This window comes from Acomys minous (assembly GCF_964271855.1).
Source record: "Acomys minous genome assembly, chromosome: 5".
NCBI lineage: Eukaryota > Metazoa > Chordata > Mammalia > Rodentia > Muridae > Acomys > Acomys minous.
In genome coordinates, this window is record NC_140494.1 from 25046907 (window position 1) to 25155285 (window position 108379).

Here is a 108379-nt window from a genome sequence, read left to right on the forward strand (position 1 = left end):
ATGAAATGAGAGATGTTTTCATCTGCTAAAAATCAAAGCTCAGCAGTGACAGAGTCTGTCCTGATCACTGCCTTACAGGGCCAGTTCAAAGCTTAACTTAGACTACTAGTGCAAGACGTAAATAATGTACGCACTTCTCTAATTAGATATGTAAATCATTTAAATAAAGCCAGGCGTGTGGTGGATGCCTTTAGTCCCAGTACTTGGAAGGCATGCAGATCTCTAACATGCTCAATTCACATGGCTGAATTTTAATACTTTTGCTAAAAAGAAGTTACTTTTCTTTCTGAGACTTCTTCTTGTAGTATGAGATTTTTAAATTATAGAGAACACGTAAACTGACTTAATAGGTCAGTCACTATGGACTTACTTATGCCAATATCTGAAAATTCCTTGTTCTTTATTCCTAACATCTTGTTCTGGGGTTTAATGAGTACTTGGGATTTAGAATAAAGGAATTTATGCAATTAAAAAAAAAACACAGCTACAGGGGCCGAGGAGAAGGCTCAGTGGTTCAGAGCATTGGCTACTCTTCCAGATGACCTGGGTTCAATTCCCAGCACCCACATAGCAGCTCATAGTTGTCTGTAATATGAGTTCCAGGGAATCTGATACCCTCACACTTACATACAGCAGGCAAAACACCAAGGCGCATACATAAAAAATATTTTTGAAAGGCAGCTATAGTTCATGTCTAATGTCAAGAAGTGTATGGATAAACCATCTGGGCTGTCTTTTATGACATTCTAGGACATATGAAACATTATAATTCATTTGGTATGCATATTTAACTAAGTTGAAAACCAAAACATTTACCAGTTCACCAAGACATTCGCCCATTTGAAGTTTTGCATACTTACTGAGTTGTGCAATTACCAAAATCCAGATATTGGACATTTTCAGCCCTTCAGTAATGTTCATACCCGTTTCCAGTTAGTTAAGACTTTGACCTAATTAATTATTTTTTAGAGGAGGGTTGAGACAGTGTCTCACTATCTAGCCTGGAACTCACTGTGTAGACCATGTAGGCTTGGAAATTACTATGTAGATTCCGTGTAGACCAGGCCTCCAACGCACAGAAATCCACCTGTCTCTGCCGCCTGACTGCAAGGATGAACAGATTTGTATGACATTGCCTGTCTTTCATTTATGTGTTTACAGAGTTAGTAAGTGTATACCATGTTTGTGGGCATCTGCAGAGGGCAGTAGAGGCCACTGGATCCCCTGGAGCTGGTGTTATAGGTTTTGTGAGCTTCCTGATGTGGGTGCTGGGAACTGAACATGGTCCTCTGAAGGAGCAGCAAGTGTTCCTAACCAATGGACCTCCTCCGTCCTCCTTACTGTTTTGATTTGCATGACATATTTCACAGCTAAGAACTGTAAACTTTTCAAATTTATTTTCTCTCTCAACCTTATCAAGGTATTTTTGAATGCACACTTTGTGGCTGGCAGGATGACTCTCAGTGTGTAAAGGTTTCCAGCGCCTTGCCTGATGGCCTGAGTTCTAATCCCTGGGTCCCACACAGTCAAAGGAGAGAACCAGCTCTGGCGAGTTGTTCTCTGTTATCCACTCATGTGGGTGGGATCCAAGCATCCACATACGTGCACATACACAAATAAATGTAAAGGATTAGTGCACAGTATAAAAGCACAACTAAAACGTCTAATCACATTTCCTTTCTGGTAGGAAAACAGAAATCAATAAAACTATTTTTTTTTTTTAACATTTACTTATTTGAGGACAGGGCATAGGCCAGAACACACATGTAGATGTCCTAAATCAACTTCCTGGAGTCAGTTCTCTCTTTCCACCACGGGTGGAACTCGGTGCTGTCAGGCTTGGCAGCAAGTGCTTTACCCACATGACCATCTTGCCTGCCCTAGTAGCTCTTCTGAGAATATTTAAAATAACATGTCAGGATGTAGGATAACCCTCCATGTGAACTATGTGAGCAAGCACTTCTTTTAGCTGGAATAATTTCACTCAAGCTCAGACCTGCTCAAGCTGAAAGGGTCTAGGAAACTTTGCCAGTCACCGTTTGGATGTGTTTATGAGTAACTGTGAGTGAAACAACATCTGCCCAAAGGAAAAATCTTTGTTTCCAAACCTCAACCCAAGTCAAAGCAGTGACCCTGCCCTTGTCCACAAAGCCACTGAGGCCCCATGCCCTTTTCTCTTGAATCCTGCTTAAGTTTAAACAGTCCTCAGATGGAGAAAATGATGATGGATGATGACGATATTCCAAAGCATTTTGAAAGTTATTCCTTGGATTGACTCAATTACTGAGAATCTGGAACAAACACACAGAGAGTAGAAAAACCGTCTGGGGTGTTACTTATAGTAACTCTTCTTTGAAATTTAACTGTCTGCTTTCTTTACAGTATCAGCAAATGCCAAGGTCAATATAGAGAAAACAAAGTTTCAGATGGGTTTGATGTCCAGACCAGAGTAGCAGATGAAGTTAACAGAGACGCTAAGAGTGCACCCCAGAGACCCCAGACCTGGCCACGAGCCTCCAGTGAAACAGGCCTTCATTACCCTTCCTGTTTTCACAGCATCTGCAGCTGAGGTTTTGGTGGTCATACAAGATGTGTCAGAAAAAAATGATAACCAGACATGATAGTCTATGTCAATGTCCCAGCTGCTGGGGATGAAGGACGCTAAGGCAGAAAGAGCCTTTGAGTATATTTATAGAAAATTAATATTAGCATCGATTAGTAGTATGAACTGCTAACCTTTTCCTGTCAATTTCATGTGTCATATCAAAGCTCAGCACATTTGAGATGTTGAAAGGATGTGACCTAATAGTCACTGCTGTCACTTACTGAGTCATCTTGATTGGTTATAACTCAGCATCTTCTAAGCCACCGAATATAGTTTAACTGTCATAACCATTACACACTCTCGCAGTCAGTGATACTAAGTATCATCACTAAGTTCCAGTGACAGAATGAGCCTCTCAGCACCAGCTCCCCATACCAGCTTCTGATATCAGATAAAAATTAAAAACTTGGACCCTGCAGGAAGGGGCATCCATTATCCAGTGCAAAGCCAGGCCTAACAACCCAAGCTTCATGCCCAGGACTCACACAAGTTGTCCCGTGATCTCCACATGTGCCCTACGGCATGCATGCCTACAAAATATATTGTGCACAATCCACATGAATACAGTGTTTAAAGGAATTAAGACCCAACCCAGACTGTGAGTGACAGGTGCATAAACGCTCTGACCTTTATACCTAATTTTCCAGGATGTTCTAGTCACCTAAGGCAGTCAGGAAAAAAAATTAGCTAAAGCAGCATTTCTAACATTGCTAAGAAAGTACTCAAATTAAAATCATTTGTTTGCTTTAAAAAAAAATGTGGCCTTGAGCAACTCATAAACTGACTACATCCAATAGCTCATTCCACATTCAAGTTGTTGAACACCTGTGCACCCTTGGATGAAAAGCTGTCATTGGAGGATTTCCTTTTCTAATCTTGTCCGCTATCCTCTCCCTCATGCTATTTCACCTAGGCTCAGCCATTACTGTGAGAATAGCTCAGGAAGCCAGAGAAAACTGCCTTCACCCATGGCATGCCCTTGGAGAGACTGTAATAATAAGGAAGTGCTGCTCATTGCCTGCTTTCTGCTATCCTTATTTCATGAGGGTTCTATCCCAAGCAGTCACTTAAGAACAATGTAACACAGACCAGAGGGGCTGTGCTGTGGACAGCAGTGGAGAATAAAGACAAGTAGATGTAGTTGAGCCCTGGATCCATACACGGCTCCCTCTGTGTGGACTTTTCTTTCTGGTTGGTTGGAGGGGACAGGGAGGACCCTGACAAGAGCATCGGACCTCCCAACCAACTTCAAGATCTCTTGAAGTTAATCCCAGCAGTGGTTGTGACACCAATCTTAAGGGCTTAATTACTACTACACAGGTGCTAACCTCTATGACTCAGCAGAAAGCTTAGATCACATAGTTCAGTGTCCACTGATAATAGTATGACTCACAAACAGCATAGAACGAGCTACGCACATAAGACCTCCTGAGTCAAAATTCTGGATATATGGGATGCAAAATAGAATAATCACAGGGACACATTCATGATATCCTGTAACATTTTTATTTGAAGCCTCCTTACTTCGCATACTGGTTTCTCAGAGTATAACAGTATTGTGCTTCAAAGGATGGAAATTTAAAATTCTATTCCTTGGGATTGGGAGGTAGTTCAGGAACAGTGCGCGTGCTGTCAAGCATGCACACAGCTCTTAGTCAGTTCCCTAGGATCACAAAAGTTAGGGAAATGAACAAAGAAAAAGACCCCCTATGCCTTTCTCGACACTCAGGAGGCTAGTACGGAAGAAGAGAATGAATCCAGGGCTTTGCACATAGCTAGGAAATTCTCCACCACTGAGCTCTCAGCCCCCAATTTTTAAAAAATTTTATTTTTGTCTGTGTCTGTGTGAGCATGCATGCTGAAGTGTGTGGATGTCAGAGGTTAACCCAGAGAAAGTCAATTTGCTCCTAGCATATGAGTTCCAGGGGCCAAACTCAGGTTGTCAGACTTGAAGGCAAGGGCCTTGTCTTGCAGAGCTACCTCACTGGCCCTAAATAGTCTTTAAGAAAGAGCAAATTCTGAAAATTTTCTCTCTTCATCCTCTTAAAAATTAAGACTACCTTAGAAATAACATGAGCTCATTTTATTTGAACAAGTACAATCAAGTATAACAAAGCAGAGTTCATTTTCTCCTTCATTCATCATGTTCTGTCCCTGATAGAATTGTATATGTGAAAATCAAGGCCCTGAAGACTCTTAGACTCACGATTAAACTGTTGTACAGTAGTCTAGGCAAAAGCATCTCTCAATACTAAGTACTGTACTGAAAATGGTTTGTGGGGCTAAGAGCTTATTTCAGTGGTCAAATGCTTGGTTAGCATGTGTGAGTTTCTGTTACATGGGCACAACACACACACACACACACACACACACACACACACACACACACACACACACACCTTGTATTAAAAATATTTAAGCCCCTAGAATAAGCTAGGTGTAGTGACATGTGCAAATAATTCCAGCACTCAGGAAGCAGAAACATTGAGTTTGAGGCCAACTTGAGCTAGCGAGCAAGTACCAGGCCAGCCAGAGGCTAACAGCAAAGACCCTGTCCCCCGCCTCACACACACACACACAAAAAAAAACCCTTATATAATATGAAGTGCACACATAAGAAAATAGTCTATATAGAAAAAGTTACTATGTATAAAGATTAAAATATTCTGGCTCAGTAAGAGTAATGATGCTTTTTTTTTTTCCCTCTGGTGACATGCATAGCACCTTCCAGCACTGTGAAAGCTAGCCAGAAGGAATCAGGCTTCTGGGTCAGTACCAAATTGATTTCTCCATGTTACATGACTAAAAGTGTGTTGAGTCTGCAGAACCAGGCTTTACCATGATGCTCTGGAGGGTAACCAAAAGCACTGGCAACAGCTGATAATGTTTGGTGATCTAGGAGACCTCACTGGCCAACAGCCCCAAGAGAAGCAACCCATCTGTGGCACTGGACTTTTTATTTATTGTCTAGCAAAGGCATGCCCACTGTCCCAATAGTCATAGTAATGCCATGGGAGTAACCGACCATAAGACAGAACCTATACCTGGGACTGTTACTATGGCCAGGAACCAGCACCTAGAAAGTTCATGGGCCATAGGGAAGAACCTACTACTATTACCCTGCTAAATGGTCATATGTAAAGCAATCCTAGTGACGTATCATTACACCATAAACTAAGGCATCTCTCAGTCCTCATCAGATAACACAGAGACAGCTGGTCAAGGTGCAGAGAATGAGACACTTCAGAATACTCAGTCCTAAATAGCACATACACACACACAAACACACACACACTAGGCTCATGAGAAGAGGGGGCAGAAAGATTTTTAAAAGCCACAGGTGGTGGCGGATAACTTATGAAGACACGTTTTCTGGATACAGGACACCAGTTGCAAAAATGAACTCATAGTGGTTGTGACTTCATGCACACGCCCTACACAAGTTCTACCCAGGCAAAATCCTAGCTATTGTTAATCAGCAGCTGCTGGGATACCAAGTGTCAGTTTTAGTTAATGGTGTGGCCCCTAGGATGTCAACCGTGCTCCAACTAAAGAGCATATGAAGAAGATGGAGACGTTGCTCAGTGGTTAAGAGCAGTGGCTGATCTTTCAGAGGACCTGGGTTGGATTTCCAGCACCCACAGGGCAGCTTGCAACTGTCTATAACTCCAGTTCTCCAGGATCCAATGCCGTCTTCTGGCCTCCAAAATCACAGCATGCACAGGCATGGAGCACAGACATACATACTTATGTTCAGGCAAAACACTTACATATATAAAATAAAAATAAAAGTTATAATTTCTTTGTTTGTCTTTTGAGAGAGGGTTTCTCTGTGTAGCTCTGGGTGCCCTTGAACTCACTGTAGATCAGGCTGGCTTTGAACTCAAGAGATCCACCTGCCTCTGTTTCCCAAGAACTAAGATTAAAAGTGTGTACCACTAGCTTAAATTTTATTTTTTTAAAAAAGTATATGGGTACCCAAACTCTAATTTTGCTTTTATTTTTTACAAATCCACTTTTATTTGTTTGCTTTTCATTAGCTTAAATCTAGGAAGGGTACAGCATAACACTGATTCTGTGTCCAATGGCCTTCTCAGGAATGTTGCTTCAGAATTTGGCACGAACCATGGCACTGTTTCCATGGGCCCGAGTTACTTTTCCCCAGGTCACTCTGGTTTTGTTTGGTTTGCCTCCAGGAGTCACTGTGTTGTTTTTTGCTTTATACACATAAGCACATCTCTTGCCTAAGTAGAATTCAGTTTCATCCGGGCATAAACACCTTCAATTTTAAGAAGAGCTCTGTGCTCTTCTGAAGGTTCTAAAGACCTTGCTTGTAGCCAGCAAAAATGGCCTTGCACCACAGCCTTCCAGACATAGTTGCATTTTGGAAGTCCTGTTCCCAGCAGGCCTGCAGAGGCACCAAGATGGCGGAAAGAGCTAGGGTTTTGGTTTTGGCTTTGGTTTTGGTTTGTTTGTTTGTTTGTTTGTTTTTAAGGACAGAGTTGGGTGAGTAGAAAAGCAAGGAGTGGACTGGAGTAAATATGACCAATATATATTGTATGAAATTCTCAAAAATAAAAATATATCCCTTGTATAACACACACACATTCATAATCTCATGTGTCCTTCAGAACTGTTAGTTTTAATGATCGATTTGAGCAGTGCAGAATCACCTGGGAGGTGAGTACCACTGAGGGATTATTTAGATCCAGTTGGTGTGTGGACATATTCGTAGGGCACAGTCTTAATTGCTGGATGTGACAGGTTTATCTGAAGTCCCCGCCACCTAGACTCTCCTGCAATTGTGGGCTGTAACTTGGAGCTGTGAGCTAAAACGGACTCCCGAGTCTTTCGTCGGGTGATTTTATCAGCACAGAAATGAAACTGGGACAGAAACCGAGAGCAAGAACAAGGGTGCGCTGCTGTGACAAACCTGACCGTGTGGATTTTAAGCTTTGGAACTGTGAGAGAAAGGTAGAAGCATTTGTTATGTCAGATGAGGAGAGCCATTAAGTGCTGGAAGAAGAGATTCATGGACTGTTCTTACGGGAGCTTGGAAGACAGCGGTGCCGAGAGAAACGCAGGCAGAAGAGGCCTGGCTCGTGACGCTGCAGAGGGGAACAAGGCCTGGCACCGAGACCGTCCCTGTGCTTTGCTGTCTGTGTTCTGAAAACCTAGTGAAGCTAAATTTAAAGCTAATGGACCAGCTTTTTTGGCAGGGGAAAATTTGGGTGGGAGAGCCTTCAGGCTGGAGCTGCAGGGGTGGCTGTAATGGATAGAGATCTGCAGCACTGTAGAGCATTCTTGGTCACTGTACCAATAACGTGCTTTCCTCGGGGTCGGCACACAGATTGATAAACACAGTTATGGCCGAAGGGGTTCAGCTACATCCCGAGGTGATGGCGGCGGAACTTGGTAATGTTCTGTGTGCCGGTTTTGGAGGTGTCAAAGATGCAAGATGGATGGCATCCTGGAGGATAGCTGGAGCAAAAGTCGCTGCAGAAAGGCTCTGGGAGGCCACGGCATGAAGATGTGCCAGTGAAGCCTCAGGTCCAATGGAGATACTAGGATATTAAAGATGCCAAGACTGTGGGATAGTCACCGAAAGGAGATACAGATGTGGAGCTGGCCTGAGCTTTCAAGGGAAGTTATGTGTGCTGCAAGTGGCAGAGCTGGCTGGGTGGAGCTACCCAAGCCCGCTGGAACCCAGAGGACTGTAGTGTGAGCACCAGGTGCTAGACTGCAGCTGTTCTTCATCCTGGGTTTGCAGGTGGTTGTGGCATGACTTTTCATTTTCTATGGCCTATTTTTCTTTCTGCTTGGAATAAGGATGTTTTCTCTGTTTATGACATACGGAAAGTATATAACTTGTTTTCAAAGATTATTGGTGACTTTTCAAGTTGACCTGTATTTTATGAGGTAAGCGTGAGACTTTGGGTAGAAAACTATGGCTTAGAGTAATATGTTTGCATGCCAAGTTCACAAAGGGTCAAGCTGTGACCATTACTTATTGTCAATGTGATACAATGTAGAACACCCGGGAAGACAGTCTCAATGAGGGAGTGTCTAGATCACACTCTCCTGTGGACATTTCTGGGGGCAGAGGGCGGGGCTGTGTTGACTGCCTTGATATGGAAGACCCAGCCTGAGTGTGGCCTCACTATGCCTTGGCGTGGAGCCCCAGTCTGTGTCAGTGTACAGTGAGCTGAGCAGCAGCTCTTTCTCTCCGCTGTTGACTACAGACATCAAGTTTCTGCTGCCTTGACTTCCCTGCTGTGATGGACTACAACCTGGAATTGAGATAAAATAAGCACTTTCTACTCCTAAGTTGCTTTTTGTCAATATATTCTGTCACAGTAACAGAAACAAAACGAGGACACGAGTGATCACAAAAAGATTTCCAAACAGCACATTTCCTTTGAGTTTCTGGAAACCAGGAGCTCCTACAACAAAGCAGAATGAAACCCAACACATCATGGATAGCCAACCAGTGACACCTATACTTGCCTCACAGGTAAAAATGATTTGGTTTGGGTGTATGCAAGAAAAAAAATGTCTTTGTTTTAAGAGTCTTTTAGGCACAGGGCAGACAGTGTGAGCATGAGGCGCAACAAAGAGTACATGAAGAAAACTGAGATGTGTCGCTGACGAAGGCAGCAGGCAATAAGACAGCAGCCATCTATGTAACACATAATAGCAACACTGGTGTTCTCAATTTGGGACAAGCACAGTTGTCACATACATATAAATACTAGCATAAATGCATTTTCTGTGTCTTCCCATTATATGAGACTTAGTATCATGAAGTACCTAAGTGACACAGCAGATGGTGTTATCTCATAATCCAAGATAAGATTTCTGTACAGCCCATAGCCTAGATTCTAAAACCTTTAAGATTAAAAAAAAAAAAAGACACAGCCAGACACGGTGGTACGTCCTGTAATCCCAGCACTCAGGGAGGCAGAGGCATGCAGATCTGGTCTACAAATTGAGGCCAGGATAGTCAAGGCTACACAGAGAAACCCTTTTTCAAAAACAAAAAGTAACAGCAACAACAACAACAGAGATACAGTAGCAGCTCTGGGTTCTACATGACACTACAGTAAGAGCATGCTACACAACGATCATGAAGAGCTCCCAAACAACTGCTCACTGTGCTCACTGAGAGACGCTAGGCAACGTCTGATGGCTCTACATAAAGGTAGCAAAGGCTTGGTTCAGGAAACAAGTTAGAGGAGAAAGAATATGATTTCCTGTGCATCTGTGAGAGTTTAGCCCAAATCCCAACCCTTTCACCAAGCTATCCTTAATTTTATAAATGCTTTTAAGCACTCATCAACCCACAGAAGTCATTACTAGTTGCCTATCTAATAATCTCCCAGATATAATCCTGTCTCAAACAAAGAAAAAAAAAAAAAAGAGAAAAATGGGGACGCTGGGGTACCTACCTGTTCCTGGAAGTGTGCCATCAACATTAGGAATCGGCGCAGGGGAAGAGGCCGGATGAGGAGACTCTAGCCAAAATCCCAGTTAAGGGACTGAATTAAGCAACTTATGGGATCTCCTGTATGTGGGCTTTTTTTTTTTGAGGTAACAATGCATCCTTACTGTTTAGTTACAAATTACATACATGCGCTCACGGACATTTATCTCCCTATTTTATGAATGAAACCAAGCTTTGTAGGGGTGCTAACTTTACTTCCCTGAACCCTGAAACTTAACCTGAGGTGAGATGCAGGCTCTGCACTCATCTGGAGTCCCTCCTCCCAGCACTTCCAGGTCGAAAGCAAACCCCACCATGAAGCCTCCTCTTTAATGCCGGCCTGCTTCGCTAACTCTAAACGCCGCCCTGGCTGCCTCATACGTCCCCATCTTGTCTATCATTTCCTGCCTCTTTCTTTCCATGTGTACCACCCTGAGAGGGATCACGGTCCCTAGCCAAGGAAGTGCAATGTCCTTTTGCGTCACCTGAATCCTGGAGCTTCCTTTCCCATTTCCTTTGTGTATTGTCTGTAGAAGTGACTGTAGAAGAAATGACAGAAATGGAGATAAAAGAAATTTAGAGCTGAGACACCACAGGAAAGGTAATTTAAAACAAAGCCCAAATCGATGCTTTTTAAGATTTATTTTTATTTTACGCGTATGAATGTTTTGCCTGCGTGTCTGTGTACCACCTGTGAGCCAGGTGCCCGTGAGGGGTGTGCCGACAGCGCCAGATCCCCTGGAGTTGGGAGTTACAGTTTCAGCATCATGTGGGTGCTGGGAACCAAGCACTAGTCCTCTGAAAGAGCATCAAGTGCTCTTAAATGCTGAGCCCTCTCTCTGGCCCTGTGCTCATTAGGTTTAACTGTCAACGTGACACAATCTAAACCACCTGTGGAGAGTCAAAGGGAAACACTGTCTAGATGAGGCTGGCCTGTGGCCGTGTCGGAGGGAGACCACCTTGGTTCTGTTCATAGATACACCCACCGTGGGCAGCACCATTCACCGGGTTCGAGTCTTGGATTGTATAAGAGAAAATGAGCTCAGTACTGGTAACCATGGCACACTCATGCTCCCTCTCCTCTCCTCCTCCTCCTCTCTCTTCTCCTTCTCTCTCCTCTCCTCCCCTCCCTCTCTTCTCTTCTCTTCTCTCTCTCTCTCTCTCTCCCTCTCCCTCTCCCTCTCTCTGCGCTTGTTTGTGGATGTGACGAGCTACTTCAAATTCCTGTTGCCTAGATTATACAACCTGGAATTATGCGCTAAAATAAGCCTTTTCCCACCTAAGTTGCTTTTGTCGGGATACTTTACCATGGCAACAGAAACAATACTAAGACACCTACATTTTGGAAGTTATAGACAAGACATGCCACCACCTGTTTTTATACTTCCCTATACTCACTGCCGGATCCGCTATACTGAAGAAGACAGTGGGGCAGAGTCTTAACAAATCAGATGTCGGCCACAGTCAGCAACTGCTGGAGAATGAGAGCTGACACGTCATGATGGCATTAGGACTTCGGGCTTACACCTTGCATCTTTTTATTACAAAATGCAGATGCTACTAGTAACATAGCTATCTCAATCATAACAGATTTCATCTGAGTGCTCTAAAGGATACTCTATCATGGGGCTGGAGAGATGTCTCAGTCATCTAGAACATGTGCTACTCTTGCAGAGGACTTGAGTTCAGTTCCCAGCATCCATGTCTGGAGGTTCAAAACTATCCGTAACTCTATTTCCAGGAAGGCCAGATGCTTCGGGCTTCCTGGAAAACCTGCACACACACACACACACACACACACACACACACACACACACGCACGCACGCACGCACGCACACACACATACAAGGGAATAAAGCTTTTATAAAAGAATCGTGATCAGTCTGGATACATTGGCCCGTGTCTGTGATCCAAGCACTCAGAAGGTTGAGGCAAGGGGATTGTGAGTTTATGGCAAGTTTGGACCCATGGACACATAGCTGCATTCCAAAACACAAAACAAAATTGATCCAAGTTGTGAAATTAATAATAAAATCTTGGGTTGGTTTTTAAATGTTAACATTCCTGAGGTTGCTAGCAAAAATTCACCATGGAGAGCCACCAGTAGGGACTCTCCAGGCCATCACAGGAAGCTAGCACAGCACCAAGGCTGGCCTTTGACTTCTGTCCTCCCCCCATGTGCAGGTCTCTAGGTCTTTCCTTTCAGACACCGTCACTCACTTTTGTTACAGCGCTGTTGACCGAACATGTAGCCCTGCACATGCCAGGCAAGTGCTCTCCACTGACCTCTGGCCCTAGAGCCCTTCTGATGAAATGGCCCAGCACTTACAAGGCTCATGACCCAGTGTAGCAATAAGTTCATAGTCGTGGAACTCATTCCAGATAGTAAAGTTCTCTCGTTCGTTAGATAACAGCAGAGCAGCAGAAACTTCTGTCAGGTTACCTGTATTCCATACATGGTAGAGAGCTGTAGTAGATGCTCAGATATTTAAATAAACACCAAATACTACAAAGAGCAACCAACATGGTTCTATTGAAAATGTCTTCAACTATGGCGTTCAAGGACAGCAATACAATATTTTCTTTACAAAGTGACGATTATAAAAATCTATAAATGCACAAATTCATTTCTAGGCTATTCTTCTCACATAGCCATGTCATCAAGGTACACTTCCTTTCCTTCTTTCCTGAGGTATTTCTGGGGTTTGGTTTTATTGTACTGCTGGATGCATTGCCTTTGATCATCCTTCCCTAAAATGATTCTTAAAACCTGCAAAATTTTTATTGCATAGGACACTATTCATGACAGAGACTGGGAACTGCAAATATGTCGCACTGGAACAAGTCTTACAAATATTTCATTTTAAGAATTTGTTACATACATTTTTTACAGTTTGTCTCTTTTTTTAAAAAAAAAAAATTGACCTTAGAGGTAAGAGCTAATTAAATACAATGAAGCATCTTAGGAATGTTAGATATGAGAAAGTCAGGTGAATGATACAAAGGAAAAAGCCATAATTCTTGCCGGCTATATATTGTATTGCATTCAAAAGCAACTGTACATGCTGTAATCAGTTCATAGTTAAGGATTTCTACTAATCTGTTTTGGGAGAGCAAATGTCTTTCAAGGTCTCAAGCTCCTCTATGAGCTTCTTGTTCTGAACTTCCAGCACTGCGACCCGGCTCTCCAGACACTTCACGTACTCCTTCTTTCGGCGTCGACACTCTTTAGCAGCTTCCCTGGAAAGAGTAGAAGCAGAAGGGCAAACAAACATATGTTGCATGCTATGGACACTAGAGCAAGCGTGGCAGTGTGAGGGGGCTGCAGTGCAACCCGCGGAACAGTACTCCCAATCACTCCCTAAACCAGATTGGATTCTTAAGCAAGGGTTAAGTGACCCATCTACAAGTCCACATGGCCGCCACGAGGACGCTGCATCGCCTGCCTCGGTTAGAGCTCACGGTAAACAAGGTCCAAGTCAAACACAGTCACTCTGCTTTATGGCAATAAAGATCTTTGAGGGCCTTGAGTTCCTCAATGAGGGTCTTGTTTTGGTTTTCAAGCACAGCCACACGGTTTTCAAGACATTTGACATATTCTTTCTTCTTCCTGCGACACTCCCGAGCAGCTTCCCTGGAACCAACACAAGGCAAATGACTACAGGAACAACCTCCAGGACACTCCAGAGTGGCTCCAGCAACATCTGCCCCCCCTTCTCCCCGTCAACAGCTGACTGACCTGAGAAAAGTCATACAAAGCCACACAACAAACTGAACAAAGCACATGCCGTATGTACAATGACAGACCAACTGAAGAGCACTGGCAGTTTTACCCAAATAGTGTTCTCTTGGGGCACCCATGCCACAGTGAAAATGACCCTCTGTGTCAATACACAACATCACGAGGACCACACACCCAGCAGAGTCCCCACTAAGTCACTCACAGAGCCTTTCCATCCTCTCAGTTAACTTCTGGGTGTCAAACACCACATGCTCATCACAATGAGAAAAATCTCACTTGATCAAAATGATTATAAGAATCCTATGAAATCTCAAATGCCAATATTGAACAGTTGTATGCTTTGAGATTAAATCTCAACAAAGCATAATCACAATTTCGAGAAACAGTTTTCTGAAAGAAAACACAACATAGATAAATTATAATAATGAATAAGACACATACATGTTTATAAACAAAAGTAAATTGGACACTGCTTGTGAAAATTAAAGAATGGAGTAACAGGACACAAAACTTAACAATGCAGACAATTTAAACCCACAGTATTAGAATGCCACAGTTACAACTATGAAAATAGCAGCAGGCGTGGTGGTATACATCTGTATGCCTGACACTTGGGAGCCAGCAGAATCAAAAGTACAAAGCCAGGGCTGGAGAGATCTGTGGTTAAGAACACAGGGTACTTTTTCAGAACCTAGAAGATTCCATCCCAAGTACCCACGTGATGGTTCACGACTGTCTATCACCCCAGTTGCAGGCACTCCAAAGCCCTCTCTGGTATCATGGCCACCAGACACACAAGTGGTACATAGTGTACAGACATACCTTCAGGCCGAACACCCACCCACACATATTTTTAAAATGTTTTTTAAAAGCTTAGGGCCAGCCTTAGCTACTTTATAAGCACAAGGCTAGTCTGGGGTGTATGGATGCCTGTCACAAATAAGTAAAAAACAAACAAACATACATTTGTTCTTTTGAAAAGGAAGCTCCTGGCTAACTGCAAAGAACTATGCTGTTCTCTAACACACGCATGGATGCACATTAAAGCTTATAGTGCTTTACGCACCCTGGGGGCAAAGACAGACTGACAAGCAACCAAATGACTGAAACTACAAAGATGTGTTAGTCTTTTTCATGCATGCTCCCACTAATCAATAACCAATACTGTCCCCAATTCCTCCCTCTCATTGTTTTCAGAGTGGGGCAGAGTGACAGGAAGAGGGTGAAGATGAAGAGCTCGGTGTGCCACACCTAACTCTTCTGATAAAGCTTTATTCGGGAGTGCTCAGTTCTCAGAAACTGTCCATCACTATGCTGAATTCACCAAGGTAATGTTGCATGTCTAAATACCAGTCTCGGCAATGCCAGTCGGCAATGCTATCCCCCGCCCGTGACGCACGCAGCACACCGGGCCAACCATGACGTGTGTGACACACCAGGCCAACTGTTGTATTTTTAGAAGAATTGACTCTCATGGAATGGATCTCTGTTTCCTCTATGCAAAGCAAGTCAGCAGAAAAGCAATGTTGAAATCCTGGTGGACTGCAGGAAAAGGAAAAAATCCTGTTTCCTAACCAAGAGTGATGTGTTCACCCTGTAATTTACCAAGTGCTAGACAACTGGGTAATGAAAAACTAAAACATGTAAAAGTAAATGGAGCCTTTCCATAATCTTAATGGTGCACAGGGGAAAGTGACAGCATGTCCAGGCACACATATCTGCCAGTTGGGGAATGTAACTCACTTCTCTTCCACCAAGAAATTGAAATTTATTTATAAATATCTATGTTTGCATCATTAAATATGTTAAATTCTAAATCTAGAAAGAAGATAGTCTTTCTCTACAAGCATTAAATGGAAGCTTAAATACATTGGGGTGGCAGTGTAGTCAGGTCTTAAGCTCTTGCTTACTGTAAATATCCACACTGTGCATCTTCAACTGTGTTTTTTAAAATATTTATTTATTTATTATGTATGCAGTGTCCCGCCATGTGTGCTTGCATGCCAGAAGAGGGTAGTAGGTCACATTATAGATGGTTGTGAGCCACCATGTGGTTGCTGGGAATTGAACTCAGGACCTCTGGAGGAGCAGTCAATACTCTTAATCTCCGAGCCATCTCTCCAGCCCTTCAACTATGTTTGCAATGTGACTAGAGTCAAAATGTCCTGAGCACAAAGCTTTGGTGATCACACAAGTGGCTGGCACATTCCTAGGCATTCTCAGCTGTGGAAAACACCTGTTTCTTCTATTAATAGTTAGCTCAGTTTGCAGGCTTGCATTTGACCAAATCCATCCTCAGCCTGGAGAAGAAACTTCAAGGCAGGAAGAGGGTGAAGAGCAAGGTGCGCACACCCGTACCACCAGCACTCAGGGGGTTAAGGAGGGAGGAGAAGCACACATTTGAGGCCAGCCTGGTCTACATAATCTCAAAGCTGAAGTCAAACTAAACAGGAAATGGTGCAGGCTACAAAGGAATCAAAGCTACTGCTGGCCAGTGTATCTGTTATCGATGTCAGCCAACACCTGAGCTTGCTTGTGCTCACTGTAATGCCTGCCTCCTGTCAGTGAAGTCCAGCCTGAAGCTTCACACTGAGCTCCTTTTGAGGTGACCTTGGAGTAAGGACAGAGGAAGGCTCTGAGAGAAAGAGCTGCCAGACAGCATGGCCTACTTCTGGCTCCTCTGGTTCTATGACCTTGGCCAACCTGCCTTTTAATCATTTCCAATTCCAGCTCTTCATCTACAGAATGAGGCTAGAACCGCTCTGTGCTCATGGGAACTGTGAAAGACTTAAGGAAACTGGAGGAACAAGTGCTTGAAACTTACTAAGCAAATGCTGAGTCACCCAAGAGCCATCTGCTGCTGCTTTTCTCTTGTGTGGCTCTGATGCTGACCCTGGTAGGCTAAATAATGCTCCTCAGAATCCCTTACAGCAGGGACCTATTTCTAGCTAATGAAATGTACATAAAAGCTGTCAGAAACGTCTTCTAGAAAAAAAAAATCTTTGGAAGAAACCAACTGAGCCAGCTGCACTCTGACCACAGCCATCCTCCACTCTTCCTGTCTGACAGCACCTGCAGCCACAGCAGCCATCCTGTTGTCATGACAATAAACTGTACATACTGAAGATGCAGCAGCAAGGAGTGCTCTGGTCCCTGGGGATACCATGACCTTTTTTCTGCCTGTATATACCTCTGTATCTACCATAAAGATAAAAAATTTGACTATATGTTTTAGCCTCTATTTCCCTTGGTTACTTGTAGCCCAAATATATGGTAATTGTTAATTACATATTATAAATACAGGTGTGTGCCATTACTTAAGAATTAACAAAGCAGCCATAACACAAAATCTTACTCGTGTATGTATGTGTGTGTGCACACTTGTCTGTGTACATGCCTGTGTGTGTGTATGTGCATACATGTGTGTACTAAGAATGTGGGTACCAGGGGAGGCCAATAGAGTACCAGATCCCCTGGAACTAACGTTAGAAGCAGTTTTAAGCAGTCTGACATGCATGCTGGAAACCAAACTTAGGAGCAGCAAGTGCTCTTGACCTCTGAGCTACCTCTCCAGCCACTCCTGCTGGTTTGTTGTATGGTTTTTGTTGTTCTTTGTGGTTTTGTTTCTGTTTTTTGTTTTTTGGGTTTTGTTTGTTTGTTTCTTGAGTTGGTTTCTCTATGTAACCTTGCCTGTGCTGGAACCCACTATGTGGACCAGGCTAGCCTTGAACTCAGAGATCTGCCTGTCTTTGCCTCCCATGGGCTGGGATGAAAAGTATAGGTCACCACACCCAGCCCTATTTTTATGTGTATAGCTGTTTTGCCAGAATTTATGTCTGGGTACCATATGCATGCCTGGTGCCTGTGGAGGCCAGGAGAGGGTACCAGTTGCCTAAGAAATGGAGTTACAGGCAGTTATGAATTATCATATGGGAGCTGGGAAACCCAAGGTCTGCTGCAAGAACAGCAAGTGCTCTTAACTGCTAATCCATCTCTCCAAGCCTTACTTTTATTTTTTAAGTTTGTGTGTGTGTGTGTGTGTGTGTGTGTAAGCACATGCCTGTATAGGTGCCTTTGGAGAACAGAAGAGGGGCTTGGAGTTACAAGGTACTGTGAGCCACCAGATATGCTTGATGGGAACAGAACTCAGGTCCTCTGCATGAACACTATATACTCTTAACTGCTGACTCATCTCCCTAGCTCCCAAATTGTCATTTAAAGAATCACTAATGTAGCTGGGCCTGGTGGTTCACGCCTGTAATCCCAGCACTCAGGGAAGCAGAGACAGGCAGATTGCTGTGAGTTGGAGGCCAGCCTGGTCTACAAAGAGAGTCCAGGACAGCCAAGGTTATACAGAGAAACCTTGTCTCAAAACAAACAAACAAACAAAAAACACTAATGCAGTGAATTCAACAACCTAAGTCCAGACGTGGAACCACCATTTCCAGGAGCAAGATGAGCTAAGAACTGAGTTTCTGGGATTCAGCAGCCACAGTCTTAGATTAATTAGGTGGAAAACATCTAATAAGACTGTGTCTAAGACCACAGGTCTGCTTTTGCTCATAGACAAGGAAAGTAGCTGACCCTGCCCAATGTGCTTTGTTTGTTTGCAATAAGGATATAATTTAACACTGAGGAATAGATGACAAAACATACTGGGAAACACTTAGAAAACTCTGTTCATTTGAAGAGCAAACTAAGTTCATTCTACATAATAACTAAAAAATTAATATGCAAGTCATATAAATAAAATATTATTTAAGTTTGCTTTTATATGATGTGCCAATGCCTAAACAATGACACAGAGCTATGGAACAATAGTGAGAGATGTGGTGGTACTCAAGAGCCTGACTCATAACACAAGAGGCAGAAGATGAGAGAGACCACAAGCACACTTATTATAACACTGCCATTGTCCATATGGCAGGGGCACGAGCAATTTTTGTTATTTTATTTATACTCTACTAGAACTTGTCAAAAGAGCATGTCCTTATTGTAATGTAGTAAAAACTATACAAAATAGCTAAAATAATAAAATAAAGAACAATGCTTTAAGATTTAAATTTATTTTACTAATAAAGAAGCTAAAAAATCAGAGTCAGAGATGTAGCTCACTGTTCACCTAGCATGCCCTAGGACCTAGGCTCTATCCACAATGCCAATCTAATGGGGGAAGGGCAAAAAATTTACTTGCCAGAGTACTATTTCACAAAATATATAAAACCAGCTTTAGTTTTAATCAAGAATCTAATAATATTGTTTTTAAAAACATACCTTTTAATATCCCTTACAATATGAAAGAATGTATTTCCTGCTTAGAAAACATTAATAACCAGAACTTGCCAGAAGACAAAGTATCCTCATGGGCAGAGCATAAGCACACACAAGAAGCCACACAACACTTAACCTGAGAAGCAGCTTAGCAAAGGTACACTAACTACGAGCCCCACAGTGGCAGCTGCTTCCCATGGTGGCTCTAGGTTGCCCAGGGCTTTACCTGTTTTTCATCAGCCTCAGCTCCCTCTTACGAGTTGCTTCCTCTGCTAGTTGCTGGGGACTGTGCAGACTTCCTGGTGAGGCAGCCATCACCACACCTTGTGGCAAAGCAGTAGTAGGAGCCCGGATCTGGTAAGTCGGCATGTCACCTGTGGCAGCTGCAAGGGAACACGGTATTACAAGCTCATATCACCAAGTCACTAGCTAATATTCTACACAAAATTAACCTAGAAATGGGATACTTTGTACATGTCAGTGGAGATTGTTTTGTAGAGGTAAAAAATGATTGTTCTTAGTATTATAGGGGCCTTAAATAGAGAACATTATTTAGCAAATTAGAATATTACAAATACTCTAGCCTGTTCCCAACATTTTAGAAAATATCTTAGCACATTTTAGACCTCTTTTTATCACAGGCTAAAGCCAATAGGCTACTGTAGTTGATACAGTTCAGTTAGCCTGCATCAGTGGTGTGCTGGTAGCCGTAGGGAACTCTTCTTTGGGTACAGAAGTGGGAACCCTGCTCTGCAGAGCCTGATGAGTTCCACAGCAAAAAGTCTCACTGTGGCAAGTTCAAGGACACCAGAATGACCTCCTTCAACACCAAGCTGGGAAGAGACGCACTCACAAATGGGAATGGCCTGAAGGTCACTAGAAGTGCTCAGCGTTTGAGGACCACTGCTGCTTTTGGTGGAATCTATTTAAATGTGTGAACATATATGTACACTGATAAGTGTTAATCCCAGCTATTTTCACAACCAGCTCACAAGGGTCCTGAATGTTAACAACTGGCTCTAGCAAGGCAGGAGGAGGCAACTCCAGTGTCACCATGAATACTTTAAGTAGGACATGGCCACCCTCTGAATGCTCCACCTGGGACTTCCCTGTGCCTACACCTGAAACAGATAGTCAAAGCCTTTCGATTACAAAAACAAGAAAAAGAAAAGGCTAAAACAAGGGAAAGAATCTAACTGGCTATAGATTTAGTTGACAATAACAGGAAAAAGGGGAAGAAAAAAACCCAGTAAAGTTCTTAAACTACCTTCTTGAGGTAAGTCCTAAATTTATTTTCATGACAGCTGCAAACACTGTACACGTGGACATCTCATCAGATGTGCAAATTTTAAATATTTAAGAAGAAAATAATGTATAAAGCAACATGGCAGGCTCTTATTCTGTCGGTCATCTTGTAAAAGGAAGTAAGAGCTGTAATAGGGGCCACAGTCCTCCTGCTTTTCTTTACCCACAGCTAGGGAAGGAGGTTATAGGTCAGTAAAGGCTCAAACAATGGCACAGCCGGGGGCTTCCTGAGCTTTCTACAGAAGGCAACACAATAACCAGGGACAAAGGAGAAGCTGCAGGGCCTTGCACTTGTTTAGCTGGCAGCTTGAAGGCACACCTGCTTCCAGCTGTTCTTTGAAACTGCTCACAAGCAAGTGTAAAAACAATACTAGAAATGTGCAGAGAGGGTAAGAGAGAGTTCTGCAGCTGCCATGCCCCTAAATACAGATACTTCTTTTCTAAGAGGAAGGCAGGAAAGCGAAGAAGCAACAGTTGCAGTGTACTCCCCAGTATTGTATACATCTGTTACTGTCTATAATATGAGTGAGAACAGAATGTAAAAAGGCTACTTTAAGGGCATCCTTTTAATTTTTTAAGGGAAGTGGGGCAGAGACACTTCACAGATGCAATGGATACCAAAAACAGTGTTAAAACAAAAACCAACAAAACCTTTCTGTCTGCAGAAGCCACAGCTCCTTGGAGAGCCAGACTTGGCAGCATGAAGGACAAGGGCAACCCCAAATTGGGCCCTGTTCAAAGCTGCTGGACAGAGACTCAGTTGTTTCGCCTCTACAGGAGATGATACATCGGATATATTAGCTCTTAGATATAAGAGCAGTGTGGCTCCATTGTGCCTCAGATTTGTACTCATTCTATTTGTTTTAACATAAATCCAGGATTGCAATTTACTAATTTAAGGAAGAATTAGGAATAAGTGTGACTTAGGAGTTCAATTCCCATCACAACTCAAAGATTCTATGATACACTTCTAATGCTAAATAAATTCTACACATGCAAATGTAATCTTAGTAAAGTACACTAAAATGATGGGGAAAATCTTTTAAAGGAACCTAAATGTCAGATTTTTTTAAACAAGTTATGAGAACATGTCTATATTAGTATCAGTCTCAACATTGTAAATTCAATGGTAATTTCTAAGAACCATTCTGTATTCTCTGGTGACAATTTTATTCCTATCCTATCTAACTTCTGTCCCATATAAGTACTAAAGGTAGTCAAATTATTTTGGTAAGGCATTTTTAGATAAGATTTTGCCATATAACTCAGACTGCCATTAAGCTTTCAATTATCTTGCCTCGACCTCCTAAGTGCTGGGAGTTACAAGCAGGTGCCATCATACCTGTTTTTAAATTTTCATTTTTATATTTTGAGAATCCATAAGTCATATGTAGGGGTTTAAAAATCATGAATTAAGATAAATAATAAAAAAAATATTTTGTGCCATAATAGTTTACCTCGAGTCTATTCTCAGGCAGATAAGAATGTCCAGACAAGTAAGGAAACAGCATCTTTTCACTTTATGCTCTGGAATCTAGCATAAAGTGAAGGGTGCTTAATGGACTGATGTATTTCCTACCAAGTCAAGTTTAAACTCCTCAGGGTAATGCACAGGCATGCTGTCGTCTGAAGCACTCTTGTATGGACATGTTAGTATAGCTGTGTCTTTAACACATAGATATATAAAGTCCCGTGAGATGCCACAAGCCCATTCAATCTGGCATTCTCGACAAAAGACATTGTTCTTCCTTGATACACTTTAGATACATCTAAGTTGGCAACTTAGAGGCAAGGGTTCTGATAATGTTTTTCCAATAAACTAACTCCTGGCATGAAAAATACTTCCTGGAGCTGTCGATTCTGAACATGAACTTCATACCTCTCTTGTCAAGCTCTAACACGGTACAGCAGAAAAGGCATTGGATTTGGGATCTGGGCTCTAGTCCACCTCTGCCACTTACCAGCCATGTGACTTGGGGCAAGGTCAGTCTCCTCATCTGTAAAATGGGGATACATTATCTCATTTCATACTCACAAGAAACCCTGTAACGTATGTCAAATTGTCTAGCACAGTGCTTGGAACAGAGCAGACACTTAACATATTAGCTCCCCTCCCTTTATGTCTGAAAGACAGTGTTCCAAATTATACTTACACTCTATGTAACTAACAGGTTTATAACACTACCAATGATTTTTCCCATTAGAAGTTCCCCTTCTAAGAAGTCTGATGGCTCAAACAAAGTGTATGAATCCTAGTCCTTTAGGGAAACAAGTCAGATACAAAAACAAAGAAATAAGGAACAAATATCCCTCACACACTTATTTTGATAACTTCTGGAGAAAAATTATTTGTCAATACCTCCAAAGGATTGTCATTTTGTTTAATCATTTATCTACCGAGGTGCATACTGCTTGAATACAAGGGGCTTTGTTGGCTTGCTTTGGTGTCTGGGGACAGGGCCGTGAACTCGTACTTCTGCTTCAGCCTCTGGAGTCCTGTGATCATCGACATAAGCCACCATGCCTACTGGAGTCTCCACCTTTATGTCATCTCACTCAGCTTAAGAACACCGCAGTAAACCTGGGCATGGTGGCACATGCCTGTAATCTCAGGACCTGGGAAGGCAGGGACAGGCAGATCTCTGTGAGTTTGAGGCCCACCTGGTCTACAAATGGAGTCCAGGACAGCCACGGCTACACAGAGAAACCTTGTCTCAAAAAAACTAAAAAAAAAAAAAAAGAGTACCCCAGAGTAAATAGTAGGGGTAACTCAGCAGTCATACTTGTAACTAAGAGTGACTTTTCCAATGCTCCGAAGAGCTACCAGCATCTCCCTCACCTCTCCCTCAATTTCCTGTCTCTTAAACAGCACATCAATGATCCTAGTTCCCAAATCAGGCCTCTCCATGCCTTGTGTCCCACCTGTCAGAAAATTCCCCTTTCTATCGCTCCTTCTTCTCTAGGAAAATGGAATCTTACATTAAAGTGACTATGCAAGCAGTGAGAATTTTCAACTGTGTCTAAAGTCTTATATTATACAGACCATACAGAATTAAATCATTACATGTTTTCAAATTAAGGCCAGAAAAAAATCTCAGGGTGTGAAAGTACTTGTTATGCAAACCTGACAACCTGAGTCTGATCCCCTGATGGAAGATAAGAACCACCTCCTCAAATCTGCCCTCTGACATCCAAATGTATGCCATGGCATGAGTTGCTCATGTGCTCACACATGCTCGAACACACACACACACATACACACACACATACACACAACACACAAACACAACCCTGCACACACACAAACTAATAAATAAAAAATTTTAAATATTTTCAGCTTTTTTATTTATTGAGGTATAGTTAACAATTTTAAATTATATATATATATATATATATTTATTCAAGGTATATACTGATACTTTGACATGTTTATATACAATATGAAATAATTACCATCTTCAACCCAAGTTACACATAAAGGGGCTTCTTAGGTTGTTTATTCAATGAAAGTCTTGTTTGTTTGTTTGTTTGTTTATTTTTCAAGACAGAGTTTCTGTGTAGCCTTGACTGTCCTAGACTCAATTTGTAGACCAGGCTGGCCTCAAACTCACAGCAATCCACCTGCCTCTGCCTCCCAAGTGCTGAGATTAAAGGTGTGCGCCACCACACCCAGCTCAATGAAAAATTTAAAAGTCAAGAAATCTATGAAAAAGACAGGAAATTGTGAATAGTGAAATTTAAGTTCTACAGGAAGAAAAATGCCCTATTGCCTTATCAGAACTTAAAGTGGTACTAGCTTCATTTTATACATTTTAAAGGTTGTGTCTTGCATGCTGTTATGATCCATACTCCATTAGCATTTATTGATCAGTGTCAGGTGAACTTGAGAGCAGCATAGTACAGTAGAGCAGAACCAGAGGATTCTGAAGACCTGAGCTACTTCAGAGCTGGCTAGCTTTGTAACAGGGAGAGGTCCTGCCTACCCTCTCCTGCATTCAGCTAGTATGTGGCCTGTTTGACCAGAGAGCATAGTGTAAAGTGCCTCTCCTTTTCCAGTGCTTCATGTGGCTTCCTCCATGCGGGCCTCCAGTGCGTCAATCTGTATGATCTTCCTGTGTCTCCTTTACAATCTGAGTACTTTGCTAGCTCTTTAACTTATGCTTTAATTTATGCTTACATAAACTATATTTTACATATAAATGCAAAAGTGTTGGCATGGTTACTTTATTAGGCAATAGGTTCATATAGGAAAATGAGACAGGAAAAAGTAAAATAACTATCCCAAACATTGCGTTAAAATGTATTTGCCAAGTGGAGACAGCATAGTGGCTATCCTGTGAGCTTTGAAGCCTTATGGAGCTCAGAGCAGGTTATTCTTCTGTCTACTTCCAATACACGTATCATTTGCTATAATACCAACTTGAAAAGTTAAACCCTAATCAAAATCATCCCTTTATGTCAAATTTTCCTAACAGAAATCACAAAAGTGGTATGTATCCCTGTTCACCTGCATCAAACACTAAGATACTATTTCCCAAATCCGAATAGTTGAAAAGTTTGTTTTTGACAATTCTAAAAACCCCTCTTGAATATAAGTTATTACAATCCAGGGTCTAAGACAAGAAATTTGGCTCCTAACATAATCAATTCCAAATAAAAACAAAAAAAGATAACAAATTTACATTACACCAAACAGAATCAACAATACCATTATTTTATTTGATTCAGTGATCCTATTAGAAATGCTATAAAGACTTTTTGGGGCCAGTCATTAACATAAGAAGCCTGATTTGGGTCCAAATCTCAGGCATATACTATAGACTATAGGTCATAAAATCAATTTCACAAGTCAAGCTAACATTTAAAACAAAAAACAAAATATGATAGGAAAATTGTCTTCTCTGTCTTACTCTTCTGTTTAAAACTTGCTTTATAGAATAAATTCAGAGTGAGGCACATATGCCACTGTATCATGATATAAAATGCTGATTATGGTCAAAAATTTCTAAGTCCCTGATCAAATCAGTTTCCTCAGCTTGACAACCCAGACTATCCCAGAGACAAGAACTCAAAGGTGTGCTGCTAAGAGCCTCTTGGCTACACTGCTGAGAATGTTCTTAAATAAGGTGCTGCTTTTGCTCATTAATAAAAAGGACATAAACTTCACTTATTGTTTTCAATATGGCACCTTTTCAAATGTCACTGTTGCCAGAAGTAGTGACAGATTCAGAAAATAATTATTTACAAACTACAGTCAGTTCTTGTGAAAAAATGTTCCATATTGTTCAACATTTATAAGTTTTAGTATTTTTGAAATTTTAAAATTTGAAACCGTGGCTTAGTGCTGGTAAATCAAACTATAAGAGAGTGATTCAGCAGGGCGTGGTGGCGCACGCCTGAAATTCCAGCCCTCAGAGAGAAAGGCAGGCTGATTTCTGTGAGTTCAAGACCAGTCTGGTCTACAAAGTCAGTCTAGGACAGCCAAGGCTATACAGAAAAACTCTGTCTTGAAAAACCGAAAAGAAGAAGAAAAAGAAGGAGGAGGAGGAGGAAGAAAGTGATTCAAAGATGATATATTCATTCTAACAAAATAAGTGTATATGAATATGTAATTCACAATGGCTAAAAATTTAATATAAATCCATTATTCACCTTTAAATATACTTAGTATTTTGATTACTCTATGTTATTGTGTCACTATTCTCTCCTGCTATGAAAGTCAAGTGGTGAATAGAAATGTAAATTTTAATTAAAAGAAACCAACAATTTCTCTAAAATAAACCATGCATTTTAAAAATGTCCTTGATCTTAGGCTCACACTATAAGGTCTGGTTATTTTAGGTCCTCAGGCATCCCAGAGCTGCTGCAATCAGCAACACATCTACAGACTTCATAGAAAGCACCAATGACAAACCCACAGCTCCCAAAGACCATCTCAGAAACAAAGCAATGGCACCAATGACAAACCCACAGCTCCCAAAGACCATCTCAGAAACAAAGCAATGGCACCAATGACAAACCCACAGCTCCCAAAGACCATCTCAGAAACAAAGCAATGCAAGCTTTTCTTGTTCTAGTGTTTCAGCCCAGGAGGAAGGCTGGGCCCCAGTGACTCTAAAGAGCTGAAGTGTGGGGAAGTCATGTAAGCCACCTCATTCTCAAGTCAACTGCAAGTTCAAAACTGGGTTACAAATGAATCCAAATGAATAAACAATGTTGTAACCGCACAAAGGTCATTGGTAACTCAGTATTTCAAAATCACTTATCTATAAGAAAAGCAAAACCCAATGAACTTACTACAAAGCTGTAAAGGCTAAGGAAACAGTGACAGACAAGCATGTCCCCGACAGGGCACTAGGGGGCCCTCTAAATCCCAAGTTCCTATAGATCTAGCAAGCATCAAAACCCAGCCTAAATATAGCCCACTTGTCACTAGGCAGGTGCAGGGGCAGCCTCTCAGGACGAGAGACTTTCCCACTAAGCTTGCCAAACAGCCCCTGAGCTGTGCTTGTCCTAGCATTACAGGTGCCCTGACTATCTCCATCTTCAAGCAGATACTTACCACAAGAGAAATGCTTAAGTCAGAGAAACAGAGGACGCTGCCCAAGCCTGAGGCGGTGGTGAACTAGTTAACAAACTTGCAATCTGTCCGCCCGAGCTTGACAAAGCAGAAAGGAACTGACTAAATCACAACATGACTCGGAGCTGACGTCAATGTGCAGCTCACTTGGAGTTTAACTTTTCCACTTCCCCGCTGAAACACGATTCCAGGAAATGTAATGACGTCAGCCCTTTGAACTCAATTAGCTGAAGAGCAGAGCATTTTTTAAAGGCAGGAGGAAAGATCTAGCTGGAAAACAGCCATTCTTAGCGCACTGTTTTCCCCTATCCCGTGTGGAGCTAGCCAGTACCTAGTAGCTCAAACATGGCCATCAGATATTTTAACTGGTAGCTAGTTTGAATTTGCAACAGGTTGCAGATAAAAATGTTAGCTTATTTTAGTGAGGCGGAACGGCTAGATACGAGTAGAGGGAGGGAAGAGAAAGGCAGGGAGAGGGACGCAGATCACTGCCTCAGTCAACAGAGCAGTAAAGCCTGGAGCAAAGATACAATCAATCGCACTGTAAAGAAACAATCACAACCACTGGCTTTAGAAAGCAGGCGGAACGTGCAGACGCGCACGAAAAGAAACTTCTGTACAAACAACTAGGAAATCACACTTCCTAAAACACACAGAAGTTCCTAAATACTCCTAAACTCTGTATTAAAACAGAACACTGCAGAACGAATATAAAGCCCCCCCCCCTTAAGTTCTTACCAGTTTCCTCCCCAGTTACAGCCATGTTGGGCTTTTGCATACAGTGGTCTTGCTGGCCGTACCACAGTCCAAAATAAAGTGTTCCAAACTAGCAAGCATGTGTAAGATAAGTAGGAGTACTGACATCACAGTGACATCACCAGCCTATCACTGCCATCAATTTGCTTTGTCACACAGCAGCTCACTGAAACCAAAGCCCTGTAAAAAACGCTTCCTGTAATAAGCCATCCAAATGTGCTTGTTTCTCACTTTTGACATAAAAATCTTTTCAACTGGACTCTGGCAAAGAAAAAAGAAAGGCAAGAAGGCAAGAAAGAAAGGTAGGTCACAGGGCTGTAGCTCGTGGAGCTGTGGAGACACGGGGAGAAATGAGCCCCATCTGTTCCTCAGAACTAAAAGAAGGAAGTACTTGCAGATTCACATTCCGGGGACTGAACAAAAACTCCTGACAGTTGATGCAGAAAAATGCATTTCACTGACACTTACCAAGCTGCCTTCACTCAGTTACTTTCATTTGCTGTCACAGCACTCAATCCAGCTGTTCCCAGAGTGAGCAGGAACATGCTCGGCCCCACCTGCAGTGAGTCTAGACACTCATTCGTGCCAAAGCAGCCTCCTTTACTGCCATGCTAGTGTGAACCTGCTGCTTTTTCATCCATAGAAATAGAAATGTGTGATTCACTGTAATACCTTGAGGTTTAGTGATTTTTAAAATTCATAGCTAAAATTATTATTCATATTTTTAAATGCCAACTTTTATTTGGATCACTTGATGAGACTTCATCACATGAAAAGCTGGATAATAACTGAAATTTTAACAATACCAAGGCCACAATACCATATGCCACAAAGTTGGCATATGTTCTGAGGCATACCAGGCTTCACAGCCTGGAATACTTTGTCACCTTTACTGAAAACTAACAAACAAACCCTGACATAAGACCTTCTTCCCACCCAACCCCCCAGTGGGTTGTGAAAATCCATTCTCTTATATCATTAAAACTCAACCTGACTTTATATTAATGATGTGTTTATGTCATAATTTCTTTTCTTTGAGCCAGGGTCTCACTGTGGAACTGGCCTGGAACTTAGAGTTCCACCTGCCTCTGCTCCTGTGTGCTGGGATTAAAGGTATGCACCACCACATGGGACGCAGTGATTCCTTTTAATTGGTGTATTTTTACTTCACTCAATTGAGCATTGTGCAGTGAAGGCAAGGACTTTATGTGTAGGCTCTGATAAGGTTACCACAGGGCATAAACTGTCTGTCCATGTCTCTACTAATTTTGTGGAGCCCTGGCAATGAGACTGGAACTGCAGCTGACGAGTAAAGAAGCTGTCGTGGGACAGCACCAACATCACAAACTATGCGTATAAATGGGCGGGCGGCAGAGGGCCCAGGAGAGGCTGCATGGGGAGAGGCGTGTGCTACCGAGCAGGGCAGCCGGAGTCTGATCACCAGGGCCTTTCTGGTCAAAGGGGAGAACTAACTGCTGCAAGTTTTCCTCTGACATGTATGTGATGTACCTATGCTCACACAATTTTTTTTAAACTTTTTTTTTTCAAGACAGGGTTACTCTGTGTAGCCTTGGTTGTCCTTTGTAGACCAGGCTAGCCTTGGACTCACAGAGCTCCGCCTACTTGTGCATCCCTGGGTGTTGGGATTACAGCCATGCACCACTGTGCCATGGGGGATGGGTCATTTCTAGAGTGAGTATTGTGATTAGGAAAACTTTAATACAGTCCTAAGCTAAACTGTTGGTCTGACCTTACAACAGCATTCCCAGGGATAGAAGATTTTTTTTTCTTCTTTTTTGACTAGGGCCTCCATCTGTATCCTTGAAATTGATAATTCCAAGGGTTGGGATTATAGGCATATGCCACCATATCGCTTCCATTTGAAAAATATTTACATGTATTGCATGACAGAGATCTTGCCAGACACTAAAGGCTAGAATGCAAATGGAACTTACTATTGAGGCAGGACACGGAGTGACAGGACATGTGACCTATTACCTAAGAAGGTGCAGTGGGAACTGTGGAGTTGCCTAGGCCAGATCTGAAAGATCAGGCAAGTCTTCCTGGAGGAGGTGTTCTCTAAGATGAAACCTGAATAACGTATAGAAGCTGAGGAATGGGTGCCTGTCAGGACAAGGAGTAAACATGAAGGCTGTGGAGAGGGAAAGGCCTCTCAGAGGAAATGAAACAATCAGTGGCGAAGGCCTGTGAGGGGGCAAGAGGGAGAGGTAGGCTACACAACGGATGTCTAAGTTTGCCTACACATAACAAACCTTCACTGACATTCTGAGTGTAGTCCGGCACCATGCTACAGAGCAAATGTGTATGCAGCTCCTCATTCCTGTGTGGAAAGCCTAACCCCAGTGCAACAGTATGGAGAGGAATTAGGTGTTGAAAGCAGAGCTCTTCTGTGTAATGATTTTATTCTAATTAAAACATCCCTTCTCTTCCTCTAGTGGTAAGATGAGGCCCCTAAGATTTACAAGTAAACAAAGGTCTCCCAGATGCTCCAGAACTGTATGGCTTATGAGGCCCTCCTCATGGTTATGACTGCTCAGGTAGTAATGGTTGCTGAGCAGAGGGGACTCCCCCTGCAGAGCTGCCTGCAGGATGGGCAGGGAACACCAGGCCATCACCTGGGCTGAGGTATCTTTTCTGTGATGCAACTGCATTTGTTCCCTCGCTCTGAAAAGTAACCTCCCCGCCCCCTGCACCCCTGAAAGCAACCCCAATTAACCCACTGATTCACCGTGCCAGACTTTGGTAGAATCACCCCACTGTCAACACTGCTGCCGAGCTTGGTTAACAGACATTTGTTTGTGTCTCCCAAGTACTGTTATATAACGAGCTTTCATAAATGGGTTCAGTGTTCTTAACCAGGCCCTAAGAGCCCCCTGCTCTTTTCCACCTTGTAAGAAGACGGAGGCGATGGCTATGTGTGAGTCCGCAGGCATTCCCTAGGCACTGCTTCTTAGACTCCCCATCTCCAGAGCCACACACACCCCGATGTGAACTGTGAAGGCATTCCATTGTGACAGTGTTACGTCTCAACAGATGAAGGGAATGTTTAGGTGAAATGCTGGGACATCCACTTTAGGCTGCGGAAACTGAAGGACATAATTTAGAAGCAGAGATACTAGAGATAATGTCTCACTTGTACAAGTATTTAGTGGCCCCCTGCATCATTAGAAGGTGGTGAAAAGGATTTGAATGAAACTTGAGGTAGTGTTCCCCCAAAACTGATCCAGGAACAGACCTCTGCCCCAGCATGATCAGGAGCATTGAAAAGGTGCTACAGGTGTCAGCACCAAGAGGTGCAGGTGGAGAGGTTTCTTTTCAGAGCAAGGGAACAAATGCAGCTGCATCACAGAAAAGGCATCTCAGCCCAGGTGATGGCCTGGTGTTCCCTGCCCATCCTGCAGCAGCTCTGCAGGGAGAGTTGTGGTCATTCAGACCACAGGGACAGCTGCCTGGCTAGGATGACGACAGGAAGGAGGGAGAAATGAAAACCTTTTCACTACCCATGGGGATAGGGAGGGGTAGGAAGAGTGAAGGGTAACTCCTGGGTTTTTAGCTTAAAAACAACAGAAACAGAAAAAGCAAAAGAAGAGGCTGAAAAAACTGTTTAGTCCATAAATGCTTGCCATACCAGTTTGAGGGTCCCCACAAGTTTGGTCCCCAACACGCATGTAAAAAAAAAACTAGGCCTGGTACATGCCTACAATCTCAGCAGTTGGAAGGCAGAAATCCACCCAAACCCAGAATTGTATACGTGTATATCCCATACATAGAAGTGAAATAAAATAGGTTTGAAACTTGTGGAAAATGATTTTTAACCCCAAAAGCATAAATATATATTTATCTAACCCCCAAAGCATGATTAGATAGATAGATAGATAGATAGATCGATAAAGGAAAAGTTTTAAAATGTATCAATTTTGTGGATTTAATCCATTTAAAACAGGTGACATGAGAAGAAAGGACTATTCTTTATTAATTTACACAAACAAACAAGGTTCAGGAGCATAGGAAAAACTTAACAAATGGTTTTAATTTTAATGTAAGAAAAATATTAGTTTTACTTATATTAAATAAACTTAATATAACTATATTAAATACATTGAATATAAGAAAACTATTTTCACCCCATAAAATGCTACCAATTTTGTTCTTTTTTCCCCCTGGTCTTTGTTCTATTGTTTGTTTTCTGGGGGACAGGATGTCTCAATAGAATCCTGGCTGGGTCCTCTTTAGTCTAGGTTAGTTTAAAACTCAGAGTAGTCAGGCATGGTGGCACAAGCCTTTAATCAGGGAAGCAGATGCAGGTGACCTCTGGGAATTTGAGGCCAGCCTGGTCTACAAAGACAGTCAAAGACAGCCAGGGCTACACAGAGAAACCCTGTCTCGAAAAAGTAAAAACAAAACAAAGCAAAAAAACCCCAAAACAAACAAAAAAACTTGAGAAATCCTATTTCCTTAGCCTCCCAAGTACTGGAATTACTGACATGCACTGTCATCCCCAGCCTCATTCTTTCATCTTACTTTAAGGATAGATTTATTTGGTTGCTTTTTGCAGTTATTATTGCTATTGTTTATATGTGTTTCTGTATCTGTGTAGAGTGTATGTGCATAGGTATGTGTGTGGCCAGTTGGCTTCCTCTGAGTCTCTGCCAGTTTCTTTGAGGTAGGATCTCTTTTTGAACCTGGGGCTCCTGTTTTCTCAGCTAGGAAGGAAGTCAGAACGCCTCAGAAACAGCCCCCCACCCCAGCATCCTCTCTGGAGCTGTGGTTACAGGCATGTGCATAGCACCTGACTTGCTCAGTCCTCCTGATTGTGCAGCAAGCACTCTTAACCCCTGAGCCACCTCCACAGACCTTTTCAGACTCCATATACTTCTTATTATACCTCACACTCATTTCCCAAGTCCTTAAGAGTGAAGGGATTCAGCAACTAGGCATAGTGGTACAGGCCTGGAATCTCAGCACTCAGGAAACTGAGGCAGGGGAATTGCTTAAGTTCTAGGTCAGCTGGCCAATATTTCCAAGAATAAAGAACAGACATTACTTTTCTTAAAATGTGTGTAGTGTATTCTAAACAAATAGACCTAAAAGATTAGAATTACAACATGATCTTTAAGTTGTATTAAATACATGTTTTATAGTTAACATAAGCACAGCTGAATGAAATTAAAGTAATATATAACCCAGTTTGAACTAAACTAGGAGGTAACATAAAACATAAAAACAGGTCACATCCTGTTTTAATTCACTCCAGATGTCTTTCTTAAGAACTAGAATGGGGGGCCGGGCAGTGGTGGTGCACACCTTTAATCCCAGCACTCGGGAGACAGAGGCAGGCAGATCGCTATGAGTTCAAGGCCAGCCTGGTCTACAAAGTTACTCCAGGACAGCCAAGGCTACACTGAGAAACCCTGTCTCAAAAAACAAAAAACAAACAAACAAACAAAAAAAATCGAACTAGTATAGGGTAGGCTGAGTATTGCTAGGAATTAACCTGTCTTGTCAAAGTGTCCTCGCTTTTGTCACAGACAGAACTCTGTCTACAAATGGGCAAGCTTGGATGCAGGCAGAGTCCATGACCAAACTCTGCAAAGAGATAGTAAACAAGTCCTCACTAGTTCCTGCCTCGTGAATACGTCTGTCAGAGATATAGGGCCAGAAGGCTGGAGATGATGCTCCACCATTATAGCAAGTTTTGGGTGACTGTTCAGGCAGCAAACTGTCTCTGTCATTTTTTTCATTTTGGAAGCTGCTAACCTGCACTTCTGGTTTTCTCAGGCAATTAAGTTTTACTCCTTCTCAAGTCTCTGATGGGGTTAAAGACCAGATGGTTTAGTCTTAAAATTAAGCTTAGTTGTTTAGGGGTTAAGATGTTTTTAGGTCTAGACAGATGTTTTAAATTGATAGAGATGATATGATAGATATTTATTTACATTCAGAATTTTAGACTCATCAAGATAGGAAATATGTTTTCTTCAAGACTGCCAAAGACAAATAGCCAAAACACTATGAATGTAACACTTATATAATTCTGATTGTTTCGTGATTCTTCTTTCTGTAAGTAGTTTATTTTATATATATATAATAATATAAATGTATATGTAAAAAAGAAATATAATTAAAAAAAGAAAAAACATGAAATTAAAAAACTAGAATGAGGACCTTCCACACTAAGAAGAATGTAAAGGATGTAAAGAAAAAAAAATCAGCATTTGTTTTTCTATGAGTTGTGTGAAAATCCAACCTGAAGAAATAAGATAGGAAAAAACTCATTCAAGGTATCACTGACTATATACATAAAAATTAATAGAAATATATTAGAGGCCGATGAGATGGCTCAGTGAGCAGAGAATTTCCCGCACAGGCCTGAGAAACTGACTCTGATCTCCAGAACCCACATAAAATGTGAACAGAGATAACTGACTCCACAAAGTTGTCCTCTGATCTCCACATACATGCCATAGTGTGAACACTGCACACACACACACACACACACACACACACACACACACACACACACGACCCGCACAAAATAAACGAAAATTTAAAAATTCAAAATACATTTGGTACATGTTACACAAAATGAAAACTATTCACTTAATTTAAAAACGCATTCATGTTCCCACCTCCCCTTGTTTTATCACGCTGCTCTGAATTACCCTTTCTTCAGTCAGTGAAAGCCATACTTTATTTTCTCTGCAGTATAAACATTCCTTTCAACTTTTTAACGTGTCTCCCATCCCTCCTAAAAATCTGCCCGTGTATTTCACAACACTACAGATAGTCACTAAAAGGTGTGACATGGAAACCCACAGGTATTCTAAACGTATTAGATTAATAAAATATACCTTGAACAACAACCTGGCTGCCTGGCACAAAGAATTGTTGTGTGCCATCAGCTGATTGTGCCGCATACTGTACAATTGTAGCACCTGGCGGAGGAGCTCCTGAATTTGTCATTGTTAATGCCTGGAGTCCCTGAACACCATCAGATCCTGGGTTAGATATCTGGATTGTTCCACCTTGCGCTATAGCAACTTAATAGAAAAAGAGAAGAAATATTAGATAATTCTGAATTAATTTAGCCATATTGGGAGAATACATATATTCTATACACTACAACACTTCCACTATTACTTTTCTAAGTAGGACTAATAAAGGAGCATTAGCTTCTTCATCATGGGGTGAACTTTGTAAAAGATTATCAACACAAATATATTTTAGTTTGGTTTTACTGTTAAGTGTATTCTGCATTCAGAAATTTTTTATTTCTAGACTCCACAAAATTTTCTTTCCAGGGATCCATTCCATTCAATTATTATTTTATTATTTTTCATGTGTTTAGATGTTTTGTCTACACGTGTATCTGTGCACCACATACATCCTTGGTGTCTGTGAAGGCCAAAGGAGGGCATTGGATACCCTGGAACTGGAGTTACACAGCTGTGAGATTCCCACGCAGGTGCTGGCAATCTATTGTGAGGCCTCTGGAAGAGCAGCCCATGCTATCAACTACTAAGCCAGCTCTCCAGGAACCTCCACTAAATGAATTAAGAGGAGAATGAAGAGGCAGATAGAAAGTCCAGCTTGAAAGTATTACCTATTCTTTCAAAATTTTTGGTTATAAACAACATTCTTCTGAGAATTAGAAAATGGTCACTGCAATTACATTAGGCTTGTACTTTAAATAACCTAACTAAATTTCTAAGTTATTGTCCAAATATAAGGCAGGTTTAAAAAAAAAAAAAACGATTTATTTATTCATTATGTATACAGTGTTCTGCCTGCATGTACACCGGCAGGCCAGAAGAGGGTACCAGGTCTCACCACAGATGGTTGTGAGCCATTTAGTGGTTGCTGTGAGTTGAACTCAGCATCTTTGGGGGAACAACTAGTGCTCTTAACCTCTCAGCAATCCCTCCAATCCATAAGGCGGTTTTAAGAGCTGAGGGTGTAGAGCGCATATGCAGATCACACACTAGGCACAAGGTTCAGCCCCAAGCATTCACACAAAGGAGGGAAAGGAGGAAAAAGAAAGGAAGGAGAAAGTAAGGGGAAAAAAGGAAGAAGGAAGGCATTTAAGGAGCTTGCAACTCTGAGTTAAAGGTTTCAAACTACAATTACAAAATTTGAATTTTCTCTTTTTTTGGAGACAAGGTCTCATGTATCCCATGTCTCTACAGTGAACTCACGTGCTAGCCAAGGATGACCCGCTTCTGCCCACGTGGTGCTGGGATTACAAGCTGCAACGTTATGCGCAGTTCCCTGAAGCGACAGGGACTGAGCCCATGGCTTGTGCTTTGGGAGCATACCCTTTATAAGGAGAACTACATCATCACCCTCAGAACTGAGTTTTTCAACAACACAGTATCAGGCTCTGGGGCAGTTATTAGAATCCTGAGATAAGTACCAAATTACTTTTTTTCCTATTTTTGTCTTACTTTCTTACTTTTTGGTATTGTTTGTTTGGTTTTGAGACAGGATTTCTCTGTGTAGCCTTGGCTATCCTGAATTCGCTTTGTTGGCCAGCGATCTGGTCTTGAACTCACAACCATCTGCCGGCCTCTCCCTCCCAGAGTGCTTTTTAGTATTTTTTAAAGTAATTTTTTTTCTCCTAAATTTCCAACTAAAATTTTGTTTTCATAACATAAACATATTATAATATTAAGAGTCTGTCACTTTATTTTCTGCCATTTATTTCAAATATATATTTAAAATATATTTTTCAAAACATAATTAAAATTAAAAATACACACACATACACCAACCCCACAGCACAGTTGGCTCTAGCACATGCCACCATGCCAGGCATTGGCTAACATTTCTACTGATCAATCTCTTGCATCAGCCTTCCGTATTTTATACTGACAGGGCTTCTGATTTTAGCATTATGAAATGACAGAAGCTCTTCCCATTCAAAGGGGATCTACTGGTGGAGAACAGAAGTTAATGCTTCAGAGATTCGAGAGATGGGCTATCTGCAGTAATAGATGGAAGCAGGAAACTTCAAAAGCCAAAATACCCAAGGATAGAACAACTTGCTTTTAATAAACATCAATCAAGATAAGAAGTAGGAAAATAAGATCTGCTGAGAGAATTTAAATATGTATTTTATTTTAGCCTTTAAAAACAATAAAACTTATCATCAGGCATGGTGGTGTGTGCCTAGCACTTTGGAGGTGTGGCAGGCTGCCATTAGTTCCAGGCTAATTTAGACTACATTGAGACCCTGACCTGAAACAGCAAAGCTATTACAAAAAGTTTTTAACAAATATAACAGTGAAAAGAAATTTATCTGTTGTTTCAAGTTTTTGAAGTGGGGTCTCATACAGCTCAGGTTGCCCTAGAATTAGAAGATGACCTGGAACTCTTGATCCCATTGCCTCGACCTCCGACATGCTGCGGTTAGAGGCGTGCCCTATCATGCTCAGCTGTGAAGAAATATCTCTGTCATTCATTTCCCCTGCCTATCTTTTGAGCCACATTTTTTAGGGAGGTGGGGTTCTGGAGTTTTCACAACAATTGAATGGCCACTGGTAATCATGAAAATAAAATATCTTTCTATCTCCCAGTCATTTTACTCCAGGGACCTAGGCTTTTATATATTTTTTAAAAATTTTACTGTGTGTGTGTGTGTGTGTGTGTGTGTCTGTGTGTGTCTGTGTGTGTGTGTGTGTGTGTCTGTGTGTGTATGTGTGTGTGTGTGTGTGTGTGTGTGTGTGTCTGTGTCTGTGTCTGTGTCTGTAGCTGCCCTCAGATGCCAGATGAGGGTGTCTGACTGGCTGGAGCTAGAGTTACAGGCAGCTGTGAGCTGACTGAAATGGGTGCCAGGAGCAGAGTCCAGTCCTTTGAAAAAATACTTCCAGAGGCAGCATTTCTCCAAACCAAACTTAGCCTTTTTTAATGTTTTCTTGGAATGATTCCTTCAACAAAGGAAGACAGGATTCCATCTCTGACAGACACACTTTTGTTAGCAGAGTCCAAATTGTTCATAAATATTGACTAGGACTCAAGCAAATAAAAAAGTATCTTTTAAATTTATACCACACTGCTGGGTGTAGTGGTACAAGCCTTTAATCTCAGCACTAGGGAGGCAGAGCCAGGTGGATCTCTGTGAATTTGAGGCCAGCCTGGTCTACCCAGAGAGTTCCAGGACAGTCAGGGCTATTACACAAAGAAACCCTGTCTTGAAAAATAGAACAAATCAAATCAAACAAAAAAATTAGACCATACTTATTTTATTATATCCATAAGAGCATTACGTAAAATAAAATTTCAACTTTCATTAAATTTAAATTGAAGTTATAGTATATTCATCTAAACTTTAAACTTTCATTTTTAGCTGATCCAAGCCTGATAATATACTCTCAGTTTACAGTAGTAGAGAAAAAATAGGTTAGGCTTCTGCTGTTTTGTTAACTAAATAAACACATTTGCTAAGTTGCTTATAACCCATAATTAGAAGGCCATCCAATATCTCCTGGCTGAACGTTGAATACAATGACCTTAATTTAAAAATAGCTTGGATTACCCTGGCATGGCACCTGCCTATGATCTCAGCTCTCTAGAGGACGAGGCAGAAAAATCCTGAATTTGAGGCCAGCTTTTGCTACAGATGTGAATTACCAGAACAAAACACGTTTGTCCAGATGAAATACAATTCATTTATTTACTAAGTATGTATCTACAAAGTTAACTTTAGATCGTTATACAAATGTCTTTAATACACATTCTCACATAGTTAGATTTAGTTTTAAATAAGTATTAACCCTGTTCTATTTTTCCCAGCCCACAATAAACCACATACCATGGATGTTATCAGACAGCATGACAAAACTTATCTGCTAGTCCAAAGCAATAAATCCCAAATATTTCTATGACACAAAACCATGCCAAAAATCTGTTACTTCCATTACTCACTAACATTATATACTTTTTATGAAAACCCTTAATATTATTAAAGGATGAAGAATATTATTTGTGAGGTGAAGATTAAAATTTTTCAGTAAAATGAAAAGATACTTTTGTTGTTTTTGAGACAGGGTCTCATGTCTCAAGCTGGCTTTGAACTTTAACAGAACATAACCTTGAACTTCTGGTCCTCCTGCCTCCACCTCCCAGGAGCTAGGATTAGTGTGCATATAGCTACTTTCAGTTTCGTGCAGCATTGGAGATAGAGCCTACAGCTTCATGCATAATGGCAAGCACTCTACCAACTGACTTATACCTCCCCAGACCCAAAAAGCAAATTGGAGGGCCTATCTAATTGATAAAGACAGAAAAGATGGATTTAAAAACTGGAAACCTAGCCAGGTATGGCTGTACACCCCTTCAATACCAGCACTGGGTAAACAGAGACAGAGTTAGGCACATATCTATGAATTCAGGGCCAGTGAGAGCTACACAGTGAGACTGTCTCAAAAACAAACAAACAAACAACAAAGAATGGAAAATTCCTGAGCAAAGGAGCACAATACATTCCGTTTAAAGTAACACCTAAGCCCTTGTCAGTTGATGTATGTGTATTTTTAAGCCTAGACTTTTGTATAAAATTCAAATGCGTAAGCATCTAAATATTTAAGCAGATAGAATTCTAATCTAATTTCAATGTGTAATTGAAATATTCAAAACTGAAATATCACAACATTATTTGTGTGTATATGTATTTTGTTTCATTTTGGGGTTTTTCATTTGTCCATTTGTTTGTTTGAGATAGGGTTTCTCTGTGCAACCCTGACCATCCTGGAACTAACTGTGTAGGCCAGGCTAATCTCAAACTCAGAGATTCACCTGCATCTCTCTCTCCCAAGTGCTGGGATTCAAGGCCACCATGCCTAGCTCCACATCATCATCATCATCATCATCATCATCATCATCATCATCATCATTTTGTTTTTTAAGACAGGCTCTCAATACAGCAGAGCCCTGCCTACTGTGGAACCTCAAATTCACAGAGATCAACCTGCCTCTGCTTCCCAAGTATTGGGATAAAAGTTGTGTGCCACTATGGCCACCTACTGCATTAACATTTAATAAAGCAGCAGAAGTGGGCCAATGGCAGAGCACAGCGCACAAAGCAGAAGGCTTTGTATTGTTACCCAGCACTGGAGCTAGGGCAGGGAGCTGGGACAGAAGGAGACAAAATGGCAAGAAAGGCAGACTAATTACTGAGTCTTAAAAGCCAGAGGTACAGAAAATATTAAATCATAGTAGTCATGAGAACAGCAACACAAGGGTCAAAGAGCCATATTTACATGACACATACTTCATAAATAATTTTAAAAGTTACTTGAAGTAATGTAAGCAATGTCACTGCTGAGAATAAACAAACACTGTTTCTTTAGAATGTGTAAAAACCAATTGCCTTTGTGAGAAGTGTTTATTCATATGAGCATCCTAAGGATTCTGAATTCTTATGATACATATGTACCTATATAAATATGCCATAATAAAACACATTCTATATATTAATATAAACTAGTTACATATTTTAATTCTTTAAGCATTACATATGTCCATATTTGTCTTTTCATTAAGGTGGATTTTAGTTTGACCCACATACCTATGATATACAAGAATGAAAAAATGAGTCAGGGAGACTCGGTCTTAAAGGTTCTCAGTGAAACACAGTAGGAGAAAGGAAAAGTCATGGGATATCTACAAAAGGAATGTACAGTCTTGGTGACAGCCTTTCCCTAGTAGAGGGAGAGTGTTGGTTTAAAACACCTTTCCTCAGAGAAGACAGTTTACTGAATTAAAGAATTTCAATCGCCTGGGGATGGAGAGCTGGCTCAGTGGTTGATAGCACATGGCTGCTCTGTCCGAGGCCCCAAGCTTGATTCTTAGCACTCACATGGCAGCACACAACTGTTTCTAACTCCAGTCCCGAGGGATCCGATGCTCTCTTCTGGCCTCCTCAGGCACCAGGGGCACACATGATGAACATACATATATTCACACAAAAACTACCCATACATATAAAATATATTTTTAAACTTCATTTACATTTAAGACATTTAATTTTCTTTTCACTTTTGGTTTATGAATTCACTGTATTTTAACTTTTATGTAGCAAGTACCTTTCTTTGCTAACACTCTCTCAAATGCTATCATATGGTGGCTGACCTCAGGATATTCCCCTGAGATGTAACAGAGTTTCCTTGACCAAACCAATTGACTGTGGTACTGGAGATTGAAGCCAAAGCCTGCACATACAAGGTAAAGGTTTTCCCAGTGAGTCATACCCCTGGCTCCATCTGTTGAACAACGAACCTACTGCAAGTTTCTGTATTCCCAACAGAGTTTCTGCAGGTGTAGCTATTATTTAGTGCTTTAACAACAAATCCTTGCCTGTTTAAATTTTTAAAAAGTTTAAAGTTTCTATTTTTAAAGCTATTTTTGTTCTTGTGCCCAGTAAAACTAATTTTTGTTATAAATAGTAATCAGAAGCCACAGATGTAGCTCAATGATAAAGCACTTGCCCACCCAGATGGGTCCCTGGAACTACCAAAAACACAAACAGAAAATCAAAATAATAATGTCAATTGCCAACAAGTGTGTGTCAACTATTAAAAGCATGAATTTGTGCTGGGAGGAGGCTCAGGAGGAAGAGCTCCTGTTGTGCGAGCATGAGGAGCTGAGCTCACTCCCACTGCCCATGCAGAAGCTGGACATGCTATTGTACATCGGTACCCTCAGCAGTCAGTGGAGATGAGTAAGTGTAGCAGCTCACTGAACACAAAGTCTTGCCAAAATGGTGAGCTCCAGGTGAGACTTTGTCTCAAAACATAAGGTGCAGAAGCCATAGAAAAAGGCACCACGTCAGCCTCTAGCCTTTATACACAGATGTGTAAGCAAGTTTTCCCATACACGTAGGTGCACACAAATATATAGACACAGAAAATGTTTAATGTAACTATTTACATGTAGGATACATTCTTATGTCATCAACTTTGATACTCCTGTCCAAATTAAGATTATAAGGATGACTGAAAACAATGCATAGAGCCAGTGGTGGTGGCGCATGCCTTTAATCCTAGCACATGGGAGGCAGAGGCAGGCAGTTCACTGTGAGTTTGAGGCCAGCCTGGTCTACAATGTGAATCCAGAGAAACCCTGTCTTGAAAAACAAAAAGCAACAACAACAACAACAAAAAAACAATGCAAAGAAAAATATGCAGACATTTCAGTCAAACTATTCAAAAAGCTATTCTAAATGCTAGTAGTTTTTTCTATTCTTAAATACTTATATATAACATAAAAACATCAAAACCTGTTAAGATTTTCCTAGTAAGAAATAAGATTAATAAAGTGGATCTTATATGTATATAAGGATATAAGATAAATATAAATATTCTCTAATTGAAGTATAGAAATCATTCTTGCAGGCAAACAAATAAATATTGAACTTCTAAACATGCAGTTGTTTCGTTTACACCTGGAACTCCTGACTCATCCCTCAACTGTGCATTTTGCATACAATGACCTTACATGCCAAGTGTAGAAGCTAGCGCTGGGCGCACTGGAGCCACGGCACAGAATCTCACTGAAAGGAGAGGCCTAATGGCCATGAAGAAGACTTCTCAGCTAACCTACAGTCCTTTGTCTCCTCCCACTTTGATCTGTGCTTTTCTTTTGTCTTCACACAAACCCCACAGTTTGGCCATTGAAAAGATTTCTACTTCAAAAACTAAAACCTGAGATGCCTCTTTGACCACTGAGTGAACAAATGCAGACAGCAGGCACCATATCCTCTCTAGATTCAATATTCTCTTAGCTGTCATTTCACTACGTCACATTCTGTGGTAACAACTAGGCAAATTAACCCACAGCATCAACTTCCCTATTCCCTGCAAATAGACCGTGCTGCAATGAGAAGTCCTATGCCAGAGAAATGCAAAGATTGCAGCATCTTAGCTCATCCTCAAAACTTAAAGAAGTGCTAACACTCTTTCAGCAGTAACTTTCAACCTTTCCCCTGTCAGAGCACAAACAAAAAACAATAGTATCAACAGCCCACTGGACAAATGGGCAAAGGTGCTCAAGACAGGGGCTGACACTGGAGGCTCTGGCTTCTCAGGCCTGCTCAGCCTGTCTAGGGACCAGGAGCTCTGCCTTCCTGCAATCTAGAACTGTCCTACAGAGGCACACAAGCTGGCAACCTCTGGTTTACAGTCCTAAAACACTTACCTCATAATCCAAATGGGCTAAAGAAACAAAGACAGAAACAAAAGGTGATGGGAATTTTCTTAACACTCATTTTGAACATGTGTATTCAGCATTCTGCAGAGTGTGTTGACAAACTGCACCCATCTCTGACAGGTATCATGATGGTAGGTACCCAAAATTATCAACGGGATTTACTACTACAAATTCTATGAAACAAACCAACAACAACAGACCCTAATAGCTACATAAGATCTTCCCGTACACAAAAGGAGATAATATGCTATAATAGCCAAGTCTTGGGCTTTGTGAGTATTGCTGCCTTATACAAGGACAAAGGAAAAGGAAAACTTCACACTTTATTGGACACAGTATGTAGTTAGACACATCTCCAAGTACCCAGGCGGTTACCTGCCCCGGCTTCCTCTTCACCCTTTTACTTTGCTTTCTAGGTCTCATGGTTGTTATTCTTGTTTATCAAATGTCTCGGACTTGGGAAAACGATTAGTGCTTTTGTTAAAACAAAAAGCACAGAAGTAACCATCCATTAAAATGCACAAGAATAAAAGCCAGTGTATCTGTTTATTAGAGCTTCCAGTGTGTCAAGTTCAAATAAAATGAACTATCCAATTGCTACAGTTAGAAAGTTAAGTCATTTTGTTTTAGGAAAACTGCAGCACAAATTAGCAGAGTAATGAAAACAAAATTACATTTAAAACACAACTTAAAAAACATTTACCTCTTTTATATGATTAAGTGTAGTAAGTTGTTGGCAACAAAAGCCAACAACAAGGAAATACAGACATTTATATCATAAAGACAACAAAAACAGGAACTTTTAAAACCTTTACTGGAGATGAATATAAACATGTAAATAGGAAGCCTCCTCTTTAATTTTTAACCACTTATATTTTATATTCAGCAATAAATACTTCTATTTTTCAGCGGTCAGTACAAGTACCTTACTGCTATAACATGTACTTTTTATTCTGTGACACAGTTGTTAACGATGCACAGTTGTTAATGAAGCATTCAGATGCCCAAGCCCACACTGCTTCACTGTAACTACAGAAGACTTAAAGCTAGCACTGTCTATGGAGTCATAGCATACATACTGTATTGCCCCGTGCTAGTCTGATATATGCTAGTTGGTACTGCCATGGTAGCAATGTTAGGTGGTGTTCCTTCTTCCTCTGATTTTTCTTCTTCAATCTTGGGAATACCAGGCACATCAGAGGAAAGTTCATTCAGTATTTTTCTAAAACATAATTTAACAATATAAGCAATTAGGACATAGAGACAACAGGAAAGATACAAAGAATAATTGCTTTGTTCTATAATTATTGAGCCTTTTGAGGTAGAAATATTCCAATGGGAAAGTTAGTTAACTCACCTATATGAGGGTCTTCGTGAAAGAATTTCTCTACGTTTATGAGAATCAATTACTTCTGATTCTGCAGAATCATCTGTCTCTGCAATTGTTGCTACCTATAATACAAGATTTTCTGCAATGCATCATAAAATATATGACTAGCATCTTCATTAATAGAATGGTGATTAAGAGTCTGCAGGAAGAACTCAGCTTAGCACTTGCGTGGAGAAGGAAGCAAGAAATGGTATAGATAAAATAAATAGTAAATAAAGTCAATGGAAAGAGTACTTGGAATGCCAAGTAAAGCTTCACAGGAAAGGAAAAAGCCTAAAACATTTGAGACCCAAAATCCCAAACCCAGATGTATCCTTATAAGTACAAACATCAGTGAGGAAGACCATATAATAGAGACAGAAAAACTACCCAATTTAGTGCTTTCTTCGCATTATCATTGGCTTAAGCTAGTTGTAAAAGTTAGGCATCAAGTAGGCTCAAAAAAAGAATGGAGACTTATGTAAATAAGTCAGTAAACCAAGCTTGTTAACATATTATATCCCTATAATATGTTATAGTATTTATTATAGTATATACTATATACTATATACTATATTATACTATGCTGGTATAGTATAGTATGTTAGAGTTTAAAGATTCTAAAGTCAAAATAAATTTCTATTTAAAGGCCCAGTAAGACGGCTCAGTGAATAAAAAGCACTTGCCACTAAGCCTGACACCTTTAGTTCAGCCCGAAGATCCACACGGTGCACAAAGAGAACAAATCCCCACTCTTGTCCTCCGATCTCCAAGTAGACACTACAGAATGCACCCAAAGACACACCCACATCAAAGACAGGCGGGTGGGTGGGTGGGTGGATAGATGATTGGTAGGTAGAAAGGAAGATAGATGATAGATAATAAGATAGATAGACAGATGTAAAAGTAAAACATCAGAGTTTTCGGCATGATTTCATTTTCAAGCCAGGCAACAATACAGTAATGTGTCAATTGAAGTAATTGAGAAAACTAAAATTACAAATCTCTAAACATGTCTTCTGCCAGTATATTGACTCATTTAACTCTAAGGTTTAAGGGAGGTGAATTTACAAAACTTCAAATGACATGAGACTTTGATATGGGGAAAAACCTAAACCATCAGGAATGAAAACAAGAATATATAGTTCCTGCCATACGACACGGTGAGTACAGTTAAGGACAGCCTAGAGCCGCGGCTATGACTCATTGGCAAAGTGCTCCATCATGCACAAAGTCACGTGTTTGCTCCCCAGCATCACGTGAAGCCTGGTGTGGTGGGGAATGTCCGTAATCCCAGCATTTGAAGGTAGAAACAGGAGCATATGAAATTCAAGGTCATCTTTAAATACACTGTGAGTCTGAAGCCAGCTTGAGCTTCAAAAATCTCTAGAAAAATGCCAAAAAGAAAAAGGAGAATTTTTTAAAGGATATCAGTATATTTTCCTCCTGAACATTGTAAAAGTTTGTGTAGAATTAATTAGCAGATTTAAAGTGTTTCCAGCATTAAAAAAATTATATAAAGTGATGCATATTTTAGTTAGCCAATTTAGTCATGCTATAATGTACACACACTACAAAACAAAATGTTGATAATAAACTGATAAAATTGTTTGCCACGCCTTTAATCCCAGCACTCAGAAGGCAGAGGCAGGTGGATCTCTGTGAGTTCAAAGCCAGCCTAGACTACAAAGACAGACCAGGACAACCAGGGCACTGTGTAACAGAGAAACCCTGTCTTGAAAGAAAAAAAAATTGTTTGCCAATTAAAAATATATTAAAATTTCATTTCTTATTTTAATAGAGGGAATATATAGTCTTCATTGCATATAGATAGTTGTGTGTGTGTAAACACACATACACACATATATACTCATTTACAAATATGACATTTCTTATCTTAGGTATGACACACAAACACACACACTGAAATGAACGTACTAGGAAAAATGTTGCTGCCTTACACAGTCATGCATCATGCATCTTAAACTAGCAATATATTTCACACAGCTGTCCTAAACCACAGCAACTCCCTCACATGCAGGAGAGCCCATTATTCTATCCCATTTACAGAAGCTGAGAGGAGATGAGCAGTGGTGGCGCACATCTTTAATTCTGCACTTGGGAGGCAGAGCCAGGCGGATAGCTGTGAGTCTGAGGCCAGCCTGGTTTACAGAGCGAGTTCTAGTGCAGCCAGGGCTACACAGAGAAATCCTGTCTCAAAAAACCAAAAAAGGAAAAAGAAAACATAGGGGGAGAAAAGAAACAAATAAAATACATTATGAAATGTTATAATGAATAAAACCACTATTGCATATAACTAATGCACGCCAATAAAAACATTTTTAAAAATTAAAGTTCATGCAGAATGATGTCACTTAAAACATGGAATTCCTTTTTTTGAGTTTTTATATAACCATTTATTAATCTGTAGACATATTATACATATTCTATTAAATACATATCACAATCGTGCTTGAAAGAGATATGAATGACAGAAACACTTTTACATTTAGGCTCTTGTTGTAAAATTTTTAAAGTCTTTTAATTTGACAAAACAACAGGAAAAAATAGCGCTTCTTTTTTCATCAATACAGAAATAAAACCAGAAGACAATCCTGAATCCCAAGCTAAGGATCAAAAGAATACTCCTATCTCTTCCAAACACCAAGGACTACGCGTGAAGAGAGCACAAGAAGACAGTGTTCTGGGAGAGGTAAACACAAGACAGGGCAGACCACTGTGGAGTAACAGTGCTTCCTCCTTCCCTGATGTCAGCTTAGGAAGTGAAAACATGGAATTCTAAGGTAAGATCTAAGTGCATGTATCTCTACAAAGACAATCAAATCATTCACTTAGCAAAACAACAGCAAAAACAAAGTATTCTGAATATAAGACAATGCTGCCTTCCAACATCAGCCAGGTAAAATTTCTACTCCCAATAAAACCCATAATACAAGGAAGAGCAAGAGAAAACTTTCTTACTTTATAATTAGAATCAGAGATTCTTGGACTCAAAGGTCATCATCACAGAAAACTAAAGATAATGACAGGACTTATATTTACACCCTGAGAACAAGGAAGAGATACCTATGCTGAAGAGAGATGCAAGCACAGAAAGTGTGTGATTTTATCATATCAGTGTTGTGCTGCAATCCTCATGGCATTCCCTGATAAACTGCATTCAAACATGCAGGCAAAGGCAAGACTAAGTAATATGCACATCCGTTTCCTCACAAATTTGAGGCTTGCTTGTCACCAGTTAGGTTTAAATAATGTCTACACTTAAAGGATAATAACAAACTGACCTAAAAAATAAACAGAAATCAGTTCAGTAGAAGTGGACAGTATGCTATAAAGTACGCACAAAATTTTTACCTACTCATGAAAAAGAATGTAGGATTTGTCCGGGCAGTGGTGGCACACACTTTAATCCCAGCACTCGGGAGGCAGAGGCAGGTAGATCTCTGAGAGTTTGAGGCCAGCCTGGTCTACAAGGAGAGTCCAGGACAGCCAAGGCTCTGTTACACAGAGAAACCCTGTCTCAAACAAACAAAAAAAGAATGTAGGATCTGTGACCATTTTGGTTAATAACAAGCAGTAGTATATGTATCTGTATCACAGCCACACCTACAGAAGCCCTGGCTCACCTGAGGAGGTAGATGACATGGAAATAAAGCACCCAAGTGACAAGGATCCCTGCCCTTAGTCGTGGGTACAGGAGGTGCTAGAGTACATACTTGGCCTTCAGGAAGATCTGCAGTTGAAGTCCCAGCATCAGAATAAATAAATACCAAGGTCCTGAATTTCTAAGGATTGCATTCACTATTCTAAAATAAAGTTCTGACCAAGTGCCATGATGCACCCAGGAGGTCTGCTGCAAGCTTCAGGCCAACTCGGGTAACCTTGAGTTCAAAGCCAGCCAGAACTACACTCTTCATAGTACTATGTTTATTACAATGTCTTCCAAGAACCCTTAAGATACAACTAACGAGCTTTGCTAAATAAATATAAGTCTGAAAATAAGGAGCTAAAAGTTAGAACCGCTTATTTAACAATTACTCACCATACAGAATAAACACAGACAACAAAACTCCAACCCAGAAGTCAATCTACACACAGCAGGACCCAATGCACCGTACATAAAAATAAATTCCTCCAAGTACCCAAGAAGATGCCTTGAAAATAAAGGCAAAACAAAATACAGCAGCCAATGATGGTGGCACATACCTGCAATTTCATAATTTGAGAGACTGAGGAGGAGGAAAAGGAGCTCAAAAAGCCAGCCTTGGCTACATAGTGAAACATTATCTCCAAAAGAATAAAATAAAATAAAGAAAATGATGATAAATGAATCAAACAAAAAATTTAAAGCTCAAAAAAGTCAAAGACAAATCATCAAGAAAGGACGCTAACCTGAACAGTTTGTATTTGTGGTGACTGAATAACCGATGGATGTGGTGTCTGAATTACTCCCTGGACCTGTACAGTTTGGCCTGAAGGTAACTGTACTAGAGTCACAGCTGGGGAGCCTCTTCCAGTGCCTGATCCAGCTACAGAAACCTGAAAGAATGACCATCATTGAGGATTAAAGCTGGATTTGTATTGCTTTTATTTATTTGTAAGAGTACCACTCGCTATCATAACCTTCCTATTTCTCTTTTTTCTGAATCTAAGAAATGGCAAACCAGTGGGGTACTTACCATTAGGAAGCAGTCACTGTCCTGGAACTGTCATTCTCTGACGTGACAGATACTAAAGAACCCATGCGCCTCACTTTTGCTGCCCATGCTTTAGCAGCTGAGAATGTTCCAAGCATGAAGTTCTAAAGCAGTTAAACCACCTCCATGCAACCTCATGGCTACTAACAGGGACACCTTTTTCAGCTAAAATCAAACTACTCCTCCTCTTTAACTGATTAAGATTAACCAAAGAAAATATAATTGTAGTGGATTACTTCTTGATAAATGAAATATTTTGTGTAGTAATTCTTTCGGTTTTAGATGCAAGTTGATACCCTGTCTCAACATTAAAGGAAAAGTAATTTTACAATCTATAACCACATGTGTGTAGTGTGTATCTGTTTCCTCTCTCCTCCCAACACACACACATACACACACAACAACAACAACAACAACCACCACAGAGCAAAGAAACTGCAGAACCTTTAAAGCCTTTTTAAGATGCAACCTGATACCCTGTCATAATATTAGTTTAAGAAAAAGAAATTTTATAGTCTATAACCACATGTGTGTCTGTCTCCTCTCTCCCCTCTCTTTTCCTCTCTCTCCTCTCCTCTCTCCTCTCTTCTCTCTCTCTCTCCTCTCTCTCTCTCTCTCTCTCTCTCTCTCTCTCTCTCTCTCTCTCTCTCTCTCAAACACACACACACACACACACACACACACACACACACACACACACACACTACACCACAGAGCAAATAAATTGCAGGACCTTTCAACCTTAGTGTCTGTTCTAGAGAGACCTCCTGTCTCAGGGCTGGTGTGGCCCCTGCATAGAGTATCCCAGCATAGAGAAGTGCAGAGCCGTATCAGTCTTGAACTGAGAGAAGAGTAATATAAGCATCTTCCAGCTACTGAGAGCTTCAGTAAACACCCTACTAAGGTCTCTAGTAATCAGTCTGTCCTACTGGCCACTATGATTTTAGAAACTTTTCTTAATTTTACTCAGTTCACTATGCACTTTGATTTACTCAAACCACCTACAGACCTGGAGAATTAAATACACTGGGGGTTTCTATCTTGAATAACAGGAGAACCAGAAGGTGCTAATTTTCATGGAAGCCTCTATGTGTGACCTCACTTTTAAGAAACACCAATGAGTCCCAAGCTACTTTACTGGTGTTTACTGCTTTTAAAACTATGTTACATTGGTTTGGCAAGGGGAACATAGTGACAAGTTTGAAATCTCAGCACTCAGGCAGTTAAAGCAGGACCACCATGAGTTTGTGGCTAGGATAAGGAACACAGCAAGACCCTTGTCTGGGAGTGGAAAAAACTCTATTTACAACAAATAATTAAGACTTAATTTATATTGCCATCTTCTAAGAAAGCAAATAGTTTCTCTAGTAACTCTAATCTTTGACACATAAAAAAGAAATCTATAATGAGCACTGTGCTTATAAGACACGGTATAAAGTAAGTGGTAACACTGATGCCTAGAAAAACAACACATCAAACAAGAGGTAGATGCTCCACTTTGTTAGCCATGAATGTCACAGAAGTGCAGAAGAAAGACCAGTGCAGCCCTGAACAAAGCATGAAGGCTTTCTGTGGGAGCCAGAGCTGAAGCCAGACCTTGATCTAAACCTAGATTAGAAAGTGACAAATGAGGTCAGAGGCAACCGATACAGACAACATACCAGGCAATTTCAGCCTGCATATCCCAGTATCGTTTACTTTGGATTGTAGGAGCAAAGTACATCTTATATATAACCATAGGTTGAACAGCTAGAGGTAAAAAGAAAAAGGATTTGTTCTATAAATCTCAGCATAGAAGCTAACACTGTACAAGTAATAGAAGGGCATCTAGCTCTGTGTTACTGCCAAGGGATCTCTCCTCCTCTCAAATTACCTCAAACTCCTTTTCTCTCAGGACATCTTTATACTTACAACTTGCTAACTACCTCAGAGGGGTTTTTTGTTTATAATTTTTTAATAACACTTAGAGTTTGGGGGGTGTGCGTGTGCCACTGTATGTGCGCCACTTTGTGTGTGCATGCCACTGTGCATGTGGAGGCGAGAGGACAACCTGTAGGAGTTGGTCTCTTTTTACCATGCCGTTCCACAGGATCAAACTCAGGTCATCAAGTTTAGCAATAAGCATCTGAGCAGTCTCACCAGCCCTAAAGAGTTTTCATTCTCTAAACCAACTGGATTTCTACCTAGTAGAGTGCTGGTAAATATTTAATAACCAGATCCTAGGAAGTGGAATCCTGACAAAGTTTTTGCTTATTTCTGTGATATAAATAAACTATGCATTATACATGATGACTTGTTTCAGGCTTCATATGGAGACACAAAAATTGGAAAAAGATATACATGTTTGGTTCTTACAAGTCCATACAAACCAACTCCAGAGAGTTTTATCTATGGATTAACAGCACACTAGAAATTAAAATGGAAAAATCATCACTTAATAGCTTAGCAATAGTAAATCTAGAGCAATGCTATCATTTTTACTGAAAACTGTGACAGTGCTTTTTCTTTAGGGTATTTGTGTGTATTTTGTGTTTCCACTTGGTTAGGGTATTTGTTGTTGTTGAGATAAGGTCTCATTATGTATTCCTGGCTGGCCTGGAACTTACTACAACGTTTGACTGGCCTCAAACTACCAGAGGGGCATGTGTTTCTGCTCAGATTCAAGGCATGCACCAGCCGGGTGTGGTGGTGCACGCCTTTAATGCCAGGGGAGGCAGAGGCAGGCTGATCGCTGTGAGTTCCAGGCCAGCCTGGTCTACAAAGTGAGTCCAGGACAGCCAAGGCTACACAGAGAAACCCTGTCTCAAAAAAACAAAACAAAAAACAATAAAAGCATGCACCACCACTACCATGGTAGACTAACTTCTTTTAATGGCTAAGGTTTTTGCTGTTGTTTGGGGGAGTTTGGTTGTTGGTTGGTTGGTTGGCTGGCTTGGTTTTGGTTTTTGGAGTCAGGATTTCTCTATGTATTCTCTGTGTATCTCTGGCTGGCCTAGACCTTACTCCATAAGCCAGGCTGGCTTTGAACTCACAAAGATCTTCCTGCCTCTGTCTCCTGAGTGTTGAAATAAAAGGCATGTACCACTACTGCCTGGTGGGGTTTGGTTTTCTTATTATATTTTGTGTGTGTGTGTGTGTGTGTGTGTGTGTGTGTGTGTGTGTGTGTGTCAGTTCTCTCCTACCATGTGGATGCTAGGAATTGAAGTTAAGCTGTTAGATGCCATACAGCAACAAGTACTTTACCTGATGAGCTACCTCATCAACCTTAGGTTTTTATTTCTTTGAGACAGGATCTCACTAAGTAGCACAGGCTAGCTTGGAACTCATTCTGTATCCTGGGTGGTCTCAAATTCATGGTGGCTCTGTCTCAGCCTCCCAAGTGGTGAGATTATAAGCCTGCCCTACCACACCTGGCTTTAATGACTTGTTTCAATGAAACAGATCAAGACTCTAATACATACTTCTATAACGAATCTGCAGTGTGCTGCAGTAGGTGATATGTGAAGAAAATCTGGACCTCACAAGACAGTGGATTTTAAAGGGCATGAGATTCCTACAGTTATAACAGACAAGCAAGAATATTCTTCTTTGACATAACTCTGAAACTCACAAGCAGTTGTTCCCAAACCTATACCAATGGTATAAAAATCCACTATCTGCAGTCTTTGGATGAATCTTTAACCCATTCAAGACTATGCAACACCATGAAACACTTCTAGGAAAGCACTGACTCACAGTGGGTGAAGCTAATGTGGACCACCCACCTTTCCTCAAAAGCAATCCCACTTACCGACAGAGAACACTAAGGTAGTACATACTCAAAGGCCATGCTGTTATGCAGCTTTTACTGGTTCATCCAGAATATTCTCCCATGAGACTGGTTGCTCTGGTTAACTTCAAAGAAATGGCAGTGAAGAATATCAAAGATAGTTATGCTCCTTGATGACACTAATATGGCTCAAGACCAAGAGTTTATCCGTCACACACTGTTTTTATCACACCAGTGCAAATTTTGCCAGAGTAAAAGGGAAATAACATTTTAATATTATACATAAGAGGCAACATTTTTTATTATATATGAGTTTATCTTAGCAAATCTTTTGACAGAGTCTTGCTTAGCTTCTGCAGTGCACACAACACTTTGTGATAGCTCCTCTGTACTAACCTTGCCTCACAGTATGCTGTTCAGCTCAAAGAGAGCTTTCAGCTCCAATAAAGCTTCACAGATAGGGCTATAGGTAAGAGACTAGTAAAATATAAATTATGAGCCAGGCATGGTGGCGAGTAATCCCAACACTCAGGAGGCAGAGACAGGTAGGTCTCTGTGAGTTCAAGGCCATTCTGGTCTACAAAGTGAGTGCCAGGACAGCCAGGGCTCCACAGAGAAACCCTATCTCGAAAAAAGCAATATATATAAATTATGCTTTTAACTAGTACAGAAAGGCAAAACAAACAAGAACACAAACAAACCCTCTAACTCAAAAAGAAGACCTAGCTAGCACACTCCCAGAAGAGGATGCTGTAGCCTCTGTGGTTGTTCTCGGCCCATATTTGCTTTTCCTTTCTTTCTTTCTTTCTTTCTTTTTCTTCTTTTTTTTTTTTTTTTTGAGATAAGGGTCTCAAACTCTAGGATTTACCAATTGGCCTCCTCTGTAACTGGGACTACAGGCAGAGCACTGTGCCAAGCTGGTGATGAGAAATTTTTAAGACTGTGACAGTTGCTCATATAGAAAGACTTTACTCTGTAGAATTAGAGTTCTCTTACAAGTTCTGCCAGAGACCAGTGTGTCTCAATCATTTGCTTGTTTGTTTTCATTTTTGTTTTGGTTTGCTTTTTTGAGACATGGTTTCTCTGTGGAGCCTTGGCTATCCTGGAACTCAAGAGATCCACCTGCCTCTGGGATTTTTTTTTCCCAAGGCAGCATTTCTCTGCTTGGCTGTCCTGGACTCACATTGTAGACCAGGCTAGCCTCGAACTCACAAAGATCTGCCTGCTTCCTCTGCTTCCCTGGGTGTCCCCACATTCATAAAAGAAACGTTACTAAAGCTTAAATCACACATCAAACCCCATATTAATAGTGAGAGACTTCAACACTCCACTCTCCCCGACAGACAGATTATTAACAGAAACTAAATGGAGAAATAATGAAACTGATAGACATCATGAATCAAATGGACCTGACTGATATCTATAGAACATTACACTCAAACACAACTGAATAGGCCTTCTTTTCAGCACCTCACAAAACCTTCTCCAAAATTGACCATACACTTGGTCACAAAGCAAACCTCAACAGATACAAGAAGATTGAAATAATCCCTTGCATCATATCAGACCACCATGGATTAAAGCTGGAACTCAACAACAATAGAAACAACAGAAAGCCTACAAATTCATGGAAACTGAACAACTCCCTACTCAATGACCTCTTTGGTAAGGAACAAAATAAGAAATTTAAAACTTCCTAGAATTCAATGAAAATGAATGCCAAGCATACCCGAACTTATGGGACACAATGAACGCCATGCTAAGAGGAAAGTTCATAGCACTAAGTATAAAGAGTATGGAGAGATCCAGTACTAGCAACTTAACAGCACATCTGAAAGCTCTAGAACCAAAAGAAGCAGACACACTAAAGAGGAATAGATGGCTGGAAATGAACAAACTCATGGCTAAAAAATCAATAAATTAGAAACAAAGAGAACAATTCAAAGAATCAATGAAAACAAGAGCTAGTTCTTTGAGAAAACTCTTAGCCAAACTAATTAAAAGCCAGAGGAAGAGTATTCAAATCAAGAAAACCAGAAATGAAAATGGAGACATAATGACAGACACCGAGGAAATCCAAAGAATCATTAGGTCTTACTTCAAAAGCCTATATGCCACAAAAATTGAAAATCTAAATGAAAAGGACATTTTTCTTGATAAGTACCTATTACCAAAATTGAATCAAGATCAGGTAAACAAATTAAACAGTCCTATATCTTCTAAGGATATAGAGGTAGTCATCAAAAGTCTCCCAAGCAAAAAAAGGCCAGGGCCAGATGGATTCAGTGCAGAACTCTACCAGACCTTCAAAGAAGAGCTAATACCAATTCTCTTCAAACTATTCCACAAAATAGAATCAGAAGGAACATTATCAAACTCATTCTATAAGGCCACAGTCACCATGATACCTAAACCACAGAAAGACTCAACAAAGAGAATTTCAGACCAAGTTTTTTAATGAAAATTGATGTAAAAAATACTCAATAAAACACTCACAAACTAAATCCAAGAACACATCAAAATATTCATTCACCATGACTAAGTGGGCTTCATCCCAGGCATATAAGGGTGGTTCAATACTCAGAAATCCATCAATGTAATCCATCATATAAACAAACTGAAAGAAAAAAAACCACATGATCATCTCCTTAGATGCTGAAAAACATTCGACAAAATCCAACACCCTTTTATGCTAAAAGTGTTAGAGAAATCAGGGATACAAGGCACGTACCTAAACACAGTAAAGCCAATATATGGCACTCCTATAGCCAACACCAAACTAAATGGAGAGAAACTTAAATCAACTCCACTGAAATCAGGGACACAACAAGGCTGTCTACTCTCTCAGTACCTCTTCAATACAGCACTTAAAGTCCTAGCTAGAGATAACCAAAGGAGATCAAGGCGATACAAATTAGACAGGGAGAAGTCAAACTATCCCTATTTGAGGATGATGTGATAGTAGTACACATAAGTGACCCCCAAAACTTCTACCAAGGAACACCTGCAACTGATAAACACCTTCAGCAAGGTGGCTGGATACAAAATCAACTAGAAAAAAATCAGTAGCCCTCCTGTACACAAATGACAAATGGGCTGAAAAAGGAATTAGGGAAACTACACCTTTCACAATAGCCACAAATAATATAAAGTATTTTGTTGTAACTCTAACCAAGTGAGGGCAAGACTTGTACGGAAAAAAAAAAAAACAAGTTAAAGTCTCTTAATTGAGAAATTGAAGAAGATATGAGAAGATGGAAAGATCTCCCACACTTGTGGATCAGGAGAATCAACATAGTAAAAATGGCTATGTTACCAAAAATCAGTCTACACATTTAATGAAATTCCCATCAAAATACCTACATAATTCTTTACAGACCTTAAAAGATCAATTCTCACCTTCATACTGTAAAGCAAAAAAAACCAGAATAGCTAAAACAATCTTGTACAATAAAAGATTTTTCTGGAGGATTCTCCATCCTGGATCTCAAGCTGTACTATAGAAGAACAGCAGTAATAAAAACAGCATGGTACTGCCATAGAAATAAGCTGGTCAATCAAATGAATCAAAGACCCAGAAATAAACCCACACACCTATGGACACTTGATTTTTGACAAGAAAGCCAAAACCATACAATGGAAAAGGGCATCTTCAACAAATGCTGCTGGTCTAACTGGAGAACCACATATAGAAAACTTCAAATAGATCCATATCTATCACCCTGCACAAAACTGAAGTCCAAGTGGATTGAAGACCTCAGCATAAAACCAGACACACTAAATCTGTTAGAAGAAAAGGTGGGGAAGAACCTTGAATTTGTTGGCACAGGAGAAAACTTCCTGAATAAAATACCAACAGCCCAGGCTCTAAGGTCAACAATTAATAAATAGGACCTCATGAAACTGAAAAGCTTCTATAAAGCAAAAGACACTATCAACAGAACAAAAACCAACAGTCTAGAGACTGGGCTATATCCAACAAAGGGCTAATTTCACCAAACCAAATAATCGAATTTTAAAAATGTGGTACAGAGGTAAACAGAGAATTCTCAACAGAGGAATATCAAATGGCCAAGAAACATTTAAAGAAATGCACAATGTCCTTAGTCATCAGGGAAATGCAAATCAAAACAACTCTGAGATTCCATCTTACACCTATCAGAGTGGCTACGATAAAAAAAAAACTCAAGTGACAACACATGCTGGTGAGGATGTGGAGAAAGGTGAACACTCTTCCAATCCTGGTGGGAGTGCAAATTTGTACAACAACTTTGTAAATCAACCTGGCGCTTTCTCAGAAAATTGGGAATAGTTTTACCTCAAGACCCAGCTATATCATTTGTGGGAATATACCCGAATGATGCTCTGCCATACAATAAGGACATTTGCTGAACTATGTTCATAGCAGCTTTATTCGTAATAACCCGGATCTGAAGCATCCTACATATCCCTCCAGTGAAGAATGGATAAAGAAACTGTGATACACTTACACAATGGAATACTACTCAGCTATCAAAAACAAGAAAATCTTGAAATTTGTAGGCAAATGGATAGAACTAGAAAAATAATCAACCTGAGTGGGGAAACCCAGACCCAGAAAGACAGGCATGGTAGATACTAACTTATAAGTAGATATAAGCCCAACATAGATGTTCTGTGAGAGACTCCACCTAGCAGGGATTCAGACAGATACTGAGACTCACAGCCAGACTCTGGGGAAAATGCTGTGAGTTGTTTGGAAGAGTTTGGGGATGGAAAGACGGGGTGAGAGGGGGGTTGTCAGGAGCTCCACAACCAGACTATCAAGGCTGGTGGATCTGGACCCAGGGGTGCCTGCACAAACTGAGGCACCAACCAAGGACATGGCAAGCAGAGAACCTAGAGCCCCTGTTTAGATGTAGCCAACGAATAGTTCATTCTCCATGTGGGGGAGGGGGAAGAGGGGACTGCATCTGACATGAACTCGGGTGTCCATGATATGATCACTGCCCCTTGGCAGAGAGGCCATAGGGGAACACAGAGGAAGAGGATGCAGGCTATCCAGATGAGACCTGATAGGCTAAGTCAGATTGTGGAGGAGGAAGACCCCCACCTGTCAGAGGTCTAGGGGAGGAGAATAGGACAGAAGAGAGAAGGAGGGTAGGAACAGGAAGTTAAGAAGTAGGGAATTACAATCAGGATGTGAGTAAATTATAATTGAAAAATTGAAAAGAAAAAAGTTCAGAGTTTCTCACCAGCTGTAAAGTACTGGCCCCCATCGCCAAGAGCAATCAGTTCTGACCCCTTCTATCCTTAATTGCCTGCTGCTATCAGTGGAGGCCATGAGTGCCCAACCCCAGGTTCCAGGAGCAACTAGCCTCCAGCCCTGCCACTGACTCTACGTTCACCTGCCTCAGTTTACCTTTGGATGTCAAAGATGGCCTTTGACAATCTTTCAAGTATAATTCTCAGTACATATTAACAATATTAATTAACATATTAAACAATAGTTCTATCAAAAATGATTTAGTGTCAAGAATACCAGATGCAAGTAAGTAAAACCCCTTGTTGTCAAGATTGATGACCCATGTTTGATCCTGGAACTACATCATGGAAGGCGTTAATGACTCTACAAGTTGTCCTCTGACTTCTGCATACGCACCATGGTACACGTATGACCACACCCATACACGCACAAAGTAAGGAATGAAAACTATCTTTTAAAAAAAATCTGAGCCAGGTGGAGTGATACATGCCTTTAATCTCAGCCCTCAGGGGTCAGGCAGACCTCTGTGAGTTTGAGGCCAGCCTGGTCTACATAGTTTCTGTAAGTACACAATGAGGCCTTGTCTCAGGGGAAAAAAACAAAAACAAAAAGCAAAAACTAATGCGGAAACAAGTTGTAAGTTCTCACCAACACAGGCTGTATCCTTAAATTCCTAGAGGTGAATTAAATCAATTCTGCAATGACACTTCTGCTATGTCCAAACTCTGGGCAGTGAAAAAGCTTAAGAGACTATGATTAGACTCCGAAAACACAAATACAATATCCTTAATGTTAGTCTTTAGATGTATCCTCTTAAATAATAAAGCACTTAGATCTGCAAAGGTGCCATCCTATATGCTCACTGGCTTTGAGAAAGCTGCTAAGTGATAAACATTAACCCTATAATTGCATTGATAAAGTTAACAATCTTTTTTAAGATTTATTATTCATTTATTATTACGTATATAGTGTTCTGCCTGCATGTACATCACAGGCCAGAAGCAGGCATCAGATCACATTATAGATGGTTATGAGCCACCATGCGGTGGCTGGGAATTGAATTCAGGACCTCTGGAAGAGCAGACAGTGCTCCTAAGCGCTGAGCCATCTCTCCAGCCCCCCAAGTTAACAATCTTAAATGTTATCATTATTACTCATTAAAAGCGAACATGGGCCAGGCATAGTAGCGTACACCTTTAATCCCCATACTCGGGAGACAGAGGTGGGTGCATCTCTATTAGTTCGAGGCTTGTCTACAAAGTGAGCCCAAGACAGGCAAGGATACAGAGAAACCCTGTCTCAAAAAATCTAAAAACAAAAAATAAAAAAGCTAACATGGAGGGCCATCTATACTGTGATCTGCTGCCCTCTTCTGATGTGCAGGTGTATATGCAGACAGAGCACTGTACACATAATAATAAATAAATAAATCTTAAAAAAAAAAAAAAAAAAAAAAAAGCTCACATGGAAGCACAGCCCAGGAACCTCTTGCACCAGGAGCCTAGCCCCACAGCCTCCTGCATTCTGTTCTACTTCCCATGCTCTGGCCCATCTACACCACTCTGAGACCACACTCCAGGTGCAGCCATCCTCCTGCCACAGGCCCACAGGCCCACAGGCCCACCTACAGTGCCCACAGGCCCACCTGCAGTGCCCACAGGCCCACAGGCCCACCTACAGTGCCCACAGGCCCACCTACAGTGCCCACAGGCCCACCTACAGTGCCCACAGGCCCACCTACAGTGCCCACAGGCCCACAGGCCCACCTACAGTGCCCATAGGCCCACCTACAGTGCCCACAGGCCCACCTACAGTGCCCACAGGCCCACCTACAGTGCCCACAGGCCCACCTACAGTGCCCACAGGCCCACCTACAGTGCCCACAGGCCCACCTACAGTGCCCACAGGCCCACCTACAGTGCCCACAGGCCCACAGGCCCACCTACAGTGCCCACAGGCCCACCTACAGTGCCCACAGGCCCACAGGCCCACCTACAGTGCCCACAGGCCCATCTACAGTGCCCATAGGCCCACCTACAGAGCCCAACAACTTTGCCTGCACGGTCTCCTGCAGCAAGTAGGAGACCCAGCTTCTCCTCCTTAGGGCCCTGCTACACTGCTCAGATTCTTCCTGTACCAGCCCTACAGAAGAAAGCAGGCCTCTCAGACTTACTACTAAGTCCTTTCCTGAAGACTATAAATGCCTTCAACTGAAGGATGTCAAGGAGAAAGAGAGGGAGGGAGGGAGGGAGGGAGGGAGGGAGGGAGGGAGGGAGGGGGAAGAAATGGAAGGAGGGAGGAAGGAAAATACGGAGGGAGGAAGAAATGGAGGGAGGGAGGGAGAAAAAAACTCACTTAAGCAATAAACTATTCGAGATGCACAAGTCCCAATGCAGAAATAAAAACAAAAACCAAGATGACATAAATCCCTCACAATTACATAAACTAACAATGGAACCTGAGGAAAGTGACCTGGAGGAACTTTCAGAGAATTCAGAAGAATTATTATAATAATGTTCCAATAACTCATAGAAGGCATAAGTATACTCTGAGAGCAAAAACAATGAGATGAAGTAAAGAAGGCAATCTAAGATGTGAAAACAGAATTTAATGAAGACATAATTGCTGGGAAAATAAAATTTGAAAAATGAACCCAGGCAGTGGTGACACACACCCCTAACTCAGCACTCGGGAGGCAGAGGCAGAGGCAGGCAGGTTTCTGTGAGTTCAAGGCCAGCCTGGTCTAGAAAGCGAGTCCAGAACAACCAGGGCTATTAGATAGAGAAACCGTTTACCGAAAAACCACAAAACAAACAAACAAAAAAAACACTGAAGCCGGGCGTGGTGGCGCACGCCTTTAATCCCAGCACTTGGGAGGCCGAGGCAGATGGATCAACTGTGAGTTCGAGGCCAGCCTGGTCTACAAAGGGAGTCTAGGACAGCCAGGGCTACACAGAGAAACCCTGTCTCGAAAAACCAAAAAAAAAAAAAAAAAAAAAAACACTGAAAAACTGAAATGCTGGAAATTCAAAACTCAATAAGCCAAGTATAAATCTCAGTGGAAAGACTTATCAATGGAATGGACCATGGGAAAACAGAGGCTCTGGGCTTGGAGGACAAGGTAGAAGAATGGGAAGGCCAATTGAGAAAATTTGAAATGTGAAGAGAAAGTAGGACACCATGAAAATAATCTAACCTGTTGATGATGGGAATAAAAGGACAATACCACACTGAAGATATAGAATATATTTTCAATAAAAACACAGAGCGGGGCTGGTGCGATGGCTCAGAGGTTAAGAGCACTGACTGCTCTTCCAGAGGTCCTGAGTTCAATTCCCAGCAACCACATGGTGGCTCACAGCCATTTATAGTGTGATCTAATGCTCTCTTCTGACATGCAGGTGTACATGCAGACAAAGCTCTGTATACATACTAAATAATAATAATAAAACGGAGAGGGGCTGGGCATCATAGCACACATTTTGAATACCAACATTCAGGAGACAGAGGCAGATGGATGTTTGTGAGCTCTAAGCCAGCCTGGTCCACAGTGAGTTCCAGGCCAGTTAGTGATACATGGTGAGACTTGGGCTCAAAACAAAACAAAAATCACAGAAGAAAGTTTCCCAAACCTAAAAAAAGAAATACTCATTCAAGTACAAGAGGCCTGCAAAACTCCAAATGGATGAGGCCAGAAAAGAAACTCCCCACAACATATTATAATTAAGGCATTAAATCTTGTAATACCAGCACTCGGGAGGCAGAGACAGGCAGATCTCTGTGAGTTCCAGGCCAGCCTGGTCTCCAAATTAAGTCCAGGACAGCCAAGGCTATACAGAGAAATCCTGTCTCAAAAAACAAAAACCAAAACAACAACAACAAACACACACACAAAGTAAAAAGACCAAAATTTGTAAGATCATCACTCTTATAAAGGCAGGCCCACCACTAGAATACCTGATTAGTCAACATAAACATCTGGCTATGCAATGTATTCCAAATTCTGAAAGAACAAACTTATCAAAACATGCATTATTATACCAAAGCAAACTACTACAATTTAAGGGAAAATAAAATTCTTTCCATGATAAAAACAGATTAAATGAATTTATTACCATAAGCCAGCTCTACTGAGATTATTAGAAGAATACTTCAGTCTGGGGAAAAAAAAAGAAAAACACACCCAGGAGGAGGTCACAGGTAATAAAGAACTCCAAAATTGTTACTCAAGAGAAAGCTAAGAAAACACCATAAAAACAATAAGAAAGTAGCTAATAAATATCTCTCAATGATAACTCGGTATTAGTGGTCTCAACTCTCCCAATAAATAGACACAGACTATCAGACTGGATTAGAAAGCAGGACCTATCTTTTTGCTGCTTCCAAGAAACAAACCTCATCCTCAATGATAGACAATAAAAGAATGGAAAACGGTATTCCAAGCAAATGTAACTAATAGACAAACAAGCATAGCAATTTTAATGTCTAACTAAAGAAACTTCAAACTAAAACTAGCATAGTCACTTCATAGCCATTAAAAGAACAGTCCACCAAACACAGGCGCTTTCATATAAATTTTTTTTTTAAATACTGTTCGGCCTAAAGCCACAGACTAACTTCATCACAGTGACATGACACAGTGAAGAGCTTCAATACCCAACTCTCACCAGTAAACAGGTCACCCTGACAAAACCTAATCAGAAAACACTGGAGTGAAACGATGTCATGAGTCAATCAGACACAAACAGCTACAGAGCATCCCACCCACACTCTATAGAGTACACATTCTTCTCAGAAGCCCATCAAACTTTCTCAAAGTGGATCCCATATTAGGACACAAAGCAAGTCTCCACAATATATGCATAAGTGCTATGTGTGCGCTTGTTACTCATGGAGGTCAGAAGAGGACACAGATGGCCCGTAAGCCACTGTGTGGGTGGCAGAAGCTAAAAATTATAATAAGGTGTAATAACACCCTGAATTACACCTGACTACAATGGAACCAAGCTGTTTATCAGCAGCGAGAGAAACTACAGAAAGCACATAAACTTGTGAAGACTAAAGCACACATTATTGAATCATGGTTGGATGTATATTTGAATAATATCACGAGTGTATGTGTGCGCTTTCTTACAGCATGCAAAGGGTTCTAAAGAAGCTTTGAAAACACTGGGGAATTAGTAAACTAGGCATGTCAGCATACCCCTTAATCACAGCATTAAGGAGGCAGGTGCAGGATATTGGACGTATAAAGCCAGCCTGGGCTGCATAAAAAGACCATGTCTCAAATATAAATCATCAAATAAAAAATGTTACATCAAAAGACAAAAATAAAGCTTCTTATAGGAAGACAATAAAGTGCACTTGAACTAAAATATGCAGATAGAAACAGAGCAGTCTCTCTCATAACCTTAGAATACTAAGGCTGTTGTTGTTCTCTGTTTGTTCCTTCTGTGTTTGTGAGACAGGAGCTTACTATGAACTTGAAGTCCTCAACTTTTCGATTCTTCTACCTCAGCCTCCTGAGTACTGAGATTACAGGCATGTTCCCCTGTGACTAGATTATTTTATGTACGAGTGTCCTGCCTGTACCTAGGGATGTGCAGGGCACCTACAGGTCAGGATGAGGAACTGGGGTTGCAGAGTTGCGTTTCTTTGGTTTTGTTTGTTTATTTGTTTGTTATCATGTGGGTGCTAGAAACAACCTCTGCAAGAAGTAGAAGTTAACAGATATACAGCACGCTGTGATCTGAGAAGCCTTCCTAAGTGCAATGGGGAAAAAACAGCAAAGAGAAAATAAAGACAAGTATTTGGGAATAGAGGGCAATAACAAGCACTTTTAACTGCAGAACCATCTCTCAAGCTGTCCTAAAACAATGTTTTAAATATTATATTTTATTACATATATTTATGTGAAAGCAAGTACACACATAAAGACCAGAGGACATTTTGCAGGAGCTGGTTCTCTCCTTCTACCACATGGGTCTGGAAATCAAACTCAGGTTGTGAGGCTTGGTGACAAGCACCTTTACCCCTGACCCATGTCTCCAAGGCCCTAAAAAAAATTTTATAACCAAGAAATTCACAAGGGTGCATCATATTTTTTAACTAACTCTTGTATTAACTAAGAGTACTTTCTGTACACTTGCTGAGGGTTTCATAGGCCAGTGGGGATAAAGCAGAAGGCTTACAAGTCCCTGCCATCCCAAATGAGAAAGAAAAAAAGACAATTGGTGAAACAAATATTTTGGATAGTGCTCAATTCTTCAAAGAAAAATCAAAGCAAGGAATTAGAAAGTGATACAGCAGAGGAGCATGGAAAAAGGTGATCCAGTGTCAAAGGGGAGGGGCATCAACAGAGAGAGCCTAGCTGAAAAAAAGGCAAAGGCCATGGAGAGAGCTAGGAGTGTACATACCACATTCCAAAAATCAAATAGCATCCTTCTCAAAAACAAACTGAAAACATAAAGGCAGTGTGCATTATTATACTTTATAGCTGAGACTGTTTTTCTGAGGCTTTAAAAATATAAAGAATGAACTCACAGCAGATAGGAATTTACCTTTTTATCCAGATCCCCTGAAGAATAATCTTCTTCTATAGGATGCCTGAAGCATAGGTTATGCTGGTGCCACCACATCCACTGAGACCCCACCACAGACAGGAGATAATCTGAAGAAACAGGCTACGGTGATGCGGTTGATAGCCTCACTTGGATTTGGAACTTTAAAAAAAAGTTCTAACAATTACACTTATACTGGGGAAACCTCACAGTGTTGTAGCACAGCATGCGATCAGCACCTAGTAGATCAGCTCCAGTGCGTAGCTAGGTTCCCTCACGGTGGGGTTTATGATGTCACAATACAGCTAAGAACATCACAGACATAGGCCTGCATTTGGGACAGCTAATAAAGGATTAAAGAGATGTGAATTCACAATATGGCAGAGCCCTGACTCTGTCCACTCTACTGCCTAAGAGATCAAATCTCAGTGTCACCTAGATTAGTGTCAAGGACCAGAATGAAAATTCCTTTCAGTGATCTAAGAAACTTGTTGAAGACGACCTCCATTTCTATGGATCTTGTAGGAAAATAGTATTTAGCAAATATCTCAAATAATTAGAAGCTGAAAACACAAAAACAGAACATTATAAGCTGAACACTTGAGGCCAGACAGTGGTGGCACACACCTTTAATCCCAGCACTCAGGAGGCAAAGGTAGGCAGATCTCTGTGAGTTCAAGGGCATCCTGGTCTACAGAGTGAGTTACAGGACAGCCAAGGCTAGACAGAGAAATCCTGTCTCAAAAAACAAACAAACAGGGCTGGAGAGATCACTCCAGTTAAGAGCACTGTCTCCTCTTCCAGAGGTCCTGAGTTCAATTCCCAGATATCAGATGGTGGTTCACAACCATATATAATGTGATCTAATGCATTCTTCTGGTGTGCAGGTGTACATGCAAATAGAGCAGTCATATACAATAAATAAATAAAATCTTAAAATCAAACAAATTGAACACTTGAATAAAGATGCAAAATATCTCATTTCAATGCTTTTAAGAACTCATTTAATGATGCTAATAAAAACAAAATAAAAATGTAGAAATTTTTTCTCATTTGGTCTTTCTCTTTTTAAGATTTTTGTGGTACTAGGGATTGAATATTTTAGACAAAGCCTCTCCCAGGTGCTAGGGATGGAGCCCAAGGTCTCCCACTTGCTAGGTAACTGCACTACCAGTGAGCTATGTATCTCTAGCTCTATTTTAATGTAATTTTAAATAGTGACCTGGGATTAAAGCATGTATCTCCACAACTAGTAGGGCTTTAGTGGTTGTTTGTTTTGTTTTCCTTTGCTGGGGGGAAGTGGGTATCACTCCAGCCAAGACTGGATTAGAACTAGAAATGTAGACAGGTTTTGAACCCATGACAATCTTCCTACCTCTGTCTTCCAAGTAGATTACAGGCCTGTGTCACTTCACTCAACTCACAGCAACTGTTTACAGGAGTATCTAGGATGCAGTCAAATTTCAATTTCAAATATTCCAATTCATTTTATTCTACCAATTGCTTGACATTATTCTAAAGTACTACAAAAACAATTTCAAAACAGAACCTTCTGAGGGTGGAGATATGTCTCAGAGGTCAATAGCACGCACTCCTTTTCCAGAAACAGATTTGCTTCCCAGAATACATGTGGTGGCTAACAACCATCTCTACCTCCAGTTCCACTGGCTCCAACACCCTCTTCTGGTTTCCATAGGCACTGCATAAATGTAGTGCACAGACATACAAATAGGAAAAACACTCATATACATCCACAGAGGTAAAGGTGATCATAAATGCCCTTCCTTCCTTTCTGTGTGCCTCTTGGTTGCTATCAAAAATAAGTTTGTGAAACTTTAAAAAGTGGTACTGAGCTGGCCATGGTGGCACTTGGGAGCCAGAAGCAGGCAGATCTTTGTGAGCTAGAGGTCAGCCTGTTATACAAAGTGAGTTCCAGGACAGCCAGGGTTACACAGAGAAACCTTGTATCAACAAACAAACAAAGCAAAACCAACAAAAGCAGTAATAACAAAATAAAACAAAGATATACAATAGAATATTATATACTGCTTTAAAGATAAAACATCACAAGCTACGTGAATGAGCCTAGAGGAAATCATGACAAATGAAATAACCTGGGGCTGGAGAGATGGCTCAGTGGTTGAGAGCACTAACTGCTCTTCCAAAGGACCCAAGTTCAATTCCCAGCACTCACATGGCAGCTCACAACTGTCTGTAACTCCAAGATCTGACACCCTCATCCAGACATACATGCAGGCAAAATATTAATGCACATGAAATAAAAATAAATAAAATTTAAAATATGAAATAAGCCAGTCACAAAAAAAGATAAATACTAGACAATTCTATGCAGCTGGTTAAATTTCATGAAAACAGAAAGTAGAGTAGAATGGTTATAGGAACCAAAAGAAAGAAAGAACTATTTATGGGTACGGTTTCAGGTTTCCAAGATGGAAAAGTTCAATTTTACAACAGTAGGGATTAGACTTAACACTACTCAACTGTTTACTTTAAAATGGCTAAAACTAGGTAGAAGAGATGGTTTAGTGAGTAAGAATACTTGCTGTGCGAGGATGAGGACCTGAGGGTAGACCTCTAGTACCCATGTGACAATCCAAATGTGGCCCGGAAGTACCTGTAACCAACCAGTGCAGTCCTTCTCTGGCTGCCATGTGCATGCAGGTGAGCATATATCTACACACACACACACACACACACACACACGCACGCACGCGCGCGCGCACACACACACACACACACCACTAAACAAAATATTAAATGGTTACAAATACCAGAGCATGATGGCTCATGCCTTGGTCCTACCTAGCACATAGGAGGCTAATACAGGAAGATTGTCACAAGTCCCAGAGTATGTAAATATAGCTAAAACTATTTAGAAATGTAGCATTTTTGTCTTTCAGCAGTCTATGTTTTGAAAAGAGTTTCTTCTTGGGTTATTTAAAATAGGTCCTCTAAATTATTAAAAGGAGTTTTTCAGGGCTGGGTTGGGTCTTAGTCTTATCAGAGCTTAAACTTAAGATAACAGCTTCAATAAATAACATAAGTAAATTATGTTTGTATATACATGTGGACATGCATATGTCACAGCACACATGTGGAGGTCAGAGGACAACCTGTAGGAGGCAGTTCTCTTCTAACCTGTAGGTCTTGAGGATGGAAGTCATGTTGTCAGGTTTGGCCAGGAGAATTTCTACCTCCTAAGCTATCTTGCTGGCCCAGTTTTTGTTTCCTGAGGAGAGACTCTCATGTGGCCTGGGATGACTCTGAAATCACTGTGTAAGAGAGCCTGGTCTTGGGAGTCCTAATCCTCCTAACTCTATTCCCAAGTACTAGGAACTACAGGCATACCACACTGCTTGTAGCTACCCTATAATTGACCCTGTAAGCAGAGATGAAAATGGTGCCACATGTAACTAGAAAGGTATATAAAGCAGAGAAACATAAAACTCCAGACTTTGCCTGGTGGGACCCTTCCTTCCCTCCATTCATCTGTACAGCCTTTAGGCAAAGACCAAGATCAACAATTTTCAGACTTTTAAAAATATGATCTTCAGGATACTCAACTAACAGAAGCTCTGGAAAGGTCAGGGGTACCACAGATACTAATACAAATTGCATCACACACAAAAAGTCAAACCACTAAGTAATTTGGTCATAACTTCTAATCCCACACAATTTATTGAAAATCTGGTCAGATGCACAAGAAAATTAAATACTCTTCATACAAAGCTGAACTTAAGTCTAACTTACAGAGTTTACCACCCTAATTAAAGCAAGTTACCAGTACGTTTATTGTGCTATCAGGAACCGAGAATAATTAGCCCCAGTGGACACATATCACAGGACTTAAAGACATTTCAGCCTGACTTTTTAATCTACATGTGATTTTGTATAATGATAACAAATACTCAGATATGAACAGCTTTAGATACTACAAGAACACAAATGATTAATCCTACTCATAACATTTTAACTAAGAATAGTGTGATTCTTCAAATTGCTATGGAAAGCACAGAGGATGGTCATTAGGTAACTAAATAATTCAGGAATTACCTCATACTACTTTTTCATTTCTTCACATTATTAGGATATGAAAGATAAAAACTACAGTTTATTTTATCTTTTGAGACAAGGTCTTGCTACATAGTCTAGGCTGGTCTAGAAGTTTTGAACCTCTGTCTCAGCCTCCCAAGTGCTGCCAGGGGCTGGGATGTCAAGTGTGTGCCACTACACCAGGATCCATGGTTTTGTTTTTATAGAATCCACTGAGACATTTTATTTACATATATGCTTTACAGCGCCCCCAAATCAATCCCAGAATTCCCTCCAAATATGTATTCTTGTCTTACTTTTTCATGGTCCATAATCCTAGCTGAGGCTGTCATACAATGAAACCAAGCTAACTAGGTAAGAGTGGTTTATTCTGCCATTTTTGCAGCTCTTTGAGTGGCACATCAAATCTAGGGCTAATCATTCCATGCTTGTTTAATCTGCCTGGGAGAGCCACAATGACCGGCTCTATAATCATTGGTGATTCCAAATTTGCCAGTGTAGAGCCTGCAGACAGGACTCAGAGGTTAAGAACACTGACTGCTCTTCCAGAGGACCCAGGTCCCAACACCCACATGCAGCTCATAACTGTCTGTAACTCCAAGATCTGACACCCTCATACAGATATACATGCAGGCAAAACACCAATGCACATAAAATAAAATTTTTTCCAAGTTCTCCTTCCCCAAATAGCCAGGCTTCTCCATCACATTTAGAAACGAGTCCATAACTTTGCAGCAGAGCCTAGTAAGGACGGTCCTGAGCACGGCCAAGACATTTGCATGCACCATTATGGTGTCACAGAAGGACAGCAGAAAGGGCTCCATTTGTGATCAAATACAGAAAATAAGGAAACAACAAAATTCATAAGCTTGCCATATGGAATGTTAAAATATCCAGTATTTGATATTTGCTATTCTAAAAGAATTACCATAAACCATAGCCTTTTCCAGTTCCTTGACTCAGCCATCTCCCAAGTCTTTATTCTCCTTTCTATGTTCTTAAGGAACATCTTAACAAATCTATATTTTTAGTTTCTTCTCCTTTCTGCCCATCTATTCTCTACACCTACTAAAACCCATTTTAGGGAGCCATAGACATGTCTCAGGGGATAAAGGTGCCAGCTGCCAAGCTGGACAATTAGACTTTTATTCTCAAAAGGAGAAAACTGACTCCAAGTTTTCCTCTAACCTCCACATGAGTGCCATGACACACACATTGACATGGACACATGGATGGACACACACACACACACACACACACACACATAAACATACACACACACACACACACACACACACACACACACACACACGCACGCACAATAAACAGATGATAGATATATGATGAAACTCCTGACAGCACAAAATACTACTTCCTAACCACTAGAGTAAAGTCCCAAAGTGCATAAATCACAGTTGCTTTTGGAGCATCTTAGTGATGAACTGTTTTGCAATTTGTGACTGAGGCTTACAAATCTGGAGTTTACCAGGCTAAAGGTCCCTTAGAAACTCCACATCATCAACTGAAAATGAAGGGACCAAAGACAATGTGAAGAGACGTAGTGTGCTGACTGTACTAAGCCATGTGTTTCTGGGGAAATGACATGAGCAGAAGTTAGTGAACAGAACCTAAAGAGAAGCAAGTAGAGGCAAAAGGAAGGTTTGCCTTCAACTGGGACTTCAGCAAGGAATGGCAGAATTTGAAGCTAGAAATTATAGTATAAAAACAAAGCAACACAAAGTCAGGCATGGTAGCATATGTCTTTAGTCCCAGCACTCAAGAGGGAGAAGCAGGCGATCAAGTTGGAGGCCAGCCTGGTATGCAAGGAGAGTTCCAGGACAGCCAGGGCTATTACATAAACCATGTCTCAAAAAACAAAAACAAACAAATAAACAAAAAAAGCAAAACAAACACCCCAAGTAGAAAAATACACTTTTCATTCTATTCTCAAAGACAAAAAATAAATAACGAAAGAATATGCACAAAAATTTCAAAATGATAATATCTCTAGATGTTATGATATAGGCAGTTTTATGCTATTTTTTTTTTCATTTGCTTACTAATTTCCTGCTAACCTATGTACTTATCACTTATTTGTATGTATTTGTGGGAGTACTCAGTGCCATAGGACACATGGAAGAGAGATTAAGAGGACAACTTTTTTTTTTTATGTGTTTGCCTGCATGTATGTCTGTGTAAGAGTATCAGATCTTAGAGTTACAGACAATTATGAGCTGCCATGTGCGTGCTGGGAATTGAACTCAGGTCCTCTGGAAGAGCAGCCAGTGCTCTTAACCACTGATCCATCTCTCCAGCCCAAGAGGACAACTTTCAGGCATCAGTATTTTTCCTTCTATCAACGTGGGTCCTAGGAATCAAACAGGTTTGATGACATGTATCTTTACCTGCTAGGTAAAGTTGCCACCCCTATGTGTGCCAGCATACACAAACTAACAAAATAAACAACCATTTTATTTAAGATTCTGGGAGGCTAAAGACTAATCTGAAACTTTGTTTGCTACTCTTGATGAGAACCCAAGTTTAATTCCCAGTACCCACACTGGGCAGCTCACAACTGCCTGTAACACCAGTCCAGAGGACCCAATCATTTCTTCTGGCCTCCATCGGTACTTGTAGATACATGTGCATGCTCATTCACACACACACACACACACACACACACACACACACACACACACACACACACACACACAACTTTTTTAATACTGAAAAATCGTAGTAGCCCTTGTATCCCACATCACCATGGCTCCACCAGAATTCCAATGATGGCCTCCCTACTGACTCATTGAATTCCAAATCCATCTCCACAGGGCTAGTAGTATTCTAAACACAGTGGGCATCTGAATATATTTCAAGAATATTTAGAGTACAGGATATTTTAAAGTTTCAACTATCTGCAACCTTCTGCTCACTTTTACCAGTCCTACTCAGACTAGACAGTTGACTCCCCACTAAATGCTGCTCGTCTCTAGTCTTCCAAATGCTGACTCTCTGCTTTTGAACACATTCTTCTCTCTACCCAGAATACACTGCCCGCCCTGCCGACCCCCACCTAAAAACTTCTAACCCTTGGACCTACCTCAAATGAAAAATCACAGAAAAAGTGCCTTGTCAGCTGGCTACTCCCTCTGCTATATGCCTTATACTTTTTGTATTATATTCAACATGTGACAGCACTTCATACATATTGGAATTACTGAGATGCCTATATAACCTCATTACTCATGGTGATCTGAAAGAAAATGCTCCCCATAAGCTCATGTATTTGAACCCTGAGCCCCCACTAATGTCACTAACTGGGTATGTTTAGGAGGTGGCCTTGTTGGAGGAAGTACATCACGAGAGGTAGGCTCTGCGAGTTTCAAGACACCTGCCATTTCCAGTTCACTCTCTCTGCTTTGTGCCTTATTGCAGGTGTGAACTCTTACGCCTTGCTGCAGCTGCAGGCCTGCTGCTTGCTATCGTTCCCCACTGTGCCACCATGGACTCCTAGCCCTCTGAAACCAAAGCCCAAAATAAACTTTCTTCCTTAAGTTGTCTTGGTCATAATGTTTTATGATAGCAACAGAAAAGTAACTAGTATACCACTCCAAAAGCTTTATTTAAAACCAGAAGCCACGAACCTGTGTGGCTAGAAATATGCCAAGATTCAGTAGGCATTCTTTTAAACATTTAGTCTGTTAATTTTCTTAAGAATTTGTTAATTTTTCTTAAGAATTTGCTAAATCAATAAATTCATATATTTCTTTATTATGCATTTATATAGGTACCTGGGAGCTAATCAAATAGGCATTAATTGTTATTATCGTTCTCAGAATGAAACTATTTCAAAGTTTAAGATCTAATTGAAGCCAGATATGGTAGCTGATGCTTAGAATGCCAACACTTGGAAGACTGAGGCAGAAGCATGACCTTGAGTTTGAGGCTAGCCTTGAGTTGTAGGTCAGCCTGAGAAACAGAATGAGATGCTCTCTTTTTCCTAGAGGTAACAAGGCCCCTTCCTGATGTCCCCGGCACGGGGCGAATGAGAACGGCATCCACAGACTCACATACTTGAATGTCTGGTTCCCAGTTGATGGACTGTTTAGCAAAGTCAGAACACGGGCTTTGAGCAAAGCTGTGTAAGATTTCTGAGAGTTTGTGAGAAAACTCCAAGTAAATAAGGCAAGAGTCTTGTAATCTATGTTTCTCCCTAACATGGGTTGTTCTTGGAATGAACTTTCCTCTCAGGTGGAGTGGACAGGAGTGAGTTCACTTCAGATTATTCACTACAGATGGCTATTATTTGTTTATATGCTTCTATGGAAAACATTTTTTTCATATGCAGCTTGTCCTTATGACTGTATAATTTACTCAAGTGACTCTTTTTTTGTTTGTTTGGTTGGTTGGTTGGTTTGATATTTTGAGACAGGGTTTCTCTGTCTAGCCCTGGCTGTCCTGGAACCGTCTTTGTAGACCAGGTGGCCTCGAAGGCACAGAGATCTACCTACCTTTGCTTCCCAAGTGCTGGGAATAAAAGCATGTGCCACCACGCCTAGCTTGGGTAACTCTTTTTAACCCTTAGGAGTATAAATTATCTGATGCTTTGAATAAGTTGTATATTGTATGAGACTTCAGTCCACCGCATTTTTAGGCCCTGCGCATGTTCCAGCTAGATTAGGAGGTGTGGCCTTGTTAGAGGAGGTGTGGCCTTGTTAGAGGAGGCGTGGCCGTGTTAGAGGAGGCGTGGCCATGTTGGAGGAGGTGTGTCGCTGGAGGTGAACGCTCAGGCTTCAAAAGCCCACACCAGGGCAATTTCATTCTCGGTCTGCTGCCTACAGATCAGGATATAAGGCACTCAGCTGCAGCTGCAGTAGCAAGCTTGCCAGCCTGCCCCCATGCTCCTACCATGATGATCATGCAGTAACCCTCTACAACTGAAAGCAAACTCCCAGTTAAATACTTGCTATTCTAAGTTTCTTTGGTCATGGTCTCTTTTCAGGACAATAGAACAGTGGCGAAAATAACTCCTGTACTAAGAATGGATTAACTCTTTTGGAGTTGTTGAGCAGTAGGATCCTATAGACCCTTACATATTACGGATTACACATGCCACCAAAACTTGGCAGTAAGACTGTATTGTTAAAAATGCCACACACTAGAGTGATAGAACATGGAGATATCAATCCAGTAGAGACCTGAAAGCTTTATCCCTACTGGCTAGCTTCCATAATGCTGCAAAGCGCTATTCATGCTACGTGAGGAGAAAAATAATGATCAGTCTTAGCTACCTGTGAACCATGCAAATTACAATAATGATTGGCCTGACAAGATGTGTCGTTTACATCACATAAACAACCATCCACTTTCTGGTTAAATCTAAGGCCTACTGAATAAAATGAAACCATACCTAGTACCTTTGTCAGGCCAAAATCCTGTGGCTACACCAGTCATAGTACCTAGAGATAAACCTATTACCATTCTGCTGCTAAATGGACATAGTATTTAGCTGCCTCCTAGTGACCTATCATTATACCCAGAGATTAATACAGCTCTCAACCCAGCTCAAGCTTCTATTTCTATTTGCAATAGATGGAAATTAGCCAGGTGTGGTGGTACACGCCTTTAATCCCAGCACTTGGGAGGCAGAGGCAGGTGGACCCCTGTGAGTTTGAGGCCAGCCAGGTCTACAAAGCGAATCCAGGACAGCCAGAGCTATACAGAGAGATCCTGTCTTGAAAAACCAAAAAAGAAGAAAGGGAGGAAGAGGAGGAGGAATTAACAGAGACCCACAACTGGTCAAGGTACAGAAACTAAGAGACTAGGAATGGCCAGATGAGGTGGTGCTCACTTTAATCTCAGCACTCAGGAGGCAGAGGCAAATGGACCTCTGTGGGTTCCAGGCCAGCCAGGATTACACAATGAGATCCAGTCTCAAAAAGAAAAACAAAATTATATAAAGAGGACACAAATTTGGGAAGGTAGGGAAAAGGGGATATGGAACTGACAGAGTTGGAAAAGGGTGGTAAATGTGATCAAAATACGGTGTACAAAATTCTCAAAAAACTAACAAAAAATTCAACACCTACTGATAGGAATGGGCAAATAGAAATTCCACTAACTTTAAAAACTATGATATTAGAACTGTATATATTTGGAATTAGCTAACCAGTCAAGGAATAACTTGGAATTTACATGCTACAAAGGATTTTTTTTTTTGTCTTTCCTTCCCATAGTGCTGGTGGAAGTGGGGATCAACGGGTACTACCAAACACATACAATAGAAAAGTCTTCTCATCAAAATCAAATCAATAAATATGGGCTGTATTTAGGATAAATGAAAAAAATCTTCACACAATTCTCATTTCCAGCTATTTTAACTTCTATCAGTACCTGCCTATGACCTACCTGAGCTAGAGTAGGAACAGAAATTTGGCCACTCTGCATATGAACAGAGCTGTGCTCTGCCACAGAATGTGTTACACTTCCATCCTGCTGTGATTCAACTGTTTCCATGGTCATTTGCCTAAGAGACAAAAAAGAAAAACACATTACATGAAGGCAATACCTGAAGGATGTATAAACAGCAACTCTGCTCTCATCTAGCTTGTCTGACCTTCACTTCTGACTACTGTCTATACTATATTCAGTTATAGTCTTAATACTCTGGCATTAATTCTCTGCTCAGTAAACACAAAAGATGCTAAGGATGTACTGTAATGTGTTTTATGGGAATTAGCTGTTTAGTGCTTCCTGCCAAGCCTGATGACTTGCGTTCAATCTCTGACATCTTCATGCATCGAAGAAACCCAACAGAAGCAATGGTCCTCTTACAGACAGACAGACAGACAGACACACACACACACACTGTTTAGTATAGATAAATACCAACATTACATGAACAATACGAAAAGTTCAGTATGCTGTAATTCCCAAGACATAATATACCTCCTTTACACTGTGGTGTGATGTGAAAGATCTTTCCCCATTGTCTACACTGTGTTACAATTATGTGCCTGGATCTGTTGGCACTAAGCAGTTTCTAAAAACAAGTTTCCCAAAAAAAGTAGATTCAGAAAGGATTAAGTACCTTCCTCCAGCTTCCAAGCTATTTACTTATTCATTCAATCATCCAATGTGCAGTGCTAAGATGGGGAGCCCAAAGCTGTATGCACGCCAAGCACTACTCTATCACTGAGCTACATCCTCAGGCCCTCAGTTATTAAAGCAGAGAAAAATTATGTTTCAAGAAATAACTCATTTTTGTTATGTTTTTATTTCTGAATTCATTTTATGTTAATGGGATGACAGTCCTACCATAAAGCCAAGACAAATAACTTCTTTTTGTTTGTCAGTTTTTTTTAAATTTATTTACTTTATTTCCTGATTGTAGCCTCTTCCTACCCTCTCTCCATCTCCCCCTTGCCCCCTCCCCTAGTCCTCAGAAAGGGGGAGCCCTCCTCCCTTACCATCTGACCCCAGCCTATCAAGTCTCATCTGGACTGCCTGCATCCTCTTCCTCTGTGGCCTGACAAGGCCACCCACTCCACCAGGGGAAACTGATCAATGAGTGGGCCAACAAACGAAATAGTGCAATTAAAAAGTGGGATACAGAGCTAAAGAGAACGGAGGAATCTCATATTGAATGGCTGAGGAACACCTAGAGAAGTACCCAACGTCCTTAGTCATCAGGGAACTGCAAATCAAAACCTGAGAGGCCTTCTTACGCCTATCAGAATGGCTCTGATCAAGTGACAGCACATCCTGGTGAGGAGTGGAGAAAGGGGAACACTCCTCCATTGCTGGTGGGAGTGCAAACTTCTACAACCACTTTAAAAGTCAATCTGGAGGTTTATCAGAAAATTGGAAATAGTTCTACCTCAAGACCCAGCTATACCACTCCTGGGCATATACCCAAAATATGCTCCACAATACAAGGATGCTTCCTCAATATATTCATAGCAGCTTTCTTCATAATAGCTAGAAACTGTAAACACCCTAGATGTCCCTCAACCAAAGAATAAAAACAAAAATGTACATTTACACAACAGAACACTACTCAGCTCTTAAAAACAAAACAAAACAAAACAAAAAAAAAACCAACCCTACAGCTGGGAGATAGCTTAGAGGTTAAGAGCACTAGCTGCTTTTCCAAAGGTTCCTGAGTTCAATTCCCAACAACCACATGGTGGCTCATAACCATCAATAATGAGATCTGGTGCTCTGTTCTGCCATGCAAGTATACATGTATATATATTAAAAACATAATATTTATATATATAATAACAATATATACACATTAAATAATAAATTTATTACTTATTGTATATATAATTAATAAATAAAATGTTTATTTTAGATATATTTGTTTATAATTTTATTTAATATAAATATTTATGTAATGTAAATAATATAAATATTTTTTATTTAATGTAAATAAATAAAAATGATTTTATTTTTTAATCTTGAAATTTGCAGGCAAATGGATGGAACTAGAAAAGATCATCCTGAGTGAGGTAACCCAGACCCAGAAAGACATGCATTGTATATACTCACTTATAAGTGGATATTAGCCTTATAGTACAGGATAACCATGCTATAACCCACAGACATAAAGAAGCTAAATAACACTGGGCATGGTGGCACACATCTTTAATCCCAGCACTCAGGAGGCAGAGGCAGGTGGATTTCTGTAAAATTGAGACCAGCCTGGGTCTACAAAAAGAGTCCAGAACAGCCAGGGCTACACAGAGAAACCCTGTCTCAAAAAAAAAAAACAAAAACAAAAACAAGCAAACAAAAAAAACCTACCAAAACAAAACTAAACTAAACTAAATAACAAGGACCCTAGGGAGGATGCTTAATTCTCATTCAGAAGGGCAAATACAACAGACAATGGAACTGCTTGAAGAGAGGAAACAGAATGGAAGCCTAATTTAGATGTCCTCTGAAAGACTCCACCCAGCAGGGGATAGAAGCAGGTGCTGAGACTCACAGCCAAACTTTGGGGCACCAACCAAGGACCATGCAGAGAGGACCTAGACCCCCTGCTCAGATGCACTCCATAGGCAGCACAGTCTCCATGTGAGTCACACAGTATGTAGGGGCTGCCTCTGGCAGGGACGGGTAACTTTTTAAACTGTGTGAAGTATGATGCGTATGAAATGTTTTGGGAACACAGAAGAAATGATGACATCTGCTGAGGATAGGGCCACACACAGCATCCTGAAGATTATGTAGGAGGAAAAATGAAAAACATTTTAAGTAAAAGCTCTCATGGGCTGCCAATCTGGGTTTGCTTCTGGCCTCAGGGCACCCAGGCACCACTGCACACGGACGCTAGACTGAAGGAATGAAGCTCAGCCAGCCAGATAGGTTAGCAGGATCTTAGTCCAGTGGGGGGGGGGGGGCTATCCAAGACAGTTTTCAGTGAAACAGCTTGTTACTAGGGTAAATTAGGGCTATGTAAACCTTGGGGAAGTGGGTAAGGGTTTTGGGGGATGAGCATACATCATTGGCTGGGGCTCAGGTGCTTCACTCATCTGGAGAGGAATTCTAGGTGATGGCTGGGCATGTCCTTATAAGGAAATAGTAAGTTTTAACCTGGAACCTGGCCACCAGTCTACATGCCTATCTTAGGGTGGCCAGGGTGGGGGTTGCAAGACTACATGCACCAGGGCATGCAGGCCAGGACAGGGAGGGAGGGAGCAGTCCTTACTCCTGTTGGTCTCGTGATGAGATTTTCTGGGTTTGGATACATCTCAACCTCACTCTTGCTCCAGGACTGTTCCTGGGTGCCATGGCTCACTTGCCCCATAATAGGCACCCAGGAATCAATTTTTAAAAAGTCAGAATCAGACAGTCAGTCGTTGTGGTGTATGCCTTTAATCCCAGCACTCAGGAGGCAGAGGGAGAAGCAGGTAGATCTCTGTGAGTTGAGGGCCACATAGAGAAACCCTGTCTTCAGCCAGATTAAAGAAGAGAAAAAGGAAGTACAATTCAAAAATTCTAACTGAAAAAATAAGATATCTTTATAGCTTTAATTAAAGTACTCAATTAACTAGTAAATTCATAGTTTGGGGTCTTTCCAATTTATAAAAACAAGTTAGACTGGTAAATGACTAAATTACCCTTGGACTATTTTTCATCTATTCTAAAAATATATATATAATATAGCTAGAGAAGAAAAACAAAACAATTCACTAACGATTTTTTTTTTTTAAGATTAGGTCTCAGGTATCGCAGTTTGGTCTCAAACTTGTTATTAGCCCAAGATGACCTTGAATGCCTCATTCTCCTGCTGCCCATCTGAGGCCTGCACCACTGGGCTCAGTTTATGTGCTGCTAAAGCTGCAACTTGGGGCTTCTTGTATGGTAGGTAAGCGCTCTTTATCAACTGACCTATATCTCCAAGCCAAAGTGTGTTCCTATTTTCAAGTAGCTTTACAAAAAAAAAAAAAAAGGTATAGAAAAATTATGTTCTCTACAGAGATAAATCCAAGTGTATTTTCTGGGGTTAACCAAAAGACAACTTGAAGATTTCTGATTTGGAAAACACTGTGGAGATATTCTTCTTCTCAAAGTATAATAGAAAGAAAGATGCCTCAGCCTCTGAAGACTCCTAATTCTATACTCTCCCATCCACATACAGATAGGCAAGTCTACTTCTGGCTTAAGATGCCACCAATACTCAGCAAAAGCCAAGTGTCAACACCCAATCAGCTTCATGCTGGATGACTGAATGAAGTGAGTACATGTTATCACACACATATATACACACATGCAGACCTGTGTGCCACGGGCACCGCTAATTTGCTTCTCACTGGAACTTTCAACTCTAGCTAAGACCTTCCCAAGAACAGGAAAAATATCCACCTACCTTACATTTGTCCTCATATACTTTTTCCTGCCACATTTGCTCATTATTATTACATGTGTAATCAATGCTTTGCTTCCCTGTTTTCTTCTTTATTTATCCTGCAGTAAAATCACAATGTTGAATTATGAAGTCATAACATTTTATTTAAAATTAATCTCTCAAAACTAAGAGAGGAAAAATATTCTTTTTGTTTGTTTGCTTTTGGACGTTTGTTTGTTCTTGTTTTTTCTTGGACTCCCTTTGTAGACCAGGTTGGCCTTCAACTCACAGGCGATCTGCCTGCCTCTGCCTCCTGCCCAGTCTTTTTTTTTTTTTTTTAAGATGGGATCTTACTATATAGCCCTGGCTGGCCTGGAACTTGCTATGTAGTCCTGGCTGGCTTACATCAAACTCACAGAGCTCCAGCTGCCTCTGCCTCCCACTGGTAGATAATTTACCTTTTTTAAAACTAAAAAACAGAATTAAAGGCTGACAGGACTCTGTATTATTCAAACTTATCAATTTATGGCAGATACGGCGGCGTGTATCTTTAATGCTAGCATCTGAAAGCAGGGGTAGACAGAACTCTATGCGTTCCAGGCCACTCTGGTCTACAGTTCCAGACCACCAGGTTATATAGTGAGACCATCTACTAAAACAAACAACCCCTCCACACACATACAAACTTATTAATTTATATTCAATGTTCTTCCCTTCCTAAGGAGAAGGATTCATAAGATTTACAGTGGCTACTTCTCAGATTCGATCCACTGGAGTAAGAACAGTGCTACCTAATCCAACATTCTGTACAGCAGCTATTCACAATTTACAAGGCAAAGATCACACCATAAACTCAATGATTTTTATCATTTTCTCACTTTTAGAGACTTATTTTTAATATTTCTGTGTGTGTGTGTGTGTGTGTGTGTGTGTGTGTGTGTGTGTGTGTGTACGTACACTCACATGAGAGTACAGATGCCTGCAGAGGCCAGAGATGTCAGAGCCCCTAGATGTGGTGCTGGGACTCAGGCACGGGTCCTCTGAAAAAGTAGTATGTGTTCGTAATTACTGGAACCATCTCTCCAGACTGAATTTATCATTTTTAAAAATTTCACTCCATTGTGCAGCAGGCACAAGTCTTTAATCCCAGCATGCGGAAGGCAGAGGCAGGCAGATCTCTGTGAGTTCAAGGGTAGCCTGGTTTCCAAAGTAAGTCCAGGACAGCCAGGGCTGTTACACAGAGAAAGAAACCCTGTCTCAAAAAAACCAAAACCAAAATTTTTTTCACTCCATTGCAACAAACTTTTCAGCTACTTTCTTTTACCTTAAATTCAAAGTTGAGTTTTGTTAAAGTTTTTTTGTTTGTTTGTTTTGTTTTCGTTTTTTTCCTCGAGTAGGGGTCTCACGAGGCAGTCCTGGCTGGCCTTTAACTTACAAAGAGCCTTCTCCTTCTGCCTCTGAGTGCTGGGACTAAAGGTATGCACTGGCAGGCCCAGCTTGCCAAAGACTTTTAACTCCAAACTACTAATTCATTTAAAAACTTCCTTTCGGTCCCTCTACAAGGCTGGCACTTATATAATTAAAATATGTTTAGAGGCGCGTATGTGAGAAGACTCACCTGGTAAAACTACTTGCTCTCAAGCCTGACGGCCTACTCCAGTCCCTGGAGCCCGAGGAAACATAAGAGAACAGACTCCCACTGTCCTCTACACATGTCCTATCTCAGGTGTCCACAGATGCAAACATGCATGCACATACACAGGTGTGTACACACACACACACACACACACACACACACACACACACACACACTGTAAAAAAAATATGGGCTGGAGAAATGGCACAAGGCTTAAGAGCTCTGGTACACTACCCAAGACCATTTGGTTCCTGCCCATTGAGGGGCTCACAGATGCCTGTGACTCCAGCTCCCTGGTCTCCACCATCAGGTGCACACATATGTTATACTCACACAAAGACACATAAATAAAACTTTTTTTTTTTTGAGACAAGGTTTCACTTTACAACTCTAGCTGGCCTGGCACTCACAGTGTTAACCAAACTGTCCTGGCACTCACAGAGATCTGTCTGCTCTGCCTCCCAAGTGCTGAAATTAAAGGTGTACAACATGATAAATCTTTTTTTTTAACTTAACCATTTCCTTTTTTACCTCTAAACATTTGACATTGTGAAATGAGGTAAAACTGGTGAAGAAAATTACCAAAATGTAGATCTCATCTCAGAGTTGAAATACTACTAGGAATTTTGGGCTCGGCCATGGACACGCTGCTCCCCAAACTCCCTTCTAATGGGTCTCTCTTTAAAACTGCAGACAATAGGCAGGTTTATCACACTTTGGCACACGCCTGTAACCTCTGAACTCATGAGGCTGAAGCAGGAAGCACAGGGCCTGCTTGACCTACAAGATATCCTACATTAAAAGGAGGAAAGGGAGACAGCTCATCGGTTAAGAAAACTTGCTCTCCCAAAGGACCCAGGTTTGGTTTCCAGCATCTACACAGTGGCTAGCAACTGTGACTCCAGCTCCAGGGGAGCCAATACCCTCTAATGGACCCCTCCAGGCACTGCATGCACATGGCCTACACATATATGTAGACAAAACCCCCAAACACATAAAATATAAAAAATAAACCTTAAAGAAAAAAATCAAGAACTGGCAAGATGGCTTAACTGATAAAGCATTAGCCACATAAAAGCCAGGTGTTCTGATTTCAAGCCCCAGAACTCATATAAGGGAGGAGAGAAACCCAACTCTACAAAGTTGTTCTCTGGCTTACAAACACATCATGGCATACAAACCCTCCAGTGCATGCGCAGAAACATCATCTCCTCTTTAAAAGTCCTATAACCAAGAAAGGGTAAGGACCATTGTTTCTTAAATACTGATCAGAACCCCTTATATGTCATGCTCTTATGCAGAGTCTTGGAGACACTCTACTCCCCAAAAGCCTGCAGTATAAAGAAGAAACTGATGGATAAACCAAGAATAATGATATCTGACCAATAAGACTCACAGGACAATAAGAGAAATTTCTATATCTCATTATAAATTATTTTCATTAGTTGAATAGTGTCTTTCTTAAATTTCATTTTTATTATTTTGTATGAGTGAGGAAGTGAACAAGTAGATATCAGAAGACAACTCTGTGGAATCTCTCCTTTCACTGAGTTTCCAGGATTAAACTCAAATCAGGCCTGCACAGAAAAGCACTTTTACCCTCTAAACCATCTCACCTGTCCTGAATAACTAGTATCTTTTCTGTTGCTGCTGTTTGTTGTTGAAACAGTCTCACTGTGTAGACCCTGCTGATTTAGAATGTGCTTGCTATACAGAGCAGCTGGACTTGAATGTACAGAGATCTACCTGCTTTCAGTATGCTGGGACTAAAGATATGTGCCCCCATGCCCAGCCTGAATATGTATATACTCTTAGGAGTTACTGTTTTTAAAAGAAGAAAAGTAAATTAAAATCTCAGCATTGGGGCAGGAGACATGGCTCAGAGGTTAAAAGCACTGGCTGCTCTTCCAGAGGTCCTGAGTTCAATTCCCAGCAGCCACATGGTGGCTCACAACCATCTATAATGAGATCTGGTACCCTCTTCGGGCCTGCAGGCACACGTGCAGGCAGAACATTGTATGCATAATAAATAAATCTTTTTTTTAAATCTCAGCACTTCGGGGGCAGAGGCAAGGAGCTATCAGTGAGCTCCAGGCTACTCTGGTCTAGTTATAAGTTCTAGGCCAGCCAAGACTACACAGTGAGACTGATTCTTAAAATGACAACAACAAAATGACAAAGTAAAAGAAAAAAAATGATGAAAAGGTAGTCAGCAAAATTCAGGAACAGCCAGCCACTTCCTCTTCCCAGTGGCAGCCAATACTGAAGGTACCAGCTTCCTGGCATCACAAGCATGTCAAAAGATTAGCCTCAATAACAAACTATACTAGATTCTGGCTCAAAATTATAAGAGAACTATTTCACCCCCAGCCCCCTCAGATGCCAACCCTGGTTGGCTGCAGACTTGCCAAATCTATAGGACATTTTGTTGTTTTTCAAAACAGGACTTCACTGTGTAGCTTTGGTTGTGCTGGACTCACTCTGTAGACCAGGCTGGCCTCGAACAAGATTCACCTGCCTCTGCCTCCCAAGTGCTTACAGGACACTTTTAAGTCTGTTTTCCTTAATATCTCCTCAGCATTTCCCACTTCAAATTCTAACCTTTTTCTTTCAAATTAATTATCTTTTTGTTCTGTCTTGATTTTTGTTTTTGTTTTTGAAACAGGGATCTTGGGGGCAGAGCTGATGGCTAAGAGCACTGGGCGCTCTTCCAGTGTGTCAGGATTCCATCCCCAACGCCCACATGGTAGTTCACAACTATCTTTAGTTCCAGTCCCAGAGGCCCCAAGAAGCTTCCCAGAGTACCTGGCATGCACATAATATGGAAAAATACACACAAGCAAGCCACCTATACACAGCATAAAATAAGCACTTGAAACAGGATTCCACACTGTAGCCCAGCCTAGTTTCAAACTCAGGGTGATCCTCCTACCTCAGCCTTCCAACTGCTGCTGGGATTACAGGCATGAGTCTATTTAAACCATGTCAGGTGAGCCACTCTTAAAAAGCTGCATTCCAGTTGGGTGTGGTGGTGATGCCTTTAACTCTAGCACTGGGGAGGCAGAGGCAGACTGATTTCTATGAGTTTGATGCTAGCCTGGTCTAAGTAGCAAGTTCCAGGCAAGCCTGGGCTACATTGTGAGACTGTCTCAAAAAACAAAACACACAAAAAGGTCAGCATTCGCCAGGCCTCCAGGAACAACAACGCTCCACACACTTTCCCTAGGCCGCTTCATCCTTAGTTGATTATCCTCAAATTTCACTTGAAGTTACACTTTTTCTGAACACCAGTCTCCCAACAATCTGCCATGTTTCCTAGTGATTGGCTCACAGGTCTTAAACACAAGCTCAAAGCTACGGCTTCTCATCCAGCAATGGGGCCTTGGCTGTACTGCTGACTCGGCCACCGTAGTGGTCCTCTCCCTAATGCCTCTGTCCCCAATCCTGAGATGGAAATGTGGCTGACCAGTACAGTATGGTGATGGAGTGGGCAAAAGAGCCCGGCCAGTTGACAGAGCATGAACTGCAGTGCTACCACTTATGGGCTGTGTGACCTGAGCCACTCACTTAATACCTAGTCTCTCCAGACACATCATTGGCTCTGAAATGCCCAGCTGTTCTTCAACTGTGGGATCAGAGTCCCTGTTGAGCGCCAACAACTCCATCTCCCAGTCTTCACTCCCCTCAGCTCTGTTCACCCTCTCGGGCTTTTAGTGGCCACCCCAACCATTTCCTGGCAGGAGGAATTAAGTCTTTCCCTACTTTATCTCATTCGAATCTCTCCACCTTTTTATAATCCCCTTCACTTGGTCACAGCACTATTTTATATGCTATTTCCTCACCTGAAATCATCCATTGTTCCCTTATCTTAAAGATGAATGCCCAAAGTTCTAAGCATTAAAGGGATTTATACAGAGGCTTAAAGCTTGTACAAGGGCACTGAGACACTAAGGAACACCATTCCATCACCTCCAGTCTCCAGGTTCAGAAGGACTTTGTGAGAATTTGTTAAACCAGAACTATAGCTGGGCGTGGTGGCGCACGCCTTTAATCCCAGCACTCGGGAGGCAGAAGCAGGCAGATCGCTGTGAGTTCGAGGTCAGCCTGGTCTACAAAGGGAGTCCAGGACAGCCAGGGCTACACAGAGAAACCCCATCTCAAAAAACCAAAACAAACAAAACAAAACAAAAACAAACAAAAAAACCAGCAGAATTCTAACTCTAGGTTTATTTCAGTATAGACGATGCATAACTTGACATTTTTAACTTTGATGTGTGATTGTATGTGTAGTGCTATCATGTTAGGCAAGTACTCTACCACTAAACTACACGGGGGTCGGGGAGGTGTTTTTCTTCGTTTTTTAGTTTTTCAAGCAAATTCTTTGTAGGTTGGATTGGCTTCAAGCTGACAGTAATGCTCCTGCTCAGTCTCCTGCATGCTAGTTGTAAGTATTAGGAGAAAAATACGTATATAAACAGCTTATATTAAGTACAAAACAGCTGGGTGTGATGACGCACGCCTTTAATCCCAACACTCAGGAGGCAGAAGCAGGCAGATCACTGTGAGTTTGAGGCCAGCTTGGTCTACAAAGCAAGTCCAGGATAGCCAGGCTACACACAGAGAAACCATGTCTCAAAAAACAAAAACAAAAACTTTTCCTAGATATGGATTTCTATGTGCATTTGGCTGAAAAATTGTGTACCATAGCCATGAAAACTTTATATCATGTAAGCCTTGATTATAGAAACAGCATCTGGCACTTACCTCACCTATTTAAAAGCTTCAATTAATTACAATGTTCTATCAAAACCCATTAACATCCATACAGAGCACCGAAATATTGTATTAAAATTATATTTGGAATGTTATGAATATGTACTTTGGTTAACTGAATTAACACTACAATGTAACTTTCTAGGAAAAAAATATATATACACATAAGAAACTTGGTTTTTGGTTTTTCAAGACAGGGTTTCTCTGTGTAACCTTGGCTGTCCTGAACTCCTTTTGTGAATCAGGCTGGCCTCAGACTCTGAGACCCACCTGGCTCTGCCTCCCTGAGTGCTAGGATTATACCATGTGCGCCACCATGCCTGGCTTTATAAAGAAACTTCTAACAAAGCACATAAACCCAGTTCTCAGAAGGCTGAGGCAGGAAAACTGAGTTTAAGGCTAGCATAGAGCAACACAGTAAAATTCTACCTCCAAAGAAAGAAAAATCTATTTTTTAAAAAATGTGAATTACCCTATGTTCTCCAGCCAGCCAAGGATTAACAGGTCACCTGTGTTTACCATCAGATCTCATTATGCTGGGCACATTTGTTGCAGTTTAGAACTGTGTTAAATATTTAGATGATCAGATCATTTAAGAGAGCTACATCTCTGAAAACTAAGCTAAATATTTTGCAAGTAAATTTTCCCTTTAAAAACTATACTTTGGGGAGCTAGAGACATAGCAACAGTTAAAAGCACTTGCCGTTCTTCCAGAGGACCTGAGTTCAAAATCCACAGTGGATCACAGCCATCTGTAACTCCAACTACAGTAGATCCGATGGCTCTGGTCTCCTCTGGCACCAGTACTTACATGCATAAACCCACATGGAGATGCACATACATGCACATAATTAATGATTTTTTAAAATTCTACTTTGGGATTGTATACTATAGTAAAAGATGAGGGCTGGAGAGATGGCTCAGAGGATAAGAGCACTGTCTGCTCTTCAAGAGGTCCTGAGTTTAATTCCCAGCAACCACATAGTGGCTCACAACCATCTATAATGTGATCTGATGCCCTGTTCTGGCCTGCAGATGTATATGCAGGTAGAGCACTGTATACATAATAATAATAAATAAATCCTTTTTAAAAAGATGATTACAAAATACTGGAAGGAACATTATAAAAATAAAGAGACAACTGAGATATAATATGAATAAATTAATATATTTTTAAAAAATAAATAAAGAGTACTATATAAAACAGTCAAAGTTTTAGGCTTTTAGTCCCTTTTAAATACCAAAAAGAGAATTTTTTTCCTTTTATGTTTTGTTTTTGTTTTGTTTTGTTTTTTGAGACAGAGTTTCTCTGTGTAGTCCTGGCTGTCCTGGACTACAAACCGAGTCCTCAAATTCAGAGATTCCCCCTGCCTTTGCCTCCTGAGTGCTGGGCTTAAATGTGTGCCCCACCACGCCCGGCTTCAAAAATAGAATCTTTAAAGCATGTACTGCTGAGATAGTTTTTGCAATAAAATGCTAAAAGAAAAAAGGAGAATTCAAAACTATAATTCATAACTAAAAACTGTGGTTATCAGACAGTGCAGAGTAGTAAGAACACAGGCATCTTCGTATCACTCTGTACCACATTTTATACACATACACATACACACACACACACACACACACACACACACACACACACACACGGCACAGGCACATGCAGGTAAAACACCCATACACATAAAATAAAATTTATAAAAATAAAATAAAGCTGGGCAATGGTGGCACATGCCTTTTGCTGGGAGGCAGAGGCAGGCAGATCTCTGTAAATCCGAGACCAATCTGGTCTACAGAGCAAGTTCAAGGACAGCCAAAGCTACACAGAGAAACCCTGTTTTGAAAAACCAAAAATAAGTAAAATATATAAAGTACCATGAATATAGGAAATTAGATACCTGAATCAACCAGTATTCAAAGAGAAGAATTCAAAAATTATACTTACCTAGAGTGGTTCTAGCTGTATATCTGAACAAAATACCTAGGGTCTGGAGAACCGGATCGGTGGTTAGGAGTACACGCGGCTCTTGCCGAGGACCTGGGTTCCATTCACAGCACACACACAGTGACTCACAATCGTCTGTAACTTTAGTTTCAAGGGATTAGACATCTTCTGACCGCTAGGCGTACCACAGACATACATGCAGCAAAACACACATACACATAAAGTAAAATAATAAAAATCTTTTAAAATGTTCTTTAAATAATACCTAAGTGAAGAAACATGACTAACCAAAAATAGAGTATCCACCCAGCACCTGGGAGGTAGAGCAAGAGCTTCAAGACCACCCTCAGCTACACAGGACGTTTGAATCTAGCCTGGGCAACAGAGACTTTGCCTCAAAATAAAGAACAGAAAGCATTCTAGGCTAGGAAGGTAGCTCGGTGGGTAAGAATGCTTGCTCTATACGATTACAGTGAAGACCTGGCTGGACACAGTGGCGCAGGCCTGTAATCCCAGCACTCAGGGAGGCAGAGGCAGGGAGATGGCCTTGAGTTCAAGTCTAGTCTGGTCTACAAAGCTAGTCCAGGACAGCCAAAGCTACACAGAGAAAGCCTGTCTCAAAACCAACCAAACAAACAAACAAAAAAGGCCTAAGTTCAAATTCCTAGCACCCACCTAAAGAGCGAGGCATGACTACACATGCCAATAACCCCAGGACATGGGATAGAGGTAGGTATTCCAGGAGCTCTCTGGTCACCCATTCTGGCTTAAATGACAAGCTTCCAACTCAGTGAGAGGTCCTGTCTCAAGGCAATACAGCAAAAGCAACAGACCGCACTCTGTCTTGCTCTGGCCTCTGCATACAGAGTATACTGCACACTCATGTAAACAGCACACACACAAATCATAAAGTATCCAAAGCATCCATAAGCAGTCATGTGTGTCTTTATATGTGATAAAGTTGTCCTTTCATCGCATCAGACTAAGCTAAGAGTGTTTGCCTAGTACTGCCAAGGACCAGCGTTTGATCCTTGTAACTCATCACTGAAGAAAAGGGATCCTCTAAAAACATTTGGGTGGCATGAAAGAGAATGGCCTCCATAGGCTCTAATATTTGAATCAGAGTTTATAATTGCTCAAACTATTTGGGAAGGATTAGGACAGTGGTTCTCAACATTCCTAACGCGGTGACGCTTTAATACAGTTTCTCATGTTGTGGTGACTCCCAATCTTTTTTTTTTTTTTTTTTTTTGGTTTTTCAAGGCAGAGTTTCTCTGTGTAGCCTTGGCTGTCCTGGACTCACTCTGTAGACCAGGCTGGCCTCAAACTCACAGCGATCCACCTGCCTCTGCCTCCCAAGTGCTGGGATTAAAGGCATGTGCCACCATGCCCAGCTCATACAGTTATTTTCATTGCTACTTCATAAATGCAATTTTGATAGTTATGAATCATAATGTAAATATCTGATATGCAGGATATCAAAGATGCAACCCCTATGAAAGGGTTGCTCAACACATACCCTCAAGGGGTCACAAGCCACAGGAGGTATGGCTTTGCTGAACCAGGTGTGTCACTGGCTTTGAGGTTTCCAAAGCTCACGTCCTTCCCAGAGAGCTATCTCTGTCTAATGCTTGTGGGTCAGACCTAATCTCTCAGCTCCCAAAATGGCTGCCTGCTGCTGTGCTCCCCAACATGATGGTCTTGGGTTCTAACCCTCTGGAACCATGAGCCCAGTTAAATGCTTTGGGTTTTTTGTTGGTTTGGTTTTTGTTTTGTTTTGTTAGTTTTGTGTTGTTGTTGTTACTGCTGCTGCTGTTGTTGTTGTTGTTGCTGTTGTTGTTGTTTGAAGCAGGGTTTCTCTTGTTGTTGTTGTTGTTTGAAGCAGGGTTTCCCTGTGTAACAGCTCTGGCTGGCCTCGAACTTGGTCTGTAGACCAGGCTGGCCTTGAACTCCCAGCAATCCACCTGCCACTGCCTCTGCCTCCTGAGTGCCAGGATTAAAGGTGTGCGCCACCACCAAATGCTTTCTTTTATAAACTGCCTTAGTCATGGTATTTTGTCATGGCAATAGAAAAGTAACTAAGGAAACATTTCCAAGCAAAATAAAATAAAACTACACTAGCAGAGAAGTAAATTGAGACAAGTTTTGTTCAGAGCTGCAAGACACTGTCGAGGTGAAGACCAGCCTTGCTCTGCATTGTGAGACCCCTTCTCAGCAAAGACCAAGCCCCACTAACATTACCTGAGACTTTCTTTGTTCTCTTACAGGATCAGAAAACAAAACCAGTCGTAAACATAGCACTCCTTACTATACAGTTTGTCATGATGGAAAAACACATTTTTAAAACTTCCTGTATTTCTTTTCCCTTTGGGAGTAGGGGAGTATTGCATAGGTGACTGAAACCACCAGAGAACTCTCCAATGCCAGGCAGTGCTCCACCACAGACCTGAAGGAAGTTACTGATGTAAGCACGTCATTTGTGCCCATTGTACAACAGAGGAGCCACATTTTCCTAACATCTCTGTTTACATTGCTGCACTGATAGTATTGAAAGCACATCCAAAGTGTGTATCTCTTCTCAAAGCTGTCTTTTGGTCAGGTCTGGTGGCACACACCTATAATCCCAGCACTTGGGGGGCAGTGGGAGGACATCCCCTTACACATCATGAGACCCTGTCTCAAAACAAACAACAAAATTTGCTTTAAATTTTCAGATACTTCAGGTTTATTTCCCCATCAACCATTGGTCTAACAATGATCTAAAAGTTAAAGCCCCTCAATTGCAAGAGTCACACTGTTCCATTTCTTTTTTGCTGGGATTTTTGTTTGTTTTTCAAGACAGGGTTTCTTCTGGCTGTCACAGAACTCAATCTGTAGACCAGGCTGGCCTTGAACTCAGAGATCCACCTGCTTCTGCCTCCCAAGTGCCAGGATTAAAGGTGTGTGCCACTACGGCCCAGCTAGAAGTCTGCCTAAGGAGACCTGGCTCAGCTATTAAGATCACTTGCTGCTCTTTCAGACCCGAGTTGTTTCCCAGCTCCCATAGCACGCAGCTCCAAGGGGTCTCACACACACTTTCCTAGCCTTCTACATTCATTCTTGTTCCTCTCTCTCTTTTTCTCTCCCTCCTCCTCGCCACCCCCCACACACACACACTTCAAAATTTCAAAATGAAATCTTTTTTTAAGTATTTAAATTCTATATAACTGAGCTTGGTGGAGCACACCTTTAATCCCAGCATTTAGGAAGACAGAGGCAGGCAAATCAATATGAATTCAAGGCCAACCTAGTCTACAAAGCGAGTCCAGGACAGCCAAGGCAACACAGAAAAACCCTGTCTCGAAAAACCAAAAAAAAAAAATGGGGCTGGAGAGATGGCTCAGTGGTTAAGAGCACTGCCTGCTCTTCCCAAGGACCTGGGTTCGATTCCCAGCACCCACATGGCAGCTCACAACTGTCTACAACTCCAAGATCTGACACCCCTACACCAATGCACATGAATTAAAATTAAATAAAATATTTAAAAAAGAAAAACAAAAAAAATTACAAAAAACAAGGCCAGGCGGTGGTGCACCACCTTTAATCCCAGCACTTGGGAGGCAGAGGCAGGTGGACCACTGTGAGTTCGAGGCCAGCCTGGTCTACAAAGCGAGTCCAGGACAGCCAAGGCTACACAGAGAAACCCTGTCTCGAAAAACCAAAAAAAATTACAAAAAAAAAAACATTTTAAAAAGTCTATGTAACTGGGACAAGAAATTTGCAAGCATCCCAGTAAACTACATACCTTCAGCAATAACCTGGATTTATTTGTTTTTGTGTTTCGAGACAGGGTTTCTCTGTGTAGCCTTGACTGACCCTAGTTTTATTTTATGACCCAATATTTACTTGATGAGAAAATTCTCATTGGTGAAAATTTGGTCAGGATTCTTATGTATGTTAATACTGTTTGATAACTTGCTGGAATTCTAAGCAAGACTGTGTCGTGTAATCATGCAGTTATCCGCCTCTGTAGGAAGTGTGTTACATTTTTTCAGTAGAAGGAAATTCATTAACCTTTGGGCACAATGTAAAAACAAAAAAACTAAAAATTCCTCTGTATTATACATTTAAAAATTTATTTTTACATTTAAATCTTACAAACAGATACATAAAACATCAATGTAACTACAATTTCACACTTCCCCAGATGATTCCGTGGAAGCACTGACACTTAGGAAAGCACTAGTTATACTAGTTCCTAGTATACTAGTCCTACTGATCTATTTAGTCTCCCCAAAATAGCTTATGTCCTTATTAGTGTCTAATATGGCAACTACAGTTCACCCAGAAGGAGTTCAAATCTGTTTATAGAGTTTTGTTTGAGAGATGCTGACACTCACAGCCAAACACTGGGCAGAGTGCAGGGAGATTTGTGAAAAAAGACCAACCATGGCAACTAACCGGGGCCCAGGAGGTCTTAAGGAGACTGAAGCACCAACCAAGGACCTAGGTCTCCTACACAGATGTAGCCGATGGGCAGGCAGCTCAGGGGGATTCATGTGGGTCCTCTAGTGGGGAGGGCACTTCTGTATCCGACATGATGCCTGCATTTTAGTCACTTACCCCATGTCCTGATGTGACTTGATGTGCTCCGTGGATTGGGGGGGGCTCCCCTTTTCGGGGTAGTAGGGAAGGAAGGAAGGAAAAAGAGGGAGGTAGGGTGGGACCAGGAGGAAAGGAGGGAGGGGGCTTCAATCAGGATGTAAAGTGAATGAATAAACTTCAAAGAAAAACGTTAGTTTTGTTTGGTTGAACTGACACACAGTGGTGCGCGCCTAAAATCCGAACACTCAAGAGGCTACCACAGGAGGGTTAGAAATTCAAAGCCATTACATAACCAGGGCTACATGAGACCCTCTCAAAAAAAGAAAAAAGAAAAAAAAAATAGCTTCGGATAAATAATCACATTTATTGGCCAAAACACACTGTTCCTTTGAGGACTTTGAGGTTCAGAGATGTAAGTAGGTATCCTACAGAGGGAGACAAGCTTGTTATCCAAAACTGAGAGAATGATATGGTGACCAGGTGAGACACAACCTTAAATTATTCTAACTAACGTGATGCTGGATGAAGGCAGTCCGGGTCTGCACCGCTTCACACAGCGCAGAAAAAGCCGCAAAGTGAGGAAGTCACCCAAGACACACCGGCCTCGGGGCTCAAGCTTGACATTGAGAGCAGACAGCAGCTTTCCTGGGACCATAAGCGCCTGCCCCTTAAAGCTGGCGGTTAGATACGCCTGTAACCGGCGACCATGGGCGGTGCTGGGTACGTGTCCCCCTACTCGGCGGTCTGGAAACTCAGTAGTCGACGCTGGGAAACAAGGACCCCGGGAGCCCCAACTGCGACTCCGCCGTGCCGCTCGCCACCCCGTCACCGCCAACCACACGGGGCTTTCAAGCGTGTGGGGACAAAAGTGGCTCGGTGGTGGAGTCCCTGCGCTTCGCTTTCTGAAGAAAAGCGGGGTTACGTTATTTTCTGTCTACACCGCGAAGGAAGGCGCTACGGCGAGCAGGAGCGACGCCCTCTGGGCGCCTTTTCCCCGTCGGACTGAGAAGCCCGAGCCACCCGGCTTTCGGAGGGGAAGGGCCATCTCGCCGGGGGGGACCAAGATGAAGGACGGGAGGGAGGGCGAGCGCAGCCTGCCTGCTGCGCGCTCGGGCGTTTCGGGGGCTCTCGGTGTGGAGCCGCGAGCGGGCGGGCGGGCGGGCGGGCGACGGTGCGGGCAGGCGGGCGGGCCGGCTGGGCGGGCGGGCGGGCGGGAGGAAGGGAGGGAGGCCGCCGCGTCCCGAGCAGCCGCCGCCAGCCGCGGGCTGTGATGCGAGGCTGGCGCGCCACTTACCAGCCGCGAAGGGTTTTACGTAGCGGACCTCGTCACTGATTACGGACGGGAGGAGGGTGGGGACGCAGAGCTCGGCGGCCGCCGCCCAGGCAACCCGGCGGCGGCGGCCCCACGTCGCGCCCACGTCAGCTCTGATGCGGTCGTCGCGGCCTCTCCGCCGACGCGAACAGAAAGCAGCGCCCGGCAGCGGACCGAACTGAGGCCCTCGAGCCCCGCCCTCCCTTCCCCTCCCCCACGCCGACCGCCTTCCTGAGGGGGGGGACGGGGTGGGGACGCGGCCGGAGGAGGAGGGAAAAAAAAAACCCACAAAAGTTGCGAGCTCGAACTCCGCCCCCTGCTGGCCTCCTGCGGGATTGCAGCGCTGACAATCCAACAATTAAATAGAACGGGGGGGCGGGGCTATCGGAGGAACTAGGCTTGTTGGGGCGGAAGACTGGGTGAAGCGGGAGACCGGAAGCTGCATCCTCTGCGCGTGCGCCCAAAGGCCCTTAAACTACAACTGCGGCTATGGCGAGCAGTGCTTTAGTTCGGTTTTTTTTTTTTTAATCTGAATATCCTCTAGGGTGAATCCGCTCCCTGACCTCGGTCCCCAAAAGTAGGGGCTCAGACCCTGCCAGAGGCGCGTCCTGGGTGCTTCAGGTCTTCCAAGAGCTTCCCCCTTAGCGGTGTCCATGGTTCTGGAAAACGCCGCTAGCCCTTTAGTGTACTTTGGCGCGGTCCCTATTCCTAGCTTGCTGCTATCTCTGGGCTTGTTTGCCTCACTGTCCCAAAGAAACAACTACAGACCCGTGGCATAGGAGAGGAAGGCGTATGGGTAAAAAGGATGTTTGTTTGTTTTAGAGCCTGTTATAATAAAGACTTTTGGTTTCATTCAGACGGAAGCCGAAGGGATGCTTTGTGTGTGATACTTAAAATACTTGTAAAGCAGGGCATTTGGCTCAGCGTTACAGCACTTGTTTAAGATGCCAAGCTCAAGAGTCTGTGTCTAAGGGCTGGAGTGGGAGGAGGCACTTTAACAAAATCCTGCTGTTTACCAAATTTTGGCCAACCCGAATTGTTGTAAAGCATATACAAAAACTACACGATAAAACCTGATTAATTGAGGTGGGTGTGGTGGTGCGCCCCTTTAATCCCAGCACTCAGAAAGCAGAAGCAGGCGGATCTCTGAGCTTGAGCCCAGCCTGGTCTGAAAAAGAGAGTTCCAGGACACAACGAAGCCCTGTCCGGTGGGGAAAACTGATCAGTTGCGGGACGTGGTGGATCAACACTTTGTAGTCAAGGGTGACCTTGAACCCCCAATCCTCCTGCTCCAACCCCCTAAATACTGAGACAGTCGGTGAACACAGTCACGCCCCTTTCAAGATCAGCAAATCAGTTTTAAAAGCTAGAAGATAATTCCTCTGTAGCTAAACATTAGCCACTTGTTGACTCGTAGGAATGCCTTACATTTTCCAACTCTTACAACATTTATTCTCTCCAATTTCACAGTAATTGCTTGTGTCCCCAATAGAGGGATGTGTATTCAGAACATGAATGCTCTGGCAAAAGATCACAACCAAAGACCTAGGTCTGTGTGATTCCGCAGGAATACACACACGCCTTTAACCCAGGAGACAGAGGCAAAGAGAGCTGAGCTCAAGGCATGCCTGGTATAGAATCAGTATCAGGTAGAGAAAAGCTTAGGTCTAGGCATGGTGGAACATGCCTTTAATCCCAAAGGTAAAGTTAGTTTGTAAAAGGAAGCACCCAAGTTTGAAAGTGAGGTCTAAGACAGGTGTGGTGGTACATACCTTTAATCCCAGCACTTGGGAGGCAGAGGCAGGTGGATCACTGTGAGTTCAAGGCCAGCCTGATCTACAAAGTGAGTCCAGGACAGCCAAGGATACACAAAGAAACCCTGTCTCAAAAAAAATAATAATAATAAATAAATAAAAAGGGTTTATTTGGTGTACATGGCTGTCCTGTAACTTGCTTTGTAAACCAGGCTGGCCTCAAACTCACTGAGACCCGCCTGCCTCTGCCTTCTGAGGGCTAGGATTAAAGGCATGTGCTACTATGCCTGGAAGGCTGCTTTCTTGTAGCACCCAGGAACAGCAGTCCATGGGCGAAACCATCCACAATAGCCTGGGCCCTTCCCTATCAATCACTAATTAAGAAAATGCCCCACAGGCTCGCCTACAGCCCCATCTTATGGAGGCATTTTCTCAATTGAAGTTCCCTCTCAGATAACTTTAGCTTGTGTCAAGTTGTCAAAAAACTAGCAGCACACTATAGCTAAATAAAACTCCACCATGTATATGTTCAACACATATTTTTTTTTAATCCTAATGAGCATCTGGGCTGGTTCCATATCTAGGCTAGTCTGAATCGTGCTGCAGTAAATATGGACACAGCAAAGATTCTTGGAAAGTTTCAGAGCACACTGAGTACAGATTGGCCAGCTTGGGCCCCCTTCCTTCTCTCTGGATCCCCAGTAGCAGGGGCTGGAGTACAGTGTTGGAGATACCCTAGAGGGCAAATGATGACTGAAGAGAGAAAAGCAGGGCCACCATTGAACCGGATCACCATCCTGGCAGTTAAAATAAGATGCATCTTTTCCGCACACTCTAAACTGCACTGGAGAAGTGCAGTCTAGCACCTTCTGTGAATACTGTGGCCAAAGCAGAGGATGGGTCCAAGGAATAAGCATGCGCATGGGAAAGTTTGCAAAACATGTGTGAAGTTAGATAATGGTAAAACAAGATAGAGAACCACTCTTCTCAAAGAAAACCAAACTGGAGAGATGGCTCAGAGGTTAAGAGCACTGGCTGCTCTCCCAGAGGTCCTGAGCTCAATTCCCAGCAACCACATGGTGGCTCACAACCATCTATGATGAGATCCAGTGCCCTCTTCTGGCAGGCAGCCACACCTGCAGGCACAACATTTTATACATAATAAATAAATAAATCTTTAAAAAAAAAAAAGAAAGAAAGAAAGAAAGAAAGAAAGGAAAATCAATCTAATAGATCAGACTTCATATGATGTAGGCTGCAACTTTTCCAAACCTACTTTATTTGGGGTTCTTTAAATGTTTATACCTCCCTTCCAACCCACCTACCCTAAACAGGAGAGAAAGGAGGTTTATGGGAACAGGAGAAGTAGACCTATTTAAATTCAGTTCCTGGGAGCAATTCCCCTGGCATAGTCAGCAGGATTTCAGCAGACCAGCAATTCCACCAAAGTTGCTGCTGGAACCTGGCACAGCAGCAGAGCCCAGAGCCTGGAAGCCTTTGCTGGAGCGGTTCTCTCTAGGAGCGTCTCAAAGTGCAGCGATGAACAGCCAAACAATACCTGTTGTGGGTATATATATGTATATATATATATATATATATATATATATATATATATATATATATATATATATATATATATATAGTGTCCATTAGGATGTGTTTCAGCTGGCAACAAACAAGCCACCTCATGAAGTGGTTCGACTTCTAAGTGGATAAACCTCACCTGTTCTCTCACAAGTCTGTTCCCCACCCCACACTTGGGATCAAAACAAAAACATGTGTATATCCACTACAAATCCCCCTTTCTATTAAAGAATGATAAAGTATAAACAAAAATAATTATGAGAATTATACAGCAAAAGTCACATTCACAAGGACCAGTCCATTTGCACTTGACAATCTTGGAGAAATTATTTCACTATCTATCCTATCCTACTGAGTGTTATCATAGGGTCCAAAGTTTTTCTAAATCACATTATTATAATTTACTTTTATCAACCTCTAAACATGTTTTTAGCTCTTAAACTAAAGCTCACAGACTTAAGAGGGAAATATTATCTAATATGAAGGAACGGCAGGCAAGTAACTTCCAAAAGTATAGACAGGACAGAGAGCGTTGATTGCCTGGACAGTCACAGGTTTTTCTCTATTGTTGGGGCATCCAGTTTTCAGCCTGCTAGGCCAAAATATCTGACAGATTGTTCTGTGAAGCAGGAATTTTAAAGGACTGGCCCACCTAGTCTCTGCAAAGCTGGACAGCCAATTTCTCAGTGTCCTGCTTGATCACAGTTTGGACAGTCAGTCTACCATCACCAGTAGAGATAAGAATAGTTCCTCAGCAGGATGTGCTGGTGCACGCCTTTAATCCCAGCACTTGGGAGGCAGAGGCAGGCAGATCTCTGTGAGTTCGAAGCCAGCCTGGTCTACAAAGGGAGTTGAGGACAGCCAAGGCTACACAGAGAAATCCTGTCATGGAAAACCAAAAGAAAAGAAGAAGAAGAAGAAGAGGAGGAGGAGGAGGAGGAGGAGGAGGAGGAGGAGGAGGAGTTCCTCAGTCCAGTGGCTATTCTGCCACACTTGTTTCTTTGACGGCCATCATCTTCACTGAAGTATACTGGAGGTGCTGCCAGGAGCAGAAGTGTCTCTGTCAAAAAAGGCCCTTTATTATTAAATGCCATATTCTGTAGATATCTGAAGTGTTTGAAGACCATCTATCTATTTACTATAGTGTATAATCATATCTATGTATCTATCTATTTGTTGATTGACAGACCTCTATCTCAGTATATCTGAATAGACAAGCATTGCTTGGTTTTAGCTATGCGCTATCTGCTTCACTTTGAAAACCTATACAAGAAACTAAATAAAGCTTACTCTGTAACTAAGTAAACTAGTACCTAACAAGACTACAAATAAGGGGGCTGGAGACATGGCTCAGAGGTTCAGAGCACTGGCTGTTCTTCCAAGGGTCCCAAGTTCAATTCCCAGCAACCACATGGTGGCTCATAAACATCTATAATGAGATCTGATGCCCTCTTCTGGCATGTAGGTATACATGCAGGCAGCACATTATATATATAATAGTGAATGAATAAATATTTTTTAAAAAACTACAAATAAGATTTGTAAGTGCCTACCTACTAACTTGTATCTCCAACCTTCCTGAACAATTTGTAATAGTTAGCTCTCATAAGGCTACCACTTTACATCACATTTTAAAATAAGTTGCACATGTACAATACATTAAGCAATCATTGAACAAAACAATCTTAAATTTCTATCAGTCTACAATACCAATGTAATATATTTGAAGCTAATAGATCCAGTAATCTATGTTTTATCCTATAGTTATATGTCCTCCCCTTTTCCCCTCCTTTCTCCTAACACTAGCTAGGATAGAAAGATAAGAGAGAAAGAAGGATAGAGGGGAGAAAGAAAGAAATCTCTAAATGTAACCTTCACTAACTTACAACCAACCTCCCTTGACCATAACAAATATTGGTAACCCACCAAAAAACACCCACCCCACCTATTGGGAATGGGGGCGTTGTGTTCTCAAAATTACTTTTTTCTATCTGGGCATTAAAAAAGTATTTTGGATTCCCTTAGAAAAATAAGATATTGGCCACGTGCTGGAAAAGCTATCTGTATCTGGTTTTGTCCAGTTTTTTGGGGGGGGTCGATCCTTTGGGTTAGCCCTTTTAAAGTTGATATGCATGCAAATTCTTGAGGAAACAGTAGTTGAGGCAGTCTTCGAGGCTGAATCACATGGCCTACCTGCTTTGTCTTCATTATTATCTGTTTTTTGTATTGTTTTGTTCTTTGCTCTGAAAATAAACAAACTTTTGAAAGTATTAGTATTGTTAATAAAATACTTCAGAAAAAGAAAGTATAGAACTGAATGTTGAGTGTGAAAAAAAACAGCACATTTAATGAAATAACTCAAGAAGAGCAATGGGACGCTTGCTCTGTCTGACCACAACTTTTCACTGAGCTACCCATCAGACCTGGAGCCAAGACTTGCTAGTGTGAGAGTCACATATGTCACAGAACAGTAGAACAGGCATGTGACCAGAAGCAGATGGTAAGTACAGCTAAGACAGTTTCACAAGATGACTCAGGAGGCTGAGTGAGACCTCTAGGCCTGAAACTGAAGAAACAAGGAGCTCAGAGGAGGACTGGATGTCCTGGCAGCCAAAGGCCCTCAAGAATCAGACCAGACAGTTGTTGAGAAATGAAAGCAATAATCCAAGTTAAGTCAGGAACTGGAAGTTCCACATGCAAACTCCCTGAGAATAAAAATGAATCCCCTTGGAGCCAGGCACGATGCCTCACCCCTGCAATCCCAACACTCAAGAGACTGAGGCAGGGTAATTTCCACATGGTTTGAGGTCGTCCTGAAAACACAGTGAGATCTAGACCATCCTGTACTACAGAGTGAGAATCAGAAGGATTGTATTCATAGCAGTTCTGGAACCAGATACAGGCCTTTAATGTCAATATTTGGAAGACAGACATGGACTGGTTCTGATTTCTAGGCCCAGAGCTGTATAGTGGGATCCTGTATCACAAATTAAATCAGGGTGGAGTTAAGGGGGAAGAATATATGAATCCCGCGTCACCGGGATGACTTCTGCCACCAAGCCTGAGTTTTACAAGTTAATTAAAGAATGTAAGCCGGGCGTAGTGGTGCACGCCTTTAATCCCAGCACTCCAGATGCAGAGGCAGGTGGATCTCTGTGAGTTCGAGGCCAACCTGAGCTGCAAAGCGAGTCCAGGACAGCCAAGGCTACACGGAGAAACCCTGTCTCAAAAAATGAAAGGGGGAAAAAAACTCAAAAAGAATGTAGTAGGGCCTGTGGGTAAGGCTTAGTGAGTAAGGGCTCTTGCCGCACAGGGTTGGATTCTAGAACACAAAAAGGAAGAAAAGGCAAACTCTTCTATAAACTATAAACTTGTCTTCCTCTCTCTCTCTCTCTCTCTCTCTCTCTCTCTCTCTCTCTCTCTCTCTCTCTCTCTCTCTCTCTCTCACACACACACACACACACACACACACACACACACACACACACACACACACACACACTGCGGTTGGAAAGATTGCTCAGCAGTTAAGAATGAACATTTGCTGCTTCTGAGGAGATCCCGAGTCTGGTTCTTCCAGTGACCTGCAAGCTGCTCACATCCATCTGTAACTCAGCTCAGAAAATCTGGCGCCCTCTTCTGGCCTGCTTAGGAATCTGCACATACACGCACATGCCAACAGAAAATAAATCTGTTTTGTTGTTGTTGTTGCTATTGTTTCTGAGACAAGGTTTCTCTGTGTAGCCTTGGCTGCCCTGGACTTAATTTGTAGACCAGGATAGCCTCAAACTCGCAGAGATCTACCTGCCTCTGCCTCCCAGAGTGATAAAATCTTTTTTTGTTTTTTCGAGACAGGGTTTCTCTTGTAGTCCTGGCTGTCCTTAACTAGCTTTGTAGACCAGGCTGACCCCTACCTCCCAAGGGCTGGAATTAAAGGGGTGTGCCACCATACCCAGTTAATCTTTTTAGAAATTTATTATTATTACTATTATTACTACTATTATTGTTAAAGTTATTGTTGTTGTTGCTGTTGTTTGTTTTTCGAGACAGGATCTCTCTGTATAGCCTTGGCTGTCCTGGACTCGCTTTGTAGACCAGGCTAGCCTCAAATTCACAGAGATCCACCTGCCTCTGCCTCCTGAGTGCTGGGATTAAAGGCGTGCACCACCACACCCAGCTGCTAATCTTTTTTTTTAAAGCATAGTAATACAGTTTTTTAAAAGATTTATTTATTTATTTATTTATTTATTTATTTATTTATTTATTATGGATACAGTGTTTCACCTGCATGTACACCTGCAGGCCAGAAGAGGGCAACAAGTCTCAGTAGGGATGGTTGTAAGCCACCATGTGGTTGCTGGGAACTGAACTCAGAACCTTTGGAAGAGCACACCATGCTCTTAACCTCTGAGCCATCTCTCCAGCCCCTAGTAATACAGTTTTTAAAATTGTTTTTAAGTCTCACTATGTAGCTCTGGCTGACCTGGGACTCACTGCTTCGATGTGCCAGTGTATCCTAACGATTTGTTTGTTTGTTTTTGTACACAGGGTTTCTCTTTGTAGCCCTGGCTGTCCTGAAACTCTATAGATCATGGTGGCCTCCAACTCTGAGATCTTCCTGCCTCTGCCTTCTCTGCTGGGATTACAGGTGTGTGCTCCCTCCCCACCACCTGGCTTCAATTAAAAAAAAGATTTTAAGATTTATTTATTATTATGTACACAGTGCTCTGCCTACACATACACCTGCAGGCCAGAAGAGAGCATCAGATCACATTATAGATGGTTGTGAGCCACCATGTGGTTGCTGGGAATTGAACTCAGGACCTTTGGAGGAGCAGTCAGTGCTCTTAACCTCTGAGCCATCTCTCCAGCTCCCCAATTCAAAATTTTTAATGCAAAAATAAAATAAAATAAAAAAAGGATCTTCCACAGAATGCACAGGAAATTAATTATACTGGAGCATGTTAGTGACACTTCAGCTGAGCCCATTACAGACTCATGTCCTAAGAGGCACCTTGTGGCTATGGCTTTGTCTATCCCCGGTAAGTTACACAAAATGGTAGTGAGACCTCCTGAGGAAATGGATTTGCATCAACCGGGCCTGAACCCTAGAATTATTTCTGTAGGTTTTTTGTATTTTTTTTTTTTAAGCCAGAATAAGGTTGGTGAAGGAACATGCTCATTTCTCAAGACTGGACTTGCAGAAGTTACTAGCTTGTTTAGTCCCAGGGTTCAGTGCTTGCTGAAATCATACTCTATACACCTTCAGGCAGATGTGTCCTGGGAGACACACCAGAGAGATTTTCCCCGCTGAGCAACTATAGGATTTCATCAAAGCAGTGGTTCTGGACAGGTGTGCCAAGGGAGGTGGTCCAGAAGATCCAAACTCAGCAACTAGATCGTCATTGAGAAAATGGTCACTTGCTGGAGTAAGAAGGTGCCTCCCTGTCCTGCTGCCAGAGAGCATGTGTCATCAAAGAGTTGTCCTCTTGGTGGCAGCCCCATTCAATGACGAGCTTGACATCCAGTCCTCCCTCTGGTCCAGGTTGCCTGCAGTCTGGGGGCAGTGGGGCACGTTGCCCCGGTCAAGCAACACCTTCTAGAGCTCAGGGCTGTGCCTCAAAAATTATGGCGGAGTGGGTCCCTAGGTTGCGCCAATTAGGACCCTTGAGCAAGTACCTGTCTCTAATCCTTGACCTTACTTGAGTCAGCCAGTTCCTGGTGAGGCTAACGGCCAATGGGCTTCACAAGGAAGATATTGTCTTAGCCTGAGAACCCTACGGAAGCTGGTTGAGCATCTTCCTTCTCTTCTGTGCGCTCAACACAGAAGTGATCTGAGGAATGCTGGGACTGAGTCCTGCTAATGAAGAGCACCTGGGAAGCAGTTTTACGAGACCCTTAGGAACCCCGATCCTGATTACGTTCTCCCAGACACCAGTTCACCCAACATTTAGCCTGCCCGGGTTCTGCCGGTCGTTGGTGACCAGGACCACTTGGTTGAAGCTGGGCTTGCAATCTACTCCTCTTGGCTTCCTCCTACCTTGTTTGTTACATCTCTGTCAGTGTCTGGCAAGCACTGGAAGTATTTCCCTGGAGACCCTGGCATCACAGAAGGCAGCTCTCACCTGGTCATCCGTGCACAGAACTGTAAAAGCATGTCTTATCTGCCAGATGTAATTGTCATCTTAGGCTCTTACTGTTTCCATCTGCTAACCTAGGGGCTACTCTTGGAAACTTCCAGCCTCCATACTGTCTAATCTAGGACCGGAACGTTTTCAGTCTTTGAGACTTACTGCTGAATAAGGACACCCTTTCTAGTTCTTTCCAAACTCTGGCTGGCTGGTTCAACTCAACTGTTCTGGCTCAAACGCCTCTCTAAGATGATTGATTCAAGCTGGCTTCTCTCAGTTTCTCACTGAATAGCTCTTCTTGGCTTCACCCTAACTCTAACCATCTGCTCTAATCTTCTGGCTCCTTCTCATTCTCTGGCTCGTTCTGTCTTTGCATGTGTCTAGCTTGTTCTCTCCTCTGCCTGTCTCTGTAAGACTCTCCCAGGTCAAACTACCTCTGAATTTCATAAGCTGAATTGCCAAGAATCTGCCTGCACTGACTCTCAACTCAGTGACCCAACCAAACTGCTTGCACAGAACTGACTAGGACTCAGAGACCCGCACACATGCCTCTGTGTCCTGAGTGCTGGCATTAAAGGCCTGTGCTACCATGCCTGGACCTAAACTTTTCTTTACCTGAAACATGCTCTATACCAGGATGGCCATGAACCTCAGAGGTTGGCTTGTTCTGTCTCCTGGGATTAAAGGCGTGTCTGTATTCCAGCTGATTCACACAGACCTAGAAGGACTTTGCGTGTGATCTCTTGCCAGAACAGCCCTGTTCTGAATTAAAATTCCTCTACATGGTACTATTGCCCTCTGGGGTAGGGTCAGCAGCATTTCTTATGTATGGACCCTCTCCTCCTACAGGATAATCTTTGATGCCTTCAACTGTGCCTCAAAAACCTCATTCCAGTGATGCATGAGTGTGGGAGATTGGCAGGTAACATTAACCAGCACACCTGTTCCCTGGAGTTTAAAACTTGTTTGGAGGGAGCTGGAGAGATGGCTCAGAGGTTAAGAGCACTGGCTGCTCTTCCAAAGGTCCTGAGTTCAATTCCCAGCAACCATATGGTGGCTCACAGTCATCTATAATGAGACCTGGTGTCCTCTTCTGGCTCTGGCATGCAGGCAGAGTACTGTACACATAATAAATAAATAAATCTTTAAAAAAAAACTTGTTTGGAGACCATAGCAAGAATAGTCTAGGGGAAAATACCCAAAGGTCTTTGTTTTCCTTTCCACCTTCACTCTGTATTGCCCTGTCCCTTTTGTCAGTATTCCGTGGTCATACTCAATGTCTTCCCACTCCACAGCCCTGACCAAGCTGATCTCTTCTCCAGGTGTTTGTCACCTTCTGTGCCCAGGCCTGAATATGCGGTTCTGAAGACCATCCCATGTCTGGCCTCTTGCCACTTGATCTCCATATCATCTCCCCAGAGAAGCGTTTCCAGTGACCCTCTCTGTTGGGGCAGAGTCACTTTCATCTGTTACTATGGTTACTTTTCAATACAATATTCATCACTAGACTAGATGGTATTTTCCAGATACCTGATTTTCATCTGTCTCTTTTTACTAGAATGCAAATTCACTGAACAAAGGACACTGTGGTGCTTAGCATCCACATAGCCTGGCATGTTAGAGCTGGGACACTACATGGGGTAATACTATAACATGTTGTAGATATGTAGTAATGATGTAATAAATTAGTGAATAAAAGGCCAAGCCTGGCAGCCCACACCTGTAGTTTCAGCAACTGCACAAGCTGAAAGAGGGGTATCAAAAGTTCAAGACCTGCTTGGGCATATTGGCAGTCTGAAAATATAGCTCAATGGGAGAGCATTTGCCCAACTCACTCAAAGCCCTAGATTCAACCCCAGCAAAACCCCAAAACCCACAAGTTCAATGGATAAGTAAATATAAATTTTTACCTGATCAAAATATTCTACCTGAGCCAGGCATGGTGGCATACGCCTTTAATCCCAGCCCTTGGGAGGCAGAGAGGCAAGCAGATCTCTGTGAGTTTGAACCCAGCCTGGTCTACAGAGTGAGTTCCAGGGCAGCCGAGGCTATTACACAGAGAAACCCTGTCTTGACAAAACAAAATAAAACAAAAGATGGTTCAGCAGATAAAACACTTATGTGAAAGCCTCACAGCATAAGTTGGATTCCTAGATCCCACCTAAAGGTGCATTATGTAATACTACTCCTGAGAAGATAGGAACAGACATCTTCTTACCCTAGGTAAGGAACCAGTGACAAAGCTAAGTCAGAATACCGTCACAGTCCAACGCAGTGAGCCAATTAGCTTTACTGTAGTTACTTACAAGGTTATGGGTAAGGATTATTTACAGGAGCAGAAATGGCTCAAATACTATTCCATTACCAAAAGCTAACCCCAACATTGGTGACAGCTTATAAAAGCTGAAAAAGTGGAGATCATTGCACAACTTGCAGGTACCTTAGCAGGTTGGAAAGTGTCTCCACAGGCAACTCAGGTAGTCTGAGTCTCCTCCAGTTAGGGGCTGGGCTGAGCTTCTTCTGAGCAACTTGATTGGATGAGTCTTCTGGGCTGTTCTCTGCCTCCTTCAGGCATCTTGGCTGTTGGACACTGTCTCTAGGCAGTTCTGTTTCTGTATACTTAAGGACAGATCCAGCTAGTTGTTTTCATTTGAAAATATAGTGTGACATAAAGAGATGTGATTATGTGTCAAGGACTTGTTATGGCTAATCTTGGTGGTCAACCTCACTGGGTCTGAAACTAACCAAAACACAAGCTACTGGGCATTCTTTGGTGGGCTTTTCTTTTTTCTTTTCTTTTCTCCTTTTTTCTTTCTTTGTTTGTTTGTTTGTTTGTTTTCCTTTGAGACATTATTGGGTTTTTTTTCTTTCATTCTTTCTTTTTTGTTTTGTTTTGTTTTTTGAGACAGGGTTTCTCTGTGTTACCTTGGCTGTCCTGGACTCACTTTGTAGACCAGGCTGGCCTCAAACTCACAGTGATCTACCTGCCTCTGCCTCCTAAGTGCTGGGATTAAAGGAGTGCACCACCCTGCCTGGCAGAAAAAGTACATAATTTAAAATTACAGCTATGCATTATCTTGGTTGTAAAAGCTAATTACATGGGAAATCTAAGGTAAGTGAAGTTGGTTGTAAATATATTTGAATTCAAGGCCAGGTTGGTATAGAACAAGTTTCAGGTAAAGAAAAGCTTAGGTCTAGGTGTGGTTATACATGTTTTTAATCCCAGCACTCAGAAGACAGAGGCATGCAGATCTCTGAGTTTTAGTCAGTGATGTTCAGGCAGTTTTGGTGGAAAGTAAGTTGAGAGGTAGTGAGTGGAGTTGAGTTTGTGGCAGTTCAATTCATGGAATTCAGAAGTTCTGCCAGGAGAGTTTTACAGAGACAGGTTGAAGAGAGACCAAGCTAGACCGAGGTAAAGACAGAAAGAGCCAGAGAATGGAAATGAATCAGAAGATTAGAATATATTGTCAACGTTATGTGATGCCAAGCAAAGCAACACAGTCAGAGGCTGAGAGAAGCCAGATTGAATCAGTCAACTAGGAGAGAGGTCTTAGCCAGAACAGTCGAGTTGAACCAGCCAGCCAGAGTTCAGAAAGAGCCAGAAAGGGTGAGCTCATTAAGCAGTAAGTCTCAGAGGCTGAAAACATTCTAGGCCTAGATAAGATTGTATGGAGGCTAGAAGCTTCCAGGACTAGGCCTAGGTTAACAGATGGAGACAGTGAGTCTCCAAGACAACAATTAGACAGGAAAATAAAGTTATTTTTATACTTTATTCTAGTTTGTTTTGAGACAGGGTCTCACTCTGTAGCTCAGGTGATCCCCTCAACCAAATGTAATCCTCTGTCTCAGTCTTCTGAGTGCTGCAATTAAGGGTATGAACCATCATGAGAGCTTTTTTTTTTTTTTGAGACAGGGTCTTATACATTGCCCTATCTTTTTTTTTTTTTTTTTTTTTTTTTTGAGACAGGGTTTCTCTGTGTTAGCCTTGGCTGTCCTAGACTCACTTTGTAGACCAGGCTGGCCTTGAACTCACAGCGATCCGCCCGCCTCTGCCTCCCGAGTGCTGGGATTAAAGGCGTGCGCCACCACGCCCGGCTGATACATTGCCCTATCAAGACAGAAAATCATGTTGACCAGGCTAGCCTGAAATTCACAGAGCTATACCTTTTTCTGATTCTTGAATACTGGGTTTAAAGCTGTGAGCCATAGGGACTGGAGAGATGGCTCAGAGGTTAAGAGCACTGCTCTTCCAGAGGTCCTGAGCTCAATTCCCAAAAACCACATGGTGACTCATAACCATCTATAATGTGATCTGATGCCCTCTTCTGGTATGCTGGTGTACATGCGGCCACAACACTGTATACATAATAATAAATAAATCTTTTTTTTTGTTTTGTTTTTCAAGACAGGGTTTCTCTATTATAGCCTTGGCTATCCTGGACTCGCTTTTTAGACCAGGTTGGACGAACTCTCAGAGATCTGCCTGCCTCTGGCCCACCCCCCATCCTCTAAGCCCCCACCCCCTAGCCCCCCACCCCCCTAATCCCCCACCCCATGAGTGCTGGGATTAAAGGCGTGCACCACCACCGCCCGGCTAAATAAATCTTTAAAAAATTAAAAAAAAAAAAAAAAAGCTGTGGGCCATGATGCCTGGCCTGGCTTCACTTCGTTTTTTTTTTGGTGTGTGCATGTGTACCCTCAGGCCAAAGTGGGTGTTAGCTCTCCTGCAGCTGGGGGTAGAGACAGCTGTGAGAGTCCCCTCAGAGTTCCAAAGAAGAGTGTCAGAGGGGAAAAGCTGCAAAAACACTGAGACCAGACCAGTTGCTTGGGAGAAGCAGTTATCATCTGAACTGCCCGGAAGAGTTTTAGACCAGAGTCCCTTGGACAGGACACCCCACCCTGTTTAGCTAACCGCCAGCAGGCAGTGGAGCATTGTGCTCCAGGGAAGAGGTTTTCTCCGCTGACGACATGAGCCAGTTTAAGCAAGATTAAAGCACTGAGGCAGGTTTGCTGCTTGCAACTCTTGGGCGGATTCACTGGTCCCAAGGAAGGGGGCCAGCAAAGTCACCAGGGGGAGGGAGACTGAGAATAGGGGAAAGGGAAAG

General features: G+C 41.8%; 1 protein-coding gene, 1 long non-coding RNA gene and 1 pseudogene across 20 annotated transcripts; all 3 read right to left on the bottom strand.

Moving 5' to 3' along the window:
- Nucleotides 1-6069: 6069 nt before the first annotated feature.
- On the bottom strand, nt 6070-7017 carry LOC311597715 (large ribosomal subunit protein eL33-like; annotated as a pseudogene). Its single transcript has one exon. The product of its transcript is annotated as a large ribosomal subunit protein eL33-like (transcript).
- A 2008-nt stretch (nt 7018-9025) lies between these two features.
- On the bottom strand, nt 9026-11387 carry LOC311597719. The gene is made up of 3 exons (XR_014779329.1): nt 11368-11387; nt 10574-10627; nt 9026-9048 (listed from the first exon to the last, which is right to left on the bottom strand). It is a non-coding gene; the product is annotated as an uncharacterized lncRNA (long non-coding RNA).
- Nucleotides 11388-12596: 1209 nt separating this feature from the next.
- On the bottom strand, nt 12597-94162 carry CREM (cAMP responsive element modulator). Of its 18 annotated transcripts, none has more exons than XM_084782003.1 (10): nt 93788-94161; nt 79580-79677; nt 75109-75226; nt 48748-48894; nt 44323-44417; nt 44045-44187; nt 34613-34801; nt 22369-22404; nt 19329-19485; nt 12597-13329 (listed from the first exon to the last, which is right to left on the bottom strand). In XM_084782003.1, exons 2-10 carry the CDS (start codon nt 79621-79623, stop codon nt 13185-13187), a joined length of 1074 nt encoding a protein of 357 aa, XP_084638129.1. In that variant the 5' UTR covers nt 79624-79677; nt 93788-94161; the 3' UTR covers nt 12597-13184. The 18 variants fall into 18 exon arrangements, with proteins under 18 accessions (XP_084638129.1, XP_084638120.1, XP_084638123.1 ...); XM_084781993.1 differs by having other exon boundaries at nt 13193-13723; XM_084782004.1 differs by lacking the exon at nt 79580-79677 and having other exon boundaries at nt 13193-13723; nt 93788-94162.
- Nucleotides 94163-108379: the final 14217 nt, after the last annotated feature.

Coding starts and splice junctions, on each gene's coding strand:
- CREM (XM_084782003.1), bottom strand. CDS start 79,623: ATGAGCAAATGTGGCAGGAAAAAGTATATGAGGACAAATGTAAG. Junction 19,486..22,368: donor TGCCCCAAGTCACATGGCTG/GTAAGTGGCAGA, acceptor GTTCCCTTGCAG/CTGCCACAGGTGACATGCCG. Junction 13,330..19,328: donor CTGAGGCTGATGAAAAACAG/GTAAAGCCCTGG, acceptor TACTCTTTCCAG/GGAAGCTGCTAAAGAGTGTC.